General features: G+C 44.5%; 1 protein-coding gene and 1 pseudogene across 2 annotated transcripts; both read left to right on the top strand.

Moving 5' to 3' along the window:
- Positions 1 to 21610: 21610 nt before the first annotated feature.
- LOC309564887 (actin-related protein 2/3 complex subunit 1A-B-like) lies at positions 21611 to 22889 on the top strand (annotated as a pseudogene). The gene has a single exon. The product of its transcript is annotated as an actin-related protein 2/3 complex subunit 1A-B-like (transcript).
- A 42719-nt stretch (positions 22890 to 65608) lies between these two features.
- Positions 65609 to 132575, top strand: FRMD8 (FERM domain containing 8). The gene is made up of 11 exons (XM_082271098.1): positions 65609 to 65749; positions 70010 to 70091; positions 78963 to 79130; positions 79236 to 79337; positions 91635 to 91693; positions 93681 to 93847; positions 103767 to 103979; positions 109104 to 109227; positions 112483 to 112626; positions 117201 to 117384; positions 132347 to 132575. The coding sequence occupies exons 1-11, from the start codon at positions 65648 to 65650 to the stop codon at positions 132454 to 132456; spliced, it is 1455 nt and encodes a 484-aa protein (XP_082127224.1). The 5' UTR covers positions 65609 to 65647; the 3' UTR covers positions 132457 to 132575.
- The last annotated feature ends 11604 nt before the right edge of the window (positions 132576 to 144179 follow it).

Here is a 144179-nt window from a genome sequence, read left to right as displayed (position 1 = left end):
TTTTCGTTTCTCTAAGGCCTTAATGCCTTCCTGTGTGTACCTGGGATTAGCCTCTCTTCTAGGTTTAATTCTTTCAAGGTCCCTAATCACTAATTGCTTGAAGACTTCTACGTGTTGATTCAAAGATTGTGGAGAATTAAATAGCGATTTGTTTTTTAATCAGCTATCATTCCAATTGTCTGTCTCTGGTTTAAATTCAGATTCCTATTCATGCTGGGATTGGTATTTAGGAAATATCTTTTGATATTTATTTTTATTATAAACTTCTGAATGTCCATATAAACAATGAACTTATTCACTGGCTTTTAAAACCCACATTTTAAACCTGCATTTAAGACATTTATTTCCTTTTTATTCAGGTCCACTCCTGCCAAATTATATATAACGTAGTTAATTTCTCTCCTTTTTCTGGATCCTTCGTCCTGCGCAGCATCCCCTAAATGTTGTTCCGACTGGGGCCAGTGTCTTTCTTGCGTTCTGCCCCAATGGGGATATTTTTCCTCGGTTGGTCCTCTTGGTGTTGGTTGAATTCCCCATGGACTGCCTCTCCATGGTCGCCCCCCTCTCCCTGGACCCCGCCCCCTCCCCCTAAAAAAAGGACATACTGGGGACTGATAAGGGTCCTCGATTCTTCTTAAGGGTTCATATCTGTTGGATGTAGGAATCCTATCAGGAGATTGATAATATCCCCCATTATGCCTGGTTCTTCCATCAGGTTCCTGATTCTGAGGATTTCTATGATGAGGGTGGGGACTTCCCCCATTATGGGGTCCTACATAAGGAGTATGCTTACCATTTTTCCCCTTCGTTCTTACCTGTTGCCACTGATTCTTTTTTGGGCCTTTCAATTGTGGTGTATTCCCTGTTACCTCATTTCTTGATCTAATATTGTTTGGTCTAGGACATTCAGACAAGTCTTCTGAACCCAAATGTCTATACTCTTGTTGTGAATTCTCTCTGAATGCCAAACTAGAAGTTAGCCATATGTATATTTTGTTTTTCCTGAAATCACATATATCCCTATGATATTTTTTCACTTTCTTTTTTTGTGTATCACGGTAAATTTTTTCTAGTCTTTTCTTAATTTCCATATTAAATTTGATTACCTGTTGGGAATCCTTGTGGGGCTCTAACCGAATTTGTAAATCTTCTATTCTTTTTTCCAACATTGTAATTTTTTTCTTTTTAGGCCTAATTCTTGTAATTTGAACCCTACTTGATTAAAAAAAATCTAACCATTCAGTGGCGGATGTTTCATCATCAAGACTGTCCTGAGGAGTCACCTCCCACTGGAGGCTCCTCATGATGATCCTGTCCTTAAGCTGTTGCTCAAAAGTGCATATATCCCACCACAGAAGAATCTGTTTTCTAAAAAAAATTATCATGAGAGGGGATTTCATGAGGATCTTTTTATGCCGATTTAAATTATGATTGAATGTAAGCAGAATTGATTAAGAGTGAGGGGGTTTGCAGTGTTACTAATTTATTAATAAACTTTTAAAACGGTATCACGCTATTGGTCCACCTTCTCTTTTCTCTATCCTGGTGTTTATGTCCATATGGTGATCTTTGGAAATATGTACTGAGCTGTATGAGGAGAGGGGCACTGTGGCGAGCTGGTGTCCTATTAAGGAAATGGTCAGTGAAACAAAGCTAGAGAGTATTGGAGGAAAACCTATTCATTCAAAGGCTTACGTATATTAATATCTGGTGAGTGCCCATTACTTTAGAGGGGAGCACACGTGGTGTGGTGGAGTAAGACACTGTCCATCTTGATAGTATTTCAAACACCAAGACGAGTAGACTCAGAGAGGTAGAGCGCTGGGTGAATGTTTGCAGATATGTGCAAAAGATAAATCAGCGCAATTAAATATAAAGTGATGCAGTGCTCAGACCCAATAAATTGGGACAATAAATAAATAAAAATATGAATATGTGGGTATACAGCAGCTATATGGAACCTCCCTCACTTGAAAAAAGAAAATCAGGTGCGCTAAATTCACATATGTCACACGTCAAGACTTGGGTGTGACACTATAATGAGTGACCAACCAACCTCTGCAGTGTGTACCTTAGTTGATGTGCACTAAGAGGGTATATGGTATTACCAGATACCCTGGTGCTAGCAAATGAAAAGTGATGGATGAAATAATAGTTTTCAATGTGATAATATCAACATAATCAAATGGTGCTTCACAAATAATTCAAAATAAAGTCCAAAACTCCAGTGTGAACCACCTAAAGTGTAAATACACCCTTGAGGGGTACACGAGTCCCAAGTTCCCACACAAATAATAATGCAATCCACAAGCGTGTATTGGGTAAAACTGTGAGGGTGCAATGGTTCCACCACCTTGATGGGGATTGGCCTCTTACCATAGAAAAGAGGTCAAGGGCGGATAATTAACCCAGTGATGTCCTAGGGGTCCCGGGGATCACCTTGGGATGTGCAGACAAAATTGGCCTCTTACCAGATCACTCAAAGTATGGGCAAGTTGTCTCACTCTTAGTATTATGTCCCAATCCCGGTCCTCTATCTTCCTGGGAGTTCTCTCTATTATCCCGGATGGAGGCTTCAACTTGTGGCTCATGAAAATAAATCAGACCATAGTGCAGTACCTTGGGTGGTTTTATTAACAAAAGTAGATGCACTTACATTTAGACGGTCAGTTCCGAATCACAAAAACCAATTCCAGTAATAGAGGCCGAGACCACCTGCAGTGCGGTCCGGCGACCAACGATGACGGCGCGGCGCTCCTCTCTGACGCGTTTCCACTCAATAGTAGTCTACGGAGATAGGAGTATGCCTGCACCGTCATCTACCGCCCTTAAGAAGCAAATGTGTGACGCACTTCCGGTGTCCGCAATATCCTTCTTCCTGTGCGCGCACAGGAAGTGACCTCACACAAGAAGTCCGTCCCAATACTTCCTGTTATGAAGAGTAAACATCCGGATCAAAGTCCGTGACGCCACCATAAGCAGCACGATCGCCACCCATGTACTGGGGACCGATCCGGCCGCCACAGGAAGTCGGGATCTGGACTAACTAGTGCTGTACATACAAATAAGAGGTCATATATGAAAAGCCCATTACAATTCCGTACGGTACAAAATTAAAATAAAATGCCGCAATGCTTCCCAGCTAAATGCAGCCGTTATACAATAAAACAATGTAAAACCCTGCGATCAATGTAGGCAGGTAGATAAATTTTACACAATATTAAATAATATTTGAATCACATGTTTAAAATAATAAAATCAATAAAATATTACCTCAAATTAAACATGATTTGGGCAATAGGTAAAAGAAGAAAAGTGCGTCACACATTTGCTTCTTAAGGGCGGTAGATGACGGTGCAGGCATACTCCTATCTCCGTAGACGACTATTGAGTGGAAACGCGTCAGAGAGGAGCGCCGCGCCGTCATCGTTGGTCGCCGGACCGCACTGCAGGTGGTCTCGGCCTCTATTACTGGAATTGGTTTTTGTGATTCGGAACTGACCGTCTAAATGTAAGTGCATCTACTTTTGTTAATAAAACCACCCAAGGTACTGCACTATGGTCTGATTTATTTTCATGAGCCACAAGTTGAAGCCTCCATCCGGGATAATAGAGAGAACTCCCAGGAAGATAGAGGACCGGGATTGGGACATAATACTAAGAGTGAGACAACTTGCCCATACTTTGAGTGATCTGGTAAGAGGCCAATTTTGTCTGCACATCCCAAGGTGATCCCCGGGACCCCTAGGACATCACTGGGTTAATTATCCGCCCTTGACCTCTTTCCTATGGTAAGAGGCCAATCCCCATCAAGGTGGTGGAACCATTGCACCCTCACAGTTTTACCCAATACACGCTTGTGGATTGCATTATTATTTGTGTGGGAACTTGGGACTCGTGTACCCCTCAAGGGTGTATATACACTTTAGGTGGTTCACACTGGAGTTTTGGACTTTATTTTGAATTATTTGTGAAGCACCATTTGATTATGTTGATATTATCACATTGAAAACTATTATTTCATCCATCACTTTTCATTTGCTAGCACCAGAGTATCTGGTAATACCATATACCCTCTTAGTGCACATCAACTAAGGTACACACTGCAGAGGTTGGTTGGTCACTCATTATAGTGTCACACCCAAGTCTTGACGTGTGACATATGTGAATTTAGCGCACCTGATTTTCTTTTTTCATTTCATATCACCTATTGGCTCTAAAGTTGCTGCTTTTTTCACCTACCCTATCCAGCGCACTTTTTCTTCATACACAACCTCCCTCACTTGCTGGAGTAAAAAACTGTAAACAATATATATATATACAGCGCTATATAAATTCAATAACCAATAAGGTTGATGTTTGAGGAGGACTTAGATTTTGTGGGGATAACTGAGACTTGGTTTGACAGCTCTCATGATTGGATGGCGACCATTCAGGGGTATTCCCTTTATCGCAGAGATAGAGAAGGTAAAAAAGGGGGAGGGGTATGTCTGTATATTAAGAACAGCATACAGGTAAATATGAGGGATGATATTAATAATGGAGCTATGGATGAGGCAGAATCCCTATGGGTAGAGCTTCAAAGGGATGGCACGGCAGGGAAGGTAATATTGGGCGTATGCTATAGGCCCCCCAACCAGAGGGAGGAGGGTGAGGCGGACCTCCTTTTACAGATAGGATTGGCAGCAAGGATGGGAAATGTCATTATAATGGGGGACTTTAATTATCCAGATATAGACTGGGCAGAAGGAACCGCGCACTCAGCCAAGGCTAGGCAGTTCCTAAATGTTTTGCAGGACAATTTTATGGGTCAGATGGTGAATGCACCGACAAGAAACAATGCGGTACTTGACCTACTGATTACCAACGATACAGACCTGATCAGGGATATAGAAATACGGGACAACTTAGGAAACAGTGACCATAGGTCAATAAGTTTCAGTATTAATTACAGTAATAGGAAGCATAGGGGTAATATAAGAACACTGAATTTCAAAAGAGCCAATTTCCCTAAACTGCGCTTGCTGCTAGAAAATATCAATTGGGATAGAACCCTGGGAACAAAGAACACGGAGGAAAAATGGGAGCGCTTCAAGAGCATACTAAACAGGGGGATTGGCCAGTGCATTCCAAAGGGAAATAAATTTAAAAGAGCAAAAATAAACCCTGGATGGCTAAACTCCAACATAAAAATGTATATTAGTGCTAAAGAAAAGGCCTTCAAAAAATACAAGACTGAGGGGTCATTGGCAGCATTTAAGCATTACAAAGAATGTAATAAGAAATGTAAAGATGAAATCAGGGCGGCTAAAATAGAACACGAGAGACATATAGCGGAGGAGAGTAAAAAGAACCCCAAGAAGTTCTTTAAGTATATAAACAGTAAGAAAGCGAGGCCAGAACACATTGGCCCCATAAAAGATGATAAAGGAAATATGGCCACTGAAGACAAAGAAAAGGCGGAAGTGTTAAATAATTTCTTCTCTTCAGTCTTCACAAAAGAATCGGGGGGCTACACGAACCCAGCTTGTAAGGCCGAACTAAATAATACACCTCAGGAAGTGCCGCCATGGCTAACAGAGGATAGACTTAGAGCTAAACTAGAGAAACTTAACATAAATAAATCCCCGGGACCGGATGGCTTGCACCCGAGGGTTCTTAATGAGCTCAGCCAGGTGATTGCCAGACCATTATTCTTGATCTTTAAGGATAGTTTACAGACGGGTATGGTGCCAGCTGATTGGAAAAAAGCCAACGTGGTACCAATATTTAAGAAGGGGCCGAGATATATCCCGGGTAACTATAGGCCGATCAGCCTAACATCTGTAGTCTGCAAAATTTTGGAGGGGATGTTAAGGGACCACATACAAGACTTTAGTAATGAAAACGGTATTATAAGTAGTAATCAGCATGGATTTATGAAAAATCGTTCCTGCCAAACCAATCTATTAACCTTCTACGATGAAGTGAGCAGCCACCTAGATAAAGGGAAGCCTGTGGATGTGGTATATCTGGACTTTGCAAAGGCCTTTGACACCGTTTCCCACAAACGATTACTGTTCAAACTAAGGAATGTAGGTATGGATCATAAGGTGAGTACCTGGATAGAGAACTGGCTCCAGGGGAGAGTACAGAGGGTGGTGATTAATGGGGAGTACTCGGATTGGGCGGGTGTGGAAAGTGGGGTCCCCCAGGGTTCTGTCCTGGGACCAATCCTGTTTAATTTGTTCATAAATGATCTAGAGGAGGGGATATCTAGTACAATCTCAGTATTTGCAGATGATACTAAACTAGGCATGCCAATATCTTCTATGCAGGATGTGGAAACCTTGCAAGCAGACCTGAACAAAATAACGGGGTGGGCAACTACATGGCAGATGAGGTTTAATGTTGATAAATGTAAAGTAATGCACTTGGGGGCCAGAAACCAGAAAGCAAGCTACTCACTAGGGGGGGAACCTCTGGGTGAGTCTAGGATGGAAAAGGACTTGGGGGTACTGGTAGACAACAAGCTTGGCAGTGGCATGCAATGCCAAGCCGCCGCAAGCAAAGCCAACAGAATACTGGGATGTATAAAAAAGGGGATTCACTCCAGAAATAAAGAGATTATTCTCCCACTCTACAAGACTCTGGTCCGGCCACATCTGGAGTATGCTGTCCAGTTCTGGGCACCGGTCCTCAGGAAGGATGTGCTGGAATTGGAGAAAGTCCAGAGAAGGGCAACAAAAATAATTAGGGGAATGGAGGACATCAGCTATGAGGAAAGACTACAAGCACTGAACCTTTTCTCTCTGGAGAAAAGACGATTGAGGGGGGATATGATATCAATGTAAAAATACTGTACTTGTGACCCGAGCATAAGGAACAAACTATTCAGAGAAAGGAGATACAATAAGACACGTGGCCACTCACTAAAACTAGAGGAAAGGCGGTTTAACCTTAAAGTGCATAAGGGGTTCTTCACTGTAAGAACGGTAAGGATGTGGAATTCTCTTCCACAAGCAGTCGTATCAGCAGGGAGCATTGATAGTTTCAAAAAACTATTAGATGGACACCTTAAAGACCACAACATACAGGGGTATACAATGTACGGTTAAAAGCAAACACACACACACGCATCATAGGTTGAACTGGATGGACTGATGTCTTTTTTCAACCTCACTAACTATGTAACTATGTAACTATGTAAGGTGACAATGTGCATCATATAAATAAATATTTCTTTTAAGGTGCAATATATAGAGTGTCCATAAAGTGCATTCCAAAGTAAAGTGCATGAAAAGTCCACTAAAACATGAGTCAAGCCGTGAGCAAAAATCAATCAAGGTGCTCGATAGATGTTTCCATATATAAAGTGCGAGTAACACCACCACCGTTTAGCCACAAGATGGCCTCTCACCTTACTGAAGTATTAAACCAGCAGTGAATCCTCTGAAAGGATAAGCCCAGTGTAGGGGATGCCACTTCCTGGATCGATCTCTCACAATTTCATGGGTATGGAATGTGGGTAAAGATAATAAAGGATCTAAGTGTTCACTGCTATTATCCTTTTATTAGCATCAAAGATGAAAATACACTCACATGAATCTGCACAATAGGGCTTGTGCAGACCGTACACACCAAACAGTACTGCAGCTGTGGGGAGCCGTGCTGATGGGTCGCAGCTCGTCCGTCCGGGCATTAGCAACCACTATTTCTGTATCTAGTTTATTTTACATCTAGCTGCTATGGATGCTGTACAATTCTTAAGGAATAGACAGTTAAATTTAGAAACCATTTATAATGGCGAAAATATTAATGAGGGGGGAATGTGATCTCTCAAGCACCCTTAACATTTGAGCAATATCTTAACCGCTTGCCGACCGCCGCAAGTACATATACTGCGGCGGTCAGCCCCGTGCAGGCAAAGTGGCGTACCGGTACGTCACTCGCCTGTGAGCCAATAGGGGGCGAGCACGTGCTGCCGGAGGCACGCTCCCGCCCCCACTCATTCATGGACACCTCCGTGCGAGTGACCGGCAGACCCGATGTCCACCGTTCACTCACGATCTCAGTTACAGAGGGAAAACGGCAGGCGGCTAATATAAACAAAGCCGCCTGTCATTCTCCCCTGTGTAACAGCAGAGATCATACGGTCCTGCTATGTAGGACCGTAGATCTCTGCTGTTACATGAAAAGCCACATCCCTGCACAGTTAGAAACATGCCACTAGGGACACACTTAACCCCTCCTTCTCTAATAAAGTTAACCCCTTCCCTGCCAGTGTCATTTTTACAGTAACAGTGTATAGCACTGATTACTGTAGAAATGTCACTGGTACCCCCCAACAGTGTCAATAATGTCAGTAAAGGGTCCGATCTGTCCGCCACCATGTAGCACCATTACTCGTTAAAAAAAAAAAATCTTTCCCTTAGTTAGTAAACGCAACAACTTTTGCGCAAACCAATCAAAATGCGCTTATTGCGATTGTAGCAGAAAACAAATTGGCCAAAAATGTTAAAAAATTTTGATTTTTACATTTTTTTTTAGGGGGAATTTCATATAAAAAATGTAAAAAAAAATTGTTATTTTTGCAAAATGGTCGCTCTTTTTTTGTTTGTAGCGCATGATCAAAAAAAAAAAAAAAAAAAATTGCACAGGTGATCAAAAACCACCAAAAGAAAGCTCTGTTTGTGGGAAAAAAAAAGGACGTCAAATTTGTTTAGGTACAGCGTCGCACGACTGCGCAATTGTCCGTTAAATTCACGCAGTGCTGAATCGAAAAATAGGGCCGGGTCAGGAAGGGGGTAAAATCTTCCGGGGCTTAAGTGGTTAAGGACAGGATCATCATGAGGAGCCTCTGGAGGTCTTGATATATTCACCACTGAATGGTTAGATTTTTTTAATCAAGTAAGGTTCAAATTACAAGAATTAGTCCTAAAAAGGAAAAAAATTACTATGTTGGAAAAAAAGAATAGCAGATCTACAAATTCAGTTAGAGCCTCACAAGGATTCCCAACAGGTAATCAAATTTAATACGAAAATTAAGAAAAGACTGGAGAAAATTGACCATGATACACAAAAAAAGAAAGTGAAAAAATATCATAGGGATATATGTGATTTCAGGAAGAACGGAATTAGTGATCGACTGATAATCGGTTTTTCGTTGCCGATACCGATATTTTGGCGATTGCATATTGGTATCGGCTGATATTTTTGTACATTTAAAATTTTGCAAAATAAACACAAATTTCGACACAAATCTGTTACTGAACATGTAAAACTTTATTTATTTTCATTTTTAACATTAAAGGCTTGTTCTTCACACCTTAACTGCATGAGAACTGATAGAAAAACTTAAATTGCAGGGACATTTAGTTTCACATCATTCTGATTGTGCATTAATGCATAATAAACTGCTGCAGTAGTGCACTCACTCACTGCAATCATTTTAAATCACTACTGCAGTGCAGTCAGTGCCAAACTGCTAGAAAAAAAGCTAGGCAACAGCTACACAGTGGATTGGAGTCAGTGGACTACCTCTGCAGTAGGGCACTCACTGCAACTACTGCAGTAAGTGCAAAACTGCTATAAAAAAAGCTAGACAACAGCTAGACAGTGGATTGGATTGGAGTCAGTGGACTACCGCTGCAGTAGGGCACTCACTGCAACACTGCAGTCAGTGCTAAACTGCTAGAAAAAAAGCTAGGCAACAGCTAGACAGTGGATTGGATTGGAGTCAGTGGACTACCTCTGCGGTAGGGCACTCACTGCAACTACTGCAGTCAGTGCAAAACTGCTAGAAAAAAAGCTAGACAACAGCAAGACAGTGGATTGGAGTTGGACTGGAGTCAGTGGACTACTGCTGAAGTAGTGCACTCACTGCAATGATTTACTGCAGTCAGTGCAAAACTGCTAGAATAAAAGCTAGACAACAGCAAGACAGTGGATTGGAGTCAGTGGACTACCTCTGCAGTAGGGCACTCACTGCAACTACTGCAGTGCAGTCAGTGCAAAACTGCTAGAAAAAAAGCTAGGCAACAGCTAGGCAGTGGATTGAGTGGACACTACTCTTTTCAATACTCCCAGTTAAGTAGAACAATATTATACTGCAGAAAGCAGAACATTTCAGCATGTCCATAGTCGCCTGTTAAAGGACTTCTGTTTTGTTCATATAATGCTGCCACTTCATAAACATGCTCAGGAGGAGAGGACAGAGGAGCAGAGAGAGAGAGAGGTATCTTCTAGCATGGGAAGCAAGTCTTTTGTAGCGTGCCTCATTTTCTTTCCACCTCTGAAGATGATCACTTCTTCTGTCAATTACTGGTCCCTTCAAATAGAGATAAAGTTCATCATCCAGGCTCATTATTGCAGATTCAGAAGAGATTGAAACCTCTGCATGAGGACCCAATAAAACACTGAAAATGTCCTGATCAATTCGACCACGATGAAGAAGATTCTCTTCTGTTTGTTGACGTATTTTTGGACATTTTTCTGTTTTTGCAGCATGCTGCTCTTTCTTATTATAAAAATAGTGATCTTGACTTGTCTTTTTGGCACAAACCTCCTGCATCTCCTGTTGAATATCTTCTGTCAGCCATTGTTTTGCCTTTGCAAATACATCATCAGAAGAGAAAGCATTGTTCTTGTATCTGGCCTCTCACCTGCCGGCTTCTTCTGCTGCTGCTGCGGCTGCCTGGCCTGGTGGTTCTCTCCCACGCTGTGCTGGGTGGCCGCTGCACGGGTTAGTCCCTCCCCCAGACAGTCCCTCTCCGCACCGCACGCCTGGCCTGTCACCCCCCCCCCCCCCACCACCACTCCACAGTGGGCGACGCCGGCTCCAGCTGGATTGGATTGGATTCAGCCGGGAGCCGAGCTGCACAGCCAGCAGTGAGAGTGAGCCAGGGGCAGAGAGAGCTGTGAGTTCGAGCAGACTCAGTGGGCAGCGGCGGCCAGCCTATCATGACAGAGTGAGTGACATGACACTGCAGAGCGGAGGCGCCCCCCCCCCCAGATGTTGCGCCCGGTCCCCCCTGCACCCCCCACGCTACGCCACTGGATGTTATGTATTTCCATGATGACGGCGCGGAGCGGGAGCGGGAGCGGGAGGACATGCCCGAAATTGGAGAAATAGTCCCTGACAGCGAAGTGGTACTAGCGGAGGGTGTGCTGAACCCTCAAGACTGACCCACCAAACCCCTGGGGTTCGATCAAACCCTAGAGGAAGGCCAATATCCTAGCCACTGAAAAAGAGCGTGGATGCACCTTAAATCGATTCACACCATGCGATATACATTTTCCAGACATGTCAGAAAGACCCCTATCCTTCAATACCCGGCTTTCAACAGCCACACCGTTAAAGCCAGCAACTGTGAAGAAGGATGGAAGATCGGCCCTTGAGACATTAGATCTTCCCTGAGAGGAAGTCTCCAAGGAACCTCGGCGACCAACCTTACCAGATCGGCGTACCAAGACCGGCGAGGCCAGTCTGGAGCCACCAGAATGACGAACCCTTCCACCTCTATTCTGCGCAGAAGCCTCAGCAGAGGTTTTAGCGGAGGAAACGCATAGATCAGCCAATACTGACTCCAAGGAGCCACTAGTGCATCTGTGGCATCGGCCAAAAGGATCCTGTACCTTCTTGTTGAGTCGAGAGGCTAACAGGTCCACATCGGGTGTCCCCCACCAGACCCACAGCAGGTAAAACACCTCTGGGTAAAGGGACCATTCCCCCTGATCCAACACCTGATGACAAGTAATCCACCTGCCAATTTTCCACTCCGGGGGTATGCATGGCAGAGAGGGCTGGAACAAAGTTTTCTGCAAAGTTAGATCTCAGTCACCTCCCAGGCCGCCAGGACACTCTTGGTGCCCCCTTGATGATTGACGTAAGCCACTGCCGTGGCATTGTCGGATTGAAGCCGAACCGGACGACCTTGCAGACAATTTGTCCAGTGACTCAAGCACAGCTTTATCGCTCTGATTTCCAGAATATTGATCGGTAGTCTGGACTCTTCCAGAGTCCAGATCCCCTGAACATACATCTTTCCAAGCACTCCACCCTAACCAGACAGGCTGGCATCCGTTGTTACTACGGGCCAATAAATGGGAAGGAAGGACTTGCCCTGACGCAGAGCCAAGGAATGGAGCCACCACAGTAGAGCACTTCTTGTGTTTTGACTCCGCCGAATCAGATTGTCCAAAGATTTTGGATCCTTGTTCCACTTGACAAGAACTTCTCTTTGCAGAGGTCTCGTGTGGAACTGAGCAAACAGCACTGCCTCGAAGGTAGACACCATCAGGCCTAGCGCTCGCATGCAAGTCTGCAGAGAGGACAGATTGCTGGATAACAGCAAGTGAAATCGCCCTCTGACACTTTTGCAGCTTTTCCAGAGGGAGACACACCCTAGGCTGAGTCCAGAGTCAGTCCCAGATAATCCAGTTTGGAAGATGGGACCAGAGCAGACTTTTTTTAAATTGATGTTCCAACCGAACTCTTGCAGAGTCCGTACAGTGATTGACAAGTCGCCCAACAGGACTGAATGGGAGTCTGCTCTTAGGAGGAGATTGTCCAGGTACCCCAGTACCGCAATCCCCTGCTGTCGTAGTAATGCCAATACCGGAGCCAACACCTTGGTGAAGACCCTGTGAGCGGAGGAGAGACCAAAGGGTAACGCCACAAATTGATAATGCTCCTCTCCTACAGCTTGGCGAAGAAAACGCTGGTGTCGAGCGTAAATATGGATGTATAAATATGCGTCCTTGATATCGATGGAGGCCACAAAGTTCCCTTGGTGTAGGGACCCCACTACTGTACAAATGGACTCCATTCTTAACGTCTGTACTCGCACAAAGCGGTTTAAAGCCTCGAGGTCCAGTATTGGACAAACTTTGCCTTTTTTCCTGGGAACAGTGAACAGGTTTGAATAGAACAGGAAGGAGTTGCATGTATGGCTCAAACACTGGTAATTGGTTAGTAAAACACTACTTTATTGGAGAAAATCAAGATAAAATCATACACGACACAAATAAACTTACAAAAGAGGTATAGTGACATGAATAAAAACACATGCATGTATGTGAGAGGTCCGCCTTGATAGCAACAAAGTACCTCACTTAGGCTCCACCCACCTACCAAAAATGCCCCAAATGGTAGAATATAGGTAGATGTCCGTTTTACCGCTATATGGCAGCCCTGTACTTGGTATGATTCATAAGTTTATATCACATATAGAAACAGCCTTTGATCTCCATATATGGTAATATTAACAGGTGCCTGATTAGGTACAGGGCAGAGTGGAAGTATGGGGCCAAAGGGAAGGCAATGGGAGATACAGAAAGATTAATTTCCATCCATGTAGTTGATACAATTGGCTATGTTCCTTAACCGTATCATCAACTCGCTACATCCAGTATCATGGTGCAATCCAGATGATGATGTCACTATACCTCTTTTGTAAGTTTATTTGTGTCGTGTATGATTTTATCTTGATTTTCTCCAATAAAGTAGTGTTTTACTAACCAATTACCAGTGTTTGAGCCATACATGCAACTCCTTCCTGTCCAATTTAATCTACACGCTACATAGTTGCTTGGCTCACCGGCTACACGCCGCTTGGTAATATTGGTATTACTTGTAATTTATATCACATCCCACTACATCCTTGACTTACTAAGGAATACAGCGAATTCTATTGGTCCGTCCCATTCCCCTTTTCCCTTAATTCTTTGATTAGGTTTGAATAGAACCCCTGAAAGCGTTCCCGAAAGCGTTCCCGAGAGGGAACTGGCACAATCACCCCTTGTGACAGCAGATCTTGCACCACCTCTCGTAGATCCCTTAGCCGATCTGGAGATAGGTGTCTGACGGTCGAGACCTGAATTCGATCTTGTAACCCGATCGGATCAGTTTGTGGACCCATTTGTCCTGAATCAGGGAGTTCTATGGCTCCGGAAAGAAACAAAGACGTCCCCCCCACCCCAGTTACAGGCGAGGTGGCCCTTCATGCAGAAGGGGACTTGTCTGCAGAACTGGAGGGGCCTGCTCTCGACTTACCCGACCACATCTTCTTGGAACCCCCAGATGATGTAAATGGCTTAGATCCCTTATCCTGCGTGCCGGAGGAACGAAAGGGGCGCCTGTGTTCTGAGTAATCTTTCCACCTTTAACCGCTTGATAGATTCATCCAACGAAGAACCAAATAGGTGGTCCCCTGTAAAGAGGAGATCTGACAGAGCTTTTTTAGAAGCCTGGTCTGCAGACCAGCTTTTTAGCCACACCATTCGTCTCAGTCACCCCTACCGCGGAAATTCTAGCCGCAAGGGGGGCCACATCTAAAGACGCATCACATATAAACAGTGAGGCTTGGACCATTTGGTCCGTTAGCTCTGCAAGGCCTGGGGGGGAAGCTGTTCTGCTTCCAAATCACTTTTTAAAAACTTTGCCCATTCCATTATGGTCTGGGACACCAGAGTGATAGCAAAGACCGGTCTAAGTATTGAACCCGCTGTCACACGTAAGTGGCGGGACAGAGTCTCAATCCTTCTATCAACAGGGTCTTTAAAGCCAAGAGACTCCTCCACCGGGACCACAGTAGATTTGTTCAGTTTGGAGACCAGATGGTTCACCTTCAGTGGAATTTATTGACTACAACGTCCGCAAAGGGGTAGCGCCTCCTAAAGCGCTTCGGCACCACTAACGTGTTTAAGGCGCCCCCACTGTTTAGTGACAATTTTGTCAAAAAGTTACGGACAAGGAAAAACCTTGCCCGACTTCTGGGACTTGCGTGTGCCAAAGGACACCTGCATCCCTGACGCTGTAGAATCATTCGCCATTTTTAGAGTTTCCCGCACTGACACTATAAGCGCCTCCACCAGCACGTTTTCTCGTGCAGCTGCAAATGAGGATATTTCATCCTCACCATCAGAGTGCAAGGAAGCAGATCCCTCAGGGTGACTCGCGTCTGTGGCGGCCATATCAACCTCAGCATCTGAGGATACAGATGAGGCAGGTGAGGGCAGTGGGCGCTTTTTACTAGTCCTCTTTTTTTAGGACCAAATCAACTTATGACACAAGGTTTTCCAAAACAGCCATTAAGGCAGACAAGGGTTGTGACCCGGAGGTCCCCGCAGCACCAAGGAGGGGATCAGTAGGTGAGACTTGCTCCCGGGGACAACAGTGCAGCGTCACTTTAAGAATACTGCAGAAAACGGCCCCACACCGCTGCACCAGTGGTACTACAAGTCCCAGCACACTAAACTGCAATACAGCAGAGTGGGAGGGCGACCTACAGGGACCCCAATCGACTCACCAACACCCGATAGCAGGAAAATCAGAGCCGGCCTGAAATGTGCAGAAAAACGATCTTCACAGGAAGAGGAAGTACCTGGGTAGAGTTAAAGGGAGGCCACAACAAAATGGCTGCCCAATGCATTTCAATGGGAAACTACTAAAAAATGGCTGCCGAACCGAATACTGCAGATCTAGTGGAAAATGGCAGCGACCATGGCACGCCATGCAGGCTACAGGATCCCCTGAGGGATCCAGCGGTCATAAGGTATAGGGGAGCCCTGGCAGGGACCCCCACCAGGATTAACCCCCCCCCCTGGCAACGGCGCCTCCCCCCTGAGGGCCCCCATCACCTGCTACAGCCCCCGCACCATACCCGACTAAGGTAGGGACCCTCTATGAAATAGTGGGGAGGATGGCCTGAGGGGGAAGCCTTGGATGATGGATGGGGGATGTTCCCTAGGGACTCCACATACAAGGGGGAGGACATGGGATGATAAACCGAGGGTCTGACTGTCCCAGGGAGGGGCCCACGTCAACCCCCGAGACGGAGAAGAGATATGGGGGGACACTACTCACCATACCAACGATATTCAGGTGGGCGCCACTCCGGACAGACCACCTCTCCACCCGGGGTGGGGGTGCTGACGCCCAAGGGGTACGCTGAGACACAAGACAAACCTGATCGTGCATGTCCCGGTGAGGTGTTTCACTCGCGGGCCAGCCCCCGTCCAGTGGGGCTATGTCGTGGCGAGGCCTAGCGCGGAGATGCGACCTGCACATGCTCCCTGGCCAGAATGGAAGGCCATAAGGATCTAGAATATCCAGTCCGACGCCCAGTCCGGCTGTTGATTGTAGTTCTCTGGGAAACATAACTAACTCAAAAAAATAAAATTTAGACACAAGGTTCCCTTTTTACATAAAAAAACATGCTAGGACCGAAATCCCAGCAGGTAGCTAGGTCCTACTCCTGAACTAGGCAGAAAAAAACTGAATACTATAGCAGAGCGAGTGGGTGTATACCCCCAGGGACTGCCCCATAGGCGTGGTAAAGATTTTTTCTGCCTACTGTCATACTCCTGTAGGGGGCAGCATAATCCAATGGTTAAGAAGAATATGGAGCTGCATCTGTCAATGAACGATAGAGAAAAGAAAAATTCAGCTTCAACCTGAGCAGAGATTTCCCGGTTTGTGGTTTCTAAAATCTTAAAGTGGATGTAAAGCCTAAATGTTTTTTACCTTAATGCATTCTATGCGATAAGGTAAAAAAACCTTCTGTGCCTGGGATCCCCCAGCCCCCTTATACTTACCTGTGCCCCATCGCAATCCAGCACTGTGCATGAGAGCACCGCCTCTCCTGGCTCTGATCCTCCTCACAGGGCAGATTGAGCTGTTGGCTCCCGCTGCTCTCAATTGAACTGTGATGAGGTTGCAGGGGGTGTACTCCACTGTACGTGTCAATGGTCGCAGGCAGAGGTGCTCAGGAGCGAGCCCATACAACTGCCCCTATTGAAAGCGGCTTCCCATGGGGGCACTGGATGAAGAGTAGGAGCCAGGAGTGCTGTTTGGGGACCCAGGAAAGAATCAGGGCTGCTCTGTGCAAAATGAATGCACAGAACACAGGTAAGTATAACGTTTGTTATTATAATATTGTTATTATTATATATTATAAACAAAAAAACAAACAAGCTTTAGTGCCGGTTCACACTAATATGACTTGTCAGGCGACTTGGTCAGCCTGGCAAGTCGTGCACAGTCGCGGTCATTGAGTAGTACAGGACCAGTTATAATAGGAGCGACACAAGTCGCTCCGACTTAGAAAAAGGGTCCCGTACTACTTTGGGGCGACCTGGAGGCAACTTGCATTGACATTCATTTTATGAAGTCCATGCAAGTCGCGCCGAAGTCGTGCTGCAGCGACTTCACAGGTCGCCCCCTAAGTCGGAGCGACCTAGTGTGAACCGGCACTTACATATACTTTAACCAATTTGGTTAAAGCAATTTTTTCTTATTTTTCGCATACATGTAAAAAAAAAAAAAAAAATTAATTTTTGAATATAAAATTACTTAAACCCCCAAAACATTATATATTTTCTGAAAGTAGAGGCTCTTTGGAATAAAAAGATGATAGTTGCAAATTCTCATGTCACATGACAGTTGCGCAACTGTTTAAAAAACGCAAATTTTCAGGGCAAGCTATAATAAAATGAATCTTACGGCAAAAACACACAATATGATTAATATATAAAAATACTGGGTTGCGCCAAGTACACAGATACCAAACATGCCATGTCATAAAATTGCGTGTGATGGCGCAAAAAAAACTACAGTGCCCAAAAATCACCATACAGTAGGTGACTCTTAAAGTAGAGTTCCAGTTATTTTTGTGATTTTTAAAAGTTAGCAGCTACAAAAACTGTAGCTGCTGACTTTTAACAAACACACACTCACCCGTCCCACGATCCAGATCCATTGACCCCTGCCGTTTTTACACTCTGTCTTCCCTCGGCGGCGCCGGTATCTCTACAACAACACGGCAAATGAGGTTTAATGTGGAGAAATGTAAGGTAATGCACTTGGGGGCTAAAAACAAAAATGCAAACTACTCACTAGGGGAGGAACCTCAGGGGGAATCAAGGATTGAGAAAGATCTGGGGGTCCTTGTGGAAGATAGACTAAAGAATAGCATGCAATGTCAAGCTGCAGCTGCCAAAGCCAGCAGAATATTAGTATGCATAAAGAAGGGGATATATTCCAGAGATAAAACTATAATCCTGCCATTTCATATAACTCTGGTCCGGCCACATCTGGTGTATTCTGTCCAGTTCTGGTTGCCAATCCGCAGAAGGGAGGTGCTGGAACTGGAGAGAGTTCAAAGAAGGGCAACTAAACTAATTAGGGGATTGGAAGACCTTAATTACGAGGAGCTATTATAAGCGCCTAACTTATTCTCCCTGGAGAAAAGACGCCTGAGAAGGGACATGATAGCGATTTACAAATACCACAATGGCAATCCCAGCATATGAAATAAACTATTTAGTCTAAGAGAGTGTAAGAGGACATGTGGCCACACAATGAGATTAGAAGAGAAGCGGTTTAACCTTAAGCTGCGTAGGGGGTTTTTCACTATCAGGGCGGTGAGAATGTGGAACTCCTTCCACAATTGGTGGTATCAGCTGGGAGTATCAATACATTTAAAAGACTCTTGGACGTGCATCTCAAAAAACACAATATTCAGGGATATGGGAAATTAATATCGTCACTGACGCACACACACCTACACATATTGAACTGGACGGACTGTTGTCTTTATTCCACCTTAACTACTATGTAACTATGGGCACCCAGCTGTGACAGCTTGCGGCTTAACAGCCAGGTGCCCACTGTGCATGCGCAAGCAACGCTTTGCTCTGTGACTGGTCCCAAAGTCTTCTAGTACCTATCATGTGTTCCAGAAGACTTTGGGAGGAAGGGAGGAGGGGGGGAAGGAGAACTTCCACTTCTGTTTGCCAAAGGCGACCAGAACAGAAGTGGGAGAGGGTACCAGTCGAAATCGGTTACCCACTCCCCTCCTCCTCAATAGCTCAATTTCACAAACGGGAGCTGGGGAGGAGGCCTTAAAGCGTCATTTTCACTTTTGGGTGGAGCTTTAAAAGCCTTTACAGGGCAGGGAGAACAGCTGAGAGGTGGTGCTGTCCAGCTTCCTGTCCACTCTTACTCAGCTCTCCCAGGACCAGCTGGGCCCAGAAGTCTCTGCAGATGGTTTTGATGGCATCACAAAGGGAATCGCCCCCTTATGGGCACCGGAAAGGCTCCTGCGATGCAATCCCCAAGCAGGAAGATGACCGTTAAGGAGCAATAAGAATGGAAAAGGCCTCCATGTATTTAACAGGAAAAACAGGTCACACCATCCCACTAGACAAGCGTTCGGCTGCTGATGGCACAGGCCTCCAGACTGTCAACACTAATGAGAACTTTGCTAAACTGGCTGAAGCTTTGTACTTCGCTGACAGAAAGGCTCAGGAAGCAGTTGAGCTGAGGGCCCAAGTGGAAAGGTAGATGGTACAGAAGGAGAAAAAGTTGAGAGAACTAGCACAGATTGCCAGAATTAAGTCTCATACAGATAAAGACGACAGGAGGCCAAAGGTGCAAAGGAATGCGGATAGAGACATCAGTGAACACATAGCACTTGGAAAATCCAGCCAGCAGCCGTCAGCGGAGGTCCAGCAGATTTTCCACGAAAGCATGGGTATAAACAGCGGCTTTGCCAGTGGGGAGGACGAAGTGTACAATGTTTATGAAGCCTTGGAGATTTAATAAGAAAATGGCACAAACCCATCCATTGTCCCAAGAAACAAGATGTATTCAGCCAAGACGTTGACACACTGATGAGGACGAACAGATTTGTCCTCATAAGGAGTTCCCCGGCTCAGACCGTCCGCAGCACAACCACGAGGGGGAAAATGTAGGAGGGAGTGAGGGGTGATCTAGACAGTCCTGGGGCTGTTTTGTGGGGCCGCACTGTTGTCACCAGGATCCAAGAACTGTCTTGTGGCAGCCCCACTATTGTCACTGGGCTAAAAATCTGCCCATATCTGTTATGGATATTTCTATCAAAGTGCCAACCAAACACCAGAGCAACGTAAGAGTCTGCAGAGCATTACACCAGCCGTAGCAAGTACAATATTCTGTGTGTGTAGACTGGCAAATTTCAATCAATTCCCAACCTCATACACCACAAGTCAGCACTAAACATTCTAGAGGATTCACCCTATACAGAGATACACTATATTGTCAAAAGTATTGGGACACCTGCCTTTACACGCACATGAATTTTAATGCCATCCCAGTCTTAGTCCGTAGGGTTCAATATTTAATCGGCCCACCTTTTGCAGCTATAATAGCTTCAACTCTTCTGGGAAGGCTGTCCACAAGGTTTAGGAATGTGTCTATGGGAATGTTGGATCAATTTTTCTGAAGCGCATTTGTGAGGTCACTGATGTTGGACGAGGAGGCCTGCCTCACAGTCTCCATTCTAATTCATCCCAAAGGTGTTTTAAAGGGTTAAGGTCAGGACTCAGGCCAGTCAAGTTCCTTCACCCCAAACTCGCTCATCCATTTGCTTTTTTTGACCTTGTTTTGTGCTCTGGTGCTCAGTCATGTTGGAAGAGGAAGGGGTCATTACCAAACTGTTCCCACAAAGTTGGGAGCATGAAATCGTCCAAAATGTCTTGGTATGCTGACGTCTTAAGAGTTCCCTTCACTGGAACTAAGGGGCCAAGCCCAACCCCTAAAGAACAACCCCTCACCATAATCCCCCCTCCACCAAATGATTTGGACCAGTGCACAAAGCAAGGTCCATAAAGAGATGGATAAGCGAGTTTGGGGTTGAGGAAATTGACTGGTCTGCACAGAGTCCTGACCTCAACCCCATAGAACACCTTTGGGATGAATTAGAGTGCAGACTGCGAGCCAGGCCTTCTCGTCCAATAGCAGTGCCTGACCTCACAAATGCGCTTCTGGAAGAATGATCAAACATTCCCATAGACACACCCCTAAATCTTGTGGACAGCCTTCCCAGAAGAGTTAAAGCTGTTATAGCTGCAAATGGTGGGCCAACTCAATATTGAACCCTACAGACTAAAACTGGGATGGCATGAAAGTTCATGTGCGTGTAAAGGCAGGCGTCCCAATACTTTTGACAATTAAGTGTATCATCCTCCTCTGCTGTTATACACAATATCAGCTGTCGGTTTCTGGGATTTAAAGGAGTTGTAAAGGCAAAAGGCTTTTTATCTTAATGCATTATGTGCATTAAGATAAAAAACCTTTTGGGTGTAGCAGCATCCCCAGCACCCCCTAATACTTACCTGAGCGCCATCTCTATCCAGCAATGTCCGCAAGTCCCTCGGCCGTTCGGGACTCTCCTTCCTGATTTGCTGAGACACAGCCGTGGCACCATTGGCTCTCCCGGTTGTCAAATTCAAACAGCCAATCAGGATAGAGAGGGGCGGGGTGCCCAGCAGCTCCATGTCTGAACAGACATATGGAGCTGCAGCTCGGCTCGGGTTCCCCCATAGCAAGCTGCTTGCTGTGGGGGCACTCAATAGGAGGGAGGGGTCAGGAGCAGCAACAAGAGACCAGAGAAGAGGAGGATCTGGGCTGCTCTGTGCAAAACCAACTTCACAGTGAAGGGAAGTATAACAGGTTTGTTATTTAAAAAAAAAAAAAAAAAAAAGCTGTTCCAGACTCCACTGTATCTGTAGATTCGTGTTGACTGACCAGAGTCCGCAAATCTTTCTATCCCCGCTGTAGAGCTCATTGAGGAGAAACAAATTCAGAATGTCATTATACCAGTTCTTACTTGAACCTATCAGTTGCCACGCCTGAAATAAAGACTGCACACAGATTGCAATAAGCCCCAATAACCATGAGGTACACATCTACAAGCAAAATGGGAACCAGTGGGTGAAGGTTCATGAGCTAAAGGAGCACAATGGACACATTACAGGTATAGACTGGGCTCCTAAAAGTGATTGTATAGTGACCTGTGGAGCTGATCGCAATGCTTATGTGTGGAGCCAAAAAGATGGAGTATGGAAACCTACATTGGTTATCTCGCGTATAAATCGAGCAGCAACCTTTGTCAAGTGGTCACCTTTGGAAAATAAGTTTGCAGTGGGGAGCGGAGCAAGACTCATATCCGTGTGCTACTTTGAGTCAGAAAACGACTGGTGGGTGAGCAAACACATCAAGAAACCAATCCATTCTACTGTGCTAAGCCTGGACTGGCACCCAAATGTACTTTTGGCTGCAGGATCTTGTGATTTAAAGACTAGGGTGTTCTCTGCATATATTAAGGAAGTTGAGGAGAAGCCAGCTAGCACTCCTTGGGGATCAAAAATGCCTTTTGGGCAGCTAATGTCAGAGTTTGGAAGTGCTGGCAATGGTGGCTGGGTCCACAGTGTAAGCTTTTCCGCTAGTGGAAATCGTTTAGCCTTGGTCGGTCATGACAGTATTGTGTCTGTGGTTGATGCATCTAAAAACACAAGCATTTCACAGCTGAAGACTGAATTCTTGCCTCTCCTGAGCGTCACCTTTGTGTCGGAGAACAGTGTGATAGCAGCTGGGCATGACTGTTGTCCTATGCTTTTCACATTGGATGATCATGGCTCATTGACATTTGTGTCTAAACTGGACATTCCAAAGCAAAGCACTCAGCGTAACATTTCAGCTATGGAACGTTTTAGAAACATGGATAAGAGAGCAACTACTGAGGACCGCAAGACCACATTGGACACTCTGCATCAGAACAGCATCACCCAGGTGTCTATTTATGAGGGGGACAAATCTGATTGTCGCAAGTTCTGTACTACCGGCATCGATGGTGCAATGACTATTTGGGACTTTAAGGCTCTGGAATCGTGCGTTCAAGGCCTGCGCATTATGTAACTGAAGAGCAGCGGCACAAGCAAGCCAAATAAGCAAAGCTGCAAAACTCTTAAGATGTTCTGTGACATTTTGTAGATCTGTTGTACACTTGAGAAATAAAAGTAAAGAAGCTTAAGTGCAATGTGTAATGAGATCCAGTTCCAAAAATATCTAATCTTTTTTTTTTTTTTTTTTTAAAGCACAATGCATCAATACAAATGAAAGTCTGATTTTTTTGGTCTTGAAATTATAATACTTAACAAACATTGTGCGGGACCAGAAATTCATGAATAAAAGCATCAGTAATTTGTAAATTGTCTTCTAGAAAATAAAAATGTGGAAAATTTTGGCTTCTAAAAAACAAAAAAAACAAAGACTTTACAATCACTTTAATGTTGAATATCCAGTGTCTAGAAAACTGACAGCAGCATGTGTTTTACTTTCTGTTTATTTAAACGTTTAAAATACAATAAAAAAAAAATAAAAAAATAAAAAAGCCTTTATAGCTCATCAGTTTAGAATTTACTTTCTCTTGTGCTAGAATTTTGAAAACAAAGATCAGATAATTAGATGTGCATAAGGCTGGGTTCACACTTATGCGATGCCAGACATTGCATGTGATTCACACCGCATTGCTATACACATCACATGCGATGTCTGTGCGGTTTCGGGTTCCTGGAGAACTGGGCTGACTTCTCAGTCGGTCACCGGCTCTTTGGTAGGGACGGACTGCACCTAAATGGGGTGGGTGCAGCCGTACTGGGTGAGAGGATGGCCAAAAAGTTAGAGGGGCTTTTAAACTAGGGAATGGGGGGGAGGGTACAGATGTAGAATTAGCCAGTGGAAAGCAAGTTTCAGAGGGCAGAAATGGGGGCATTAGCGGTAGGGTGTTCGGAGCTCCTATACCCAGGGTGGGTATGGGGAAAAATCAAGAGAGCAGCCTAAAAACATCAAATGAGGATAAATGTAACCGATCAAAATTAAGAGGTTTGTATACCAATGCCAGAAGCCTGGCCAACAAGATGGGAGAACTGGAGCTGCTGATGTTTGAGGAGGACTTAGATTTTGTGGGGATAACTGAGACTTGGTTTGACAGCTCTCATGATTGGATGGCGACCATTCAGGGGTATTCCCTTTATCGCAGAGATAGAGAAGGTAAAAAAGGGGGAGGGGTATGTCTGTATATTAAGAACAGCATACAGGTAAATATGAGGGATGATATTAATAATGGAGCTATGGATGAGGCAGAATCCCTATGGGTAGAGCTTCAAAGGGATGGCACGGCGGGGAAGTTAATATTGGGCGTATGCTATAGGCCCCCCAACCAGAGGGAGGAGGGTGAGGCGGCCCTCCTTTTACAGATAGGATTGGCAGCAAGGATGGGAAATGTCATTATAATGGGGGACTTTAATTATCCAGATATAGACTGGGCAGAAGGAACCGCGCACTCAGCCAAGGCTAGGCAGTTCCTAAATGTTTTGCAGGACAATTTTATGGGTCAGATGGTGAATGCACCGACAAGAAACAATGCGGTACTTGACCTACTGATTACCAACGATACAGACCTGATCACGGATATAGAAATACGGGACAACTTAGGAAACAGTGACCATAGGTCAATAAGTTTCAGTATTAATTACAGTAATAGGAATCAGAGGGGTAATATAAGGACACTGAATTTCAAAAGAGCCAATTTCCCTAAACTGCGCTCGCTGCTAGAAAATATCAATTGGGATAGAACCCTGGAAACAAAGAACACGGAGGAAAAATGGGAGTGCTTCAAGAGCATACTAAACAGGGGGATTGGCCAGTGCATTCCAAAGGGAAATAAATTTAAAAGAGCAAAAATAAACCCTGGATGGCTAAACTCCAACATAAAAATGTATATTAGTGCTAAAGAAAAGGCCTTCAAAAAATACAAGACTGAGGGGTCATTGGCAGCATTTAAGCATTACAAAGAGTGTAATAAGAAATGTAAAGATGAAATCAGGGCGGCTAAAATAGAACACGAGAGACATATAGCGGAGGAGAGTAAAAAGAACCCCAAGAAGTTCTTTAAGTATATAAACAGTAAGAAAGCGAGGCCAGAACACATTGGCCCCATAAAAGATGATAAAGGAAATATGGCCACTGAGGACAGAGAAAAGGCGGAAGTGTTAAATAATTTCTTCTCTTCAGTCTTCACAAAAGAATCGGGGGGCTACACGAACCCAGCTTGTAAGGCCGATAATACACCTCAGGAAGTGCCGCCATGGTTAACAGAAGATAGACTTAGAGCTAAACTAGAGAAACTTAACATAAATAAATCCCCGGGACCGGATGGCTTGCACCCGAGGGTTCTTAATGAGCTCAGCCAGGTGATTGCCAGACCATTATTCTTGATTTTTAAGGATAGTTTACAGACGGGTATGGTGCCAGCTGACTGGAAAAAAGCCAACGTGGTACCAATATTTAAGAAGGGGCCGAGATATATCCCGGGTAACTATAGGCCGGTCAGCCTAACATCTGTAGTCTGCAAAATTTTGGAGGGGATGTTAAGGGACCACATACAAGACTTTAGTAATAAAAACGTCATTATAAGTAGTAATCAGCATGGATTCATGAAAAATCGTTCTTGCCAAACCAATCTATTAACCTTCTACGATGAAGTGAGCAGCCACCTAGATAAAGGTAAGCCTGTGGATGTGGTGTATCTGGACTTTGCAAAGGCCTTTGACACCGTTCCCCACAAACGATTACTGTACAAACTAAGGAAGGTAGGTATGGACCATAAGGTGAGTACCCGGATAGAGAACTGGCTCCAGGGGAGAGTACAGAGGGTGGTGATTAATGGGGAGTACTCGGATTGGGCGGGTGTGGAAAGTGGGGTCCCCCAGGGTTCTGTCCTGGGACCAATCCTGTTTAATTTGTTCATAAACGATCTAGAGGAGGGGATATCGAGTACAATCTCAGTATTTGCAGATGATACTAAACTAGGCATGCCAATATCTTCTATGCAGGATGTGGAAACCTTGCAAGCAGACCTGAACAAAATAACGGGGTGGGCAATTACATGGCAGATGAGGTTTAATGTTGAAAAATGTAAAGTAATGCACTTGGGGGCCAGAAACCAGAAAGCAAGCTACTCACTAGGGGGGGAACCTCTGGGTGAGTCTAGGATGGAAAAGGACTTGGGGGGTACTGGTAGACAACAAGCTTGGCAGTGGCATGCAATGCCAAGCCGCCGCAAGCAAAGCCAACAGAATACTGGGATGTATAAAAAAGGGGATTCACTCCAGAAATAAAGAGATTATTCTCCCACTCTACAAGACTCTGGTCCGGCCACATCTGGAGTATGCTGTCCAGTTCTGGGCACCAGTCCTCAGGAAGGATGTGCTGGAATTGGAGAAAGTCCAGAGAAGGGCAACAAAAATAATTAGGGGAATGGAGGACATCAGCTATGAGGAAAGACTACAAGCACTGAACCTTTTCTCTCTGGAGAAAAGACGATTGAGGGGGGATATGATATCAATGTACAAATACTGTACTGGTGACCCGAGCATAAGGAACAAACTATTCAGAGAAAGGAGATACAATAAGACACGTGGCCACTCACTAAAACTAGAGGAAAGGCGGTTTAACCTTAAAGTGCGTAAGTGTAATGTTCTGGTACCTTTGGGTACCCTAGTTACTCTTTCATAAGTGTATGCGCCCCACCATTCTCTTTTGGTAAGGTGCGCATACACCTTTAAGACTGATGCTGTCATCACTGAGCGCCGGACTGGATGGCTATTTAGATCGCCGGCTCTCACTCACATGTGTTCGTTCAACCGCCATGGTTGGAGCGTCCTGATCTCTGAGTTCAGCATGTCAAATCTACACGTTCCTGTATCTCGCTACCTGAACCTCTGTTTTCGGATCCTGTGTCTCGCCACCCGATCAACCCTGGCATGCTGTTTTCACCTTCACCCTTCTCACGACTACACTGCTTTGTGCCTTGATGCTAACCTGTCTTGAAGCTCTCATGCTTGCAAGCATACCTCGCTGTCGGAACCACGCTGCGCTGATCCCTGTATCCCGTTACCGGATCATCCGCTCTTGCCGAACCTCTCCTCTGCTACATTGCTATTAGTGATAAGTACCCCACAGGGGAAACCTCTATAACCTTTATACTAAAGCTTACACTATCTAGCTCTGCATACTAAGGACTATTACTACATCTGCATTATCTAAGATTGCTAGCTCTTGAGCCTACTACCACCTGTTCTTGCACTGGGTTGATCTCTCTTGTATGTCCACCTGCTACTCTGTCATCTGCTACCATACATGATTGCTAAACCTATCTGCATCCCATCTGCTACTATCTTACTTTCAAGAACATTTCCTTTCAAGTGTCTGTCATCTACCATCTCTACCCAACCTGTCTCTACAGCCTATCATCACTGTGTTACTATATACATAAGTCACTCTAGGAAACATCTTATTGAGTGTGTGTATTTACTTGCTGAATTGAGATCATCCACACATGATGAGTCATTGAGAGTTGGGATTGGTGTCTCAGCGTTTCTCTACATGACTACTGAAGTGGAATATTTCTGCAGCTGAAAATCCACATCATACGTAAAACGCAGGAGCGTTACAGATTGAACGAACCACAAATGGATTCAGCAGAAATAACCACTCAGATGACACAATTAAAACAGCAAGTACCTGCGTTAATACACGCACTTGCTGAATTAAAAGAAGACAATCAGGCTCTGTCGCAGCAGGTAATTAGACACACAACTTACCACTGCTCAGTCCCCTGAACCCAAAATAAATCCTCCTTTGGTATTTACAGGCGATCGCAAAAAATTTCGCGAATTTAAAAACGCATGTGAGTTACTTTTCTTGCTAAAACCCCGTACCTACCTTACTGATCACATTAAGGTTTGTACTATTATTTCTTACCTAACAGGCGATCCTCGGGCCTGGGCAGACTCTCTTTTTGAGAAAAGCGACCAGCTTCTCAACTCCTATGCCTTGTTCCTAGCAGAACTCACTAGCCTATATGATGATCCCAATAGGCAGAGTACTGCCGATCTTCAATTAAGATCCTTGAAACAATGTGGGAGACCTGTAGAAGACTTTGTCGCAGAATTCAAGAGATGGACCTTTGATTCAGAATGGAATGATGCATCTCTGAAATCCCAATTTAGGCTTGGCCTATCAGAGGCCGTTAAAGACGAGCTCGCCCGAGCGGATCTGCCAAAAACCCTGGATGCATTGATACAACTCAGTATCACCATAGATAGAAGACTACGAGAAAGAAAGGCTGAGAAAAAGGGGATTGCCATTATCCAGTTCTTCTCGGATTTCGGCCGTTGACCCCGTTCCTATGGAGGTAGGAACCATACGCCCACCTCTATCAACTATGGAAAGAGCCAGAAGACGATCTGGTAATCTCTGCTTGTACTGTGCATCCCCGGATCACAAGATAAACGTCTGTCCCCTAGTCTACAAAAAGAAGGGTGAGTGTTCACATGTCCTCCTAGGGGGATTGACAACTTCAATCACTAACCCTTACCTTTCTGTTTGCTTAACATTACAGTGGGACCAGAACAGGATTACTACTAAGGCCATGATTGACACAGGATCTTGTGGAAATTATATTGACATACGTTTTGCTGCTTTAAATAAAGTTCCTATTATTTCTAAACTTAAACCTGTCTCAGTGAGTCTTATTAACGGTGTTCCTTTATCCTCTGATCCGATCACTGATCAGACACAGGCACTCCTAGTCACTACTAATGGGTCTCATATGGTGACCACTACCTTCGATCTAATACCTTCACCCCACTTTCCCATTGTTTTGGGACTTCCCTGGTTGCACACACATCAACCAACCATAGATTGGAAGGAACGGACCCTGACCTTCCTCTCTTGCTATTGCGAGGGTACGTGTAACCTCCCGTCTTTCGGGAAGATCCTGTCTGTGGTGACAGATGAGATTGCACCACTATGTTATCAGGATCTCTCTGAGGTTTTTCTTGAGAAAAATGCTCAAGCACTACCTCCCCATCGAGACTATGATTGTAGCATTGATCTACTCCCAAATAGCAAATTGCCGTTTGGTCATGTTTATCCTCTTTCACGGGATGAACTTTCCCATCTCAAAGACTATTTGGATGAGAATTTGGAAAAAGGTTTTATTAGACCTTCCACTTCTTCCACAGCAGCAGGACTCTTTTTTGTCCGCAATAAGGACTCAAGTCTCAGGCCTATCATCGACTATAGGCAATTGAATGCTATTACAATAAAAGATCGCTATCCTCTACCGCTTATCCCTGAGCTCATTGAGCAGGTGCGTGGAGCTACCTATTTTTCAAAATTGGACCTGAAAGGAGCATACAATCTCATTCGAATCCGTGATGGACACGAGTGGAAGACTGCATTCAGAACCAGATACGGATTGCTCGAATATCTTGTAATGCCATTCGGGCTATGCAACGCCCCTGCAGTTTTTCAATGATTTATAAACGATATTTTCAGAGACTTACTAGATGTCTGTGTTGTGGTATATCTGGACGATATACTTATATATTCACGATCCCTGTCTGAACACATAAGACATGTAAGACTAGTATTATCGAGATTGCTTGCAAACAACCTTTATGTGAAACTGAAAAAATGCTTGTTTCATAAAGAAGAGGTACTGTTTCTAGGCTACATCATATCCAAAACAGGAATCGAGATGGACATGAGTAAGATATCCTGCATTCAGGATTGGCCTACACCAACCACACGCAAGGCGCTACAGCGATTCCTTGGATTTTCGAATTTCTACAGGAAGTTCATTAGAAACTTCTCTGCCATTGTGAGACCCCTCACACAGCTCACTAGCATTAAAAAACCATTCAAATGGTCAGATGAAGCAAATAAAGCTTTTCACCTGTTAAAGACAAGGTTTACTTCTGCTCCCATACTACGCCATCCAGACCCATCCCTCCAATACATTCTGGAAGTAGATGCGTCAAACATGGCAGTAGGAGCAATACTCTCCCAACGACCAACTCACACTTCACCACTTCATCCAGTCGCCTTTTTTTCTAAATCTCTAAGCAGTCCAGAGATAAATTACCCCGTGGGTGAAAAGGAACTGCTTGCTATAAAATTGGCTCTGGAGAATTGGCGACATCTACTCGAAGGCACCCAATTACCAATACTTATATACACGGACCATAAAAATCTCCAATATCTTCAGACTAACAAAACTCTCTCGCACCGACAGGTACGATGGTCACTATTCTTTCTAAGGTTTAACTTCCTAGTGACCTACACACCTGCAGATAAGAACAAAAAGGCGGATGCACTATCACGACTAACTGAAGAAAACTACTTCGAAATCCCTTCCGTTCCTATAATACCTCACAAGCGTATTATTGGAGTTGTCCGTTCCTTGAAGGAAGAGGTTTTGCATGGTATAAGTTTGGATTCACCCCCACCACAACTAAATACTGATGCAGAAGGCTTCCTCTACTACAACGACAAACTTTACATACCACCTACCATACGCACCAAGATCTTGGAATTATCGCATGATGTGCCTATGGCAGGACATATGGGTATGACAAAGACTCTTAATCTGATTACCAGGCAATTCTGGTGGCCTGACATGAAAACATCTATACAAAAATTCGTCTCTTCATGCAATGTCTGTGCCAGGTCCAAAATTGACACTACGAGACCATCCGGTCTACTATGCAGTCTACCAATACCCCAAACTCCATGGGAAGTTGTGTCCTTGGACTTTATAGTGGAATTGCCTCCTTCCAAAGGATTTAATACCATCTTGGTGTCAGTGGACCATCTGACAAAAATGGCACATTTCATTGCTATTCGCAGACTACCTTCGTCCAAACAAACGGCAGAACTCCTGATGAAACATGTCTTTAAGTTACATGGTATCCCAAAAACTCTTCTGTCTGACCGTGGATCACAATTTATTTCCAAGTTCTGGCAAGAACTATGTCACATACTACGGATCGAGCGGAAGCTCACTTCTCCTTACCATCCGCAGACCAACGGACAGACTGAAAGAGTCAACCAATGCATCGAGCAATATTTACGTTGTTACACTTCTTACCAACAGGATGATTGGGTGGATCTTCTCCCTCTGGCAGAATTTGCCTACAACAACACAACCCACAGTACGACCAAGCAGAGTCCGTTCTACTTGAACTATGGGTTTCATCCCTCTATTCTTCCACCACGCATCCTTCCTTCAAATAACCCAGTAGCTTCAGACTATCTTACCCAAATAAAGGACTCTCTGGGTTTGCTTAATACTACCATTGCACACGCTCATAGTCAACAAAAGAAGTACTATGATCTTCGCAGAAGACCTTCTCCTCAGTACGCTATCGGGGACCTCGTTTGGCTCTCAACAAAAAATTTAAGACTGAAAATCCCTAGCAAAAAGCTTGGACCTCTGTTCTTGGGACCTTTCCCAATCAAGAAACTTATTGGAAAAGCTGCAGTACAGCTTACATTGCCAATAGACCTCAAAATACATCCCATTTTCCATGTGTCGCTACTGAAGCCCCATGTTCCTGACCAAGGAATAAGGCCTACTATCCCACCTCCTCCTCCTGTACAAGTTGAAGGTGGAGAAGAATATGAGATAAAAGAGATTCTGGATTCTCGTATCCACAGAGGAAGACTTCAGTACTTGGTTCAATGGAAGAACTATAGGCCCCAAGACGACACCTGGCTAAACACCTCTGACATACATGCCTCTAGATTAATCCGCAATTTTCATGCGAAGTACCCAGACAAACCAGCTCCAGAGGCCTTCAGGAGCCGGCCTTAAGGGGGGGTACTGTAATGTTCTGGTACCTTTGGGTACCCTAGTTACTCTTTCATAAGTGTATGCGCCCCACCATTCTCTTTTGGTAAGGTGCGCATACACCTTTAAGACTGATGCTGTCATCACTGAGCGCCGGACTGGATGGCTATTTAGATCGCCGGCTCTCACTCACATGTGTTCGTTCAACCGCCATGGTTGGAGCGTCCTGATCTCTGAGTTCAGCATGTCAAATCTACACGTTCCTGTAGAGCTGCACGATTCTGGCAAAAATGAGAATCACGATTTTTTAGCTTGGAATAAAGATCACGATTCTCTCACGATTCTCTGTGTAACAAAAAAAAATTGGAATAACTTTACTGTTACGTTTTTTTTTTTATTCGTTAAAGTTTATTAGTTGTGTTTGAAAGACTGCTGCGCAAATACAGTGTGACATAAAATATTACAACAATCGCCATTTTATTCTGTAGGGTCTCTGCTAAAAAAATATATAAAATGTTTGGGGGTTCTAAGTACTTTTCTAGCAAAAAAAAATGATTTTAACTTGCAAGCAACAAGTGTCAGAAAAAGGTCTAGTCTTTAAGAGGTTAAACTTCCTTTCTCCCTGGCAGAGGGAAGGAAAAGATACAATGTAATCATTTTGTTTATAGTTACTGGGAGACTTAATGCTGATAGGCGTTTGAGGGAGGAAAGATACAATGTAATCATTTTGTTTATAGTTACTGGGAGTGTTCCACAGCTGTTTTCTCTGCTCCCTCAGCTATGCAAAGAATCGAGCATATGTCAGGTTTAGATCGTCAGGGGGGGTGAATCGAGATCGCGATTTTCATACGATTAATCGTGCAGCTCTACGTTCCTGTATCTCGCTACCTGAACCTCTGTTTTCGGATCCTGTGTCTCGCCACCCGATCAACCCTGGCATGCTGTTTTCACCTTCACCCTTCTCACGACTACACTGCTTTGTGCCTTGATGCTAACCTGTCTTGAAGCTCTCATGCTTACAAGCATACCTCGCTGTCGGAACCACGCTGCGCTGATCCCTGTATCCCGCTACCGGATCATCCGCTCTTGCCGAACCTCTCCTCTGCTACATTGCTATTAGTGATAAGTACCCCACAGGGGAAACCTCTATAACCTTTATACTAAAGCTTACACTATCTAGCTCTGCATACTAAGGACTATTACTACATCTGCATTATCTAAGATTGCTAGCTCTTGAGCCTACTACCACCTGTTCTTGCACTGGGTTGATCTCTCTTGTATGTCCACCTGCTACTCTGTCATCTGCTACCATACATGATTGCTAAACCTATCTGCATCCCATCTGCTACTATCTTACTTTCAAGAACATTTCCTTTCAAGTGTCTGTCATCTACCATCTCTACCCAACCTGTCTCTTCAGCCTATCATCACTGTGTTACTATATACATAAGTCACTCTAGGAAACATCTTATTGAGTGTGTGTATTTACTTGCTGAATTGAGATCATCCACACATGATGAGTCATTGAGAGTTGGGATTGGTGTCTCAGCGTTTCTCTACATGACTACTGAAGTGGAATATTTCTGCAGCTGAAAATCCACATCATACGTAAAAATGCAGGAGCGTTACAGTAAGGGGTTCTTCACTGTAAGAGCAGTAAGGATGTGGAATTCTCTTCCACAAGCAGTCGTATCAACAGGGAGCATCAATAGTTTCAAAAAACTAGTAGATGGACACCTTAAAGACCACAACATACAGGGGTATACAATGTACGGTTAAAAGCAAACACACAAAGGCATCATAGGTTGAACTGGATGGACTGATGTCTTTTTTCAACCTTACTAACTATGTAACTATGTAACTATGTGCGATGTGAATTCAGCCACACAGTTTGTATGGCTAACATTGCATCACATCAAAATGGTGCAGGCCCTTTTTTTTGGTCTGCACTGGAATCGAAACGGATGGGTGTTCAGACCCACTCGATCCTATTCCATTTCACAGTTCACACTGCTTTCTGTGAACCGATTTGGGTGTATCAATAACTTTACATTGACACCTGCAACGGTTCGCTGAGAGCAGTGTAAACTGCCTGTGAGTCAGATGCAATGCGGGAATCTGCACAGGAATCGATGTGGTTCCCGCATCGCATAAGTGTGAACCCAGCCCAAATGTGAAGCTGCGCTGCCTTTATACCCTCTACCAACATAGTTACATAGTAGTTGAGGTTGAATAAAGACAATAGTCCATCCAGTTCAACCTGTGTAGGTGTGTATAGCCGTAATCATCTCTCATACCCCTGAATGTTCTGATCCTTGAGATGTACGTCCAAGAGTCTTTTGAAAGTAGCCATACTTCCCGCAGAAACCACCTCTTGTGGTAGAGAATTCCACAATCTTGTAGCCCTAACAGCAGACTTGTATAAAGTACTCAAAATTTCTACTTGAGTAAAAGTACAAGTGCTCGATCAAAAAGTGACTTGAGTAGAAGTGGAAGTGCTCGCAGAAAAAGTTACTTAAGTAGAAGTACTAAAGTATTCAACATTTTTTTTACTTAAGTATTGCAAGTAGTTTTTTCAAAAAAATTGCTACTTAAGTACTAAAAGTAAAAAGTACCAGTAGTTTTGAAAAAAAAATTCTACTCAAGTACTGAAAGTAGAAGTACAAGTACTGTGTTATGTAGTTATTAAAGAAAGAAGTCAAAAGTTTGAACATCATATTGTTTTTTATTATTTCAAATGATTTATTCAAATGATTAACCTGTGTTTGTTAGTAGTTTCTTGATGCACTTTAAGCGCTGTAGCACCATTTATTTGTTTGTTTCATATTTTCTTTTTATTGGAAAGATTTGGTATAGCAGCTTTTATTATACACAGCCTTTATTTTCGTATGCTCTGATTTACAAATGACATTATACACATTTTTTTGAGCTTTATGCAACCTGCCATCTACTGTTCTGGCAGTGGTAATTTTTTTAAAAGTAACGAGTAACTATGCAGCACAAAAAAAAAAATACTTGAGTAGAAGTATCGAAATCATCGAAAAAATGTAGTGAAGTAAAAGTAGAAGTAGGAGAAAAAAATTCTACTCTAGGAAAGTACAGATACCGCATTTCGGTACTTAAGTACAGTACTTAAGTAGTTCTACTTCGTTACTATACATCTCTGCCTAACAGTAAAGAACCCCCTGCGTTGCCCGAGGTTTAAACGCTTCTCCTCTAATCGCATTGTATGCCCTCGAGTCCTCATGCAATCCTTGTGACTGAATAGCTTTTTTTCTATGCTGAGATCACCACTGAGATATTTATAAATTGCTATCATGTCCCCTCTCAGGCGTCTCTTCTCCAGGGAGAATAAATCAAGCGATTGCAGACGCTCTTCATAATTAAGGTCCTCCAATCCCCTAATTAGTTTAGTTGCCCTTCTCTGGACTCTCTCCAGCTCCAACACATCCCTCCTGAGGACTGGCGACCAGAACTGGACAGAATACTCCAGATGCGGTCGGACCAGAGTTTTATAAAGTGGTAGGATTATAGTTTTATCTCTGGAATACATCCCTTTCTTTATACATGCTAATATTCTGCCGGCTTTGGCAGCTGCCGCTTGACGTTGCATGCTATTGCTCAGTCTATTCTCTACCAAGACTCCCAGATCTTTCTCCATTTTTGATTCCCCCAAAGGTTCCCCCCCTTAAAAGTGTATTGTGCTTTCATGTTTTTAGTCCCCAAGTGCAAAACCTTACACTTCTCCACATTAAACCTCATTTGCCATGTCGTTGCCCACTGTTATTTTGTTCAGGTCATTCTATAGGATATCTGCTTCATGCTGTGCAGTTATAGCCCTGCCCATCTGCAAAAACTGATATAGAACTACTGATCCCGTCCTCAATGCTGTTTATGAATAAATTGAACAGGGTTGGTCCTAGGACTGAGCCTTGGGGGACCCCACTTACCACCCAAGACCAGTCTGAGTATGCGCTATTTATTACCACCCTTTGGAAATGCCATTTTAGCCAGTTCCATATCCAAGAGCAAACCTTGCGGTCGATGTCTGCAGACTTTATTTTATAAATTAAGTGCTTGTGGGGAACTGTATCAAACGCCTTAGCGAAATCCAGGTACACCCCATCCACTGGTCTCCCCCTATCTAGCTCACTGCTCACCTCCTCATAGAATGTTAAGAGATTGGTTTGACAAGAATGCCCATTTGTAAACCCGTGCTGATTACTGCTGATGATGTTGTTGTCTTTGGCAAACTCTACGATATAGTCCCTTATCATCCCCTCCAGAAGTTTACATACTATTGATGTCAGACTGACAGGCCTATAATTTCCCGGAACATGCCTCTGCCCTTTTTTGAATATCGGTATCACGTTAGCTTTCCTCCAATCCCCTGGTACATTTCCTGTCATAATACTGTCAGCAAAGATCAGGAACAGTGGTCTAGATATAGTTTTACTAAGTTCTTTGAGTACTCTCGGATGTACGCCATCTGGGCCTGGTGATTTATTTGTGTTAATTTTATCCAGCCTTTCCCTGATTTCACCCTCTGTTAGCCATAGCGGCAAGTCCTGTGTATTACTAACCATACAGTCATGGTCAGTGTACCCCTCCTTTTCCTGTGTAAAGACTGAGGAGAAAAAAAGCGTTCAACACAGTTGCTTTTTCAGGGTCCTCTGTAACCATCCTCCCATCATCATTATGTGTGCAATATGCTCTGCCCAAGATTTTTCGCTGTTGATATATTTAAAGAATTTCTTTGGGTTCTTTTTACTATCCTCCGCTATTTGTCTCTATAAGTTGATTTTAGCCATTTTGATTTTGTATTTACTTTTCTTATTTGCCTCCCTGTATTGCCCGAAAGCCTATACTGTGCCCTCTGATTTATATTTCTTGAAGGACATTTTTTTACCCCTAATACGTTTTTTAACATTACAGTTTAGCCAGCCAGGTTTGGCTTTGTCTCTTATAAATTTATTTCCCATAGGAATGAACTGCGAGATGCATTTGTTTAATATGTTCCTAAAGCATTCCCATTTTTCCTCCGTGGTCAGTGTTCCTAGGGTTTGGTCCCAGTTTACCCTTTCCATCATTGATCACAATTTGGGAAAGTTTGCCCTTCTGAAGTTTAGGGTTCTTATGTTCCCCTCTTGCCTTGTTATATTGTTATTTACACTAAATATGATCATCCTGTTGTCCTGGACTCCTACCTTCGAGATTAGGCCTGGGTAAAAAACAAGTGGAGCTCTTCTTTAAGAACAAACATACAGAACCTATCTTGTTTGTAACCCAGGGACTACCCATACTACAAGAGTGGTGAAGACCAGTCTCTTAGTATCAGAAAAGCTTTTTGAGCACATAAAGAGCAGATATTGCATTAAACATAACACAATGCTGTAGTTAAACACTAATGAGCATTTTCATATTCCATTGCTTTTATATGTTAAAAGAATAACAGAAATAGATTGTGCGAACGTGTGTACTGTTTTTCATCCACACCAATATGTTACCAAAACAATTGTGGTTACCAAAACATAAATAGTAGCATTGACGTTGGAGCAGTAATTCTCACTTGGTGCGGTTTCAGCAGCTGTTCCTAACACCATCAGTAACTAACTGCTAAAGAGCATGTAAATATTGGTTGTCACGAGTTAGAATTAGAAGATCTAATCAGTAGCTCAAACAAATAAACATAACATGTTCTTCATACATTTCAGTTATTTGATTACTACTTGTGCCCATTATTCTTTAAAACAGGTTGAAAACATATAATCCATTTTAGACAAATAGAATGAATGTTTTCTTTACCACTACACTTTTTAAAATAACATGCAAACCTGTTTCCTATAATTCTTCTTTCCATGAGAAGCCTTCTAAATGACAAACATCAAAAGGCAGACCTGTCCTCTGGACTTCTACAGACCCAATTCCTAATATAACAACCAAAAAATATAAAGGTTAAGCATGAATCCTATAAAAGATTTGTTTATTTATACGAAATTTTAAATCTAATCTCATAGTACATAGAAACATCCTGGATAGCTGAAAACTGGTGACTGAGAGATCCTAGCATCAACAGAACAACCTGCCAAAACAGTCAATATCTTCATGGTATATAAATTATCAACGTGAACCAAAATAAGGAGCCATAAATGGGTCTTGTACAGAGAGGTTCACTTAGAACCTGAACCTCTGTGTGCTACCCCAGCAGCTGTCCCCTTCCATTCACAGGAACACATGCATGTTTTGGTTTGTAAAACCGTCCTTGAGGCTGGGTTCACACTGATGCAATGTTTCTCCGCATCCAATTCGCATGACAGGAGAGTTTGACCGGCTCGCAATAGAGCCGGTTTACACAGCTCAAGGGCGGCCGCGGACCGCACTGCAGAAGGGTCCTGTGCGTCTATGGCTCGGTTTCAGGTCCGAATTCAGGCAAAAATTCAGACCTGAACGGTGAACAGGGACGCAGCAGACCCCCTGCTGCAAGCCACGGCCACACATGGTGTGAACCCAGCCTGAAGGATATAGTGGTGCATCTTATAAAATTAGAATATCATCAAAAAGTTCATTTTCTTTCAGTAATTCAATTCAAAAAGTGAAACTCATATTTTATACAGATGCGTGACACATAGAGTGATGTATTTTAAGCATTTCTTTCTTTAAATTTTGATGATTATGGCTTACAGTTAGTGAAAACCCAAAATTCTGTATCTCGGAAAGAATATTACATAAAACCGATTTTAAAAGATTGATTTTTAATACAGAAATGTTGGCTTACTGAAAAGTATGTCCATGTACAGTATAGTATGCACTCCATACTTGGTCGGGGCTCCTTTTGCATGAACTACTGCATCAATGCGGCGTGGCATGGAGGGGATCCGCCTGTGACACTGCTGAGGTGTTATGGAAGCCCTAGTTTGTTTGATAGTGGCCTTCAGCTCATCTGCATTGTGGGGTCTGGTGTCTCCCATCTTCCTCTTGACAATACCCCACTGATTCTTTATGGGGTTTATGAAAATGAAATCAGCATCTCCATAAAGCTGGTCAGCAGAGGGAAGCATGAAGTGCTGTAGAACTTCTTGGCAGAGGGTTGTGCTGATTTTGGACTTGATTAAACACAGTGGACCAACACCAGCAGATGGCATGGCTCCTCAAATCATCACTGATTGAAAACTTCACACTGGACCTTATTCAATTTGGACTCTGTGCCTCTCCAGACTCTGGGCCCTTGATTTCCAAATGAAATGCAACATTTTCCACAGTCCATGATGATTTGGGGAGCCATGATTTAATAGTTTATTGATCATGGTATCACTGTGCTTGATTGGCAAACTCGCCTGACCTTAACTCTATAGAGAATCTGTGGGGTATTGTCAAGAGGAAGAGACACCAGACCCAACAATGCAGATGAGCTGAAGGCCGCTATCAAAGCAACCTCAGCTTCCATAACACCTCAGCAGTGCCACAGGCTGATCGCCTCCATGCCACGCCGCATTGATGCAGTATTTCATGTACATGGAGCGTTGACCAAGTAGAGTGCATACTACACTGTACATGCACATTTTTCAGTATGCTGAAATTTCCGTATCAAAAACCTTTTCTTTCATTCATTGATGGACACAGCTCCTGATCTTCTTAACCATTGGGTTATACTGCCCCCTACAGGAGTAGGACACAAGGCAGACTAGGAGAAGAAGTCTGGCTATGCCTATGAGCAGTCCTAGGGGGTATACTCCCTCTCTCTGCTATAGGTACTCCTTTTTTTCTGCCTAGTCAGGAATAAGGAACCTAGTTCCTTGATGGGATCTCTGGTCCTGGCAATTTTTTCTTTTTAGATAGATATTTTTCTCCCCTGTTTTTTTTCCTGTGGGATCTACAATCAACTGTTGGACTGGGCGACGGGCTGAATAATCTAGATTCAGTGGTCACCCCAGTCTGGCCAGTGAGCGCGCCCAGACCTCAGCTCCATTCTAGTTTGGTTGCGACATAGCCCCACCGGAGGAGGGCTGGTCTGCGAGTTAAACGCCTCACAAGGTCGGATGCGGCCGTGTCTTGCCCCGATTCGCAGCGTTTCTCCTGGCCGACAGCCCCCCATTTTGATGGAGAGGAGGTTCTGTCTGTAGCGGTGCCTGCCTGGTTCCTGGTACGGTAAGAATCTGTCCCCCCCCCCCTCTCCTCCTGGAGGGATTTGGGGTGGATTTGGGCCCCTCTGTGGGACGGTCGAACCCCTGGATTCCCCTTCTTCCCATTAGGCACCCCCCTCATCGGTCTGGTGGTCCATGTGGGCCATCTCGCCCCCCACCCTCCTTCAGTGACACTGAGGCTGTGGGGTGGCCTGGTCCACCCCCTGGGGTGGGGGGGGAAGGGTGCTGTGCTGACTATGGGGCTGTGCTGATGCTGTCCGCCGCTCACTCACGATCGTCCATGACAGCGGGAGAAAGGCAGGCGGCTAGTGTAAACAAGCCGCCTGTCATTCTCCCCTGTGTAGAAACAGTGATCATACGGTTCTACAATGTTGGACCGTTGATCACTGTTCCTACACTTCAAGCCACAGCCAATCACAGTTAGAATCACGCCCCTAGGGACACACACAGCCCCTCCCTCTCAAATAAAGTTAACCCCTTCACTACCAGTGTATTTTTACAATAACAGTGCATACGTATAGCACTGATTACTGCAGTAATGTCACTGGTAACCCCAAAAGTGTCAAAAATGTCAGTCAAGGGTCCGATCTGTCCGCCCCACTGTCGCAGTACCACAAAAAAATTGCAGATCGCCGCCATTACGCGTTAAAAAAAAAAAATAAAAAAATTACAAAAATCTTTCCCTTTGTTAGTAAACGTGATAACTTTTGCGCAAACCAAACAAAATACACTTTTTGCGATTTTTTTTACCAAACATATGTAGCATAAAACAAATTGGCCGAAAATGTTAAAAATTTTTGATTTTTACATTTTTTTTGGGGAATTTCATATAAGAAAATGTGAAAAATATTGTTATTTTTGCAAAATTGACGCTCTTTTTTGTTTATAGCGCATGATCAAAAAAATCGCACAAGTGATCAAATATCACCAAAAGAAAGCTCTGTTTGTGGGAAAAAAAAGGACGTCAAATTCGTTTAGGTACAGCGTCGCACAACCGCGCAATTGTCTGTTAAAGTCACGCAGTGCCAAATCGCAAAATACCCCCTGGTCAGGAAGGGGGTAAAATCTTCCGGGGCTTAAGTGGTTAAGGGTCATACGGGGAGGGGGGGTACCTTTCTTCCGCAGGGTCAGAGCACGGTGAGAAAGAGGCACCTATGTACCTGCCGAGTGTGTCCTGGACCTTCCTTCTTCTGGGAACACTTGGGATTGTCACAGCTGATACAGGTGCATCAGTTCAAGATGCATACAGAAGTTCAAGGAGAAGGGATATAAAGAAAAAATCCTGGTGGAAGAAAAGGAAAGAATTGGAACCCTAGATAGAAGAGAACTATTGAAGGACAAAACTAGAACAGAGAGACTAGGACCACCCAAACGCGGACGGATGGGACCCCACTGGACATCTACTACTAAGCTCTACTGACCCACTTGCCGTAAGGCATTGGGGGTCAACACCTTCTGGTGAGTTGGAATTACCTACATTATATTGCACCAGCACCGAGGGTGACACCACCACTGCACTATCTGAAAATTTCTCATCTGACCCTTTTTTGGACACTATCACTGCAGTTATTGCTTTGGACTATTTGGACACATATCACCATTTTCCACCAACCTTTTCCCCTGTTTTTTCTATGAACTTTAAGGAAATGTAGCAGTTTATCTTTCTATATGTCCATTTCTCCATGGTTTTTCAAATAATATTTTTTCAATTTATTATTAATTTACTATATAATTAACCTGGTTATTGGTTGCACAGTTATTTTATGCGCTGTTCAAGCACTTTATATGTGTATATGCTGCAATGGTATATGCAATCTAGTTAATAGGGACAGGTAGCTGAGAGGCTATCCAGCACAGATTTATGAGCAATTGTTTTCTTTGCAAAACATTTTAGCATCAATTACCTTGATTCAATACACCACCTACCACAGGTACTTAACTATTTCTTTCCCAGGACATGGGCTGTGGGTAATACCAGTATTACATTCATTCTCTCTCGCAGGCTAGTAAGGGCAAGGACCCTCGTCGTAGACGTGCGCCATCCTTCTCGGCTCATAAGAAGTTTTTTCGTCCCTCAGGGGCGACTGACAAGGGATCAAATTCTTTCAGGATCTCATCTGGTGGATCCAAACGAACTTGGCCAGGTAAGCCGAGAGGGGGCTTCTCCAGACCCACAGACAAGGCTACTTCAGCATGAAGGTGCGCCCTCACCCACATCGGGGGTGGAGGGACATCTTCACTGGTTTCCAGACCCATGGACTTCCCTGGTACAAGACAAGAGACTCCACAAATAAGGTCCAGCTACAAAATCGAGTTTGGTTCTTACCCTCCGGAAAGGTTCTTTCCTTCCAACTAGTGCCTGTCCCAGGACCGCTTACAGCAGCCCTCAAAAATTCCACTCGCCTGCTCGCATTTTGCGAGTGGAATGATGAGGATGGCGAGTAAGGGCTGTGCTGTATGGGGAATGTAGTGCCTACCGCTGTCGCCGCCGTTTACAGCGCAGCCTGCATTGTAGTGAGTGCATTGTTCTTCAGAAAAGGATGGACCCAGGGTGCAGAGCAGTGCGCCCAGAGCCCACCCATTATGTGACAATAGCGAATGATTCGCTATGGTCACACGGATCCTCCTCCTGGCCAATCAGGAAGTGGGTCCGAGACCCGTTTCCTGATTGGCCGAAAGGCGAACAATTGCCATTGGCCAAGGAGGGGGAGGAGGAGGACTCGGGAGACGTGGAGGATTAGGAGAAGCCGCCGCTGCTTCAGGTAAGTGAACGCTGGTCTCTCTGCACGCTATGCTAATTCTGCATTTAAAGGGGGGCACGCTGTGGGCACTCTGTATTTAAGGGGGCACGCTGTGGGCACTCTGCATTTAAGGGGCACGCTGTGGGCACTCTGCATTTAAGGGGGCACGCTGTGGGCACTCTGCATTTAAGGGGGCACGCTGTGGGCACTCTGGCGGGGGCGTGTTTAGGGGCGGAGCAGGGTAGGGTTTGGGTAGGGGAACAAGTGGCGAATCACTCTTAAGGCCTGGCTAGTAGCTCATGACTTGAAATTTTGAGCCCTGGCTTACAGGGTCTATTTGGGCCAGTGCAAAACCTGTTACTTCAAGGGGTGATTGTCCTGGTTCTGACATCGGAACATTTTCAGGGGTTTAACTCAAACCTGTTTACAGTTTCCAGGAAGGAAGGCAAGGTGCATCCAATTCTGGACCTTAAGGCGCTGAACAGCTTTGTACGGGTGCAGAAATTCAGAATGGAGTCTACTACCATGGTGGTGGCATTCCTGCATTAGGGGGATTTTCTTGCTTCTACTGACATCAGAAGTGTTAGCCCCGGTGCTAGCATTGTTACGCCAACGGGGGATCGCGGTACTGGGCTACTTGGATGACCTCTTTCTGCGAGCGAAGTCTCCTACTGCTCTGGTGGAAAACCTGGAGATCACTATACGAACTCTGAGGGAGTTTGGCTGGATTCTGATTTTTCAGAAGTCTGCTCTGGTTCCGTTCACAAAGCTGGACTATCTGGGTCTGACTCTGGACTTGGCCTTAGCCAGAGTGCTCCTTCCTCTAGACAAACTCCAGAAACTGCAGGCTACAACTAGACTCCTGCTGTCCAGCAGATGGCCATCTCTCTGGACTTGCAATGCGTGTGCTGGGTCTGATGGTGTCTACCTTGAAGGCAGTTCCGTTTGCACCGGGGAGGAGGTCCCTGCAAAGGGAGATTCTGGGTAAATGGAACAAGAACCCGCAGTCTCTGGACAATCAGAACCGGCTGAGCCGGGGAACAAGGAGTCCCAGATATGATGGCTTCATTCTCCGGCGCTTCGGCTGGGCAAACGCTTCCTCCCCTTTTATTGGACAGTGGTCACCATGGATGCCAGCCTGTCCGTGTGGGGAGGCGTCCTCGGCAAAAATTCTGCTCAGGGGGTCTGGACACTGGAAGAGTCCAGACTACCGATCAATGTCCTGGAACTCCGAGCGATCAGACTGTGCCTGGAACATTGGATGGATTGACTTTAGGGATGTCCAGTGCTTATTTAATTGGACAATGCCATGGCCGTGGCATATGTCAATCACTAGGGGGGCACAAGAAGTGTCCTGGCGGCTCTGGAGGTAGCCAGCATTCTATGGTGGGCAAAATGTTCCAGTCCTCTCCGCTGTACACATTCCCAGGGTGGAAAACTGGCAGGCGGATTACCTTAGTCAGCAGGTGTTGGACCAAGGGAAGTGGTCCCTTCATCCGGAGGAGTTTCATCAGTTGTGTCTCCGGTGGGGCACCCCCAAGGTGGATCTGTTCTCTCTGGACAACCGAAAGGTGCTGAGGTTTGTGCCACGGTCATGGGATACTTTGGCGCATGCCGCAGACCCGCTGGAGTCAGTATTGATTATGCCTTCCCTCCTCTCAAGCTTCTGCCAAGACTTCTATGCAGGATCGAGACAGAAGGGATTCCAGTCATCTTAGTGGCCCTGGACTGGACTCACCAGGCTTGGTATGCTGATTTGGTGTGGCTGGTCACCGGCTTTCCTTGGAAGCTTCCTCTCAGGGAGGATCGGCTGTCCCAAGGGCCAATCTTCCATCCTGCTTTAAAGTCACTGGCTTTGACAGCTTGGCTGTTGAACGCTAGGTGCTGAAGGATAGATGTTTGTCTGAGGCGGTGATTCCAACGCTGTTAAAAGCTAGGAAATCTACTTCTAGTGAGTCTCTTGGGGTTCATCCTCGCTCTTTTTCAGTTGTTTGGATCTTGACCTTCCTTCAATGGGAGATTGAGCAGAAACTGGCCTTAAGTACTATCAAGGGCTAGGTGTCGGCCTTAAAAGACCTTCTTTCAACGGCCCTTGGCAACACACTCCCTGGTGCGTACTTTTCTTCAGGGAGTTCGGCACTTGGCTCCTCTCCAGTGTGGTCTCCGTTACCACCTTGGGACCTCAATTTGGTGCTCTCAGTCCTTCAGAAGCCTCCTTTTGAGAATCTTTGGGAGATTCCCCTGCCTACGCTGCCCAGGAGGTGGCTATCACCTCTGAGCGCAGGGTGTTGGAATTGGCGGCGTTATTCTGTCGTTCACCTTATTTGGTGATTCACAGGAGATATGGTGGTTCTTCGCCCAGTTCGTCGTTCCTCCCAAAGTTTCTCTCTGATTTTCATTTGAATGAAGACATTGTGTTGCCTTCCCCGTGTCTAAGGCCGAAACATCCGAAGGAAATTGCTTTGGATGTGGTCTGGGCAATTAGGGTGTACCTGGCAGCTACCGAGTCTTTTAGGAAGTCAGACTTGGGATTTGTGCTCGCGGATGGGCCTCAGAAAGGGTTGTCCACTTCCTCTGCAACCATTTTCAGATGGATCAGACAGATGGTGATTCAGGCCTATTCCATCAAGGGTCAGGTCCCTCCTTTTCCTGTCAAGGTGGACTCTACTTGGGTGCTCAGTGCCTCCTGGGCCTTACGTCATCATGCATCAGTGACACAGGTTTGCAAGACGGCCACCTGGTCATTGGTGCACACACTTTCACAAAGCTCTATAAAGTGGATGTGTTGACATCTGCGGATGTCAACACATCCACTTTGAAGAAATGGGATTTTTGGCTTACCGTAAAATCCTTTTCTCTGATGTTCATTGACTAACACAGCAACCACCCCTCTGTGGAGTTGTAATTCTTCTGACACTGCTTGTAACAAAACACCTAAAAGTACCTATAGCAGAGAGAGGGAGTATACCCCCTGGGATTGCCCATAGGCTTAGCCAGACTTTTTTGTCTGCCTAGTGCCTTACTCCTGTAGAGGGCAGTATAACCCAATGGTTAAGAAGATTGGTCCTATGTAGTATTCTAATTTTCTGAGATACTGAATTTTGGGCTTTCACTAACTATAAGCCATAATCATCAAAATTAAAAGAAAGGAATGCTTGAAATAGATCACTCTGTGTGTAACACATCGATATATACAGTACAATATACGAGTTTCACTTTTTAAATGGAATTACTGAAATAATTAACATTTTTGATAATATTCTAATTTTATGAGATGCACCTGTCTAATGAAAAGATGGCCCACAAACAAACCCCCACCAAACAATGGGAAATACATCTTCTAAGGTTGTGAAATTCTGTATCAGGAATGCACAGGATGCTATTGCTGATGTCATTCTGAAAATGGCAGTTGCTTGGCTATAATACTGATCTTCCAACTACATTACATTCTGCCTGTAACACAAAACTGCGGATTACTATTTCTGACTTTACGGTAAATATGGTAGCACACATTTTCCTTATGACAACTTCTCTGAATTCCATACAAGTAACTGCTGTAAATGCACAATTGAGTTTCAATGAGTTGAAATTGGCCAAAATCTCTGATGCTTAGTAGCTGTTGTACAAACATTCTATAGAACACACATTCTTTTGACACAGAACACTGCTTTTGAATCTTACATCATATTCCATTGAGTTTAGGGAATCTGAATGATGCAGCTGTACGATAGAGATAAAATAACTTTGACCTTTGAAATGTGTGACATCTTTCAATGTGGATCAGATCTGCACAGAACTGAATAATCACAAAGCTGTATTCGCACCATTATACAGGACAGACTGACAGTTCTCTATGGCATAATGCATGGCTAACCTAGGAGAGGGAAAGATTGGTCGTCTTTTGTAAGACATGTTTATGGGGATGAATAAATCTGTATTAGATTACCTCGTGCTTGTTTAATGAGTTTCCAGCACTCCTGTGAGCAGAAACTAAAGTGGGGTACTTTATAAGAAAATCGGGCAAACCATCGTCCGATTTACCTGGTTGTTTCACAGCAAGTTGAAATCGAGGAAGGAAATAATGTATGCAAATGCTCTTACGACAAAGGTTTTTTCTTTTTTTTCTTGTTTTTATGTGGCAGAAAACAAATTGGCCTAAAATCAGTGGCGTCGGCAGGGGGGGGCTGACCGGGGCTTCAGCCCCGAGTGTGCCCCCAAAAAGCCCCGGATCTCGTGTGGATCGTTTTTAATTAATAGCCCCGAGTGTCAAACATGCTCCTCCTTCCTTCGGCTCTCAGCTCACCTCAGCGCTGCAGTCAGAAGAAGACGGAGGGGGGTGGAGGCGGAGCCAATGCAATCCTCCTCCTCTCCTCATGTGACAGCAGAAGAGGTTCTCGGAGCGGAGGAGGATTTCAAATTCCTCTCCTTGCCGCCTAGCATTGGCTCCGCCTCCACCCCCTCCGTCTTCTGGCTGCAGCGCTGAGGTGAGCTGAGAGCCGAAGGAAGTAAAGCAGGGGGGGGGGCGAAGAAGAAGAATGTGAGTGCCGGGGGGGGGTTGAGAAAAAGAAGAATGTGAGTGCGGGGGGGAGAAAAAGAAGAATGTGAGTGCCGGGGGGGGGGGAGAAAAAGAAGAATGTGAGTGCCGGGGGAGGGGGGAGAAAAAGAAGAATGTGAGTGCAGGGGGGGGGAGAGAAAAAGAAGAATGTGAGTGCCGGGGGGGGGGGGGAGAAAAAGAAGAATGTGAGTGCCGGGGGGGGGGGGGAAAGAAGAATGTGAGTGCCGGGGAGGGGGGGAGAAGGAGAATGTGAGTGCCCGGGGGGGGGAGAAGGTTATTGCCTGAGGGGGGGGAGGAAGAAGGTTAGTGCCTGAGGGGGGGGGGAAGAAGGTTAGTGCCTGAGGGGGGGGAAGAAGGTTAGTGCCTGAGGGGGGGGGAGAAGGTTAGTGTCTGAGGGGGGGGAGGAGGAAGAAGGTTAGTGCCTGAGGGGGGGGAAGAAGGTTAGTGCCTGAGGGGGGGGAAGAAGGTTAGTGTCTGAGGGGGGGGGGAGGAGGAAGAAGGTTAGTGCCTGAGGGGGGGGGAGGAGGAAGAAGGTTAGTGCCTGAGGGGGGGGAAGAAGGTTAGTGCCTGAGGGGGGGGAAGAAGGTTAGTGTCTGAGGGGGGGGGGGAGAAGGTTAGTGCCTGAGGGGGGGGGGAAAGAAGGTTAGTGTCTGAGGGGGGGGGGGAGGAAGAAGGTTAGTGCCTGAGGGGGGGGAAGAAGGTAAGTGCCTGGGGGGGAGGAAGAAGGTTAGTGTCTGAGGGGGGGAGGAGGAAGAAGGTTAGTGCCTGAGGGGGGGGAAGAAGGTGAGTGCCTGAGGGGGGAGGGAGGAGGAAGAAGGTGAGTGCCTGGGGGGGGAGGAGGAGGAAGAAGGTTAGTGCCTGGGGGGGGAGGAAGAAGGTGAGTGCCTGAGGGGGGGAGGAGGAGGAAGAAAGTTAATGCCTGAGGGGGGGAGGGAGGAGGAAGAAGGTTAGTGCCTGAGGGGGGGAGGGGGAAGAAGGTTAGTGCCTGAGGGGGGGGAGGAAGGTTAGTGCCTGAGGGGGGGAGGGAGGAGGAAGAAGGTGAATGCCCAAGGGGGGGGAGGGAGGAGGAAGAAGGTTAGTGCCATAAGGTTGTAAAAGACCCCCAATCAGTGGTGGCCGGTGTACAGAGGGCGCATGGAGTTCAATGGGATTTTTTTTGGCATCACCTGATTAGAGCCAGAGGCTCTAATAGGGCGATGCAAAGGGTGGACCCGGGGCGCAGAGCAGTGCGTCCCGATCCCACCCATTGTGTGACAATAGCGAATGAAAATTCGCTATTGTCACACCGATCCTCCTCCTGGCCAATCAGGAAGCGCGTCCAATACGCGCTTCTTGATTGGCCGCAAGGCAAACCCCTTGCCATTAGCCGAGGAGGAGGAGGCAGAAGCGAAAGGACTCGTGGAGACGCGCCGCCGGTCACCGGGACTCGGAAGAAGCAGCCCGCCGCCGCCGCTGCTGCTGGGAGGACTCGTGGAGACGCGCCGCCGGTCACCGGGACCGAGAAGAAGCCGCCCGCCACCGCTGCTGCTCCAGGTAGTTAAGGGGGCACACACGCTGATCTCTGCATTGGGGGCATGTATGCTGGTCACTGCATTGGGGGAATGGTATGCTGATCTCTGCATTGGGGGAATGGTATGCTGATCTCTGCATTGGGGGAATAGTATGCTGGTCACTGCATTGAAGGGGGCATGTATGCTGGTCACTACATTGGAGGCACACACTGATCTCTGCATTGGGGCATGTATGCTGGTCACTGCATTGGGGGCATGTATGCTGATCTCTGCATTGGGGGAATGGTATGCTGGTCTCTGCATTGAAGGGGGCATGTACGCTGGTCACTACATTGGAGGCACGCACGCTGATCTCTGCATTGGAGCATGTACGCTGGTCACTGCATTGGGGGCATGTACGCTGATCTCTGCATTGAAGGGGGCATGTACGCTGGCTCGCTGTGCAATGAAGGGGGCATGTACGCTGGCTCACTGTGCAATGAAGGGGGCATGTACGCTGGCCACTCTGCATTGAAAGGGGGCACTCTGGCCACTCTGCATTGAAAGGGGGCACACTATACCTTAATTACTGAAGGCCCCTTTCACACTTTTGCAACCTCAAAGTCACGCAATTTTTTACAGCGTTTTTTGCCGCAAAGCAATACCTATTACATTTTTCTGTTTGCGCCCCCCCCCCCCCAAAAAAAAAAATTTTGAGCACCAGCCGCCACTGTCCCAAATATACCTAGAATAATGTGCACATATTAATCTGCAAGTGTTCACAGATATGTATAGGTCAGAGTGTTTAACTGACAAAGAATGATGTGCCATAGAACTGCTGATGTTGATGTATTTTTCTGCTCTGTATCTAATAAATGCATACTTTACACCCCCCTTTCCAGTACCCCCCAGAGCTCTTCAGGCCCCCCTCCACCAGTGCTCTTTAGCCCCCCCTCCCCCAGGGCTCTTCAGCTCCCCACAGTGCTTTACAGCTCCCCCCCATGCTCTCTGACTCCCCCAGTGCTCTCCACCCCCCTGTGCTCCCTGGCTCCCCCCTCAGTGATCTACAGCCCCCCCCCCAGTGCTCTTCAGTTCCCCCCCCTCCCCCGTACTCTGTCCCCCTGGTTTTCCCTGCCCCCCCTACTCTCCACCCCCTTGCTTTCTAACCCCCCTGCAATGCTTTCCAACCCCCCCCTATTTCTTTCCAGTGCCCCCCCATGCCCTTCAGCTCCTCCTGTGCTCTCCAGCCTCCCTAGTGCTCTTCTATCTTCTATCATGTCTGCAGTCTCTGACCATCCCCTGTACTATGTCCGCAGTCTCTGACCATCTCCTGTATCATGTCTGCAGTCTCTGACCATCTCCTGTACTATGTCTGCAGTCTCTGATCATCTCTTGTATCATGTCCGCAGTCTGACCATTTCTTGTATCATGTCCACAGTCTCTGACCATTTCTTGTATCATGTCCGCAGTCTCTGACTATTTCTTGTATCATGTCTGCAGTCTCTGACCATCTACTGTATCGTCTGCAGTCTGACCATCTCTTGTATCATGTCTGCAGTCTCTGACCATTTCTTGTATCACGTCCGCAGTGTCTGACCATCTCCTGTATCATGTCCGCAGTCTTTGACCATCTCTTGCATCATGTATGCGGTCTCTGACCATCTCTTGCATCATGTCTGCAGTCTCTGACCATCTCCTGTATCATGTCTGCAGTCACTGACCATCTCTTGTATCATGTCCGCAGTCTCTGACCATCTCTTGTATCACGTCCGCAGTCTCTGACCATTTCTTGTATCACGTCCGCAGTGTCTGACCATCTCCTGTATCATGTCTGCAATCTCTGACCATCTCCTGTATCATGTCTGTAGTCTCTGACCATCTCTTGTATCATGTCCGCAGTCTGACCATCTCTTGTATCATGTCCGCAGTCTGACCATCTCCTGTATCATGTCTGCAGTCTCTGACCATCTCTTGTATCATGTCTGCAGTCTCTGACCATCTCATGTATCATGTCCACAGTCTCTGACCATCTCTTGTATCATGTCCGCAGTCTGACCATCTCCTGTATCATGTCCACAGTCTCTGACCATCTCTTGTATCATGTCCGCAGTCTGACCATCTCCTGTATCATGTCTGCAGTCTCTGACCATCTCCTGTACTATGTCTGCAGTCTCTGACCATCTCTTGTATCATGTCTGCTGTCTGACCATTTCTTGTATCATGTCTGCAGTCTGACCATCTCTTGTATCATGTCTGCAGTCTCTGACCATCTCTTGCATCATGTCTGCGGTCTCTGATCATCTCTTGTATCATGTCTGCAGTCTCTGACCATCTCTTGCATCATGTCTGCAGTCTCTAACCATCTCTTGCATCATGTCTGCAGTCTCTGACCATCTCCAGTATCATGCCTGAAGTCTCTGACCATCTACTGTATCATGTCTGCAGTCTCTGATCATCTCTTGTATCATGTCTGCAGTCTCTGATCATCTCCAGTATCATGTCTGCAGTCTCTGACCATCTCCTGTATCATGTCTGCAGTCTCTGACCATCTCCTGTATCATGTCTGCAGTCTCTGACCATCTCCTGTATCATGTCTGCAGTCTCTGACCATCTCCTGTATCATGTCTGCAGTCTCTGAACATCTCCTGTATCATGTCCGCAGTCTCTGACCATCTCTTGTATCATGTCTGCAGTCTCTGAACATCTCTTGTATCATGTCCGCAGTCTCTGACCATCTCCTGTATCATGTCTGCAGTCTCTGAACATCTCTTGTATCATGTCCGCAGTCTCTGACCATCTCCTGTAGGATGTCTCCAATCTCTTACTCAAATTTAAACACATTGCTAATAGTATCAGCGATCTGTTTATGCCAAAGGTAGGACTGTGCAGGGAAGGCAGAGAGTGCAAAAGGGGGCACTGTGATTAGAGAGATGGGGGGGGGCTGTTAAATGTGTACAATAAATATTCTTGAAAACATTACAAATTTTTTTGGGTGTTTGTACATTTTTAAGTTTGGGGGGTGCCAGATTTAGGATCCGCCCCGGGTGCCAAATGCTCTAGGTACACCACTGCACAGATGGCTGTGGGTGAGTGACGGAGGGCTGATTTTTGAAACCTTAGCCCATATTAGCCTTTTAACTTAATTTACTGAAACTGTACAAAGGCACCCTAAACCCTGTGGCAACCAATTAGAATTCATCTTTTGCTAGTGTGATGTCAGATAAGTAAATGCTGATCGGTTACTCTGGGTTGCCGCATTTTGCACTTAAAATTTTGCTTTGTGCACGGTTTCTTGAACAAGCCCTTGATGTTTAACTTTCCCAGGAAGTCATAGAGGAGCTGACTCACCATTTTCTGGTTACAGCTACTTTGGAAAGATTTGGTGTTAGTGGGAAATCATTTCTCTTGTGTGTTGTGGATGTTCTGGGACCTCTGCTATTTCCAAAATGGCTGAAGAAGTTCCATAGGAGCCTCCAGAAAGGCTTCTACATGGGGCACCCTGATTGCCATAATTGGTGTTCTTAATTGCTTTATGGGAAGAGTTACAAGTAAAAGTGGAGATTAGAAAGTTGACAGATTAACATGCGTGTGGTCACATTTTATAACATTTTATGGTGGGGCATTGGGCAGGGTTGAGTGGGGAGCGGCATTGGGTGGAGCTTGGGTGGGGCTTACTTTGAAATGTGGGAGGGGTTATCAAATTTACCTTCGGGCTGAAGCCCCTGGTCTTTTTCTCACTTAGCAACGCCCCTGCCTAAAATGTTAAAAAATTTTGATTTTTTAATTTTTTTTCTTTTTGAGAATGTTATATAGCAGAAAGTGAAAAATATTGTTTTTTTTCAGAATTGTCGCTTGTTTTTTTTGTTTATAGCGCAAAGGTGATCAAATACCACCAAAAGAAAGCTCTATTTGTGGGGAAAAAAAGGACATCAATTTTATTTGGGTACAGCATTGCACGACCGCGCAATTGTCCGTTAAAATAACGCAGTGCCGAATCGCAAAATATGGCCTGGTCATTAAGGGGGAAAATCTTCCGGTCTACAAGTGGTTACACACGCTTGCATCATCACATACCATGCAGAACCAATAATCCTACCATGTATGTGAGGACTGCAAGAGCCCACTTACAACCCAGAGAAGTGGAGAAATGAGTATGGCAAGTACTACACCTTATTCCCTACCCCCAGACCCAAAGTGATACCAAAAGCACAATTTTTTTGTGTATGTTAAAATAAAAAAGATGTTATACTTACCTCTTCTTTGGCTGTCCTCTGCCAACACAGTCCGCTCCTTCTTCCGAGTACCCCCTTAACAAGCCATGTTTTACAGGAGCACATTTGCAGGTGCGCTGCTAAACTGGGCTATGTGCGTCTATAGACACACATGTTGCTGGTAAGCCACGCTCCCTACTCACAGGAGTTTGATTATGGCTTCCCCCACTGCTGCCTATGTCTCCTGTGAGGCCAGAAAGAGAGGAGAGCAGACAGTGCTAGATCGGTGGAAGGAGTCAGGTGTTTAGAGATGGGGGAGGGGGTAAGATAGGTAGGTGGGGAGTTTTTTTACTGTAATGCAGAGAATGTATAATACAGTATTATACAACTTTAAAGTAAAGGATTAAAGTGTTTGATATGCGAGACATGTTAACAAAGTACCGACATCCCAGTTGAATAATCAATATGTGGTAGAAAAGGACTACCAAAAGAAGTGGATGGGGGCTCGAGGTGTTCGAGCCTTCATCCAGAAAATACATGGAGAGCCATGGATGAGCATAGAAAGGAAAGAAATGTAGGGAGGGGGAAAAGCAAAGGCTGGGTAAAAAAAAGGGGGGGACAAGAGACAGAAAATGAAGAAGAAAAGAGAGGGAGGGGAAGAGAAGGGGAACAGGAAGAAGGGAGAAGAGAAAAAAATATATATAGAAAAAGAGGAAAGAGAAGAAAAAAGAAGAACAAAGAGACAAAAGATAGAAAAATGAGAAAAAGAAAAAAGAAAAAGAAGAAAAAAAGGAAAAAAAGAAGAACAGAACAAAGTTCCAAGAAAGAATATAAATGAGGGCTGGTGGGATTTTAATGGTACCGTAGAAAAAATCATAGAAAAGGTGATAAAATCAAGTATTTTATTTATACATCATTAAAAACCAGGTAGGGGAAAACATTTATATATGTATAAAAACATATCAGCGGATACAAACAGTACAGTAACAAAGGTATGGACAATAAGTGATGATAGATTTATAGCTCATCCGATGTGCAAGACCTCGGAGAATTAATTTTGGGTTAATTCTCCGAGGTCTTGCACATCGGATGAGCTATAAATCTATCATCACTTATTGTCCATACCTTTGTTACTGTACTGTTTGTATCCGCTGATATGTTTTTATACATATATAAATGTTTTCCCCTACCTGGTTTTTAATGATGTATAAATAAAATACTTGATTTTATCACCTTTTCTATGATTTTTTCTACGGTACCATTAAAATCCCACCAGCCCTCATTTATATTCTTTCTTGGAACTTTGTTCTGTTCTTCTTTTTTTCCTTTTTTTCTTCTTTTTCTTTTTTCTTTTTCTCATTTTTCTATCTTTTGTCTCTTTGTTCTTCTTTTTTCTTCTCTTTCCTCTTTTTCTATATATATTTTTTTCTCTTCTCCCTTCTTCCTGTTCCCCTTCTCTTCCCCTCCCTCTCTTTTCTTCTTCATTTTCTGTCTCTTGTCCCCCCCTTTTTTTTACCCAGCCTTTGCTTTTCCCCCTCCCTACATTTCTTTCCTTTCTATGCTCATCCATGGCTCTCCATGTATTTTCTGGATGAAGGCTCGAACACCTCGAGCCCCCATCCACTTCTTTTGGTAGTCCTTTTCTACCACATATTGACAACTTTAAAGTAGAACTATAGGCAAAACTTTTTCTTTTATTTTGGATAGAGCAAGGGAGAGTTATAACCCCTGTCAGATTTTTTTTTTCACCATCTGTGTCCCATTGCAGAGATTTCCCTTCACTTCCTATCCCATAGACAAACAGGAAGTGAGAGGAAATCACTGCAAATTAACCACTTGCCGACCGCTGCAAGTACATTTAGTACTACGTCGCTCGCCCAGGAGCCTGTAGGGGGTGGGCGCGCTCTCGCCCCCGCTCATTCCCTGGCATCCCCGCGCGAGTGACAGCCGGCTCCGATGTCCGCCGGTCACTCGCGATCTCCCGCTGGAGAGGGAGAAAGGCAGGCGGCTAATGTAAACCAAGCCGCCTGTCATTCTCCCTGGTGTAACAGCAGAGATCATACGATCCTGCTATGTAGGATCGTATGTCTCTGTGGTTACATCAAAAGCCACGCCCCTTGACAGTTAGAAGCACGCCCCTAGGGACACACTTAACCCCTTGATCACCAATAAAGTTAACCCCTTCACTGCCAGTGTCTTTTACAGTAACAGTGCATATTTATAGCACTAATTACTGTAGTATTGTCACTGGTACCCCCAAAAGTGTCAAAAATGTCAGTCAGGGGTCCGATCTGTCTGCCGCAATGTCGCAGTCCCACAATTTTTTTTTTTACCAAAAATATGTAGCAGAAAACAAATTGACCTAAAATTTGATTTTTAAAATTTTTGGGGAATTTCATATAAAAAAAATGTGAAAAATATTGTTATTTTTTCAAAATTGACGCTCTTTTTTTGTTTATAGCGCAAAAATAAAAATCACACAGGTGATCAAATACCACCAAAAGAAAGCTCTGTTTGTGGGAAAAACAGGACGTCAATTTCATTTGGGTACAGCAGTGCACGACTGCGCAATTGTCCGTTAAAGTCACGCAGTGCCAAATCGCAAAATAGGCCCTGGTCTTTGAGCAGGAAAATCCTCTGGGGCTTAAGTGGTTAAGGGAATTCCTTGGGGACCCCCAGGTCACCAAAACTAGTGTGCCCATTGGAAGATTTCCCCTCTATTACTTTTCTGGGGACAACCCAAAATTTGGAATTTTCTTTTACTTTCACTGTCAATGATTATAGCAAACAGGAAAAACAGAGAGGGTGAATCTCCTTAACGGGGGCACCAACAGCAATAAAAATTGACAAGTGTTCAAATCCCTCTCCACTCTATCCAACATTAAAAAAAAAAAAAAACCTTTAGGCTCCTTTCACACAGTCCCCTGTCCAGTGCGGTCTGTTCTCTGCTCAGCGGGGATCGATACACCGATCCTCGCTGAGCAGGCAGATGACAGCTCTGTCTCCGCTCTGTGTGCGGAGAGGGAGGTGTCAGAGCCCCGCTGCTCTCTATGGGGGAATCAGATGAGAGCGGATCACCTGTCCGCTCTCATCCGATCCGATCCCCTGGACGGATGGACGGACGGATGGAAAATAGGGTTTCCATCCGTCCGGATTTCACGGACAGGATCGGAATCGGATAGCAGGGGGTGTCCGCTGACATCTGCTGCCCCATAGGGATGCATGGAGGATCTGATCAGATCCGCCTAAAAAACTAACAGTTTGTGTGAAAGGGGCCATAGTTCTACTTGACTTTAGTTATACTTTAGGGTGCAATCAACTCTTGCAGGGAGAGGAAGAAGCACTGCAATGGCAGACTTTTTTAAAATAATTCTTAACCACGTAGCAATCGCCCGCAATGCACTGCGGATGGGTGGCCGCTGTAGGCAAAGCTACATACCCGAAAATTTATATACAAGGTATATTCCACGAGCCAAGGGGTATATGTAAAATTATTTAATATCTAAAAAAGACTCAAATTATTTTAAATGGATAAAACAAATTATAGTAGCAGCCGCTATATGTAGGGGAGGTGATTAAAAATGTGTATGATCTCAAAGGGAGATCAAATATAGCGTTTGCTTAAAACTCCGATTTCTAAATAAATGTTCTAAAGCATCAGATAACCATAAAATTCCTCTCATTAGTGTTATAAATCAGTGCAAGGTGTGCAAAACAGTGCAAATAAATACGACATCAATATATAAATACAAATTCATAAACTGTGTAAAAGGTGAAAAAATCTTTTTTTGTATATAATGGAAGAAATCTCTATATAAATTATATAAATATGGTAGCAATTAAATAATTAGTTAATATGTGTAATTGAACAAAAAAAAAAATAAAAAGATTTAAATAAATATGTCCCAAGTGTAAAGGTGACTTCTGTGTTACAAAACTCAAAACAAACTTTATATTAAATATGTAATCATAAAAAAGTCCATTCAGTGTAAAGTGGCTACTGTGCTTCAAATTAATTCACAAATATTAAAGTGACTCCTGTGCTGGTAAACGTGATGTTGTCCTTAGTAGCAGATGTGTTCTCAATTTCAAAATATAAATGATTTATCCATCAGGCAAAGTCCCTTAGTAAATGAGTGAATTAAATCACTTACCAGAAAGAATGGGTTCTGTATGCTGTATGGCACCAGAACCTTTCAGGCTTGTAAGAGCCCTCTGGGCTTGGTGGATGTTGCCCCTCCGAGTGATCCTCCGGGGTCCTGGGATGCCTCTCTGCTAACTTCCAGACCGTGTTAGGGGGAAAAAGAAAAAGGGCTCCAAATGGTGTGATAAAGTTTTAAGAGTCTTTATTTCCAAATAATGGTTAAAATTAAAATAGCCGCATCACTGGTGGTCTAGCGGTGCAGGTTGCTCAGTCCTCCTTGCGGAATAACGCTGGAAACAACCCACTTCCGGCTTGCGTTCCACCTGCTGTGACGCAATGACGCTGTGCGGTTCAAGCTGACGCGTTTCGTCACTTCCGGTGACGTCCTCAGAGCTTGAACAGCACAGTGGTGACCGGGCTTTAATACAGGAAACTCCGCCCCACGCTACCGCCCTCATCTAGATGGCCTGAAGCGGCCGGAATTTCGAGTGTGTCCCCATACTATTAATTTAGGCTACTTCTCCTCGTGTTACATGTCTAATTTTTTGCAGTAACTGCCACTAGGGAAGACTAGCAACCCGCATATCGCTTGTATGGTTATTACATTCATTAAAAACGTAGCATTTATACAAAAAGAAGTATATGATACATAAAAATTACACAGTAAAAAATTAATTTCAGCATTTGTTTCCAATTTCTTTTTGCGAACAATTACAATAAATGTATAAAAGGTATATGATACATAAAAATTACCCCAAATTACTTAAAATATATAAATAAATATATGAATATTAGCTATAAGTATAATTTTATAAAAACAGTAAAACCATAAATAAATACAAATAAATTAATCTATTTATTAAGAATATGTGTGTGTAAATAGCAGCACTTTGCGTTATTGTTAAATAGATCCTCTATCATTTAATAAATAAATTAAATACAATATAAAGTGTATAAAATTAATCATATTATTAGGATTATTGAATTAATTTTAGTGTCTTACCGTGATTTATTTGAGTGATTATATTGGCCAAGAATTAATAACATTTTTTATTTTTCATAAATTATTTCCGTGAAATCCATTGGAAGAAACACCTATTTCAGCACCGACACCAAGACCTGCGGAAGGCATAAGACCACCGAAAACACCAAAAACACCACATCAAATTAAGGATCAACACAGAAATGCGAACAATTCACAGCAATATATAAAGTATAATGTACCTACACAAAATTCATATCAACCGCTGGACCAACCACAAGGGTATTATACCCCCAACAGGCCAAATAATCTGGATTTTTACAGATGGGAATCCAGAGAACCCCCATCAGGGAATTATTACCATTACAGGGAACCATACTACAATCGCCCTTACAGGGGAAACAGAAATTGGAACCGACCCTACTATGGGAGGGGGAGAGGAGGAGGGGGAAATTATTGGCAACCACCCCCATCACCTCCGCCCCAACCTCAACATTACAGACCATACCCCCCACCACCCCAACAAGGAAGAGAGGTGGAAAGAGACGGAGAGGATGTAGAGGCAGTAGGATCCAAAAGAAAAAGATCATAACAGGCCAAGAGAAACCTTTTCAGAAAATGAGCTAGCGGTTTTAGATTTAGGACTTAAATTTGCCCCAGATGTTTTATTGGACCCTTTTAACGTTTTTATTGACATACAAAAATTCATCAGAAAAATTACTATTAAGAAGCATTTTTTAACTAAAAACACCACGAACCAACCTTTAGAGGAAACGAAATACCAACATAGCGGACTGAGAAATCTTTCCACATTCAACCCCAAATGCGGAACGAACCATTTTATAGACTCTTTTAAAAACCTTCTGGAACAAGATGTGAAGAAACTAAAGAAAAAATGGCATAGATTCAAAGAAGACATTTTAACAGGAATAAGAGAATTAGAAAAAAAGAAAAACCTTGTAATTTGACAAGCAGACAAAGGGGGGGGGGGGGACAGTTGTATTGAAGAAGGAGGATTACTATGAAGAACTCAACAGATTAGTACAAGATGAAAACACTTATGAGAAACTAAAAGGAAACCCCTTATTATGATACAGGAAAAGGTGTAAGAAAATATTGAAAAAAGCACATAAAAAAGGAATATTAAACAAAAAAGAATATAAATACCTCTTAATTGAAGCACCACGAGCACCTATAATATACCAACTCCCTAAAATTCATAAAAACTCCACTAAACCACCAGGCAGACCCATCATCAGCGGGATAGACTCCCTCTTCTCTAGGACTGGGGAGTATATTGATACGTATTTACAACCTTTGGTCAACCAGTATCCATTGCATTTAAAAGATAGTAAACGCCTGAAAAATATTCTCAATAATACTACTATAGATGAAAATAAGGAAGTCCTTCTTGCTACTATAGACGTAGAGTCTTTGTATACTAACATCAATCAGGACGACGCACTCTCAGCGATTGAGTGGGCGTTACAACAAAAAACAACGTTGGAACTGGAACAAAAGGAATTCCTCCTCAAGCTTTTGAAGACTGCCATGAATAGGAATTATTTTTGGCATCAAGGATGTTTCTACAGACAACACAAGGGTGTAGCTATGGGCGCTAAATATGCGCCCAGTGTTGCCAACTTGTTTTTAAGTAAGTGGGAGGAGGAGGAGATTTTTAGTAAGCACATTGATGGCTTACACACATACAAAAGATTCAATGATGACATTTTTATTATATGGACAGGATCAGAAGAAACGCTACAGAAGTTCCTCCAAGATAGAAATGTCAATAAATATGAAATATAATTTACAGGAGTTTGGGACAAGAAGACTGTGAACTTCTTGGACCTTACTATAAGTCGGCAAGAAGGAAAAATAATGACCAGAACACATTTTAAATCAACGGATAGGAATAGCTATATACCCACCCACAGTTGTCAACACCGAAATTGGATCAAAGATATACCTAAGGGACAAATGCTTAGATTAAAAAGGAATTTTGGAGACCAACAGATATTGGAAGAAAGGACACAAATGCTGATGACAAGATTCAGGGAAAAGGGATACAAACAAAAGGATTTAGAAAAGGTGAAAAAAGAGGTTGAACAAATAGATAGAGGATTTTTTACACACAATTTTATTCAATAATATAATGCACCAATTTTTTCACGGAAATAATTTATGAAAAATAAAAAATGTTATTAATTCTTGGCCAATATAATCACTCAAATAAATCACGGTAAGACACTAAAATTAATTCAATAATTCTAATAATATGATTAATTTTATACACTTTATATTGTATTTAATTTATTTATTCAATGATAGAGGATCCATTTAACAATAACGCAAAGTGCTGCTATTTACACACACATATTCTTAATAAATAGATGAATTTATTTGTATTTATTTATGGTTTTACTGTTTCTATAAAATTATACTTATAGCTAATATTCATATATTTATTTATATATTTTAAGTAATTTGGGGTAATTTTTATGTATCATATACCTTTTATACATTTATTGTAATTGTTCGCAAAAAGAAATTGGAAACAAATGCTGAAATTAACTTTTTACTGTGTAATTTTTATGTATCATATACTTCTTTTTGTATAAATGCTACGTTTTTAATGAATGTAATAACCATACAAGCGATATGCGGGTTGCTAGTCTTCCCTAGTTGCAGTTACTGCAAAAAATTAGACATGTAACACGAGGAGAAGTAGCCTAAATTAATAGTATGGGGACACACTCGAAATTCCGGCCGCTTCCGGCCATCTAGATGAGGGCGGTAGCGTGGGGCGGAGTTTCCTATATTAAAGCCCGGTCACCACTGCGCTGTTCAAGCTCCGAGGACGTCACCGGAAGTGACGAAACGCGTCAGCTTGAACCGCACAGCGTCACGGCAGGTGGAACGCAAGCCGGAAGTGGGTTGTTTCCAGCGTTATTCCGCGAGGAGGACTGAGCAACCCGCACCGCTAGACCACCAGTGATGCGGCTATTTTAATTTTAACCATTATTTGGAAATAAAGACTCTTAAAACTTTATCACACCATTTGGAGCCCTTTTTCTTTTTCCCCCTAACACGGTTTGGAAGTTAGTAGAGAGGCATCCCAGGACCCCGGAGGATCACTCGGAGGGGCAACATCCACCAAGCCCAGAGGGCTCTTACAAGCCTGAAAGGTTCTGGTGCCATACGGCATACAGAACCCATTCTTTCTGGTAAGTGATTTAATTCACTCATTTACTAAGGGACTTTGCCTGATGGATAAATCATTTATATTTTGAAATTGAGAACAAATCTGCTACTAAGGACAACATCACGTTTACCAGCACAGGAGTCACTTTAATATTTGTGAATTAATTTGAAGCACAGTAGCCACTTTACACTGAATGGACTTTTTTATGATTACATATTTAATATAAAGTTTGTTTTGAGTTTTGTAACACAGAAGTCACCTTTACACTTGGGACATATTTATTTAAATCTTTTTATTTTTATTTTTGTTCAATTACACATATTAACTAATTATTTAATTGCTATCATATTTATATAATTTATATAGAGATTTCTTCCATTATATACAAAAAAAGATTTTTTCACCTTTTACACAGTTTATGAATTTGTATTTATATATTGATGTCGTATTTATTTGCACTGTTTTGCACACCTTGCACTGATTTATAACACTAATGAGAGGAATTTTATGGTTATCTGATGCTTTAGAACATTTATTTAGAAATCGGAGTTTTAAGCAAGCGCTATATTTGATCTCCCTTTGAGATCATACACATTTTTAAAGCTACATACCCATATGTCGGTCACTGCTCACTTCCGGGTTTTAGATGCGCACTCTGCCCGTCACCCACTGTGACTGTACACAGCGGGAGCCTGTCTGTAAGTTCCGGCCAAAGATTCACAGCTGACCTGCTGATCGGCTGTGTACATTCACACTCCAGGGCTCTTGTGTTGGTAAGCAACATAGAGATCTGTACAGAGGGAACAATAGTCAGGGATGAGGAACTGAGAAATCTCTTAGTAAAAGCAGCACACTGTACAAACATTACACTGTTAGGCACATTTTTAACCCCTTGATCACCCTAGATGTTAACCCCTTCCCAGTCAATGTGATTAGTACAGTGACATTGTATAGTATTATCACTGATTATTGTCACTGGGGAGGTCAGTGGCAGTTAGTCAGTTCCCCCCCGAGGGTCATCTAGTGTCAGATTGTCTGCTGCACTATCTCCGCCATTAGTAGTGTAAAAAAAAAAAACATTCCAGAATATATACACACCATTGTTTGTAGACTCTATAACTTCCATGCAAGCCAATCAATATACACGTATTAGAATTTTTTAATCAAAATCATGTAGCAGAATACATTTTGGCAAAAGATTTATGAAGAAATGTGATTATTTTTATTGGATATGTTTTAGGCTGCATTCACACTTGAGCGTAGCATTTTTTACCGCGATTTTACCGCGATTTTTACCGCGATTTTTTCAGGCGTTTTTCATTGACATCTATCAAAAACGCTGGTAATCAGCCCAAAAAGAAGCTCATGTACTTTTTTCAACTACAGGCGTTTTGCAAAACGCTCAGATGTGAACAGGGGCCATTTAAATTAATGGGGTTTTACTTGTTGGGCGTTTTGGAAACGTTTCTTTTGAGCGTTTTTGGAGCTGTAAACGCTCAGGTGTGAATGGAGCCTAAGGCTGCATTCACACTTGAGCGTAGCGTTTTTTACCGCAATTTTACCGCGATTTTACCGCGATTTTTTCAGGCGTTTTTCATTGACATCTATCAAAAACGCTGGTAATCAGCCCAAAAAGAAGCTCATGTACTTTTTTCAGCTACAGGCGTTTTGCAAAACGCTCAGATGTGAACAGGGGCCATTTAAATTAATGGGGTTTTACTTGTTGGGCGTTTTGGAAACGTTTCTTTTGAGCGTTTTTGGAGCTGTAAACGCTCAGGTGTGAATGGAGCCTAAGGCTGCATTCACACTTGAGCGTAGCGTTTTTTACCGCGATTTTACCGCGATTTTACCGCGATTTTTTCAGGCGTTTTTCATTGACATCTATCAAAAACGCTGGTAATCAGCCCAAAAAGAAGCTCATGTACTTTTTTCAGCTACAGGCGTTTTGCAAAACGCTCAGATGTGAACAGGGGCCATTTAAATGAATGGGGTTTTACTTGTTGGGCGTTTTGGAAGTGTTTCTTTTGAGCGTTTTTGGAGCTGAAAACGCCCAGGTGTGAATGGAGCCTTATAGAAGAAAGTAAAAAATATTTTCATTTATATTGCAAAAAATAAAAAACCCAGTGGTAATCAAATAACACCAAAAGAAAGCTCCAATTGTGTAAAATGAAAATGTAAATTTTGTTTGCGTACAGCGTTGCATGACAGCACAATTACCAGTAAACTGCTTGCCGACTGTATACTGTAAATATATGGCAGCAAAGTGTCTCTCCTGTACAGGATCACGTTCCTAGTACATGTTCCTGCACTTTCCAGTCTGGGGCGCACACAAGCACTGCCCATGACCTGCTCCAGCTCTGACTGGACACAACGGGAGCCAGTCAGCGGGTCTAGGGGACTTAATAGTCCGCCGATCGTTTGAGACACAAGCAGAATGGCAGGCTGCCTATGTAAACAAGACAGATTGCCTTTCTGTCAGTAGGGAAGGCATGGATCCTGTATTCCTGCAAAGCAGAGACACGGTTCCATGCCTTTCCCTAGTACAAGCACCTCCCACGCAGTAACCAAGCAGTGGGTAGTCACACAATTAACCCATTGATCCCCTCTGATATTAACCCCTTCCCAGCCAGTGTCATTAGTACAGTGACGACAGTGCATCATTTTAGCACTGCTCAATGTAATAATGTCACTAGTTCCAAAAAAGTGTCAGGTGTCCGATTTGTCCGCCGCAACATCGCAGTCCCGCTGAAAATCGCTGATCGCTGTCATTACTAGCAAAAAAAAAATAAAGATTTCATAATTATATATCCCATAGTTTGTAGAAACTTGTGCGCAAACCAATCAATATACGCTTGCTGGGATTTTTTTTTTTTACCAAAAATATGCAGAATACATATTGGTGCAAAATTAATGAAGAAATTCGATTTTTTTATTGGATATGATTTATAGCAGAAAGTAAAAAATAGTTTGTTTTTTTTCAAAATTTTCAGTCTTTTTTTTGTTTCAAACTCAAAAAATAAAAACTGCAGGGGCGATCAAAAGAAAGCTTAAATGGTGGGGGGAAAATACATACATTTTGACTGGGCACAGCGTCGCATGACAGCGCAATTGTCAGTTATAATTAGCGCATAGCAAAAAATGGCCTGGTCATAAAATAGGGGGGGGGGTAAAAGCTTTCATAATTAAGTAGTTAACCGCTTGCCGACTGCGCACAGTATATTTACTGCGGCAGTCGGCCCCGGCCAGGCAGAGTGACGTAGGTCTACGTCGCTCGCCTGTCACTCCTTCCAGAGCCAATAGCGGGCCGGCGCGCGCCCGCTGAGGCGCGCGCCCGCCTCGGCTCGTTCACGGAGGAGTGCGGGAGTGTGACTGGCGGACCCGATGTCCGCCGGTCACACTACGATCGCCGGTACAGCGGGAGAAAGACAGAGCGGCTTGTGTAAACAAGCCACCTGTCAGTTCTCCCTGTGTAAAAGTGAAGATCAAACAGTTCTACTATGTAGAACTGTTGATCTTTGTTTTTACACTAGTAGACCTGTCCCTGCACAGTTAGAATCACGCCCCTAGGACACACTTAACCCCTCCCTGTCCAATACTGTTAACCCCTTCCCTGCCAGTGTCATTTTTGCAGTAACAGTGCATATATATAGCACTGATTACTGCAGTAATGTCACTGGTACCCCCAAAAGTGTCAAAAATGTCAGTCAAGGGTCCGATCTGTCCGCCGCAATGTCGCAGTACCGCAAAAAAAATCGCAGATCGCCGCCATTACTCGTTAAAAAAAAAAAACACCAAAAATGACAAAAATCTTTCCCTTTGTTAGTAAACGCGATAACTTTTGCGCAAACCAATCAAAATACGCTTTTTGCGATTTTTTTTACCAAACATAGGTAGCGTAAAACAAATTGGCCGAAAATTTTAAAAAATTTTGATTTTTACATTTTTTTTTGGGGGAATTTCATATAAAAAAAAGTGAAAAATATTGTTGTTTTTGCAAAAATTACGCTCTTTTTTTGTTTATAGCGCGTGATCAAAAAATCGCACAGGTGATCAAATACCACCAAAAGAAAGCTCTGTTTGTGGGAAAAAAAGGACGTGAAATTCGTTTAGGTACAGCGTCGCACGACCGCGCGATTGTCCGTTAAAGTCACGCAGTAAAAAATCGCAAAATAACCCCTGGTCTTTTAGCAGGAAAATCCTCCGGTGGTAAAGTGGTTAAGGAGCAATTAACCTTTGGGGGAGGGGAATAACCGCAAGGGCCAATTTTTTTTTTTTTTAGGATTCAACTTTAGAAAAAAAAAACACACATTCTTGGTCATTTTATCTTTTACTTGTTGTAGTGAATGCACCTATAACTGAAGCCATTCCGCTATAAACTAAGCATGACCTGTCCATGGCTCTCATATTTTCCTCTCAGCCTCATCCTCCTGGAAGACTTCCACATTCCACTCAGCCAAGGCGGGAAAGCGGCTGGAAAAACACTCCGCTCAGTCCACAGAAGTTGAGCTCAGCCTGACGTCATCGCAGGCTCCTCCGCAAACTTTGGTATCCAAACAGACCGCGCATTCCACAACGCAATTGGATGCCAGTCGGAAAATAGGAAATCACAGCGACGTGATTGGTTGGTTTCTAGCTGGTTGTGCAGCCAGACCGAGGCGTGGGACGCAGGTCTGATGCTGTTATTGGACAATAGTTTTCATGGGGCGGAGAGTCAGCTTCCTGGTTGTGGCAGAGCCGAGGGCGAGCAGACAGCTGGTGGAATTGTCTCTTTCGGGGTGAGTTCTACAGCTTTGAATTGAATTGATTGATTGGGCTTGAATGATATTTGTACCCTTGTGTGTGAGTTGTGACATTCTAATGGCGGCAATAGATGTGTCCGTACACTAAGCAGAATCCTCACAACTTCACTGCCTTAAAGAGAACCGGTCATGATTGGGATTGTGGAAGAATTATTGTATGATCAGACTTAAAGGGTTTGTTTACCTTTATATAATGTGCAGTGCTGCCAGGGGCCCCAGGAGTTTACAGATTGTGTTGTAGACAGATTGGTATAAATGACCTACCACACAGCACAGTCCTGTATATAAACCTGGTTGAATGGATTATGCTGAAGGTGGCTCCTTATTCAATCAGCGTCTTAAGCCCCGTACACACGCGTCAATAATTGGCTGTGAATTTTCGGCCAACGTCCGATCGGCCGATTTTTGGCTTGTTAGTATGATGTTTCCGACAACCGACTCCGACTTTTCAGCCCAAAAAAATCTGGTGTGCAGACTATAAAATTTTTGTTGGCCGTCAACAGAACGGCCGATTTTCCGTCAGTCAGTACAGATTTCGGCATACAAAAATCAGATGAGCAACACTGGGCATACTCAGAGAAGATTTTTGTTGGGCGAGAAAATTCGTGTGCAGTCTAGGCACATTCCAACCAACAAAACCCCACTCTGGACAAAAGACGGACGATCAGTCGGCCGATAATCGTTGCGTGTGTACGAGGCATTAGAATTCAGGTTGGATCTTTATTCACAAAAGTATACAATCATCTGCAAAGTTTATAATAAAATGGTGAACTTTAACAACAATTCTCCCTAGTAGAGATGGTCATGTTCGAGTTTGCACCTGCCCGATCCCGCCAGGAAGCCGACCCTGCACGCCGCTAATCACAGGTAGTGAGACATTTCGGCTAAGTTCACACGTAGGCGTTTTTTCTGCTCAAGGATCAGCTCAAAAAACGCCAAACAAGACAAATCCTATTCATTTTAATGGCCCCCTGTTCACATCTGAGCATTTTGACGTTTTAAGCAAAACGCCCAACGCTCAAAAAAAGTACACAAGCTTCTTTTTGGGCAGATTACAGGCATTTTTAATTTTTTTACATTGGTCACTTGTCAACCTAAAAACGCCTGAAAAAACGCCTAAGGCTACGTTCACATGTGAGCGTAGCGATCGTGGGCAGAATCACCGCGATTTGGAAATCATTGCAAATCGCGGGACGCCTGTGCGTTGCCCGTGATCGGCAATAGCACCCCAAACGCTGTGTGATGTTGCCGCAATTTTCCCCCTGCCGAATCGCGGTAACATCGCGCAAGTAACGCATGACGCCCCAAAGAAACTCTTGTACCTTATTTGGGCGTCATGCGTTGTTTGCACGATGTTACCGCGATTCGGCAGGCGGAAATCGCTGCAACATCGCACAGCGTTTGGGATGCTATTGGGGTCCTTTTGCAAATCACGGGCAATGCACAGGTGTCCCGCGATTTGCAATGATTTCCGGATCGCGCGGTGATTCTGCCCGCGATCGCTACGCTCACATGTGAACGTAGCCTAAAAAACGCCTGTAAATAGCAACGCCAAGATGTGAACGTAGCCTTCCCGATCTGTGCAGCTGCATATCAGAAAATGTCTCACTGTCTGTGATTAGCGAACTGCAGTGTCGGCTTCCTGGCGGGATCGGGCAGGTGCGAACTCGAACAAGCCCATCTCTACTCCCTAACTGCCATGTATTTATTGGGGTAATTCTAAATAAATAACTATGAAAACCATCTTGGCTCACCAGTTGTGACTTGTTTTCATATAATTGGGCATCCTTCTATTAGTTAAAGTTCAATTTGCCATGAGCCAAGTGATGTAAATCTTAAAACATTGCACCAAACGTGGCATCATGACAAACATGCATTTTGAATAGGAAGCTAAGCAATTCCTACATGAAAGCCATCTTGGCTCACCCAAATTCCTCTTGTTTTTTACTAATGGGGCATCCTTCTAAATAGAAAAGTTATATTTGGCCCAAACCAAGTGATGGTACATCTCACCCCTATCATCACAGGAGAAGCCATTGCCCTCCCTCCTCCACATAACCACACATGCGAAAAGTCATGGCTGAGGACTCTGTGTTCAGTGACTCACCGGGTAGTGAAGCCAAGATTAGGATAATGGCTCCAGAGGCCACATCTTTAAAGCCCAGAGGCTCAGCTCCAAAAGATTACACACAGGTATAAAGATATTTATTTTTAGCCACATGACTCTTAGTCCTCATGCACACTGGACGTTTTTACAGCTGCTGTTTGGGCATCAGACTTTTTTTTTTTTTTTTTCGGCAGCCAATAAACTCCCCAGCATGTGATCCTATGTGTCCATGCACACATAGGCTGTTATCAGCAGTTTTTGGCAAGGCATTTTGTGGCTGAAAAAAAACCAGAATTAGTGGGTTTTGGGAGTTTTTCAGCTGTAAAAACGCTCTAACTCTGATAAAAGCTGAAAAACAGCTATTCTGCGCTTATCAAAATGATGTTTCAAATCATACAAAATAAACAAAACACTTAGTCTCCATTCACACTACCGCGACTTGTCAGCCTGACAAGTCGCGTTCCATGCAGTGCTACAGGAGCCGTTCTAATAGGAGCGACACAAGTCGCTCCAACTTAGAAAACGGGTCCTGTACTACTTCGGGGCGACCTCAGAGCGACTTGCATAGACATTCATTATATGAAGTCCGTGCAAGTCGCGGTGCACGCGACTTGTGAAGTTGCCCCCGAAGTTGTGCCGCTGCAGTGTGAATGCGGTCTTAGCAGCGCTCCTTCGATATGACAGAAAAACACCACGTGTCTTCCTATAAGTAAATTCAAAGTCCTATCCGGACATGGTGTTGATTCAGACAGCCAATCCTTCAGCGATCAATATGAGTGTTTTGTCACCACACCTCGTGTACTCCACTCCCCAATACAGATTGCACTCACCAGATCTCTAATTAATATCACATTGTAGTAACCACTCATTTATATGGAATCACATGTCAGATCACTCCATGCAATGCCGCCTTGTATTACCACCTCTTCATTTGTATGGAATCACAGAAGATGCCAACGGGAGGGCAATGCGGGAGAGACATGCCATCTTCTTTGATCTTCTTCCAACTCAATGTTGAACCCTACAGACAAATATATAATTTTTTTTTTTTTTTTTTTTAGGTTAAATAACCTATATGTTCTACTTCCCTGCTCTGTGCACAGGGTGGCCCTTACCCTTTTTTGGGGTCCTCCTCTTCTCTGTGCGCCGCCATAGGAAAGCGCTTCCTATGCTGGTATACCTTCGGGTTCGCTCCTAAGCGACGCTGTGTGCTTCTTTAGATATACACAGCTCAGCCCCAGCCCCTCCTCACAGAATTTAATTGATATCAGCAGGAGCCAATGGCTGTGAGAGGGGAGAGAGAGAGTCTGTGCTGTTGCAGATTGGCAGAGCAGTGGATTAATACAAAACTCCGGTAAGGATTTAGTGAGGAGGGTAGAACTAGTGGAGTTTTTTATTTTTTAACCTTATTGCTTGCATTAAAGAGAAAAAAAAAATTGGCTTTGGAACCACTGTAATGCAATGATTTCATGTGGTTGTCAGCTCCATCGTGTATTTATAATGTGTAATTTTTCTGATTGAGATGTGTCAGGAAAAAAGACTGTATTATGGCCTCTAGATGGCGCTGATGATCATAGGAAATTCAATGTATTGGGCTTCATTTATACAGACGTACTGATCCCTGCATTGGTGTGAAGGCTCATCCTCATCCACATGGGATGCACAGGTGTTTTGTGCAGGCAGCCTGTTCTGATCAGTGACAGGCAGCCAGTTGCACAGACCTGCATGGATCTCCCAAGTGCATCCTGGTGTGTACATCAATGCATGTCTGATACACGGATCAGATTGCAGTCTGTTTGCGTGCAGGTCGGTGCAGCCAGGTCTTCTGTCAGCGATTTGAATAGGCTGCCTGCACATAACTGCATGGTACACGTGTGCATTCCATACGGGTGTACAGATCAGTACACCAATGGGAATGAAGCCTTAAGAAAAATTAGTTCAGAGTCTGTAAAAGATGGGTGCATGCTTGTATGTAACTTATGTACTACAACCATTCTGTACCTTTTTTTCTAAAAAGAAAATGTCTAGGTTCAGACCTTAAAATAAAACCGACAAACCCCAAATGTTAGTTTACCCTTTAATAAGTATTGTTTTTAAAGTTGTTGTTTTTTTTTCCTTTTTGTGTGTAGATGGATGGAAGTGGAACGTCACCGCCCTCATTAATGAATGAGTATATGCTGCAAGGCAGTGTCTCCTCTTCAGGAACACGATGTATGTATTTAAGGGGTGTGGGTGTGTTTTATTATCTAGTTAAAGCAGTATTAAACCCAAAAGCAAACTTTTTTATTTCAATGTGTTTTTTTTATTGGATTTTCCACAAATATAAAAAAAGAACCTTATACAACCCTTAAGGGTCTCATAGGAAAAAGTATAAGAACATATAACAATTAACCACAGTCGGTACAAGGATTAGGCTTAGAACAGCTGTTCAGTCTCTAGTCATCTGGTGCCCAGTAGTAAAAAAAAAAAAAAAAAAAAAAGTTGGTTCTTCAGTCGTATCAACAAACATAAGAAAACTTACAGTAAACCTAAAAAACACCATTAGCTTAGGCCAGGGCACCACAAGTCTGCAACATTATACCTATAAATCTTTGTAGTATAAGGAGAGGAAGAACAGCAAACATTTTTTTTTCTATTGCAGCTTACCAATTCTTAGATATGATGGCTGCATTAGCTTCCTTTTTTTCATGTTTTTTATTTTCATCTGGTGAACCTGCCAGCAAGTCTGTTGTTTTTCAGAAGCACAAGCTCTCCAGCAATGAGACCAAACCACTTGCCACTGGCAGGGAAAAAAAACAGCTGTAACTGATTATAAAGTATGAGCTGGAGTTAGGCTTTAACGTGTTAGTATATCTAAATCTACTGATACATTTAATACTACCCCCCCTCCCCCAGACTGACAATGGTGCTGTCTGCTGTGCCTCCTGTGCTCCTTCTTTCAGAGGTGTGTATCACTAGTACAGGAGGTGTGTTACTGGGCAGATCACCACCACCACTGGGGAGATATCCTATCCCTGTGATGGTTGACAGAAAATTGAAGGAAATCTACCCTAAAGGGAGGAGCTGAGATCTGGGGGCTGTGCCCAAAAAAGGGCATGCTGAGAGCATAGGACTAGTCACCAGTGTTTCCTAAGGTCTCCCTGAAGCTGATCTTTTCTCAGTTACTAACTTTCCGTGCCTTGTTCAACACTGTGTCTTTTGTGGAGGAGGCCATCTTGGTAGAGGCAGGGCTTTTGCTTTCTCATGTCAGCCTCCTGCTATTTGAGCAGTGCTGTAGTGATATTCTATACCAGGATGCTAGACCAAATTCTAGACAAAAAGTTGGGAGGTTTGCTCTGGGGGAAAAATAAATATTTAAAAGTCAGCAGCTACAAATCCTGTAGCTGCTGCCTTTATTAAAAGGACACTTACCTGTCCAGGGGTCCATCGATGTCCTCAACTGGGCTAGTTCTTCGATAGTGTTTGGATTACCTGCGCCACCATGCTAACTGTGGGCAGCCAGCTATGCTGCTTTTGGCTTCACAGCCAGCTGCCCACTGTGCATGCGTAAGCTGCACTGCGCTTTGTGAATGGTTTTCCGGTGTTCTAGAACCTGTGACATATCCCTGAAGACTGCGGAAAGGAAGTAGAAGCCGGGTACCTGTCACAACTAGTTACCTGCCAATTGACCCCACTCCCCTCCCTAAAAAAAAAAATATGCCAAATGTGGCAGGGGAGGAGGTCTTAAAGTGGAACTTCCCCTTTTGAGTGGAGTTCTGCTTTTAATTATGTCTTAGCAGTGCCCTGAAAAATGTTCATTTTCTCTATAACAAAGCAAAATTATCACTTTTTGGGTTCAGTTATGCTTTAACATGGCAGAAGCAGCAGTAAAAACCTGATATGGGTTTGGAACTTTGCTGCCCTATTCAAAAGAAAAACGTTTTGGCTGCATTTCCACATATAGCCACTGTACTCTTTCAAATGTGGTTTGTTTTTCAGCTAAGCGTTAGTGTTGGTATATTCCCTATGTCATTTGTTTGCCTTGCCTTGTACTAAGGGCTCACATGTTGCGGCTGCAGTTTGTAGTGTCATGGCTGATCAATTCCCCTATGTTCATGTATTATTTCATCTAGCTTGTCCCTAGTGACTAAAGGGACAGGCAGCTTCTTGTTCTGGGTCACATGGGAGAAAATTACTAAAACTGGATCACTCAGAATCTGGTGCAGCTTTGCATGGTAACCAATCGGCTTCTAACTTTGGCTTGTTTAATTAACCACTTGCCGTCTGAGTACCTTAGTACTACTGCGACAAAGTGGCTCGTTATCGTCTGACGACGTAGTACTACGTCGTCAGACACTCCCCCCTTCTCGGCGGCGCGCGCGCGCCGCCGGAGGCTCGCTCCCGCTGTACTCAGTCACAGCGGGAGTCGGGCCAGGGGAGGAGCAGTGGCGATCGCCGCCGCTCTTCCCCGATCGTCGGGGATCTAGTGTGGAGATCCGCCTGCTTGTGTAAACACAAGCGGCGGATCTCCCAAGTGACAGGCAGGGTCAGATTGCAGCATTCAGCATAGCTGAACCCTGGATCTGTCCTTGTGTCACTCAGTCACCTCCCCCCACACACGTCAGTAAGCACCAGGCATACATTAACCCCTCCCTCTCCAATAAAATTAACCCCTTCCCTGCCAGTGTCATTTTTACAGTAACAGTGCATATATATAGCAATGATTACTGTAGAAATTTCACTGGTAACCCCAAAAGTGTCAATGTCAGTCAAGGGTCCGATCTGTCCGCCGCAATGTCGCAGTCCTGCAAAAAAAATCGCAGATCGCCGCCATTACGTGTTAAAAAAAAAACCACCAAAAATGACAAATCTTTCCCTTTGTTAGTAAACGCAATAACTTTTGCGCAAACCAATCAAAATACGCTTATTGTGAATTTTTTTTACCAAACATAGGTAGCAGAAAACAAATTGGCCAAAAATTTTAAAAAATTTTGATTTTTACATTTTTTGGGGGGGAATTTCATATAAAAAAAAATGTGAAAAATATTGTTGTTGTTTCAAAATTTACGCTCTTTTTTTTGTTTATAGCGCAAAAAATAAAAATCGCAACAGGTGATCAAATACCACCAAGAGAAATCTCTGTTTGTGGGAAAAAAAGGACGTAAATTTTGTTTGGGTATGGCTTTGCACGACCGCGCAATTGTCAGTTAAAGTCGCTCAGCGCCGAATCGCAAAAAGTGGCCCAGACGTAAGACAGCAAAATGCTCTAGTGGTAAAGTGGTTAAGCTTTGACAATACAACCTGGAAGATGATTGGTTTCTATGTAGAGCTGCACCAGATTTTGCACTCTCCAGTTTGCAGTAGCCCCTAATTCTTACTTGAACTCCCTCTCGATCCAGCGATGGGCGCGAGAGCATCAGCTCTTTGGGGAATCTCCCTCCTCATTTTCTGAAAAAGCAGTGGGATCCATAGCTGTCAATCCCAGTCAGTGAGGAGAGGGGAGCAGAGCCACGGTCCCATGACTGAATGAACATGCAGAGCAGAGGCTCGGGAGCGTCGCTGCTTGTGTGCCCCCATTGCAAGCTGCTTGCTTTGGGGGCACTGGACAGGAGGGAGGGGCCAGGAGCACCAGCGGGGGACCCTAGAAGAGGAGGACCCGAGCTGCTCTGTGTAAAACCACTGCACATAGCAGGTAAGTATGACATACTTTTTTTAAAAAATATATATTTTTGCCTTTTTAATATCACTTTAAAATGCATTTAAACAGTTTGTCTCATTGTCTGACGATTTTTTTTGCAAATTTGCTTTAGCTGTTTTCTGTCCTCGCTAAGAGATTTAAAGGCAGATGCAGCATGTAGAAATTCTACAGGTTTTGTGTTGTATTTATCAATGATTCACCAAGAAATTCCCTATTTGTTGACCATGAATCGACTTTTCACATTACTTTTATTTATCACCGTCGTCTCTCCTGGGTTTTAAAGAAGATTAGCTCGTGTGAAAATGTAATCAAACAAAATTCTTCTGACATCTGTTCTTCAATGTGCAAATGTTTTATTGTGCTGTTTATCACTCAATGAATGTAGATTTGTTCTGCAATTCTTCCAACATTTTTTGTTTTGCTCAATTACTACTCCCTGGTTTGAAGTGGGGAAAGCGCTTCTTATCTTTGGAGCTGTGAATTTTTAGGTTTGTGGATAGTTCTGATCCTGTGTTTTTAATATTGGTTTTTTGTTCTTCCCTTCTTTTTAAAAAAAAAAAAAAAAAAAAAAGAAAACCTAGGAGCTGAATTATACAAATGGAAGCACACGTGTTTAGGTTTAGAATAGAAATATGTGAGATATTACATTTATATATTTATGTCCAAAATCTCCAATGTTAGCAGTTTGAGCCCTGGTTCTGTTTTATTCTATAACCGCTGCAGACGAACCTTTATTCCCCTCTCCGGCTCGGTTCACACATCTGCGATGGCAGACATTGCATGTGATTCGGAGCGCACTGCTCTGAAAATCACATGTGATGTCTGTGCGATGCTAATTCAGCCATACAGATAGTATGGCTGAATTCGCATTTGATTCGGACTGAACACGCACAAGACCCTTTTTTGGGTCTGCAGCAGAATCTGATCGCATGGTGGTTCACGCCAATGCGATCCGATTCATGTCCAAATGTCAGATCACACTACGATATGTGAACTGATCTGGGGGTGTCGTTAACTTTGAATTGACACCCCCAGCGATTCGCATATGGCAGTGTGAACTGCCTGTGCTGGGAATGCGATGCAGTAACCCGCAGTAGATTCGCAGGGTTCCCGCATCGCATCAGTGTCAACCGACTCTCAAAGTAAACTGAGGTTGTTTTATACAGTGGGTACGGAAAGTATTCAGACCCCCTTAAATTTTTCACTCTTTGTTATATTGCAGCCATTTGCTAAAATCATTTAAGTTCATTTTTCTTCCTCATGAATGTACACATAGCACCCCATACTGACAGAAAAACACAGAATTGTTGACATTGTTGCAGATTTATTAAAAAAGAAAAACTGAAATATCACATGGTCCTAAGTATTCAGACCCTTTGCTCAGTATTTAGTAGAAGCCCCCTTTTGATCTAATACAGCCAGGAGTCTTTTTGGGAAAGATGCAACAAGTCTTTCACACCTGGATTTGGGGATCCTCTGCCATTCCTCCTTGCAGATCCTCTCCAGTTCTGTCAGGTTGGATGGTAAACGTTGGTGGACAGCCATTTTTAGGTTTCTCCAGAGATGCTCAATTGGGTTTAAGTCAGGGCTCTGGCTGGGCCATTCGAGAACAGTCACAGAGTTGTTGTGAAGCCACTCCTTCGTTATTTTAGCTTTGTGCTTAGGGTCATTGTCTTGTTGGAAGGTAAACCTTCGGCCCAGTCTGAGGTCCAGAGCACTCTGGAGAAGGTTTTTGTCCAGGATATCCCTGTACTTGGCCGCATTCATCTTTCCCTCGATTGCAACCAGTCGTCCTGTCCCTGCAGCTGAAAAACACCCCCACAGCATGATGCTGCCACCACCATGCTTCACTGTTGGGACTGTATTGGACAGGTGATGAGTAGTGCCTGGTTTTCTCCACACATACCGCTTAGAATTAAGGCCAAAAAGTTCTATTTTGGTCTCATCAGACCAGAGAATCTTATTTCTCACCATCTTGGAGTCCTTCAGGTGTTTTTTTAGCAAACTCCATGCGGGCTTTCATGTGTCTTACACTGAGGAGAGGCTTCCGTCGGGCCACTCTGCCATAAAGCCCCGACTGGTGGAGGGCTGCAGTGATGGTTGACTTTCTACAACTTTCTCCCATCTCCTGACTGCATCTCTGGAGCTCAGCCACAGTGATCTTTGGGTTCTTCTTTACCTCTCTCACCAAGGCTCTTCTCCCCCGATAGCTCAGTTTGGCCGGATGGCCAGCTCTAGGAAGGGTTCTGGTCGTCCCAAATGTCTTCCATTTGAGGATTATGGAGGCCACTGTGCTCTTAGGAACCTTAAGTGCAGCAGAAATCTTTTTGTAACCTTGGCCAGATCTGTGCCTTGCCACAATTCTGTCTCTGAGCTCTTCAGGCAGTTCCTTTGACCTCATGATTCTCATTTGCTCTGACATGCATTGTGATCTGCAAGGTCTTATATAGACAGGTGTGTGGCTTTCCTAATCAAGTCCAATCAGTATAATCAAACACAGCTGGACTCAAATGAAGGTGTAGAACCATCTCAAGGATGATCAGAAGAAATGGAAAGCACCTGAGTTAAATATATGAGTGTCACAGCAAAGGGTCTGAATACTTAGGACCATGTGATATTTCAGTTTTTCTTTTTTAATAAATCTGCAACAATGTCAACAATTCTGTGTTTTTCTGTCAGTATGGGGTGCTATGTGTACATTCATGAGGAAGAAGAATGAACTTAAATGATTTTAGCAAATGGCTGCAATATAACAAAGAGTGAAAAATTTAAGGGGGTCTGAATACTTTCCGTACCCACTGTAAATGCCTGGCTATGAACTGCATACAGCTGCATCCCTGCCCTGTGCTGATTGGACATAATGGACACAAGCTGTTGTGTTTTAGCCCATATCCGTTAAGTTTTAGGGTCTTTTCACCTGGGCTTTCCGCCCGGCGAACTTAGTTTTGCTCAGCGGGGGAATGGAATCGATACGCCGATCCCCGTTGAGCAGGCGGATGACAGGTCTGTCTCCGCTCTGTGTGTAGAGACTGATTTGTCAGATCCCAGCTCTCCTCTATAGGGAGAACGGATGAAAATGGACCGACTGTTCGTTTTCATCCGATACGATCCTGCAGATGGATGGAAAAAAGGGTTTCCATTCGTCTGGATTTCACGGACAGAATTGGATCGGAGAGCAGCAGGTGTCAGCGGACATGTCACTGCTGACATCCGCTGCTCCATAGGGGTGCATGGAGCATCCGATCAGGATTCGCCTGAAAAAATGACTGGTGCACCTAATCGGAAAGCCCATGTGAAAGGGGCCTTAGATGAATTACATTTTTAATCTGATTGTTTCTTTTTCTTTTAGGCTCAGTTCACATGCATGTGAATCGGATGTGTTTTGAACCACATCCTATTCGCATAACATAAATTGACAGCCTTCTCAATCCAGCCAGTTCACACGTGTGGGCGGCTGCTGTGTGGTTTTAAAGTCCTGTGCAATTTTGGTTACGGTGCAGTTGCGATTTCAGGTAAAAATTTGGTTCAGGTGAACAGAACCACACCGGTCTCCCGCACTGAAGCCACGGCCACATATACAGCTGCAAGAAAAAGTATGTGAACCCTTTGGAATTATATGGATTTCTGCACAAATTGGTCATAAAATGTGATCTGATCATCATCTTAAGTCACAACAATAGACAATCACAGTCTGCTTAAACTAATAACACACAAAGAATGAAATGTTGCCATGTTTTTATTGAACACACCATGTTAACATTCACTGTGCAGGTGGAAAAAATATGTGAACCCTTGGATTTAAGAACTGTTTGAACCTCCTTTGGCAGCAATAACTTCAACCAAACGTTTCCTGTAGTTGCAGATCAGATGTGCACAACGATCAGAAGTAATTCTTGACTATTCCTCTTTACAGAACTGTTTCAGTTCAGCAATATTCTTGGGATGTCTGGTGTGAATCGCTTTCTTGAGGTCATGCCACAGCATCTCAATCGGGTTGAGGTCAGGACTCTGACTGGGCCACTTCAGAAGGCATATTTTCTTCTGTTTAAGCCATTCTGTTGTTGATCTACTTCTATGCTTTGGGTCATTGTCCGGTTACAACACCCATCTTCTGTTGAGCTTCAGCTGGTAGACAGTTGGCCTTAAGTTCTCCTGCAAAATGTCTTGATAAACTTGGAAATTCATTTTTCCTTCAATGATTGCAATCCGTCCAGGCCCTGACGCAGCAAAGCAGCCCCAAATCATGATGCCCCCACCACCATACTTCACAGTTGGGATGAGGTTTCGATGTTGGTGTGCTGTGCCTCTTTCACCACACATAGTGTTGTGTGTTTCTTCCAAACAACACAACTTTGGTTTCATCTGTCCACAGAATATTTTGCCAGTACTGCTGTGGAACATCCAGGTGCTCTTGTGCAAACTGTAAACATGCAGCAATGTTTTGTTTGGACAGCAGTGGCTTCCTCTGTGGTATCCTCCCATGAAATCCATTCTTGTTTAGTGTTTTACCTATTGTAGATTTGCTAACAGTGATGTTAGCATTTGCCAGTGACTTTTGTAAGTCTTTAGCTGATACTCTAGGATTCTTCTTCACCTCATTGAGCAGTCTGCGCTGTGCTCTTGCAGTCATCTTTACAGGACGGCCACTCCTAGGGAGAGTAGCAGCAGTGCTGAACTTTCTCCAATTATAGACAATTTGTCTTACCGTGGACTGATGAATAGCAAGGCTTTTGGAGATACTTTTAATAACCCTTTCCAGCTTTATGCAAGTCAACAATTCTTAATCGTAGGTCTTCTGAGAGCTCTTTTGTGCGAGGCATCATTCACATCAGGCAATGCTTCTTGTGAAAAGCAAACCCAGAACTGCTGTGTGTTTTTTATAGGGCAGGGCAGCTGTAACCAACAACTCCAATCTCATCTCATTGATTGGACTCCAGTTAGCTGACATCTCACTTCAATTAGCTCTTGAAGATGTCATTGGTCTAGGGGTTCACATACTTGTCATTAGTCTAGGGGTTCACATACTTTTTCCACCTGCACAGTGAATGTTAACATGGTGTGTTCAATAAAAACATGGCAACATTTCATTCTTTGTGTGTTTATTAGTTTAAGCAGACTGTGATTGTCTATTGTGACTTAGATGATGATCAAATCACATTTTATGACCAATTTGTGCAGAAATCCATATCATTCCAAAGGGTTCACATACTTTTTCTTGCAGCTGTATGTAAGCTGAGCCTTAAGGTGGTGTTTTTTTTTTTTTTGTTTTTTTTACAGGAGAAAGAAGAGAGTGGGATTCTCAGTGGGGCCATCCAAAGTATAAATAGATTAGTAGAATGCTATGCTCATCTATTTATAATTACATTCTGACATCCCGTTTTTTTTCTCACTTATTTTCTCTTTAGCAATGGATGTGGTTGTGTATTTTATGAATGATGAGGCAGTTCCGCTGACCGTGGATGGGCTTTCCGTCATGACGGCACATGAGTTGCACCGAATCATCCGTGAAGTCCTTGTGCTTCCTGACATTGCTCAAGAAGTTTTTGCTCTGTGGCTTGTCTCTCCATTTCTGGGTAATGGCATGGGCATTTGAAATTGCTGCACATCCATACAGTCATAATGAAATCGCTCACTCATATTATTATTCCTTCTTCTTCTTTTTTTTTTTTTTTTTTAAGAGGTTCAACTGAAGCCAAAACATCAACCTTACAAAGTCTGCCGACAATGGCATGATCTGTTGACGCGGTTTACGAATTGTTCGACTGAAGACGTTCATCAAGGTAAACAGAAGTCCAACACACAGAAAAAAAAAAAAAAAACGACCAGTAAATGCGCTGATCCAAAGGCCCTCAAGCTGGGCTGGTAATCTTGGTATACTCAGATCTTCAATTGCTATGGCTCTGCAGCTCTCATGATGAGCCACTGGGTGTGTGGACATACCTTGACAAATGAAAAAGAAGGAAGAGAAATAACATCCAACCTAGTATAATACCGTTTATTAAACCATACAGTTAACTCTAAACTTTTGCACTCCCATGCAGAAGCATAAATTACAGCATATAGTTTGGTAGATTCCCCTCTCCTGGATCATCGCTGAAAAGTGTAATGGGACATCCAACCACTGTGAAGCCGGATGACCGCTCACAAGCTGCCAAGGACACAGTTCCGGTGTGCCCGGTCTACTGCACATGTGCCTGGACCAGCCAGTGCCACACATCGATGTTACAGGCCACGACACTGGGGAGAAGGGAGGAGGCAGAAACCAAACGGCAGCATGTGGGGGTTTCTTTGACGATGCATTTTTTTTTGAGGCATAGCTTCCTTTATCAAGTCACCTTGATAATGGAGGTTAGGCCTCCGAAACGCATCGTCATAGCAACCCCCACATGCTGCCGTTTGGTTTCTGCCTCCTTCATTCCCCCCAGCGTAGAGACCTGTAGAATCAATGCGCAGTAGACCGGGCATGTCGGAGCTGTCATCCGGCTTCACAGTGGTTGATGTCCCACTACACCCTGCAGTGACAATCCAGGAAAGGAGAATTCACCAATCTAAATGCTGTGATTTATGCTTCTAAATGTGAGTGCAAAAGTAAGTTTTAATTGTCTGGTTTAATAAACAGTATTTCTCTTACGTCCTCCGACAGTCGCCGCCTCTTCATATTCGTCACATATGGGTATTAGACTTTGCTCCGAAGGAGTAGCTAGGCAACAGAATATGTTAACATTAAAGCTTTTAACATATCCCACCCTCAAGGGGTGGTCCCCTCAGTCAATACCCTCCTACTTCCTGCAACCATATCTCAGTTTTAATGTCTAGCTTGTCAGGAGTGGCTGGCTTTTCCTGTGCTGGGGCTTTCTGCCCCAGACTCTTTCTTCTTTTTGAAATTTTGTTTGAGTTTTCTCTCTACCTTTACTTAGCTGTTATTCTTGTCAGCGTTAGTTCGTCTGATGAAGAGGATCATGCGGGCTGGGTCTCGGGCTGATCCCCCCCCTGGTCGCAGGTCGTGGGTCAGTGGCTTCCCAGCCTGCCATCGAGCGTTCAGCCAGGTAACGCTCCTGGCACAGTGAACGACCCATCCCTGTTCGGTGCAGGGATGATTGGTGAGGTGGCTACCTCACTGGACGCTGTGCGGTTTCTTAACCCCCATTTTGTGCGTCTTGAATTGCGACTCTCCCTGCCTCATGTGCAGCGGCTTGTTCGCCTGTGCGGGTCCCCCACGCCATTGAGAGGTAAGTGTATCTATGTGGGGACCTGTCTGTCTGGGGGGGTGTCAGTCTGGGACTGTGTAACCTGCTGTTATTCACACTGCTTGTCTCCCTATCTCTCGGCTGCATGCTGTGGGCTGCAAGGGGGGGGGGGGGGGGGGGAGCTGTGTGACACTGTGTGTGTCAGCCTGGTCAGTGTGAGAAGCTGTGTGCTGTGGGGCATGTTTTTTTGGCATGTTTGGGCATATACAGCGATCGCTGCGGCGATCTGACATGTATTCCTGTACAGGGATGTCACGTGTGCACTACTGCACTGTGGAGCGGCGGTTTCGGCGCCAAACGGCGCCATTTTGCCTACACTCGCTCCGGCCGCATGTTTTACATGCATGGCGGCCATTTTCTTGTAGCCTCCATAGGCTTTCATAGAGCGCCCTGGCAGCATCACTTCCTCTTTCCAGGAACACCGATCGAGGCAGCAGCAGCGGCGAGGGTCTCCTCAGGTTTTATCCTTCTGTTCTTGCTATCCATTGCCTGTGTTCAGTTTGCATATTCCCTGTGGGGGTCTCATTGTGCTTGAGTGTGGTGCGGTGGGCTGCGCTTGCCGCGCTTGCTTAAAGGGGCAGTTAACCCTTTATTGTCTGGCATTACAGGGGCAATGGATTCTCAGGAGGGCAAATTTCCTACCGCCTTGGTGGAAAGCCAGGGGACCGCTGTTTCCCCCCCAGGGGGGGATTTGGCCACTATTGTGGCTGGCCTTGCTGCTCAGGTGCAGATGCTGGTGGCTGCTCAATCTACTAAAAGACCCAGAATTGCTCTTTCCTCTGACTCTGAGGGTGAAGGTGATGGGGTTGTTATGGCGGGGGCCTCCTTATCGGGGTCCCGCTCCTCCCTAGATCTAGTGGGGTCCGAGGTGGAGGCTGAAGTTGAGGGGGTTGATAATTCTCCCCCTGGCTCGCCTGAAGAGCTTGCAATCATGGATGAATTGATTGCTTCCATAAAGCAAACACTGCGTTTGCAGGATGAAGTGTGTCCCCCCGCTGCCTTGGCGGCCTATGGGACGCAGAGAAAACGCAGGACGCCGCAGGTTTTTCCCTGCAATGATGATTTTCAGCGCGCTGTTAAGGAACAATGGCGCAATCTGCGCAAACCTTTTGCTGTACCAAGTAGGTTCAAGCTGCGTTATCCTTTCTCGCCTTCCACTGATGAAAGGTGGTGTGTGCCTCCCCCAGTGGATCACGCAATTGCGGTTTTAAACAAGGCCACTGCGATTCCTGCAGAGGATTCCCCTGTGTTCCGTGATGCCACGGATAGGAGATTGGAGTCTCTTGCCCGTCATACTTATTCTGTTACGGGTTCTATGCTTAAAGCTCTGTTTGCTTCTCTCATGGCGGCCCAGGCGATCGCAAGTTGGACGCAGATGCTTAGGCGCGTCCTAGTGGCCGACTCGGCCTCGCCGGCGACCCTGGATATGGTGGATCAAATCCACCAGGGTGTCATGTATCTGTGTGATGCGGACCTGGACCTGGTTCCATTGGCTGCACGTGTGCACAGCGTGGCGGTGTTGTCTCGCCGCCTGGTTTCGTTAAAATGTTGGTCGGTGGACCAATCTTCACGTAAGACCTTAGCCAATCTGCCTTATGATGGGTCTCGCCTTTTTGGGGAGTCCTTGGATGTGTTGATTAAGGGGATCACCGGGGGTAAGAGCACTCTCTTGCCCCATTTCCCCAAGGCTAAGGGGGCTTCTGGGAAGAAGCATGCTAATTTTCGGCCCCCTCAGGGGTCCTTTCGTGCCTTTCGGCCGCACTACAAGGGCAAGCCGTTCAAAGGTCAAGGCTCTCAGAAGAAGCCCTGGTCTGGGAAACAGAAGTCCGGCCAATCCGGATCTGCAGCCCATAACAGTTCGGCCTGAAGGGGCGCCCTCACCCAGTTTTGGGGTGGGGGGACGCTTGCTCGGTTTTCTTCAACCCTGGTTGGCCCGTGTGCGGGACAGATGGGTTCAGGAGATCGTTCGATCTGGTTACAAGATCGAGTTTCTCTCTCGGCCGGAGAGCAGATTTTTTCCCTCAAATCTTCAACTGTCTCCAGAGCGTTTGCGGGACCTGCACCTGGCGGTGCGGGACCTGAGGGCTCAGGGAGTGGTGGTTCCGGTGCCTCATCGGGACAGATTTCGGGGGTTTTATTCCAATCTGTTCACCGTGCCCAGAAAGGAGGGCAAGGTTCGTCCAATTCTGGACTTGAAGGCTCTGAACCGCTCTGTGCGGGTTCGCAAGTTCCGCATGGAATCCCTGCGGTCGGTGGTGGCTGCCCTGGTTCCGGGGGAATTCATGGCCTCCATCGATTTGAAGGATGCGTATCTTCACATCCCCATTTTCGAGGGTCACCAGAGGTTCCTTCGGTTTGCCATTGCGGAGGATCACTACCAGTTCGTGGCGTTGCCTTTTGGTCTCGCCTCGGCTCCGCGGGTCTTCACCAAGGTGCTTGCACCGGTTCTGGCATTATTGAGGGCCCAGGGCATTTCTGTCCTGGGGTATCTGGACGACATTCTGGTTCGGTCTGCGACCAGCCAGGGTCTGGAGAAGGACCTGTCTGTCACGATGCAAACTCTGCAGGAGTTTGGTTGGACGATAAATTTTCCAAAGTCGACACTGAGTCCGTCAGTTCGTCTTCCCTACCTGGGAATGATTCTGGACTCGGTGCAGGCGAAGGTCTTCCTGCCGGAAGACAAACTCAGAACTCTTCAGGAGGAAGTCAGGTCCCTCAGGGACGTTCCGCACTCGTCTCTGCGGACGTGCATGAGATGTCTGGGATTGATGGTCTCGGCCTTCGAGGCGATTCCCTTCGCCCAGTTTCACACGCGGGGTCTCCAAGCGGAGATCCTGTCCAGGTGGAACGGGCGACCTCAATCTCTGGATCTTCAAATCTCGTTGAGTCATCGCACCAGAAGAAACCTTCTGTGGTGGCTCCAGTCCCCGATGGTGTCCGGGGGCAAGTCGTTTCGTCCTGTCTCGTGGACGGTGATCACCACGGATGCCAGCCTGTCGGGCTGGGGTGGTGTTCTGGGCGTTCTGTCCGCCCAGGGAACTTGGTCGGAGGGGGAGTCTTCCCTCCCGATCAACATTCTGGAATTGCGTGCGATAAGGCTCTGTCTTCATCGCTGGACGGACCGGCTGCAGGGCTGCCCGGTTCGGGTGCAGACGGACAATGCCACGGCGGTGGCCTACATCAACCACCAAGGGGGCACCAGGAGTGCCCGAGCGGCTCGAGAAGTGGCCGACATTCTGTCTTGGGCCGAGACTCATGTCCCGGCGATAACGGCGGTTCACATTCCGGGGGTGGAGAACTGGCAGGCGGACTATCTGAGTCGCCAGACCCTGGATCAGGGGGAATGGTCTCTCCACCCGGCTGTCTTCCAGATGTTGTGCGCGAAGTGGGGTCTTCCAGATGTGGACCTGTTCGCGTCTCGTCTCAACAACAAGGTGAAAAGGTTCGTGGCAAGGACGCGCGACCCTCGGGCAGACGCGTCGGAGGCCCCGTGGCATCAGTACAGGCTGATGTACGCGTTTCCACCGATTCAGTTGCTGTCCAGGTTCCTTCGCAGGTTACACTCGGAACGCAGCACGGTGGTTCTTGTGGCACCGGACTGGCCTCGCCGGTCCTGGTACGCAGACCTCGTGAATCTGGCGGTCGCCGCCCCGTGGCGTCTGCCTCTTCGAGACGATCTACTGTCTCAAGGACCGATATACCATCCTGCTTTACAGTCGCTGGCTTTGACGGCCTGGCTGTTGAGACCGAGGTCCTGAGGGAGAGGGGTCTCTCCCCAGAGGTCGTTCATACCTTGATCAACGCGAGGAAGTCTTCCTCGGGGAAGGTTTATTACCGTACTTGGAAGGCCTATTTTGCCTGGTGTGAGTCCAGGGGGTTTTCACCCCGCACGTACTCGGTTTCCCGAGTGCTGTCCTTCCTTCAAACGGGTGTTGATCAGCGTTTGGCGCTGGCTACGATAAAGGGTCAGGTGTCTGCACTGGCCGTTCTGTTTCAACGTCCCGTGGCTTCCAACTCCCTGGTTGGCACTTTTGTTCAGGGTGTGCGGCATCTGGTTCCTCCTAGGAGGGATCCTTTGCCCCCTTGGGACTTGAATCTCGTTCTGTCTGTGTTGCAACGTGCTCCTTTTGAACAGATCAGGGAGATCTCGTTGTCTATGTTGTCCAAAAAGGTCGCCTTTTTGGTGGCGATCACTTCGGCTCGCAGAGTGTCGGAGCTGGCAGCTTTGTCCTGCAAGTCTCCGTACCTGGTTGTTCATTTGGATAAGGTGGTCTTGCGACCTAATCCTTCTTTTCTTCCGAAACGAGTTTCGGAATTCCATCTTAATGAGGATATTGTCTTACCTTCGCTGTGCGCGAAGCCTAAACATCCAAAGGAGGTGAGATTGCATTCTCTGGATGTTGTTCGGGCGATAAGGGTTTACCTTAAATCGACTGAGTCTTTTCGAAAGACGGACTCCTTGTTTGTTCTTCCAGAGGGTCCTCGGAAGGGCATGGCGGCTTCGGCCTCTACCATCGCCAAATGGATCAGGCAGACCATTGAACAGGCCTATGCTTTGCAGGGGAAGGTTCCCCCTGTGCCTGTGAAGGCGCACTCTACTAGATCTTTGAGTACGTCTTGGGCCTGTCGTCATGGGGCTTCTGTAGCCCAGGTGTGTAAGGCGGCGACCTGGTCGACCGTACACACGTTCACAAAATTCTACAAAGTAGATGTTCAGGCATCGGCGGATGCTTCCTTTGGCCGCAAGGTTCTTAGTGCGGCAATTCCCTAGGGTCCCTTGTTGGGGACCACTGGCTGTTGGGATAAGTTTTTGTATCCCCTGGTTTTTTGTCTTTTCCTGGGTTGTTGCTCCTGTTGAGCACTTGTTTTTTTTCTGTTGCCCAGCTGGTTTCCTTCCTTTGGTAAGGTTCCTTCCTTTGATGCGGAGACTGCGTTGCCTTTTCGGCGCGGATGCGTTTCCCACCCCTCATGTTTGCACTGCTTTGGGACGTCCCCATATGTGACGAATATGAAGAGGCGGCGACTGTCGGAGGACGTAAGAGAAAACTGAATTTTTGTAAAATCTTACCTGTAAAATTCCTTTCTCTGAGTCCTCCGACAGTCGCCGCCCCCGCCCCTCTTTTGGGTTTTGGTTTTATACTCTACTGCTATTCCACTAAAACTGAGATATGGTTGCAGGAAGTAGGAGGGTATTGACTGAGGGGACCACCCCTTGAGGGTGGGATATGTTAAAAGCTTTAATGTTAACATATTCTGTTGCCTAGCTACTCCTTCGGAGCAAAGTCTAATACCCATATGTGACGAATATGAAGAGGCGGCGACTGTCGGAGGACTCGGAAAGGAATTTTACAGGTAAGATTTTACAAAAATTCAGTTTTTCTCTTTCATTCATTGACGGACACAGCTCCTGATATTCTTAACCATTGGGTTATACTGCTCGGAGTTGCAAATCGTTGATTGGTAGTCTGGACTCTTCCAGTGTCCAGAGCCCCTGAGCAGAATTTTTGCCAAGGACGCCTCCCCTGCCAGACAGGCTGGCATCCATGGTGACCACTGTCCAATACAAGGGGAGGAAAGATTTGCCCAGCCAAAGCGTCTGAGAACAAAGCCACCATGTCAGGGACTACTTGGATCCCCGGCTTAGCCGGATCTGATTTTCCAGAGACTGCAGAGTCTTGTTCCATTTGGCAAGAATCTCCCTTTGCAGGGACCTCGTATGGAACTGTGCAAACAGAACCACCTCAAAAAAGGTAGACCCCATCAGGCCCAGCACCCGCATGCAAGTTCGAAAGGGATGACCATCTGCTGGACAGCAGGAGACTAGCTGCAGCCTGCAATTTCTGGAGTTGGTCCAGAGGAAGTAGCGCCTGGCTAAGGCCGAGTTTAGAGTCAGACCCAGATAGTCCAGGTTCGTGGACGGAACCAGAGCAGACTTCTGAAAATTCAGAATCCAGCCCAACTCCCTCAGTTCGTATGGTGTTTTCCACCAGAGCAGTAGGAGACTCTGCTCGCAGAAGGTGGTTGGGCAAATAGCCCAGTACCACGATCCCCCATTGTCCACCAGGATAATCTGCACTCCATGTGCGGATATCAGAAAATTAAAAAAGATTCAGGAGTCATCACCAGGGGATCCCACCGCCAAAAATCGCTGCCCACAGTTCTCCACAGTCATGGCCGCCGCAATGTTCAATGGCAAACAACCGCAAAATGTCGGCCACCCATTGAGCACACAGGCTACAAGAAAATGGTGACCCCTTGCGGCACTATGAGGGACCCAGGAGGGATCCCTAGGCCTCAAGGACAGGCCCAGGCAGGACGGGGGGCCCTGGCATAAGTGGGAGGGGGGTAGGTTGGGGGGGGGACAGAGAAGGGAGGTAACTGACGGAAAGGAGGGGCACCCGGGGGGGGTCAAGGAGGGGTCAACGTCCACCCTAAAACCCTTGGGGGGGGAAACAGCTACTTACCATACCAGGAACCAAGCACCGCTCCAGACAGAACCCCTCGCCTTCGATATGGGGGGGGCTGTCGGCCAGGAGGAACGCTGCAACTATGCGACATCGCAAATCGTTTAACCCGCAGGCCAGCCCCTGTCTGGTGGGGCTAGGTCGCGGCTGAGCTAGCGTGGAGCTGAGGTCTGTGTGCGCTCGGTGGCTAGGCTGGGGTGATCACTGGATCTAGATTATCCAGCCCGTAGACCAGCCCGGCAGTTGACTGTAGATCTCCCAGGAAAAAAACAGAAGAAAAATTTCTAACCAAAAAGAAAAAAATTGTCAGGATCAGAGATCCCAGCAAGGAACTAGGTCCTTACTCCTGACTAGGAAAAAACATTTTCTTGCCTCTATGGACATCAAGGATGCTTGCCTTCACATTCCAATTTGTGCCAGTCACCAGCGCTTCCTTTGCTTTGCCGTGGGAGAGGAGCATTATCAGTTTGTGGCATTTACATTTTGGTCTCGCCTCCTGCTCCTCGGGTATTCGCAGAAGTGTTAGCCCGGGTGCTAGTGTTGTTACGCCAACGGGGAATTGTGGTACTGGGCTATTTGGCCGACCACCTTCTGCGAGCGGAGTCTCCTACTGCTCTGGTGGAAAACCTGGAAAACACCATACGAACTCTGAGGGAGTTGGGCTGGATTCTGAATTTTCAGAAGTCTGCTCTGGTTCCATCCACGAACCTGGACTATCTGGGTCTAACTCTTGACTCGGCCTTAGCCAGAGCGCTCCTTCCTCTGGACCAACTCCAGAAATTGCAGGCTGCAGCTCGTCTCCTGCTGTCCAGCAGATGGTCCATCCCTCCGAACTTGCATGCGGGTGCTGGGCCTGATGGTGTCTACTTTTTTTGAGGCGGTTCTGTTTGCACAGTTCCATACGAGGTCCCTGCAAAGGGAGATTCTTGCCAAATGGAACAAGACTCTGCAGTCTCTGGACAATCAGATTGGGCTAAGCCGGGGATCTAAGTAGTCCCTGACATGGTGGCTTTGTTCTCCGGCGCTTTGGCTGGGCAAATCTTTCCTCCCCTTGTATTGGACAGTGGTCACCATGGATGCCAGCCTGCCTGGCTGGGGAGGCGTCCTTGGCAAAAAATTCTGCATCAGTTCCTGATGATCCATAGATAATGGTTAATATTAAATGTAAATAAAAAGTCCATAAACCATATTGTCTGATAGATAAAGAACAAAGAGCTCCTCAGGTGTCCGAGAATAGAGCACAGTTCACACAAGAGATCCAAAAAGGGTGATAGACCTTCCACAGCCAATTCGTTACATGACACACTAATCCTCCACCACATACTGATAGGCGAACCCCTGTTGAGAACGTGTTTTTCCACGAAACGTGTCCAGGACTTGGCCTACACGCTGGCGTCCGTTCGCTCTATCACTGTTGTGGAACGGCGGACCATCTGATCATTTTCATCCTGTGTATCCACGGTGAGAATAAGGATGACCTTTTAGCCTCAAGGGATATCTCCACTGGGATTTGACTTAAGGCTTGGCTCCCTGGGAATTCTGGTGTGTGTGTATGTGTGTATGTGTATATACAGTGTATGTGTGTGTGTGTGTGTGGTGGAGGATTAGTGTGTCATGTAACGCACTGGCTGTGGAAGGTGTCATGTAACGCACTGACACCTTCTATCACCCTTTTTTGATCTCTTGTGTGAACTGTGCTCTATTCTCGGACACCTGAGGAGCTCTTTTGTTCTTTTATCTATCAGACAATATGGTTTATGGACTTTTATTTACATTTAATATTAACCATTATCTATGGATCATCAGGGACTGATTGTTTAGTATTGACTAGCTACCATCCAGCGATGCACTCACCCCTTGTTTTTCTTGTTACTTAGAAGGTATATGTTCACCTTTTTAGTGCTAGCAGCTTGTGTATTCATATCGCTCGCTCCCCATTGATTGATTCTTCCAGAAGCGCATTCCTGAGGTCAGGCACTGATGTTGGAGAGAAGGCCGGACTCGCAGCCTCTGCTCAAATTCACCCCAAAGGTGTTCTATTGGGTTGAGGTGCAGGCCAATCAAGTTTCTCCACCTCAAACTCTCTCATTCAAGTTTTTATGGCCCTTGTTTGTGCACTGGTGTGCAGTCATGTTGGAACGGGAAGGGCCAACTCCAAACTGTTCCCACAAGTTGGGAGCATGAAATTGTGCAAAATGTCTTGGTATGCAGACGCCTTAAGAGTTCCCTTCACTGGAACTAATTAAAGTTCATGTGCATGTAAAGGCAGGTGTCACAATACTTTTGGTAATATTGTGTGTGTACATACATCCACAAACAAAAAAGGAGGACCCTCACTTTGCCAACATCCAAATTCTATAGAAATAGGCAGAGAAAGTAGAACTCTACTTTCTCAAAAATGGCAGACTTTATAGGCACATCACGAGGCAGTTGGTATAAAAAAAATAACAATCTTTATTATAAATCTCTTAAAACATCATAAAAAATCACTGCAACACCCTCTAATTGTCAGTAGGTCAACAGATTCCCAAGCATGGAGCCATGGATCCAGTCATGTAGGCTGTATGCATGTCCATCAGTGGAAAATAAGTTTAATATCAACGTGGATATCTAGGACCAAGTCCACAGTTCCTCCATGCATGTCAATGCGTTTTACAAGATTTACTTGCTTCCTCAAGACTGATTGGGTGGGTGCTATTATAGAATTAAAAAATGTACAAGAAGATTTACATAAGTATCATATCCTTTTAGAACAATGTGTGTTAGTGTTTTCTGTACATCTGTATATCTTGTTCATAAACATTTTGGAAATCATGAAATGGAAAAAGAGAAGAAAAATAAAGAATGAGGACAGGGCTAAAGAGATTGTGCTTGCCTAATCAACATTGAGAGTAAGGATCTGGGCAAGAGCAAATCCTGGGGGCCCCTCAAAGAGAAACAGGAGGACACCAATGGAGGCCCAGGTGTCCACTTCTCCCGACGTAAGACCAGCCAAGACCATACTAATGTGCTGAGTTGTTATACCAATGCATTCTAAATAGAGGGAAAGTATATGTATGATGTAACCTATTTGTGCGTGAGATATAAAACATCAATATATAGAGGGTTAAGTAATAGTGTCACAGGTTTTCATGTATCTTACCTATAAGTGGATAGACTGAACAGTGTGTACTAGGCCCTAAAGCCCGATGGGGTGTATCCAGGCACCAGTTTGGTTTACTAAACAGGTATAGTAGCTGTAAAGGATATCCTTAATTTAACAAATCTCAACAAAACAGCGCATAGGTACAGTAAGGCGTCAAGTTGATTGCTTAAATATTTTTTGTAGACAGATGCATGTCAAGGTTTACAGGCATCTATAAGATAGACTTCCTAAAGCCTGATGCATCACCAAAATGGAAGAATACATGAAGAGTATGTATGTATATCTCACTACAGCCCAGCAGATTTTCAACAATGACAAAAATGACAAACGCACTACTTTTCCAAGAGACCTAGTACCCACTTTGTCAAATTAAGAAGCCAACTAAAGCCTCCCCTTAGAGCGGGTGTAGTCGTAATCTCAGCTGGTCTGCAATCTTAGTGGAGTGCCCTCCACTCGCCGCCCCGCGTCTCATTAGCTCATTAGTCTGGTCTTAGCTGGTGTTACGTCGGGAGAAGTGGACACCTGGGCCTCCATTGGTGTCGTCCTGTTTCTCTATGAGGGGGTCCCTGTGTCTGCCCCCAGGATTTGCTCTCGCCCAGATCCTTACTCAAGGTTGATCAGGCAAGCACAATCTCTTTTGCCTTGTCCTCCTTATTCTTTATTCTTTGTTTTTCTTCTTCTTTCTTTTCTATTTCATGATTCCTTAAATGTTTGTGAACAAGACATACAGATGTACAGAAAACACTAGCACGCATTGTTCTTAATATGGTATGTAAATCTTCTTGTACATTTTTGAATTATATAATGGCACCCACCCAGTCAGTCCTGAGGAAGCAAGTAAAACTTGCGAAACGTGTTGACTTACTCGCATGGGGGAACTGTGGACTTGATCCTTGATATCCACTTTGACATTGGACTTATTTACACTGATGGACTTCCATACATCCTACATGACTGGATCCATGCCTCCATGCTTGGTATTGGGTATCTGTTGTCCTACTGACAAGTAGAGGGTGTTGCAATGATTTTATGATGGTTTTAAGATATTTGTAATAAAGATTAATATATATTTCTTTTTTTTTTTTTTTATACTAACTGCCTCATGTTGTGCTGGTGATTATGTTGTGTTTTTTTTATTTGGGGTGTGGTTGAATAAAATGAATTATGACTATAAAGCATGGCATAACTAAACTTTATGCTTCCTGTGTGTTCTTTACATAGATGAACCTTGTCTGCAGTTCCGCAGAAATATTTTCTTTCCTAAATGTCGAGAACTTCAGGTGAGCTAATAAGTTATACAGATCATAAATTGACAACTGAAATGCTCTTCACAGCCTTATTACAGGGTATTAAAATCATAAAGCAGAGTGAAGTAGAACTGTTTGTGCTAGGCTTCATAACTGGAACAGGTTTTTGTTCTTTTTTTTTTTATTTCAATGTGTACTAAAGTATTGTAGTGGCACACAATGGGGTTGATTTACTGAAACTGGAGAGTGCAAGTCTGGTGCAGTTCTGCATAGAAACCAATCGGCTTCCAGATTTTATTGTCAAAGCTTAATTGAACAAGCTGAAGGTAGAAGCTGATTGACTACCATGGGGGTGGGGATGTGTTGGTTTGGGGCGCTACCAATATATCCCGACCCCCAATATATCTTTTACCCTAGTGGTAAGTTGGAGGCAGCATAACCATCTGGTCCTTTTTTTTAAGTAAGTTCAGTATTTGTGTTTAAACACACATTCCGTAGCGCAGGTGCACCCCAACCTCCTTTTTTACTATGATTGGCTACCATGCATGCATAGCTGCACCAGATTTTGCACTCTCCAGTTTTAGAAAATCAACCCCAATGTGTTTGTTGTTTATAAATGTTAATGTAGATGACACAGCCTTCTTAAAGTAAACCTGTGCTGTCATTTTAAATTAAGTTCCTAATCAGGGCCCATGCTTCACAAGGAGCCAGGTTACATTTTTATGGTTACAGTTGGAGTAGTCAGAGTGCCAGAGATGCCCCCTTAAGTTTTCTGAAGGGAAGAATAGTCACACCCACTCCCGTATCCCATCATGAAATTTTCTGCACCAGAACATTGCATCACTATTTGTATTGGACCCTAAATGGCTGTCCTAGTGCTGTAGGCTATCCAACTGTAAGAGTAAATATATGATCTGCTGTATGCAGTTTTAACAGCAACCATAGCTCTGAATTGGTGTATGTTTATAAAGGATATCTGCACTTTTAAAACCTATTAGCTTATCGAATATATCTAGGGATACCAATGCAAAAGCTAGGTACACAAGGGCTGAAAAGGGGCTAGAAATAGTTGGTTCAGCCGGAACCAGCTGACTTTTGGCCTGTGTGTAATGCAGCTCCTTGTCTAACAGAAACCGGTCCCACGACTGGCTTCTGTCAAACAAGAATGCTGGATCTGATCACTGTGTTTTGGCTTGGGTGGCAGTCCCCCTGTCAGAACATAATAGCTAAGTGGGCAGAATACCACACTAAAATCAGATGTGTCAGTATGGTGATCTGTACTTTTGATAAAAAAAAAAAAAAAACTCTTCCTACAGGCTTCTATGTGCATAAGATATTTTTTTGCATGTTCCTTAAGAGCAAAAGACGCCCATGCTCAGATGCTGCTGTTAGGTGCTTCCATCTTGAATATGATGTCAGACTCAAAGCTGTCACTCTGGAGTATTCTTTCCCTCCTTCCTTGGCTGCTGCATAGAGTTTTCTTTATTTAGAAATAATATAGATAAGAGAAATGACCGCACACAGGAAGAAAAATAAAACCCCATTTTATCATAGAAAGGACTGTGGTTTTTCGTAGTAGAATAATGCTGTGATTTCACTTTATTGCATAGTGTTCTTCTTCTTCTTTTTAAGTTCTCGCCAAAACACAACCGAAGCCTTGATACTGCTCTTTCACATTTCTATGTAGATCTACCTAATATAGAAAGCTCCCAATGGTGCTTGCAGTCTAATCTACTTGCTGTAGTCATATTGAAAATGCCTTCTAGTGTCAAAGTAGAAGTTAACCCTGCTATTATCCTGTACTATTATCCAGGATTGATATAGCACCAATAGTTTTTGTAGCACTTTACAAAGAACACAGTACAGTTGCATTACAATTTTAATACAAGAGGACTAAGGGGGTCATTTTTGCTTTGCAACACTTTTTATTAATATTATTAGTTTTCAGGTGGTGTTTTAGCCATAGAGAAAATTTAAATTGCCCATTTTATAAAATGGATATGTTGATTTTTGCGTTTAGATCGCTAATGAGGAAGTTTTGCGTCTGCTATATGAAGAGGCCAAATATAATGTCCTAGAGGGCAGGTACCCTTGTGATTTAGAAGACTGTGAACTGCTTGGTGGCCTAGCTTGCCGCTTAGAACTGGGTCCTTATAACCAAGAAAAGCATACCCCTTCTACATTAAGGTATGAGTATATCTTTCCATGCTTTTTTATTCATATTTGTCTTTTTTATTTTCTCATTGGGTGTGGTCATTTAATATACAAATACTCCTATACATCGAATACATTTCCTCACTCGCATGAGTTGTTCATAGTAAAGACTACTTAAAACGACAAAAACTGCTGATTACTGCTATTGTGTAAGAACAGACCCTTAAATCCCAAACAAATATTATATTGCAGCTTACCAATTCTTAGATGTGATGGTTGCATTCATTTTTCTTTTTTTAGGCTTTCTTCTATTTCATTTTGTGATCTGGCCAGAAACCTGTTTTTCAAAAGAACAAGCTCTCCTGCAGAATGTATCCGAGAGATTAGAGAAACCATATAACACTAGCAGGAGTGCTTACAATGAACAGCTTTTATTTATGCAATACCGTTATCCCATAAGAAAAAAAAAAAGGTTCTTTTTAACTGCTTATAAAGTATTCACTGGAGTATGGCCTCAGTTTGTTAGTGTATTTAAATCTGCTAGCACATCTAACCCCCCTCTCCCCCCAGACTGACAATGCTTCAGTCCAATGATGCCCCCTGTGCTCATTCATCCAGAGTGGGGAATTCTAATACTGGAGATGTGTATTTGGCCAGATCACAAAGTGAAAACGGAGGGGAAAAAGCCTAAGAAAAGAGAATTGATGCAGCCACCACATCTAATGGTTGGTAAGCTGCAATACTGTATAAGACATTTGTGGTTTGCGGTTTATTACCCCTTTAACCACTTCCCCCTGGGCGGACGTCATATGACGTCCAAAACTTTGCGTGGGTATACCGGGATGATGCCTCTAGCTAGAGGCATCATCCCGGTACCGTGGTTTAAAGCCGACGGTCGGCTTTCCGTCGGTACCGATCGATGCGGCTCGGGAGCCGCTCGATCGTTACCCGGGGGGGGGCGGGAGGGGACGTCCCTCCCGCCGCCTTCCGCGGCTTTTACCGGGGCTCCTGTCCCACCGGGACCCCCGAGCACCCAGCCGGCGCGTCCGCCGGCTGGATGGAGTCCCGATGAATGGCGGAAACGGCATCGATCGGGTCTCCGATGACGTAACCCGGAGGCGGCGTCCATGACTGCAAAACGGCGGCAAATTTGAAAAACGGCTGTATGCAAAAACGCCGTTTTCGGCGTTTTGCATACAGGGAAGTGTAGTGGAGGGGTCTAGGGTCTTTTAGACCCTCGATCCCTCCATAAAGTGTACCTGTCACTACATATTGCTGTCACAAGGGATGTTTACATTGCTTGTGACAGCAATAAAAGTAATCAGATTTTTTTTTTTTTTTAAAAACTGTAATAAAGTTAAAAAAATAAATAAAATAAATGGGAAAAAAAAATTTAGCCGTCACCGTTAGCTCGCGCACAAAAAAAAACGTATACGGAAGTCGAGCCGCGAATGAAATCGCTGTTCAAACCACACATGTGATGTATCGCCGCGATCGCCAGAGCGTGAGCAATAATTTAAAAAAAAGAGCTACACTCTAACTCTAAACTGGTAACCGTTAAATAAATTTAAAGTGTCGCCTATTGAGATCTCTATTGACCGTAGTTTTTTCGCCATCCCACGGGGGGGCGCAATTTTAAACCGTAACATGTTGGGTATCTATTTACTCGGCGTGACATCATCTTTCACAATATATAAAAAAAAAATGGGCTAACTTTACTGTTTAGTATTTTTTAAATGCAGTGAAATGTAATTTTTCCCCAAAAAATGGCGTTTTAAAGACCGCTGCGCAAATACCGCGTGACAAAAAATATTGCAATGACCGCCATTTTATTCTCCAGAGTCTTTGCTAAAAAAATATATATAATGTTTGGGGGTTCTAATTCGTTTTCTAGGAAAAAATACTGATTTTTAACTTGTAAACAAAAAGTGTCCGAAATAGGCCTAGTGGTGAAGTGGTTAAAGCTAATCTCCAGATATTTTGTTCTACTTTAACTGTGTTGAGCACTGGTAAGCAATATTTTCCCATTAGGAAAGCTCGGGGCTGTGAGAAGTCTAGGGATTTAAAAAAAATAAATAAATAAAAAATTGAACACACAACATTGGATGTGTAACACGTATCCTACAACCCACTTTTGGGTCTGGCTCACACCTGTGCTCCTATGTGTATTTTCCACTGCAATGAAAATGCTTGTTTGTGCATATACATTTGTTTCCAAAGAGGCTGTTCACATCTTCTGCTTTTCCAATGCAGTCCCACCGTATGGACAAGGAAAAAAGCCTTGTGTCCTATGTGCCTGATTCACACCACTGCAGTGGGTACAGTGCAAGTAGTACTTTTTCTCAGCGAAGCATGATGAGAGGCAATCAACTGCCTTGCACCACAAAGCCAGCAATTAAACTTTATTAGATGTCTGCGACATCTCAAAGTTTGTTTTTAAAAAAAAAAGGAAGCCGTGCAATCTGCCTTGCTCTGCTTATTATCACCACTGTGCTGATCTCAGCCAAATCGTACTGCACTGTGGGCGGTGACTCAGCCCTAATAATGTGTGTTAAAAAACATTACACGCAAAGAAAATGCATGACAGCAGAAGTGGAGAGATGTGAACCTAGCCTTTAACAATATTTTAATTGTGTTTTCTCAGCAGCCTATATATTTCTTTCAGCATTGTCTGCAGTGAGATTTATGTATTCACCTAGGGCTTAGTGTCACTGAATTTGAAGAACAAACATGTAATGTATTGCAATTTTAGGAGTTCTTCATTTTGTTGGCTTTGTTTATTAGATTATCTTTATTTTTACCTGGCAATCCTGCCAGTAACACCTTTTCTCGGAAAGGTAACATGCTCACTTGCTGTACTGTATGTAGGAGCAGCATTGACACAGGTCAGAATGTGTTAGGACTGCAAAAACCCGCTTCTCATCCCCATAACCTAGGGAGGGGATGTTTTCTGTAGATTGCAAAGAGAATTGGCAACCATGCCAACTGATAACTTCCTGCTGACTTATTAGCTCACTAGCTTTCTGGCAGGATCCATGTTTAGTAGGTATTATTTTGCATTGTTGAGCACATTTAAAACATTTTAATGGTATATTTAGGCCAAAAGGGAGCATATGAGTGAAAGTTATTATAAAAATACCAAACAGGCACTGCTGGCTCCCTCCTCCCTATTAGTCTCCGCTCTAGGCTCCTTCAGTGCTTGGGGCTGCTCTCTGACTTTAGTTGATAGGATCAGCTGGCGGCAGACTAAAGCCCGCTATGTCACAGGAGAACAAAAGTAAGTGTACTACTGTGACCCAGAAGAGAAGTGTGTCCGAAAAAGCTTTGACCAAACTTTTCTTATCTTAATTTGTATCTATATGAACATCATTGGGTGGCTATCATTAGATCTGGTAATTTTTTTTTTTTTTTTTTATAAGCTTAAAACACTGCAAAGTATGTGTTTTGTAAATGCAGCTGTATGAAGGGGCTATTTACATTTTTACGGTATGTTGGCAGCTCAACACGGTAGCCTCTCCTTGCCTTTATCGTCAGGTGTTTATATCCAGTTTAAGTGTCCATTCATGTTTGTGTGACTTAAAAATGGTGTGATTTCTATCTAGACTTTGTGTAACTTTGCGAATTTGGATGAGTGCGAATTTGTTACTTTGATCGTTTTTTTTTGTGCTCTACAAAGTCGCTAGACATGTGCAGAACGGAAAAATTACTTCAGTTTTTATTTTATTTTTGGTGTCTTTTCTAACGAGTTCCAAATTTTCCAAACAATATTAAATTCTGTGTGAAGAATAGCTGGTTGGTTAACCACTTTAATACAGGGCACTTCCCTCCCTTCCCGCCCAGGCCAATTTTCCCCTTTTAGCGCTGTTGCATTTTGAATGACAATTGCGCGGTCATGCAACACTGTACTTACACCAAATTTATATCATTTTCCCCCCACAAACAGAGCTTTCTTTTGGTGGTATTTGATCACCTGTGCGATTTTTACTTTTTGCTAAACAAATAAAAAAAGACAGAAAAGTTTGAAAAAAAAAAAAAGTTTTTTTGTTTGTTTTGTTTATACAATTTTGTAAATAAATAAGTTTTTTCCTGCACTGATGAGACTGCACTGATGGGGTGGCACTGATGGGGTGGCACTGATGGGGTGGCACTGATGGGGTGGCACTGATGGGGTGGCACTGATGGGGTGGCACTGATGGGGTGGCACTGATGGGGTGGCACTGATGGGGTGGCACTGATGGGCGGCACTGATAGGCACTGATATGTGGCACTGATAGGTAGCACTGATATGCAGTATTGGTGGGCACTGATAGGCGGCACTGATGGGCACTGATAGGCGGCATTGATGGGCACTGATAGGCGGCATTGATGGGCACTGATAGGCGGCACTGACGGGCACTGATAGGTGGCACTAATGGGCACTGATAGGCAGCACTGGTGGGCACTGATGGGCGGCACTGATCGCCACTGACGGGCGGCACTGATGGGCACTAATGGGCACTGATAGGTGGCACTGGTGGGCAATAATGGGCACTGGTGGGAGACACTAAAGGATGGCAATGATGGGCACTTGTGGGCAGCACTGATAGGGAGGACACTGGTGGGCATCACTGATGGGGAGGGCAATGGGGGGCTCTCTGAGCCCTGATTGCCATCCCTGGTGGCCATAGTGGGCATCCCTGGGGTCATAGTGGGCATCCCTGGGGTCATAGTGGGCATCCCTGGTGGTTCTAGTGGCATCCCCCCCCCGAGGGTCTGCACTGGTAATCAATGATCTGATTACCAGTGCCGACCCCCCCCCCCTGTCAGGGGAGCCGCCGATCGGCGCTCCTTTACTCGTGCCTGTCAGGCACGAACTAAGGAAAGCCGATCAACGGCTGTTCCTGTTTTACTATGTGACCAGCCGTGATTGGACACGGCTGATCACATGGTAAAGAGGCTCTTTACCGAGATCGGAGGTGCAGGGTGTCAGACTGACACCTCGCATCACCGATCGCCGCTCTGCGCGCCCCCGGGGGGCGCCCAGAGCGGTGTTATCCTGCCGCCGTCATATGACGTCCGGTCAGGATAACTCAACCACATTCCCGCCGTCATTTTGTAATAGGGCGGGCGGGAAGTGGTTAAGGAGCGACTTGGGAAGTCGCCGCCGCATCTTCTAACAACTGATGACTCCTCACCTATAAGTAAATGTAAAAAAAAACAGTGTGCCCCTCCTTCCATACTAGAACTTTCGGCCCATGCCAAAATAAAAAAATAAAAAAACAGCATGCTTCCTTTCCCCCCAAAGCACCTTGTCCACATACTGATGACCGGTGGTTGTGGGGGCTTCTATTAGGAGGCTTTAATAGATTCTGGAAGCCCCCTCCCACCTTGTGAATGAGTATGGGTACATAGTACCCCTACTCCAGGGGTGCCAAACAGCCCTCTGATGTGGCACGTGACCTGCTCCCGGGGTGGAGGGTCGGCAATGCCAGATCACCGGTTCCTGACCTGCCATCCCAGGGCATCAGTGTTGAGAATGCAGCAGCAGAGAAAGCATGCGGCTGCAGTATAGAGCAGAGCCGATGCTTAGCGCTTGCTCCTGTAACATGCAAAGTGATACCAAATGCTCTCCACCTGGGGCAGCAACCGTCGGCAATACCTGCAGAGAGTCCTGAAATGAAGATTGTGTTTTAAAGGTCAGTTTTTGTTTTAATAAAATCACATAGCAATGGGCACATTGGTTTTAGTTCCGTACTGGTTACTTTGGGCTGCTTTCAAACTGGGTTCACACTGATGCTATGCGGGAACCACAGCGATTCCTGTGCGTCCCACGTTCCATCATACTCGCAGGCTCGCACACACTGCTCTCTGTGAACTGCTGCAGGTTTCAATGCAAAGTTAATGCCCCCCCCCCCCCCCCAAATCGGTTTGCAGAATGCAGTGCGAACTGCGAAATCGGTTGGGAATCTGATCGGATGGGTCTGAACACCCATGTGATCTGATTCCAGTGCGGACCAAAAAAGGGTCCTGCACTATTTTTGTCCGATAGCGATTTCAGCCATACAAATTGTGTGGCTCAATTTGCATCGCACAGACATCACGTGATGTGCATAGCAATGCAGTGCATATCACATGCGATGTTTGGCATCTAATAAGTGTGAACCCAGCCTTAAACTGATCTGCGCTGCACCTGGGAGTTTCCTGCACTGAGCCATTGACTTTTATTACCTGTGGGTTTGGTGCGCTTTCTGAAAGTGCACAACACCTGCAGGATATAATAGAATGTTATGGCAAAGTGCAGCTTAACCCTCATGAATGCCACAGGTGCACTATGCTGCACTTGTGGTGTGGGTAAATCGCAGTGCATCAATGTGAAAGCAGCCTTTGGTCCTTTTCACATGATTGGGTCTGTTTGTCAGGCAGGCCTTCCATTCAAACACCAGTAACAAAGAAATGGCCTCTGCCCCCATCTGTAACTGGCCTTCTCGGCAAGAAGAGCATGGAAGGGCAATGACCAAACCAGGGAAAATTCCCAGCTCAACTCACCAGCCAGTCTGCTTACCAACCGAACCTGTTCAACAGTATACATTTATAAACAGAGGTTTAGTTCGCACACGTTTGCAAATGCATGCGTAAGCTGCAAGGCCCCTTCACGGCATCCTGTATCACTTACAGTCCTCCATTCACCTCTATGGTTTCCCTTTACACCCGACTACCTCCAATCCACTAAAAAAAAAAAAACAGGAAGCGTCCTCTTATGTCGGGGTAGATCAGGTCACAGGGCCCATAGAGTAGAGCGGGTTGTTTGTGTGTGCTTTGAATATGCAGAGTGAACATAGACCTGTCATCCGCCCGCTCCCCTCTTTGTGGCCCATGACTGGTTACTAAGTCACTTAAGTGGCCCTCACTCCTGCCCTTCTCATTCCTCAAAGTAAAAAAAAAACACAGCACAAGTTTTTGACTTTTTAAAAAAAAAAAAGTAAAATCAAATGTCCCATGATGTAGATCCATCGTTAAATCACATTGCCCACTGCAGACCCGAAGAAAGGGGGGGGGGGGGGAGTCCAAAGTCGCATCACAAGTGTGAATGGGGCCTAAAGGAGAATACATAGGCTGAAATTCCTCTTATAGACTGGCAAACATAATCCTAAGTCAGTCAAAATTTCATCATGGGTTCCTTTTTAGATGAATCAGTTACTATTTAGGGCAAGGGCCTACCAGAACTAACCATAGTTTTAAATGTAGTAACATGCACAAGTCCAGAATATTGCTGCACCCCTTGGTATATGTATGTATATTAGGTTTGCGTAAGCGCTGAATTTAGAACAAAACGCGTCACCCTTGAATAAGCCTGTCATGCCTGCGATGTCATTTTAATGCTCCAATAAAGGAGTGTGCAGCAATATTCGGCATTTGTGCATGTTACGGAGTCCCACAGATCAGCTGTGCAATGCCCTGAATTTCAGTTCACAACATGTGAGAGTCAATCACTCACCTAGAATGGCATTGCTTTGGCCTGCTCTGATCCTAGTTTTAATTGTAATTGATAGTACCCTTGCAGTACATTGTTGTAGGCAAATCTTGATTTACCGTATTAATCGGCGTATAACACGCACTTTTTCCTCCTAAAAATGGAGGGCAAAGCTGCAGAGCGTGTTATACGCCGATATCTATTAAAAAAAAAAAAAAAAAAAAACACAGGCAGCACCAAGAGGCAGAGGGGGGCAGGCCGGGCCGAGTAGAAGGAAGGATGAGCCGTCGCTGTCATAGGAAGTCTTGCCGAGTCAGCACAGTGGCCGGGACGGTGTGACGTCTATCATAGGTGCCCGGACTTCCTAGGTGAGGCTGCATTGCTGTACACTGCGCTGATGAGGCTGCATTAATGGGCACTGGTGAGGCTGCATTGCTGTACACTGCGCTGATGAGGCGGCATTCATGGGCACTGGTGAGGCTGCATTTGATTTAAAAAAGAAAGTTCTGAGTTCAAAGCTGTTTATTTCAAATTTAAACTTTTTTCCCTGAAATTTCCCTCCTAAAATTGAGGTGTGTGTTATACGCTGATAGATACGGTACTTCTAAGGTGTGTGGCCAGTTTTACAAAGGTTTTCCTTATTTACAAATATTTTTAGATTTTGTACCAAACTTCACTTCTTTTGTGCTCTCCTGTACACCATTTGAATGGTATTTTCTTCTCTTTTGCTAAGCCAGGGCTTCTGGAACTAGAGCTTGTCTGTCCTAGATGCCAGCCTTTTATCTTACTGCAGCTGGCAACATAGCAGCAAATGTTTACATCCCAGCTCTTAATGACCTAAATCATAGTAATGAGAAGTGAAGGGTTAAAGAGTTTTATGGCTTTGCAAGATTTTTTATTTTTTTACAAAACCCACATTCTTTTCCCACAGCACTACATTACAAAACTCACATTCTTTTCCCACTCCAGTACATAACAGAGGATATGTTTCCTGGGTTATCTTTTGTTTCCTCACTGCAGTTAGATGACTCGTACGAGTTGGTATTTATATCCTTGCAAATATTGGGTTACTTCTCTCCCCTGGTACATGCATATATAATTTATTCATACTGTAAGTCTTCAGTATTGATGACTTTTTAATGGTTGGAGTTTTGCACCCAAAAGGACCATTTACCACCGTAAAAAAATGTTATATATCCTTTTAAACTAGCAAAAGGTGCCAACTGTGGTATTGCAAGAAGTTTCCACATCTTCGTCCCCTTTCACACTTGTACGACCTGAAAGGTGCACTACTTTGACGCAACTTTAAGCAATGCCTGTGAAATCTGTAGTATTGGTGGAGCAACTATGCATTATACAGTAGATTCACAATTTAAGAACCTTACAGAACAGTTCAGGGTGACAGGAGGGATGTTACATTTTTTTATGACTTTTTTTTTTTTGTATCTTTTTATTTAGATCAATTGTTTTTGTATCAGTTTATTGTTACAAAGCAATTTGTTTCTAAACAGGGAGGCTAGTAATTTTCTGTGGAAACTCAAGGTCTGTTTTTTCATGTACTTTACACTGATCAGCCATAGCAATATGAACACCCACCTAGTATTGATTAGGTCCCCTTTTTTGCCACCCTGGTCTGTCAAAGCATGGACTTGAAGGTATATTTTTTGTAAAAGAGTTACTTAACATTCCTTGTCATGCATGTTGACCATTTTTCAGGGTACATTTTGAAAATCGCAATTGAAAGCCATGAATACACAGAAGGAAAAAATAATCGAAACTTCTTCAGGTTCCCCCACAGAGTCATTAGGACACCATAATATTTTCTTCAGGGTGATTGATTGTATGTTAGTGTAGATTGTGTGTTTGGGGTGCCTTGATTCTGAAAAAGGACCACTAAATTTTAAAACAAGGGTAGGGTTTATTTGCAAATTGATGTACATAATTTCTAATTACAAAGATATACAGTACATTATAGTTACACATAGGGAAAGGGGATAAGTAGCAGGAAAATATAGAGGGAAGAAAGCTGCACTCATTCTGTCTGAATCATTCACAGCAGGGCTTCTTGTTTAGTTTTGGGACTTGTCCTCAGTTCAGTCGCAAATTGTGTTCTTGATCCATCATTGACGACTTTTTGTACCAGAGGTCACACAACTTCATTCCTAGCCCAGGTTAATGAGTGGAGTTTTTGAGCAGCTGATTATTTTGAAATTCAATAGTAATCCTGCCCCCAGCAAGGATGCTGCAATACTGAACCGGTTTGGGCAGTAAATACCCCAAGGGGTCCTAATGGTATGCTTGACGTTCTCTGGCATTCATCGCGTCCTTTTTGTCTGCCGTTGGTTTTTTATAATCTTCATCTTTTTTACTACAGATTAATTTGCGATTTGCTCTTTCGAGAGGCAAATTTTAGTTTTTAGTTGGTTTTAATATTTTAGTTGTTATAACAGTTTGATATCGAAGATGCTGAAATTTAATTGTGATATATTTCTTCTTTCGTAGACCCAAGCTGGAGTGCTTTCTTCCTCCTTATGTGTGTAAAAAAAGAAATGGATTATTGAATGCTTTTATTAACAGAGGGAGTCGCCAAGCAGGTTTTGAGCAGACTTTGCTTAACTCCTACAAAGAAGTTACAGAAAATATAACTTGTGAAGAGGGAGAAGCCACAAACTACAAAGAGTATCTGAAGAAGTGCCACGAACTTCCCTATTATGGGTTTGTATTAATATTCAAAATGTTTGGGGAAAGACCAGAAAAGAAAGTATGTGTTATCTTTTAAATATAGTTTCTACTTTGAGCTCCTGTTCACTCCAGTGTGACTTGTTATGCGATTTCACAGTTTCAAATGGCATGACAAGTCGCACCACATCGCTGACAGCGGAACCGTTCATGTCGCAACGATTTATGGAAGTTTCCTGCACTACTTTTGACAGATTTCATTGCAACTTGCATAGACTTCTGTTAAATGAAGTCGCAAGCCACAATGAAATTGGCAGTGCAAATCGCAACAGATGCGTGGCTTTAAAGCCGCACCAGTGTGAACCAGGGCTTAAAAAGGAGAAAAACCTTTTCACCTAGAAAGCATGGCAAGCTCAAACATTCCTCACTCCATAGACTAAGACCAGCAGCATGGATAGAAGTGGTATTATTCCTAAAAGAGTGCAGCTCAATCAAATGTGCACCTCGATTGTAAATGAATTGGCAAACCCAGCAATTAAAAACCACAATACAAAATATCAACAGACGTGGGGGCAGGGCAGAGGCCCACTGTCTGTGTCAATGTACGCAGCAGCGGGACTCGGGAGCCCGCTTGCACAGGTGCCCCCATGGAAAGCGGCTTTCCGTGGGGGCACCCAAAGAAGCGGAGGACCATGAGCGCCAGAGGTGGACCCCGAAAGAGGATCAGGGCTGCTCTGTGCAAAGCCATTGCACAGAGCAGGTAAGTGTAGGCATGTTTGTTTGTTTTTTTTAAACAAATGTTTTAAGGACACACTAGTGACTATAGTATCAATGAAATTGTATCTAATTTAACAGGTATAATCAAAGCACAATGCTAGGGGGTTTCAGGTCATCAAATAGGCTGAACGTAAATAAAGCTGGGAAGACCACTTGCAGACATCAAGTGTAAGAAGAATCAAGCCAAATATCCTAAATTTTAGGACAACCTTGGGAGAGATATGTACTTTTGTATAGGAGAATTACTGAGCACACTAGAGATTTCTAATCTTCTAAGAAAGGGGCTGCTGATGCCTCCATTTACGCACTATTGATTTCCTGGCATAAAATAGGAGACCCAGCAAAGTCCTGACTGCCCTGGAATGAGCCAAGGCCCAAAATGCAATCATCCATCTGACATTGAAATCGTAGGGTGGTCAGAGTAAATATGATTCTAGAACCCACTCCTAGAAATTATGAATACACGGGCAGGATCATAGCATGTGCATGTAATCCACAGATACATCCAAACACCGCCAGCAAATGGGAAGGAGATTGAGTAGATCTTATGCAGCGTTTGGGGTGTTAAGTAAACCCTATATAATATCTTAAAATTGAATGAGGCGGTCTCTGGCAGAAACCAGTTGAAGAAAAGGGGACTCTCAAATCTCCTCACCATCCAACCTTCGGCACCTCCACCACCCAAGAGGCACGTAACCTCTCCAGTCTGTGGTGAATCGAGGGCTGTAAGGCTTTATATTTACTGGACAAAGGTTTTGAAAAGGAGTCCTCTTTTAGAAATTTCTGCATATCACATGGTTCTAAAGTGAGAGGGGAGTCCCCCAAACTATACCCTATAGGCATGGCAGGAACCAAAAGAAAAAGGTGTTCGGGAGGTGGAACTGGAGCTTCAAGGCATGGCACTGTTACTTTAACTGACATTTGCATGGGCATGCAATGTTGTACACAAATGAAGTTTCATATTTTTTTTTTATTCACACAAATAGATCTTTCTTCTGGTGGTATTTGATCACCACTGTTTGTTTTTGTTTTTTAATAAACAAAGCTATAAACGAAAAACTGATAATTTTGGAGGGGAACATTTTTTTTTTTTTTTTTTCATCCTATAAAAAAAAAAAATGTAAAAACCAAATTTCTTCATAAATGTAGGCCAATATGTATTCTGCTCCACATTTTTGGTTACAAAAATCCCCCAATAAGCGTATATCGATTGGTTTACAATAGCGTATATTGATTAGTTATTCAAACCCCTTTGTGTGCATGTTATCAGGTTAGGTTAACATCTAGGGCGATCAAATGGTTAAATGTGTGCTTAACCAGTGTTTGTGTGTACTGTGAGGTGCTTTTTACTAAGGAATGTGACTGTTTTTATTCCCTGCTTAGCAGGGAAACGAGAACCAGGACATCCCTGCTAACGGGACAGAGCTCTGTATTGTTTACAGAGCTCTGTCCTGTCTTCCGCCTCGCTGTTCAGCGGGTGCTGGTGGTCAGTCATTGGCCAGCACCCGCTGATTGGTTTGTGCTGTGACAAATCAAAGCACATCCGGCGGGCACGTACACCTCCTACCTTGAAGTGCTGGATTGCGTATTCGATACGTGATGCGGCACAGGAGAGCCTCTCTGCTGCCGTGCTCCTACTGGAGACAGTCAGCAGGCAGTTAAACAGTGTTGCCCGCTTACCACTTGCAGACTGCCAGCAGTACATATACTGCGGCAGGTCGGCTCTATTGCGCAAAAAGTGTACGTCCTTTCGTGCAATAGCCAGTGGGGGCGCGCGCTTGCTGATTGGCCAGAGCACAAGCCTATTAGCGGGTCCGCCTGCCACCCACGATCGCTCCCCAGAAAGGCAGACCGCCGTTCTGTCTATGTAAACAAGGCAGCAGCATCCCCTAGGGACAGACTTAACCCTTTGATCGCCCCTGGTGTTAAATCCCTTTCCTGCCAGTGTCATAATTTTAGCACTGATTACTGTAGTAATGTCACTGGTCTCTGATCTGTCTGCTGCAATGTCGCAGTCCCGCTAAAGATCGCTGCCATTACTAGTGAAAAAAAATTAATTAATAAAAATGCTAAATCTATCTCCTAGTTTGTAGATGCGATAACGTTTGCACCAATCAATATACACTTATTGGGCATTTTTCTTAACAAAAATATGTAGCAAAATACAGATTGGCCTAAAATGTTGTTTTTGTTTATTGCGCAAAAAATTAAAACCGCAGAGGTAATCAAATACAACCAAAAGAAAGCTCTATTTGTGGTACAGTGTTGCACGACCGTGGAATTGTCAGTTAAAATAACGCAGTGCCGTATCACAAAAAAATGGCCTGGTCGTTAAGGGGGTAAAAACTTCCGGTCCAGAAGTGGTTAAGGGACAATGGCGGCATGGTATAGCATACAAGTAAGCTTCCTTCCTGCTGTACATGCTGACCTCAGCTAGCTGTGTCCTGATGCATTTTGCCACACCCACAGCAACTTCTTCATGCAGGTGGATTTTTGTTAGAATCGAGGAAAAGCCAGAATGGCACTTGCTTTAAAAAATGATTGCAGTGACAAGCCCCACTTCGTGTTTTGAAGAGCATGTACTAAAATATAGCCTTTGCTGCTCTGCTCACCTTCTCTTTGGTGATAAACCCCAGGGACCAACACCTGAAGTTTGCTTTAAAGTGTTACTAAACCCAGGACCTTGCATTCACTATAGCTGATCTCCCACAGTACACAGAACATGGAAATGCAATCATTTTAGTAAATATAAACTGCTAAATACTTTTTCTCATCAACGGTATAGAGCAGTCTTGTGACTTCTGTCAGTTCCTAGTAAACCTTGTAGGAGGAGTTTTCATACTGTGCTGAGCTGGCCTATCAGGATCAAGGACCCCTGACCCTGTGTCTGGACAGTGCTGATTGGCCATGTGCTGATTACATGCACTCTCCTAAGAAGAAGAAAAAAAAAAAAGCAATACGCACCAAACTGAGCATGTGCAGCCTGACTCCAAAGGCTCTGTCTTATCCGGACATGTCCTGGAGTCCGTGGCAGAAGAGGAGGGTCTGTGCATACAGGATCAAATAGCCTTTATGCACAATGCAGAGGAATAACCCCTTAGTTTCCACAGTGAGTATAAGCATGCTTTCACTGTTGTATGTTTAGTAACACTTTAGGGCTCTGTTCAAAAAAGATGTCAAAATGGTAAATGTTTCACACATTCTTTGTGGCCGCTGAGAGCTCTCTAAAGAACTGAGCAGAAGGGGATGTGTTGAGTCACTTTGTACACCAAAAAGTTTTATCTTGCTTAAGCCCCATTCACACCTGAGTTTTTATAACTCGAAGCTCCAAAAAACTCAACATCCTAAATCCCATGTATTACAGCGGTGACTGTTTACATTTAGGTGACCTGGATGTCTTTAGCTCGAAGCCTGGAGCTGCAAAAGCTACACAAGCTACTTTTGAGGCAGATTTAGGCATTTTTTGCCCCATAGACTGTAAAAGGAATGCTTGAAACCACTCACATTATCAGATATATTTCAGGCATATTTGGGCCTGTAAGAATTTCTCTCCCCTCCCCAGTGCTTTCCATTGGCTAAAGCAAAACATCTAAAGCTTGAACACACATGTAAAACACTTGAAATACACTTCTAAGATGCTTGTTTATGCACAAATAAAAACACATGCGAAGACGTGTCAAATAAAAACACATGCAAAACACCTAAAAATTGCTCTGCTTAGGTGTGAATGCAGCTTTAGAAGTAGAATCCAGTGGGTGGATTTTTTAGCCTAAAAAAAATTAAATAACATTTTCCTGGCTCTGTTCCCTCTTTCTGTTTGGGTGTTTAAAAGAAATGTATGACCAAAGCTTTTTGGCAATAATCCTTTTGTAACTCACATGAGTGCTCTCCTGTGACCCAGGGTCAGCTAATAGTGGGCTAGCTGGCTGAGAACCAAATTCTGCTGGACCCTCCTCATCTCCTGCCAGGCGCTCCAATGATTGCTGGAGGAGCAGAATGGTGACTGACAGTCACTGCTCTCTGCCCTGAGCAGATCGAGAACTGAGCGATCAGCGGCCATTTGATCTTTCAGTTCTCTGTCTTAGAGCCAGCATGGGACAGATGCTGCAGCATAGAGATGAGAATATACTGTATGTTTATATTTATGTACCCCGCACTTCACTTTTAAGAAAAAAAGGTCCCAGAGTTAAGTGTAAATTGCACATAGCACTTGCCTCCAACAGGACTTTTGATTTAGAATGCCTAAATTTCTTCTTTCAAACAGGTGCCACCTTTGCCCTCATCACACCCAAAGAATGCTTGCATGTTCCAAGATCTCCCCAAATACTGAGGTTTTTTTGTTTTTGTTTTGCATTCAGTGTAACATATTATGTGAATCTACAGGTGTGCTTTTTTCATGGGAGAAATTGACAAACCAGCACAAGGCTTTTTGAACAGAGCTGGACGCAAGACGGTGTCAGTTGCTATTAATATGGAAGGAGTGTCTGTTATTGATCGTAAGGAAAAGGTATTTGAACTCTGTGTACTTGTATGGTTTGTGATTTTAGACCAGATTCTGTCATTTATAAAGCGTGGAAACTTCTGATCTCAAATAGTGTCTTTGCCAAGGCAACTTTAAAAAAAAAAGTGCATGTAAAAAAGATGTACCAAAATTGAACCAAAATCACAAAGCAACCATTGGGAGATGACTTCTTTTAAAGAATGAGTTCAACTTTAAAAAAAAAAAATAAATGAACATCTTTTTGCAGGTAAAAACAAAAACGTGCATTTTTTTTTTTTTTTTTTTTTTTAAATTAGGAATACAGGGACTGATACCAGAACTGGTCACAATATACAGTTAGGCCCCATTCACACGTGGCGATTTTGCATGCCAAACACGCAATGTGCATTTTGGTGCTGTTCTTTCTAAATGGCACCACAAACGCAGTGCGTTTTGCTGCAATTGTCGGCAATCGTGTCAGAATCGTGCTGCAAAAACACGTCTTAAAAAATCACGTGAAAAATTGTCGCCCAAAAACGGCAGCCTATTTAACCACTTCCATACCGGCGTATAGTCAAATGACGCCGGCAGGAAGGCTTTCTCGATCTAGCTGCTACGGGGGCACACAGGGCGGCGATCAGGGATGAGGCTCATCCCTCGGACAGAGCCCATCCCTGATCAAGGTAAACAGCCACTAGAAATTGGCTGTTTACCACGTGATCGGCTGAATCACAGCCGATCACATGAGCGGCTCCAGCGCGAGCCGCTCGATCTCTCTGCAATGCGCGCCCCCGGGGGCACGCAGCGCGGTGATCGGGGACGAGGCTTGTCCCTTGGACAGAGCCCATCCCCAATCTAGGTAAAGAGCCAATGAAATTTGCTTTTTACCACGTGACCGGCTGTGTCCAATCACAGCCGGTCACAAAATGTCAGAGAAAACGGTAACTAGCTGTCACCGTGTTCTCCTCCTCACACAGCGATCCTGTGTGAGCAGGAGATTGAGGTAACAGCTAGTTCCCGATTATAGTGCACCCCAAACACACTGACTGCTCCCCCCCCCCCCCAATAAACAGTACCTGTCACTAACCCATCAAAGTACCCGTCACCAGCCCATCAGAGTACCCGAGTACCTGTCACCAGCCCATCAGGTACTCGGGTACTCTGGTGACAGGTACTCGGGTACTTTGAGTACCTGCCATCGGAGTACCCAAGTACCTGTCACCAGCCCTTCAGAGTACCTATCTGCAGCCCAATAGAGTACCTGACTACCTGTCTTCTACCCTGACCATCCTCTCTTCCTGCTATAGGCTGTCAGTTTTAATTTGCCTAGTCAGGAGTAAGGACCTAATTCCTTGCTGGGATCTCTGGTCCTGGCAAAATTGTTTTTTCAAGATTAATTTTTTTTTTTTTTCGTTTTTTTTGCTTTTTTTTTTTCTCCGGATTTTTTCCTGTGAGATCTACAAGCAACTAAGCTGGATCTGGGCAATGGGCTGGATGTATAGATCCAGTAGTCACCCCAGCCGGCCAAAGAGCGCGAGAAGACCTTAGCTCTGCGCTGGGTCGACCACGACATAGTCCCACTTGATGGGGACTGGCCCCGCCCCCAGATCTAGGCCGGAGTTGCAGCGTTCTTATTGGCCGACAGTCCCCCCCCACTTTGGCAGAGAGGGTTCTGTCAGGAGATGGCGCCCGCCTCTTCCGGTATGGTGAGTAAATGTTCCCCCCTCTTTCCCCTGGTGGATTTTGGGGTGGACGCGGGCCCCTCCCTGGGACGGTCGGACCCTCACAATCCCAGGCTCCCCTCTGTCCTGTCATGCGCCCCCCACCTACTGCCCCCCCCCCCACTACTGGGGATATTGGGACGTGGGTGACTACTCCCGTGGGCCGAGTTTTCAGGCCGCAGGTGGGGGCGGAGGGTGCGTCTGCCGGCAACGAACAGGCAAACGATCGTGCGGGGGGGTTCTACCTGTCACTCCAGGGCCCACCTTCCAATCGATCCCGTTCAGGAGGCTGGAGGGTCCCCACGAGGGTCCTCAATAGCTCCGCAGGCCACCATTTTCTTGTAGCCCATGTGCTCTGCATGAAGCGGCGGCCATCTTGGTACAACCAGCGCCATTTTTCAGTGGATTTTTCTGATGGAGAAAAGTGCTTATATAGTGCAGTATTTTAAAGAAAAATATATAATGCACTCCCATAAAAAGAAGGTTTGAAAGCCTTAAAAAAAGTACAGCTTCGGTGCGGACCTCAATCTCAGCGTCTGACGTCACAGGGCGGTACCGGAAGTGACGTCAGACGCGGAGATTGAGGTCCGCAGCGAAGCTGTACTTGTTTTAAGGCTTTCAAACCTTTTTTATGTGAGTGCATTATATATTTTTCTTTAAATAAACGATTTTATGACAATACTGCACTATATAAGCACTTTTCTTTGAGATATCGAAGAAAATCTTGAGAGGATTTACCCCGATCCAGATAAGACCCTGTCTGTGGAGTGGGTAAGAAGAGGAGTGAAAAGGGGAGCCATATGATTATAATTACAAGGCGCATTTCTTTTTATATTGAGATGAGCGTTTAGCACACCCCTCTGGGTTCTAAGGAGTAAGAAGCACCCCATTATCACTTGGGGAAAGGTCGAGGTTTAAAGAGAAAAAAGAAGAAATTCCGTTTATTAATTTGGACACTATTTTGGACAGTATAAGCACCTTTATTCACTGATAAGCACTTTATATTTACCTGCTTTTTATATATGTACATTGAATGAGCACTTGTCACTTTGTCACCTTCAGTATATTGATTTATAGCAAAATCCATGCTTATGATGTCAGCACTAGAGCACTTTATCTAGATTTTATGGTTTATCAGAAGCAATACACCTTCATTGTTTTATTTTAGGTCACTTAAGTGTGGAGGATTTGATTTTAGATTGACTTTGCATATTATCGTAGAGTTTTATCACTATACATTTTTACACTATTGAATACCAATTATTTTATCCCTCCTTGGAGCGCGATACCCCCCCCCCCCCCCCCCTTCTTAATTTGTTTATACTGTCTGGCTTACAGAACGGGTATACGCAGCTTTAAGGGGTGCTGTTTATATAGATTTTACCCTCTAGACAGTGCAAAACTCACACCACTTTCTAAAGCTTAATAACTATTGTGGTTATTCAAGTTAAATATTTTTTGTTTCTATCCATACATAATGTGCAATAAATGCAAACATCTGTTGTTGATTATTTTTGATTTGATCAGTTTCACCAAAACCACTTTTTTTTTCTTTTCACAGCATGTCTTAATAAGTTTAAAGTTTTCAGAGCTGTCCTGGGATCACACATATCCAGATAGGGAAGAACATATTTTATGGCTGGAGTTTGATGGTGATAATGAAGGAACACCTGTTAACAAGTTGCTAAAAATATACTCCAAGCAGGTGATATTCCAGGAATAATTCAGTAATTTATATTGTATCTTCCTTGTTAAGCTACCCAGAAGTGACCAATATAAAAGCATGTAATACATTTTCAGAGGAAAATAAAGGAATTACCTTTTTAATGCATATACTGTACATCAAAAACATTGCCAGATAATAAATAAAAAGGAGATCCATTCGCCAACGATATATGTAGTGTGAGTTCACCATCATGGGCATCCGCAGGTAGGGGCAAGGGGGGGCAAATGCCCCCCCCCCCCCTTGGAATCTCAACTTCCCCTTTTAAGTGGTTGTTAAGCCACTTTATACCATCCTGTCTGTTCTGTTTAATAATCATGTGTGTCTGTGTTTTTAAACAAATAAGTTGTTCTTTACCAGTTTTCAGAGGGCAGAGCGCCGCTCACGTGACCCGTCGGCTCTCTCCTCTCTCCGGCTGACAGCTGCCTGCAGCGGGCGGGGCCAAGGATTCCTCACTGATGTCAGTTAGAAGGAGAGGAGGAGAGAGGTGGCGGGTCACGTGAGCGGCGAGTGACACTCTATACTTGTAAAGAATGGATTATTTTTATAAAAAACAGACACAGGGGCACACAGGATTATTAAACAGACTGTAGACAGGATATGAAACTTTAAATGAAACTACAGCAGCAGGAGAGGAGGGGGGGGGTGGGGGTGGGCACTGACACAGGAGCAGACAGGCAGGGAGGGAGGGAGGGGGGGAGAAAGGACAGAGGAGGACAGGAGGGCTGCGGATGATGGAGGCACGTAAACTGACCACGGTGTCAGGGCTCAGCAGCCATGGTCTACCATGGTCAGTTTAGAGGGGAGGACATAGCCAGGCAGGATCAGCCAGGTATTTTAGGTGATAGAAGGGGCCAAATTACACAGCAAAGCACTGTGCTGAATAACATGCTTTAAGGGAATATACTCAAAATAAGTATAATGATTAAGCCCCTCCCCTTCATGACATTGTTGAAAAGGGGCGGAGCATGGGTGACCTTAAAATTATGCCGCCCCCCCTGAAAAACATTCTGCAGACGCCCATGTTTACCATCCTTACATTACCCTTAACAGAAGGTTGCTTTTGCCCACTACAGGCATTAGACTGCATCATTTGTTCAACCTTTAAGGGTTCGGTGTATGCAGTTCATGTTTCCTGTTTTAAAAGGAGAGGGGATAATCATTTTATTTGAAAGATTTTTTTTTTTTTCAAATTCTTTGTTTAGGAACATAAGAGCTAAATACAACAGTCGTATAGCAACAAATATTCAGTAGTTTCACCAGTGAAAAATCAGCAGATACGAAGAGTTAAGACAACATAGAAATCCAAACAACAATCCTTAGAGGAAACGCAAGTTGGGAGTCAGCAAAAGGCAGAGATTGACTTAGCAAATCATCAGCGACTGGTGGTTTATGCTCGGCTTCATATATGAAGCGTGATTCACATGTATCCAAAAAATTTCTCCCTTTTTTTTTCTCTCAAGATGTACTAGTAGGGGAAAGGAGAAAAGGGGGGAGACATGAGAAGTATTATGAGGCAGGGAGAGGGGTAAGAGGGGGGGAAAACATGGGGGGGGGGGAGCGGAAAGCATGGCGGCATCCTCGGGTACCTATAGAGGGGGGGGGAGCAACATCTGCCAGGGAGTTAATCGTTAAGTTAAGCCTTCCCCTCACCTGAGAAGACAAACTGATTCCAGAGCGCCCAAGTTTTGTCATACTGATCCCTCCTGCCCTGGGAGGTCAGGACTAGGTCTTCCAAAGCATCCACAGTTCTAACTTTATTCAATCACATAGCTACGGAGGGGGGAGGCCAGCACTTTTCCAACAGAGACTAATACAGGCTTTGGCAGCGTTAAGGAGATGACGCAAAATAGATTTTTTGTATTTCTTGACTGAAATTTGCGAACAATGTAATAAGAAGAAAGCCGGGTAATCCGGCACTGGGAAATCCGTGAACTTTTGGGTGATCCACCTCATCTCTGACCAGAAAGGAGTCCGCTTCGAGCAGCTCAAGAAAATATGAAGCGTATCACCCGGTTCCTCCCCGCATCGCCAGCAACGATCTGAGGCGTTCGGGAAGAATCGACAGGGCAGTGGGTGTATAGCACCAGTGGTTTAGTAGCTTATAATTCATCTCCTGAATGCGGGTGCAGATGGAGGTTTTAAGGGCTAGGAGAATAATATTTTGGCATTGCGCCGGTGTGAAGGTCCTTTTCAGGGCCCTTTCCCACCTGGTCAGACAGGCAGAAGGAACCCCGCAGGGGGCTCGATAAGTAGAGCGTACATTTTGGACAGGGTGTGGGGGAGAGGATCTCCCAATGAGCAGTAGTCCTCAAATAATGTAGGTGTGAGAGAGATTTTTATTTTTGTTGAAAATCTCCAACCAGGCTTGAGATTGCTCATGCCATTTCACATATACAGTACTATGCAGTTGTAAGAAGACTTATGAATCTGTTGCTTCTCCTGAAAATAAATGCTGTAGTCATAGTGAAAAACCTTTTTAAAGGTGTATTTCAGGAAAATGTAATGCGTACAGGGACAATTTATTTGCCAAAATGTCATGTTTTTATTTATCCTGGTTTAACATGCGAAAAAGAAGCCAAATTGTTGTGTAAAATATTTACAATTGCCTATAACCTGGTGTTCAAAGAACATCTATTCTTTAGGCTAGATTTCTGCAGGATCATGATTTGCAGCTCTTCCCACTGACGTTTTGTCCTCAGTCTAGTAAATGCTTGCCCCTAATGCAGTCTAATTGTTCACTTATGATTGTTTAGACAAAGTTATTTTACTGTTTTTGTCACCCTCACTGCAGCCTAAATTGGGACTAAATGTAAAAAATTGTGAACAGGCAGACTTTAATTGCAGAAGAGACATGTAATGTCTTCTTTGCAGTAAAGTACACTTCACTGCCTGATTTCAATCCTCTGCAGAATGTATGCTGTCTATGCGCAGGAATGACTGCATTCCTGTGCATGCATGGGATTGCCTTAATCCCGCATCGGCTAATTTAATCAGCCAAAGACCACACCTAGAAGAACCATGGAAAAAGATGCTGGCATGCACTATGCAGGTGTCAAGACTTTTTGGAGCTAATGTAGGTATTTAAGTCTTTTTGGTTCCGCTTTAAAAGAAGCAATACATGTAGCTAGAGCTTGCCAACCAGAAGCCCTCTGACAGTCCTGTCCAGTCTGACAAGAGGGACATTGTATACTACTTGAATTTAAATGCACCTGTCATGAGCGAAATATGTAGCCGGTCATTGCTGACAACTCTTCTGGAAATGCTTGTTGTCTGACTGTGATGCTGGTGCTTTGGCTTCAATGCTCTGAGTTTAACATGATGATGTATACAGAGCTAAGTCTAACACTTTTTTGACCATAATGTACAGCAGATTGTTCTGGGTCTGTGACTCAAATATACTTAGAGTGATGTAATCTCAATTACTGAAGTTGTATAAATGACTCACTTTCTGGTTGTCCTTGCTGTTGTGCAAGTTTTTTTATATTGGTACGAGTAAATGTTTCATAAGTACCAATTAATCTTACCAGCCTTTGCTCTCTTTTGAGACCTTCTTTCACAGCATGATTGCCAGATCCCAGTTCTGAATGACAAGGGTCTCCCTCTCCTTCCACCCTGTTGGCTGCAGTAAATGCCCCCCTGCTGGTTGATCAACATCTACTCTGACCATTTAGCAGCTGAGACAGAATATCTTTAAATGTAACTGCCCCCCTGCCCCTTTTTCTGGAGCATTTGATCAGTTATAGGTAATAGATGAATTGTGGATAATGCTAGTAATAGTCTGCATCCTATATGTCAAATGTTGTGGCATTTTTGTGTTTTTGTTTTTTGTCTGCTTTTTTTTTTTTTTTTTTTTTTTTTTTCCCAAGATAGCCAGGCAAATAACATTTTCTTTAGGAGACTCGGATGGCAGCCCCCATACTGTACTTTTGTCATGTCAGTGGCCTTTCAGCAACTATAATATACTTTTTCTGTTCTGGTTTGTTGTGTTAACACACCTTACTTACAGACAGCCTATTCAAATGAAAGGGCTGCCAACTCACCACTGAAGGGAAAATACAGACCCATTCACAGCATACCACAATGCATGATTATGTTGAACTGCATTGCCTCAGTGCTTTGAGGTACCATTCCACATTAATGCTGATGCACGTAAATTGTATTTAATGTGTAATGCTGTAACGCATCACAAAAGTGTGGTTTGGTACCTACTGCTTTCTCAGTCACTGACCTGAAGCAAATAGAGATAAAACATTTTGTTAGACTTTTTTTTTTATTTGCTACGTGCTGGTTTTTGGTCTGTAACTTTGAGCCAGGCACTTAGACTTGGTAATTGGCCAGTTATGGCATTCCTTGTATTTTTCCCATGACAATCGTAGTTTCAGTTAAATGAGAGGGATATTCTGACTATATTAGTGGCAATGTTTTCTGAAGATCAGTTTAAGCTCATTGAAGAATTTCTGCTTCTGGAGCTCCTCTTTAATATAAAATAAAATACTGCTATAGTTTGACTTTTAACATTAAGTCTGTGTTTTTTTTGTTTTTTTTTTTTTCAGGCTGAGCTAATGAGTGGTTTAATTGAGTATTGCATAGAACTTAATCAAGGTGGAGATTTGCATTCTCCAGACTCTGTTTCTGGGAGTACACCAGTTACAGAGAAACGGAGAAAACTACGCAGACAGGAGAGTGTTTTGTGTAACCGCATCAAGGATCTCACCACTATTGATTATGTTGATGATGGTAAGATATGAAATTGGCAGTCTGGTTAAACTCTTTGATTGCATATGGTGTATGTGGATGATGTGTTTTAAAGCCTGACTACTTGTTAAATATAGGGTACTGTATTAAAGAAAATTAACCTGTACATAGCTTCTAATGTTTGTGTTAAAGAGTCAGACCACTCAAAACCATTATTTAAATTTTTGATTCTAGTGGCTGTTATAGCCACTAGAATTGTATGTTTCTTAGGGCTCCAGCAGCAAAATGGTAATACCAAATTCCAAATTCACTCACCTACTACAGCTATTGCAATAGGACTTGAGGTATAACTAAAGGCTAAACTTTTTTAATTTTGAGTTGAAAAGGATTAAAACACCTGTCCGATTTTTCTTGACATCTGTGCCCCTATTAGGATGAATTACCCTCTCTGTTTGTCTTGCTTACCGTTATGATGGAAAGTGAAAGAAAATGCCAAATTTTGGGATGTCCTTAGGCCATTAGTGGTGGGGATTCTTTATGTTGGAGGTATTTATTCTTGCTTCCTTTTTTTGCTATGGGACAGGAAGTCCAGGAAAATCTTCCCAATGGGACACAGATGGCAAAATAAATGACATTGGTTGTAACCCCTCCTTATTCTATCCAAAATGGAGGGGGGGGTGAGTTTGCCTATAGTTCTACTTTAACTCTGCTGCCTCTACTAAAAACTGAATTTGTTTTAGATAAACTGAGCCTTTAAATTTTGTTCTGCTATTATTTTGACCTGTACAACCATTTTTTTTTTTTTCTGACATTTTCCAGTTAAGTTCACTCTTTAGAAAAAATAATAATTGCACATTTTTTTTGCAGGCTGTAAGCACTGCACGCTCTCCAGCGGATCTGCCAGTGTATCTGTGTGCCCTTACATCCGGTATGGGCAAGCAGATACAATTTGATCACACAGGCTGCCAAACCTTGTAGTTTTCTATTCGCAGGACACTGTGAGTGAGTGACACGGCCGGGGAGATCCCCACTAGCTGGCAGATCGAGGAATGGGGGGGGGGGGGGTGGCCTATTTGTTACGTTACACCCTGAATATGAGTGTAATCTGTTACGAAGGGTAAACTTTATCCTTTAAGAAAAAAAATAATGCATATATTTTTGCAGAAGGGGAAAAAAAGCATTTTTTTTTATACAGGAGCCTGCAAGCATTGCACGCACAATTAGTAGATCCCAGGTGCAATGTTAGGTTCCTGCAGACTCTTCTTCCAGCTCTGCCTGTATCACTTTATGGGCTTTTAGTTAGGAAGCTGGAGAAAGTGTAGATGAGCTATGAGTGCACTAAACTGTTCCATGGTGGCAGGCGGGTCTTGTAGTGTATTTATTAATTCACAGATCTCTGTGAATAAGTCCCCGTTCACATTGGCACGATTTGACAGGTCAAATTGCAGCCTTTTGCTGACAATTGGAGCGTACCAATTGGTGCGATGCCAACTTTGCAGCACTGCACTGATTTCCAAAAGTAGTCCCTGCACAGAAGAGGCTTCCTTCTGGGACTACAACCATGCAGACCATTTTGATGCAGTGTGCTGTGTATGGTCTGAGCACTGACAGGCTGACCAGCCACCCCTTCAACCTCTGCAGCAATGCATGCAGCACACATCTGTCTATTTCCCAAAGACAACCTCTGGATATGATGCTGAGCACACGCACTCATCTTCTTTGGTCGACCATGGAGAGGCCTGTTCTGAGTGGAACCTGTCCTCTTAAACCCCTGTATGGTCTTGGCCACCATGCTGCAGCTCAGTTTCAGGGTCTTGGCAAACTTCTTATAGCCTAGGCCATCTTTATGTAGAGCAACCATTCTTTTTTCAGATCTTCAGAGTTCTTTGCCGTAAGGTGTCATGTTGAACTTTCAGTGACCAGTACAAGGCCCCTTTCGCACACTCCGTCCGTCGGACAGAGTCAGTTTATCTCAGCGGGGGATTGATCCGCTGATCCCCCGCTGAGCAGGAGGATGACAGCTGTGTCTCCGCGCTGTGTGCGGAGACACAGCTCTCAGTTCCCCATGCATCTCTATGGGGGAAATCGTATGGAAATGGACCGTCGGTCCCTTCTCATCCGATCCGATCCACTGGACGGATGGAAAAAGGTTTCCATCCATCCAGATTTGACGGATCGGATGTCAGCGGACATGTCTCCGCTGACATCCGATGCCCCATAGGGATGCATGGGGGGACCGTTCAGATCCGCCAAAAAAACGGACAGGCGGATCTGAACGGTCCGCCTGAGTGAAAGGGGCCTAAGAGAGTGAGAGCGATAACCCCAAATTTAACACACCTGCTCCCCATTCACACCTGAGACCTTGTATTACTAACGAGTCTCATGACACCTGGGAGGGAAAATTGCTAATTGGACCCAATTTGGACATTTTCACTCAGGGGTGTACTCACTTTTGTTGCCAGCAGTTTAGACATTAATGGATGTGTTGTTGTTTTGTGGGGACAGCAAATTTACACTGTTATACAAGCTGTACACTCCCTACTTTAGATTGTAGCAGAGTGTCATTTCTTCAGTGTTGTCACATGAAAAGATATAATAAAATATTTACAAAAATGTGAGGGGTGTACTCACTTTTGTGAGATGTTTTGTTAGCCTTATTCTGAAATGGATTAAATTCATTATTTCTCTGTCGCTCATTGACAGACGTAGTCTTCTTGATTCACATCAATTGGGTTATGTTGTCTCCACAGGAGTAGGACTAGGCAGAAAGAAAAAACGTTCTGGCTCCCAGAGGGTATATCCTCCCTCTCTCTGCTACAAGGAATCAGTTTTTTTCTGTCTAGTCAGGAGTAAGGACCTAAGTTCCTTGCTGGGATCTTTTGGTCCTGGCAAGATTTTTTTTCTAGAAAAAATATTTTTTTAGGTAGTTTTCTCCAGTGTTTTTTCCTGTGAGATCTTCAAGCAATTATGCCGGATCTGGGCGACACTAGTGGTCACCCCAGCCGGCCTACGAGCGCGCGCAGACCATTGCATCGCGCTTGGTCGGCCGCGACACATTCAAGTAAGTATGCGGGGCCGGGCGACGGGCTGGATGTTGAGATCCAGTGGTCACCCCGGTTTCTGCCTACGAGCGCGTGCAGACCAGAGCTCCGCGCTGGGTCGGCCGCGACGGAGTCCCATTGGAGGGACTGACCTTGCGAGTTAAAAGTCTCGCTTGGACGCCAGGAACCAGAGAGTCGAGGCGTCCGGAGTGGTCAACAACCCCCCACCCCGGTGGAGAGGGTATTGTGAAGAGAGGGTGCCTGTCGGCTTGGTTTGGGAGCTAACACTCTACCCAGCAGACTGCAGTATTGCAGCAGACATAGGAGGTATAATCCTACCTTAATTGTAGTGGATCTCCTGCAGATCGATAAACCGCCATCAGCATGATATACAGGTGGATGTGCTGGGAAAACGATACTTCGGCAATCCGCCGCCATTTTGCTGTAGACCAGGTACATGTATGTCCGCAGGTCACGTCGGCCGCCATTTTTTTGGAGTCTATTGTCTCCTGTATGGGGGCGGCCATGTTTGAATAGCCCAGCTAACCTCGAGGAGAGCTGGGAACGCCGGAAGGCGTACACAGGGGGCGGAGCCACTTCCTTCTACCCGGGAAAACGAACACAGCTCTTTCCAGTCTGTAAGAGACAAACGCTGACTGCAGTTGGTAGGAAACTTCTCTGCATCGGTGGTGAGCCTTGAGGGTCCCCCTCTCTCTCTCTCTGTGGGGATCAAGAAGCAGGTACTCTGAGGGGCGCTATCGCGCTAGGGGGATGCACATATAAAAAAAAAAAAAAAGTTTTTTGTTTTTTCTGGCAGAGGTGTCCTGAGTTAACATGGACCCTGCCACTCATGTATTTCCACCGGATCCCCTCGAGGTGTCTGCAGGATCCTCCAGCACCCCACTGACGATTGAATCATTGTCAGCTATTATGGAAACTTTTGTGTCCCGGGTGGAAGTGGCTTGTCAGGGACAGGGCGCAAGAAAGCGACCCCCGCCTAAATCCATATTATCTGAAACTTCGGATTCAGAATCTGAGCCTATTTCTGCAGTTGCAGGTACCTCCTCTGGGATTGGTGTCTCGGGTACTGTCTCTTCATACAGTGAGGAGGATGTTTCGGCATCAGCCATAGCCCGAGAGGAAGCGTTGGTAAACGCACTCATTGTATCTGTTCAAGAAACCTTAAGATTACAGGGTACTCCGTCGGAAATAGCTGAAACTGAAATCCCCTTTGGAACTAAAAAACGCATCAAAGTGGCGAAGGTTTTTCCATTGCCCAAATGTTTTGGCAATCCAATCAAAGAAGAATGGAGTCTGCCAAAACGCACTTCTGCTATTTCTAAACGCATTAACAGGCGTTATCCGTTTGAGGAAACCCTCATTAGGAATGGACCTGTGGTGGATTCACCAATTGCTAGATTGAATAAAGCCACGGTTATTCCTTTAGAAGACGCTCCGTCTTTTAAAGATTCGGTGGATCGCAAGATAGAAGCTATGTCTCGCACCATGTTTTCCTTGATTGGATCAGCTTTCAGACCAATAATTGCTATTGGGCTGGTTTCGCAGACTGTAACTGAATGGACCAAGTGGTTACGCCGGGACTTAGAAGAGGTCCCTCAGGCAGTATCAGATTTGTTGGAACAGATGATACAGGGGTTACAGTTTGTGTGTGATGCGGCGTTAGACGCCACTCCATTATTGGCGCGAGCATCAGTTTCAGCAGTGGTTCTCAGGCGTACACTGTGGCTAAAAGGTTGGTTAGCCGACCAAAGTTCCAAAAAAGCATTGGCTAATATCCCCTTTTTAGGAGAGCGTCTATTTGGAGCCAACTTAGATGAGATCATTAAGGATCTCACGGGAGGAAAGAGCACCTTTTTACCGCAAAATGTTAAGGGTAAAGGACCTCGTCAAAGACGAGGGCCTTCTTTCTCTGCTCACAAAAATTTTTTTCGCCCCGCGGGTCAAAAAATTAAGTCCTCCAAAGCCCCTTCAGGAGGCTTCAGGGGTCGTTGGTCGGGCAAGCAAAGGCCCGCCCCCTCCAGACCTGAAGATAAGTCTACCAAAGCCTGAAGGTGCGCCCCCACCCATAACTGGGGTGGGGGGACGTCTTCGCCGGTTCCCGGATCCATGGCTTTCCAGAATCCCGGACATGTGGGTTTGCGAAATCATAAGGTCAGGGTACAAAATCGAGTTTCGATCTCTCCCACCGGCGCGATTCTTCCCTTCCAATATCCGACTATCACCGGATCGTTTAGAAGATCTGCGGAGAGCAGTCACGGATTTACTACAACAAGGAGTGGTAGTCCACGTTCCTTGGACAGAACGCTTTCAGGGGTTTTATTCAAACCTATTTACAATACCCAGGAAAGAGGGCAAAGTGTGTCCAATTCTGGACTTAAGGGCACTCAATTCCTTTCTCAACATAAGAAAATTCAAGATGGAATCCATTCGCACAGTAGCAGCCTTCCTGCATCCAGGGGATGTCCTAGCGTCCATAGACATCAAGGACACCTATCTTCACATTCCCATTTTCGCAGGACATCAGCGGTTTCTACGGTTTTCCGTAGAAGAGAACCACTATCAGTTTGTGGCGTTACCTTTCGGTCTCGCCACGGCTCCTCGGGTCTTCACGAAGGTGTTGGCCCCAATGTTGGCACTACTGCGCCAAAGAGGCATATCGATTCTAGGTTACCTAGACGATCTCCTGCTTCATGCAGGGTCTCCTCAGACCCTGCTACAAAACATAGAAATTACTATAATTTCTTTACAGGAATTCGGGTGGCTGGTGAACCAGCAAAAGTCATTTCTGGTTCCCACCCAGAGGCTCGAATATCTGAGTCTAATTCTAGACACAGTCAGGACAAGAGTTTTCCTTCCGGTAGGGAAACTCCGGAAGATTCAATCAGCAGTCCAGTTGTTACTATCCAACAGCTGGTCTTCCCTTCGGACTTGCATGAGGGTTCTGGGGTTGATGGTGGCTTCCTTCGAAGCAGTCCCATTTGCCCAGTCCCATACCCGAATTCTTCAGCAAGAGATTCTCCTCAGATGGAATCGGAATCCGGAATCCCTGGACTATCGGATCCGACTGAGCGAACAGACCAGAGAGTCTCTGGTCTGGTGGCTTCGGTCTCCGATGCTCAGCCAGGGAAAGTCATTTCTGCCAATATATTGGACGATAGTGACCACGGATGCCAGCCTATCCGGATGGGGAGGAATTCTCGGTCAGTTATCCGTTCAGGGACTTTGGTCCCCGGAAGAATCCAGGTTACCGATAAATGTATTGGAACTGAGAGCGATCAGACTTTGTCTGATTCACTGGACCGAGCAGCTCCAGGGCAGCCCGGTTCGGATCCAGTCGGACAACGCCACGGCTGTGGCTTATGTCAATCACCAGGGGGGCACCAAGAGTGTCCGAGCGGCCAAGGAAGTGGCTTGCATTCTTCGCTGGGCGGAACAATTTGTTCCAGCTATCTCTGCGGTGTTCATTCCGGGGGTGGAAAATTGGCAGGCAGATTATCTCAGCCGTCAGACTCTGGATCAGGGGGAATGGTCCCTCCATCCAGAAGTTTTCCACCAGTTGTGCCTACGTTGGGGCACCCCGGATGTGGATCTGTTGGCATCACGATTCAACAGGAAAGTACAGAGATTCGTGGCTCGCTCCCGCGATCCTCTAGCAGAGACCGCAGACGCACTGGTCGCCCTGTGGGGGCAATACCAGCTAATGTATGCCTTCCCTCCTATCGGGTTACTGCCAAGACTTCTTCGCAGGATAGAGGAGGAAGGAATTCCAGTAATCCTGGTAGCTCCGGACTGGCCTCGCCGAGCTTGGTACGCCGACTTGGTCAGACTGGTGGCGGACGTCCCGTGGAGACTTCCTCTCAGGGAGGATCTACTGTCTCGGACCGATCTTCCATCCTGCTTTACGATCGCTGGCTTTAACGGCCTGGCTATTGAGACCCAGGTGCTGAAGGACAAGGGATTGTCAGCTTCAGTTATTCCTACTCTAGTTAAAGCAAGGAAAGCGACTTCCAGAAAGATTTATCATTGCACATGGAAGTCCTACATTGCATGGTGTGAACCTCTGGGGTTCCGCCCACGGTCTTATTCGGTTAGTCGAATATTAGCTTTTCTGCAAAAAGGGGTTGAGCAGAAACTGGCCTTGAGCACTATCAAGGGTCAGGTCTCAGCATTAGCTATCTTCTTTCAGAAGCCTTTGGCTACTCATTCCTTGGTGCGGAATTTCATCCAGGGGGTGCGACATCTGGCTCCGCCAGTGCGCGCGCCGTTACCACCCTGGGATCTTAATTTAGTATTGTCGGTTCTTCAGAAACCTCCCTTTGAAGATATTAGGGAGATTCCTCTACCTACGTTGTCCCAGAAGGTGGCCTTCTTGGTGGCTATCACTTCTGCACGCAGGGTGTCAGAACTGGCCGCATTATCTTGTCGTTCCCCATATCTGGTGGTTCATAGAGATAAGGTGGTTCTTCGTCCGAATCCATCCTTCCTACCAAAAGTGGTTTCAGAATTTCATCTGAATGAAGAAATTGTGTTACCTTCCCTGTGTCCTAAGCCCAGTCATCCTCGGGAGTTTGCTTTACACTCCTTGGATGTGGTCCGGGCGATCAGGGTATACTTGAAAACGACAGACTCGTTTCGCAAGACGGATTTACTTTTCTCTAGCGCTCATCGACAGACGTAGTCCTCGGTGATACACCACCTTCGGGTTATGTTACCTCCGCAGGAGCAGGACTAGACAGGAAATTAAAAAGCTCTGGCCACACCCTAGGGGCAGTCCCAGAGGGTATATCCTCTCTCTCTCTGCCTCAGCAAATCAGTTATTTTCTGTCTAGTTAGGAGTAAGGACCTAGATACCTTGCTGGGATCTTAGGTCCTGGCAAGAATTTTTTTCTAAAAGGATTTTTTGGACAGCTTTTTTTCTCCAGTGTTCCTGTGAGATCTTCAAGCAAGAAAGCTGAACTGGGCGACGGGCTGGATGTTGAGATCCGGTGGTCACCCCAGTTCAGCCTACGAGCGCGTGCAGGCCATAGCTCCGCGCTGGGTCGGCCGCGACAAAGTCCCGTTAAAAGGACTGAACCCGCGAGTTAAACGTCTCGCTGAAACGCCAAAGACCATGAGTCACGGCGTCCGTATCGGTCGACAGCCCTCCCGCCCCGGTGGAGAGGGGTACTGTCAGGAGTTGGTGCCCGCCTGGTTCCGGTATGGTGAGTAGTATGTTCCCCCTTTTTCCCTGACGGGTTTTGTGGTGAACGCGGGCCCCTCTCTGTATGGTAAGAAAGAGTTCTTTCTATCCTATAACATGTCACAAATCCTCCTACTTTGAGTGTGATTTTATGTGTGCAAAAAGCCAGGAGGCTTGGTTTGGGAGCTAACAATCTATTGTATACATGTTTTTAAAGATGTAATCTGTGGCATTCTGGGAATCTTATGGGTTAAGTATAAGCTACCTACCAGTCAGAAGCCATGGACATGTAGACTGCCTTCCAAGTCAGATCTCCAGCTAATAGCAGGCCTCCCGAATGGCCATGCGGTCCGCCAGGGCCGGTACCGCCAAACACGCCATATCCCCATGCAGAGAGAGTGTTGTGTGCCTGCAGCACACCGCTAGTCAGCACAGGCCGCCGCCATTTTTTTTGCTGGATCGCACGAGCCGCCATTTTGGCGTAGCCTCGTGTCTCCAGCATGGGGGCGGCCATGTTTTAGGTGATTCTACACCTCGTGGAGCTTGGGGGAGGCGCCGGAAGGCGTACAGAGGGGCGGAGCCGCCTCCTTTCTTCCTGGGCAGCCAGCCAAAAGACTTCCTGTTTGTCTAAGACAGCGCTGTAAGCTGTTGCAGTTCAACTCTGAACATCAAGTGGTGAGCCTGGGGGTCTATCTCTCTCTCTCTCGATCGATAGGGATCCCTAGCAGGTAACACTAAGGGGTTTTTTGTGGCACTGAGGCTCAAAAAAAAAAAAAAAAAAAAAAAGTTTTTTCTTTACTTTGAATTATATCATCCAGGAAGTAACTGGAGTTATTATGGACCCTGCCACACAGATTCCCCCACCTGTTTCCCTCGAGGGGGCCTCGGGACCCGCCGGTGTACAGAGTATAGAGTCATTTACAGCAATTTTGGAGTCTATGGTGGCTCGGGTGGAGGCGGCCTGTCAGGGACGGGGGTCAAGGAAGCGACCCCCGCCTACCCCTATACTATCTGACACCTCTGACTCTGATTCAGAGATGGTCACTGCAGTTGCAGGTTCCTCTGCAAGGGCTGCTATCCCAGGTAAAGCCCCCTCAGACAGTGAGGAGGACGCTTCTTCTCCTGCTATAATTCAGGAAGAAGCATTGGTGGACGCACTAGTTGTGGCAGTGCAAGAAACCTTAAAACTTGAGGCTTTACCGGCAGAGGCAACTGAAACAGAGAGGCCTTTTGGGACTAATAAGCCCATCAAGACGGCGAAGGCTTTTCCTGTACCTAAATGTTTTGGAAATCAGATTAAAGGAGAATGGGAACATTCTAAACGTACCTTTTACTATTTCCAAGCGTATTGCTAGACGCTATCCGTTTGAGGAATCCATCATTAAGAAATGGACGGTACCACCAGTCGTGGATCCGCCTATTTCCAGGCTGAATAAAGCCACGGTTATTCCAGTGGAGGACACTTCGTCCTTTAAGGATCCGGTGGATCGAAAGATAGAAGCGGAGTCCCGCACTATCTTTTCTCTGATAGGGTCAGCATTTAGACCAGTAATTGTTATTGGTCTAGTTTCCCAGACACTTACAGAATGGGCGAAGATGGTACGCCAAGATCTTAGGGGAAAAGATATTCCCCAGGAGACATCTGATTTGATAGAACAGATCATACAAGGGCTACGGTTTATCTGTGACGCAGCCTTGGACACCACTCCCTTGTTAGGGCATGCATCTAAGTTAGCAGTGATCCTCAGACGTGTGCTGTGGTTAAAATGCTGGTCAGCTGACCTAGGTTCCAAAAAGACTTTGACCAATCTCCCTTTCCAGGGGAATCGTCTATTTGGAGCCAACCTAGATGAAATCATTAAGGATGCCACCGGGGGCAAGAGTACTTTTTTGCCACAGGCTGCAAAAGCTAAGGAACCTCGCAACAAGCGAGGACCTTTCTTTACCGCCCATAAAGGACGCCCGGCTGGTACTTCCGGGAAAGGCAAGACTCCTCCAGGAGGGTTCAAGAAGGGCTGGTCGGACAAGCAGAGGACCAACCCAGCCAAACCCGAAGTAAAGGAGTACACAGCCTGAAGGTGCGCCCCCACCCAATTTCAGGGTGGGGGGACGTTTTCACCGGTATTCAGGACATTAGATCGAGCATCAACCACTACTACCGGTGCGATTCTTCCCTTCCAACATTTAAGTACAGGAAGCGGTAGTTACCGTTCCCTGTATAGATTTTTTCCTTTACCTTTTCCTAAGATTAGTCCCGATACCTCACAGGAATCGGATCTGATTGACCAGATAGGCCAAGTAGCCTCTAGTCGGGTGACTTCGGTCCCTGAGGTTCAACCAGAAAAGATCACCTTGCCTGATAACTATCAGGTATCTGATAAATGTGTGGGAACAGAAAACGACCAGACTTTCTCGGATGGTCGGGGCCAGATAGCTCTAGGGACGCCTGGTTCAGATCCAATCAGCGCCAGTGGTCCTAGAAATTCTAGGCTGGCCTCTTCAAGCCGGCCTGGCCGACTTGGACAGGTTAGTCGCAGACGTTCCGTGGGAACTTCGTCTCAGGGAGTGTCTGTAGTCTCAAGGACCTATTTACCTTCGTGCTTTACAGTCGCTGGTTTTAATGGCCTGGCCATTGAGACCCAAGTACTGAAGGACAGAGGGTTGTCAGCTTCAGTCATTCCTACCCTTATTAAAGCAAGGAAAGCGACTTCCAGCAAAGTCTATTATCACACATGGAAGACTTATATTGCGTGGTGCGAATCTTTAGGATTTCCTCCACGTACCTATTCGGTGTCTCGAATATTGGCCTTTTTGCAACAAGGGGTTGAGCAGAAGCTAGCCTTGAGCACCATCAAGGGTCAAGTTTCAGCATTAGCAATCTTCTTTCAGAAACCTTTAGCTACCAAATCCTTGGTGCGGAATTTCATCCAGGGGGTGCGGCACCTGGCTCCTCCAGTCCGTGCGCCCTTACCGCCGTGGGATCTTAATTTGGTTTTGTCGGTTCTACAGAAACCTCCCTTTGAAAACATCAGGGAGATTCCCTTGCTTACTTTATCCCAGAAGGTGGTCTTCTTGGTGGCTATTACTTCTGCTCGCAGGGTGTCAGAACTGGCTGCATTATCATGCCAGTCCCCATACCTAGTGATTCATAGGGATAAGGTAGTACTTCATCCTAAGCCATCTTTTCTTCCTAAGGTGGTTTCAGATTTTCATCTGAATGAAGATATTGTACTACCTTCCTTGTGTCCTCAGCCCAAGCATCATCGGGAACATGCGTTGCATTCCTTGGATGTGGTTCGGGCAATCAGGGTATACCTGAAAGCTACGGAATCATTCCGTAAGACGGATTCACTTTTTGTGATCACGGATGGCCCCAGAAAGGGTTTGCCTGCATCTGCCGCGACCATTGCCAAATGGATTAGACAAACGGTGGTACAGGCTTATTCTATTAAGGGTCAGAGTCCTCCGTTCCCTGTTAGGGCGCACTCCACTCGAGCGCTCAGTACTTCCTGGGCCTTTCGCCATCAGGCGTCAGTGGTCCAGGTATGTAAGGCGGCCACTTGGTCGTCGGTACATACCTTTACTAAATTCTATAAAATTGATGTGACGGCATCGGCGGATGCCTCATTTGGCCGCAAGGTTTTGCAGGCCGCAATTTGAGGAGACCGGTGGTCGACCTCGAGGGTTTTTTTCGGTTTGAAAATTTTTTTGTTGAGTCTCATCATTAAGGATGAGCATTGTAAACTTCTAGTTGGCACCGGTTGGGCCTTCTAGATTGGGATTTGATTTCCATTTTCCCACCCCTCAGTTGTGATACTGCGCTGGGACGTCCCGAAGGTGGTGTATCACCGAGGACTACGTCTGTCGATGAGCGCTAGAGAAAAATGGATTTTTGTAAAATCTTACCGTAAAATCCTTTTCTCTTAGCTCATCGACAGACGTAGTCCCCGCCCCTCTGTTTTGGAGTTGGGTTGGGTTAAATTCTCTAAGCACTGCTTTTTCACATAACTGATTTGCTGAGGCAGAGAGAGAGAGGATATACCCTCTGGGACTGCCCCTAGGGTGTGGCCAGAGCTTTTTAATTTCCTGTCTAGTCCTGCTCCTGCGGAGGTAACATAACCCGAAGGTGGTGTATCACCGAGGACTACGTCTGTCGATGAGCTAAGAGAAAAGGATTTTACGGTAAGATTTTACAAAAATCCATTTTTTGTGATCCCGGATGGACCCAAAAAGGGGTTGCCTGCATCTGCCGCGACTATTTCCAAATGGATCAGACAGACGGTGGTACAGGCTTATTCTATTAAGGGTCGGGAGCCCCCGTTCCCTGTTAAGGCGCACTCCACTCGGGCACTTAGTGCGTCATGGGCCTTTCGTCATCAGGCGTCAGTGCTTCAGGTTTGCAAGGCGGCTACTTGGTCGTCAATGCATACCTTTGCAAAATTCTATAAAGTTGATGTGATGGCATCGTCAGATGCCTCTTTTGGCCGCAAGGTTCTGCAGGCCGCAATTTGAGGAGACCAGTGGTCTACCTCGAGGGTTTTTTTCCGTTGGAAATTTTTATTTGAGTCTCATTCTTTGTTTATAATGAGCCTTTAAAACTTCTAGTTGGCACCGGTTGGGCCTTCTAGATTGGATTTTGATTTCTGTCAAATCCCACCCCTCATTTGTGGCACTGCTTCTGGATGTCCCAATTGATGTGAATCAAGAAGACTACGTCTGTCAATGAGCGACAAAGAAAATCGGATTTTTGTAAGATCTTACCGTAAAATCCTTTTCTCTTAGCTCATTGACAGACGTAGTACCCGCCCCTCTATCATTGAGTTGGGTTGGGTTAAATTCTCTGTTGCTGCTTTGTGACAGAACTGATTCCTTGTAGCAGAGAGAGGGAGGATATACCCTCTGGGACTGCCCCTAGGGTGGAGCCAGAACGTTTTTTCTTTCTGCCTAGTCCTACTCCTGCGGAGACAACATAACCCAATTGATGTAAATCAAGAAGACTACGTCTGTCAATGAGCTAAGAGAAAAGGATTTTACGGTAAGATCTTACAAAAATCCGATTTTTCCCTCAATTCTACAAACAATACCCCATAATGCCAAGGTGAAAGAATTTTTTTTGAAATCTTTGCAAACTTATTAAAAATAAAAAAACAAAAAATCACATGTTCAGAAGTATTCACAGCCTTTGCCATGACACGTATACTTGAGCTCAGGTGCATTTTGTTTCCCTCTGATCATGCATGAGATGTTTCTACAACTTGATTGGAATCCACCTGTGGTAAATTAATTTGACTGGACATGATTTGGAAAGGCACACACCTGTCTATATAAGGTCCCTCAGTTAACATTGCATGTCCGAGCACAAACCAAGCCATGAAGTCCAAGGAATTGTCTGTAGACCTCCGAGAGAGAATTGTATTGAGGCACACATCTGGAGAAGGGTGTAGAAAAATGAGCACAGTGGCCTCTATCATCTGTAAATGGAAGAAGTTTGAAACCACCATGACTCTTGCTAGAGCAGGTCTCCCTGCCAAACTGAGCAATCAAGGTAGAAGAGCCTTAGACAGGGAGGTGACCAAGAACCCAGTGGTCACTCTGACAGAGCTCCAGCGTTTCTCTGTGAAGAGGAGTTCCTTCCAGAAGAACAACCATCTCTGCAGCACTCCACCAATCAGGCTTGTATGGTAGAATGGCCAGACGTAAGCCACTCCTCAATAACAGGCACATGACAGCCCACCTGGAGTTTGCCAAAAGGCACCTGAAGGACTTTCAGACTAACCAAAACTAAATTCTCTGGTCTGATGAAACAAAGATTGAACTCTTTGGCCTGAATGGCAAGCGTCCTGTCTGGAGGAAAGTGGCCACCGCTCATGACCAGGGCAATACCATCCCTACAGTTAAGCATGATGGTAGCAGCATCTTGCTGTGAGGATATTTTTCAGCAGCAGGAACTGGGAAGCTAGTCAGGATTGAAGGGAAGATGAATGCAGCAATGTACAGAGACATCCTTGATGAAAACCTACTCCTCAGCGCGCTGGATCTCAGACTGGGGCACAGGTTCACCTTCCAACAGGACAATAACCCTAAGCACACAGCCAAGATAACGAAGATGTGGCTAGAGGACAACTCTGTGAATGTCCTTGAGTAGCCCAGCCAGAGCCTAGACCTGAACCCAATTGAACATCTCTTTAGAGATCTGAAAATGGATGTACACCGGCTCTCCCCATTCAATCTGATGGAGCTTGAGAGGTCCTGCAAAGAAGAATGGGAGAAACTGCCCAAAAATAGGTGTGCCAAGCTTGTAGCATCAAACTCAAAAGGACTTGAGGCTGTAATTGGTGCCAAATGAGCTTCAACAAAGTATTGAGCAAAGGCTGTGAATGCTTATGTACATAGGATTTTCTTCCTTTTTTATTTTTAATAAATTTGCAAATGTTTCAAACAAACTTCTTTCATTTCGTTATTATGGGGTATTGTTTGTAGAATTTTGAAGAAAATAATAATTAATTTAATCAATTTTGGAATAAGGCTGTAACATAACACAATGTGGAAAAAGTGGAGGTGCTGTGAATACTTTCCGAATGCACTGTATGTCATGTTAACACAAACCATGCACTTGAGCTATAAATGTGTTCATTTGAGGATGTGACGCCATGGGAGTAACTGGAACCAGAAACCCAAACCCTTCTAAGTCTTGTATGTGATTGATCGAATGGGCATAACCGTGCTTTGTGTAATTTCTTTATGTATACCTATTTTTCCCCAGGCACCGAAATTAAACGAGTGAAGCCCAAAAGAGCTGCATCATTTTTCACACGACAGTCAACCCATGGCTATGCATCTGTGCTGCCTGCTGAAAGCCCCGGGGAAAGCTGACCAACTGCAGCTAGTAAAAACGAAGACCAAAGAGACTTCTGAATCACTGAACATTCTTATCCACTGTATGGACCAAGCTAAAGCAATAAGGGCCATCATTTGTGTGCCTTATGTTATTGTTGTATCTAAGGGGATGACTCCTTCAAGAATGCCAGGATAAAACATTTCTACAGACAGGTTTACAGTTTCATTATATAGTGATGATAACCTACATTCTATGACCAAGTTTGATCATTTTGTTTCCATGAGAATGTGGCTTGTTGGTGTGTGTTTTTTTTTTTTTTTTTTTTTTTCCCCATTCAATATCTGGTTTAGAATGTGGTAGAACTGGTTTGCAAAGTGTAAATCATGTACACTAATATTGTGTTGGGATTCCATAATGGCAGCCCAGTTTAAGACTTGATGCCAAACAACGGCTTCTACATTTGAGCGTAACGCATCTCAATCTTCTATGTTCAAAAACAAAAGGCTGTGTTTGACCTACTTGCTTGTAATGCAAACACATCTCCAATGGTACATGCTGTCTTCAGAGATGTGCAAAGCAGGTCTAACCTAGCCTCAGAACTGCCATTTACACTGCATTATGGAGGTAAATGAGAATCTGCTGATCTATGTTTGTGTGTGAAAATAACTAATCACAAAATCTTTTTAGATTTGGATAGCCTGGCAAGGGGTTAAAACCAGTGTCAGGGTTTTGTGCTGTCAGAAGATTCAATTTCTTTAATTGTCCTGCTCAGCAATCTCACCAGTGATAACAGTAAGGGTAAAGCTAAAATTTTGAGCTGTCATTAAGACAGGAAAAAAAGGAGAAATATCCCAACGAGGACACTTGTTCTTCTGACAACTGTCTAACGAGGGATTTCCCTTCCCATTGAAAACATCACTTCCCACTTCCTGTTGAGTCTACTAGACAGGGAGTGAAGGAAAGTCCCCCTAATACACAGATAGAAAAAAATAGTGATTGTAACCATTCCTTACTCGTCCATTAGGGTGAATTACGCACTCTATTTATTCTGTTTGCCATTATCCTTGAAAGTAAAAAAAAAAAATCCCAAACTTTGGGTTGTCCCTAAAACAGTAATAGAGGTGGAATTTTCCAATGGGAACCCTAGTTCTAGTGACTTGGGGGGCCCAAGAGATTGACTTTAATTTTGCAGTGATTTCCTCATTTGTTTTGGTGATGGAACAGAAAGTGAAGGGAAATCTCCCCAATTGGACAGAGATGGCACAAAAAAATGACAGGGGTTATAACCCCCCCCCCCTTACTCTATCCAAAATGAAAATAGTTCTACTTTAAGGCATTGTTTGGTTGCTGTTTAAAAAATCAGGCATGAGTAACAAGACTTTTCCTTTGACATAGGTGTATGTGGAGCAAGGACAACCTTTATGAATGTGGTGTAAAAAAAAAAAAAAAAAAAAAAAAAAGGTTAAACGTCAACTAAAATGTCAAAAATGGGAATAATATAAGTCCAATGGATTAACTGGATGTAACACAAATACGTGTACTTTTATTTAAAATACATTTGAGTACCTGTTATAATTATGTTACTGTAAAGAAATGACATTTCAACAATGAACATGTCCTATATTAAAGTGGACCTGAACGCAGTTAAGATTTGCTGTGTTATAGGGAACATCTAGATATGTTAAAGTGTCACATGTCTCTCGATTAAAAAGTATTGGACACAGAAGGCAAAACAAATAACAAACTGACAGGGTTTATAACCCTCCCTTCTTTCCTGCAACCTGTGGGTCCCTTTTTGCAAAATAGAATTGCACTTTTGCCTCCAGACTCAAGGTTGTCATGTGAGATCATCTAAGGCAGTTTCATGAAATTTGGTGTCACTACAGGGCTGCTTAGTTCTTTATGCTGGAGAGGAATCTGTACCCGAGGACCTGCATTGTAAGTATCTTCCTGATTTTGAGTCATTCGTTCATTCTGTGGATCTGTGACTTCTGCACCTATCCTGCCTCTTTGAATATTTTTCCATCAGATCACTATTCATCAGGGGGGCAGCGCTGACATGAAAAAGACCCTTCTCCCCAGCAAGATTGCCATCTCCACACAGAACAAGGCATGTTAAGTTGATAATCAGGAGGGAGGTTAGATTAGCTCCACAATAGATTAACTGTTTTTTTTTTTTTTTTTGTTGTTTTTACCTCTGCTTGCCTTTTTGGGGCACAGATTCCGCAGTTCAGATTGTCCTAAATCCATCAATTTAATGGTCTAACATTTTACATTCAAGGCATGCTATGAAAAAAGCTATCAGATTTGCTTGTGCTCTCAACTGAACTGTCAAGCCATCATTAGGCTGGTGTGTCATAGCTGATCACCTGTGCAGCACAATGGTAGCTTCCTTGGTTGTAAAGGTTTAGTTCCACCTTAAATGGTAGTTCTGTTTAAGTAGTAGTTTTTTGTTTTTTTTTTTTACCTGCCGATCCAGCCAGTAACACAGTTTTCTTGGGGTATATGCATTCTGGAAGTAGTAGTAAAGCAGATCTATCTGGACAGAAGCATTGTCCGTCTAGAGAGAGGGTAGTGTTAGGCTGGCCATGTGTGGATCAACATTAAGCCGGTTCAGCAGGATTTTTGATCCATCTATGATTGTTCCTGTTCATGAGAAGTCGATATATTTGATTAACTTCTCATTATCAGTCCTACTGGAAAATTTCCATTCAGTGCCGGTTCACATTTGTGCGATGCGGGAACGCTGCGAATATACAACGTGTTATCGCATCCGCACCCCTGGCAGTTCACACTGCCATATGCGATACGCTGGGGGTGTCAATTTGAAGTTGACACCATCAGATCGCATATCGCAGTGCGATCTGAAAGTTCGTACAGAATCGTATCGCACTAGTGTGACCCACCATGCGATCCGATTCTGCTGCGGACCAAAATAAGGGTCCTGTGCATGTTTTAGAGCGATTGCGGTGCGAATTCATCTATACAAACTGTATGGCTGAGTTTGCACCGCACAGAGATTGCATGTAATTTTAGGAGCAGTGCGCTCCGAATTACATGCAATGTGATTGCACAAATGTAAACCGGAACTCATTCAGGGCTTAGTGTATTCTGATCACTGTGACACATTGAATATATTATAAATGGGGAAATCTGGTTCGTTTTTGCAAATACCCCTGTCAGTGTTGAAGTGTAACTAAACCCAGGAGCTTGCATTATTACTATATCTAGTCTCCCACAGTACACGTAAATGCAATTGTTTTGTTAAATATAAACTTCTAAATATCTTTTCTCAGCAGTATATAGCAGTCTTGTGACGGTCATTGTCTGGCCGGGCACTGGTTGAAGCTTGCAGGAGGAGTTTTCATTCTAATCTGACTGTCCTAGGAGGCTGCAGACCCCTATCCCCTGACCCTCTGTCTTTACAGTGCTGATCACATGCACCCTCCCCCAAAAAAAACGAAAAAAAAAAACCTCTAGCTTTACACACCAAGCTGACACCCCAAACTGAGCATGTGCAGAGCGCCCCCAAGGCTCTGTTCTATCAGGAGATTAATTGGGGACAGTAAAAGAAGGGGAGGATCAGAAGACAGGATCAAACGGCCTTTTTACACAATACAGAGGATTAACCCCATAGGTTCCACAGTGAGTATAACACGCATGCTTTACTGCATATACAGGCTGATTTTACTGTTGTGGGTTTAGTACCGTTTTAAATGGTATGTCTCAGCCCGCTAACTGCTACTTTGTCTGGACAGCTTGGTCTGTTAAAGTAATTGGCTGGATAACAAGGTGAAAATAGAGGGGGAAAACCATAAAGAAAACAAATGCAGCCACCAAATCTAACAATTGGTAAGCTGCAATTTAATACATTTTTGTGTTTGGGTTTAATACCGCTTTAAAGCACTGTTTAACCACTTAAGCCCCGGAAGATTTTACCCCCTTCCTGACCAGGGCCTATTTTGCGATTCGGCACTGCGTGACTTTAACGGACAATTGCGTGGTCGTGCGACGCTGTACCTTAATGAATTTGATGTCCTTTTTTTCCCACAAACAAAGCTTTCTTTTGGTGGTATTTGATCACCTGTGCGATTTTTTTTTTTTTTTTTTTTTTTTTTTTTTTTTTGGATCATGCGCTATAAACAAAAAAAGAGCGTCAATTTTGTAAAAATAACAATATTTTTCACATTTTTTTAATATGAAATTCCCCAAAAAAATTTAAAAATCAACATTTTTTTAACATTTTTAGGCCAATTTGTTTTATGCTACATATTTTTGGTAAAAAAATTGCAAAAAGCGTATTTTGATTGGTTTGCGCAAAAGTTATTGCGTTTACTAACAAAGGGAAAGATTTTTGTCATTTTTGATGTTGTGTGTTTTTTTTTTTTTTTTTTTTTTTGCGGGACTGCGACATTGGGGGGGGCAGATCGGACCCTTGACTGACATTTTTGACACTTTTGGGGTTACCAGTGACATTACTACAGTAATCAGTGCTATACATATGCACTGTTACTGTAAAATTACACTGGCAGTGAAGGGGTTAACTTTTTTGAGAGGGAGGGATTGTGTATGTCCCTAGGGGCGTGTTTCTAACTGTGATTGGCTGTGGCTTGAGGTGTAGGAACAGTGATCAACGGTCCTACATAGTAGAACCGTATGATCACTATTCTTACACAGGGGAGAATGACAGGCGGCTTGTTTGCATTAGCCGCCTGCCTTTCTCACGCTGTCACGGACGATCGCGTGTGCCCGGCGGACATGGGGTCCGCTGGGCACACGCGCGGGGGGGGGTCTGTGACCGAGTGGGAGCGCGCATTCGGCGGCGGGCGCTCGCTCCCCAGAGACTCATAGGCTAGCGACGTAGACCTACGTCGCTTTGCCTGTGAGGGGCTGACCGCCGCAGTAAATATACTGTGAGCTGTCGGCAAGTGGTTAAAAAAAAAAAATGATAGCTTTCAAAAAATGCCAGATAGCCGTGAAAGCATACTGTGTATAATGAATGTTTCTTGTCTTTTAAGAATGTAAAAATATAGTAAGGACCTGAAAAGACATTCATGAACATAGAGGGTACAGAGGTAGAAATGGCTTTTTGTTTTGTTCTCACCATTGTGTATATCTTTGTTTGACCTGGTGAGGTGTAATGAGACATTGCTGTCTCAGTCAAATCAAATGTCAGTTAAAATATCCAAGTTAATGATCTTTTTTTGTACTGTAACTGTCATTTGTAAGGGAAAAAGATTTACAAATAAAAATCTGAAGTACTAAACTGTACTGTATTCTCTTTAAAAAATTCCAAATATTTATTAAAACTATACAGAAAGGGCTTTTTCACACAGGCGATCTAACTCAGTTTTTCAGATGGATCCAGACTGACCCACACATTTATGGGCAGACAGAAGTCTATTTACATCTAAGGGCTTGTTCACACCATACGTGCATGAAAACTGATGGGAAAACCACACGCATTTCACTTTCAAAGACCTCAGTTTTCATGCACGTTTTGGTGAGTTTTCATGCGCGTCTGTTATATGCCCCGTTCAAACAATGTTGATTTCATGTCCATTTTTTTTTTCCATGCAAAAAAAAATATCCATTGTAGATTGCTGCAGAAAAAATCTGCACATTGTGGTATAAACAGAACACCTAGAGAACCATTGTTTTCTTTGAGCCCTTGCAAAATGTGTTCAGTCAGAAAAACTGACATCGCTGCACCATGGTATGAATGAGGCCTGAGTCACTTTGTGAATTGGGCCCACCGAATTTTTCCCAGACAAAGTGTTATTTTCCTCTTAAAATCTGAGATAAAAAAACTCAGTGTTTTCCAAAAAAAAATTTTTGCAATTCACAAAAATGCTACTAAAATAAAGCATGATTTTTATTTATTTTTTTTCATCAAAATGTGAGGTATTTATCTCCTGAAACCATTCAGTATTTTATTGTGTGATATGATGTCCAGTGGAATGGATACAATGGAGAAGGATTAAAATCACTGTCAGTTTTTAGTGCTAATAAACCGGTAAAATGGTTGAAATCTTAGAAGTATGCCAACTCACTAAGTCAGTCCCAAGCATACGTAGTATTACAAAAGAAAAAAGGTAACTGGAATACAAGTCAAAGGGAAACTGCTTTCACAGGACACCTGGTACATCAAAAATAAGTTAGATGAAGTAAATACAAAATATATTTCTAAATGTCATAAATTGAATGAAAATAGTATAAAAAAAAAATCACACACATATAAATATCCTCCTTCCACCAATAAAAAAGACAACTTTATAAATTGGGAGGTTTCCCTTCCTTTCTGTCAAAGAGCCAAAACAGGAAGTGAGAGGAAATTCCTACAAATTGACCACTTCCATACCACCCCATAGCAAGTTTAGTGCTACAGGTGGCTGCGCTGTGCAGAATCACGTATATATACTTGATTCTGCACCTCCCGTTTGTTGGCAGCTTGCTATCGCTGTGATTTTACTCAGTGGGTGCCGCAGAGCCGATATCCACCGAGTATCCGCTGAATATTTGGTATATTGACAGAATGGTAGTTTGACAGAATGGTAGTCTGCCTATGTAAACAAGGCAGATTGCCGTTCTGTCAGTAGTGAAGGCATGGATCCTCTGTTCCTATAAAGCAGAAGCACCGATCCATTCCTTTTAGTTAGTCAAAAAAAGCACCTCCCCCACTACACTGAAACATTAGCTAGACACACAGTTAACCCTCAGATTGTCCCTGATGTTAACCCCTTCCCTGCCAGTGTCATTAGTACAGTGACCGTGCATATTTTTAGCACTGATCCCCAAAGTGTCAAGTGTCCGATTTTGTCCACTGCAATATCACAGCCCCGCTAAAAGCCACTGATCGCCGCCATACCTAGTAAAAAAATATATGTCCAGTAAGAAATACCATAAGTCATACTAAAGCATTTATTGAATACCACTAGGGCCTGCATCCCCAGTATGTGGAAAAGCCAATCTCTACCTACCATCTCTCAATGGTTCACCAGGGTAAAGGACATCCAACACATGGAGCACTTGACTGCTGCTCTTAGAAATTAAAAGTGAGGAGTACGATGGTTTCACAGGGACATGCTTTACTATTCAGATGAATACTTCTCTTTATCTTAACCTACTAAAACTTACTGCATTGGATGCTATTACAGGTCCAGTTGCTCCCACCGTAGACCCTTACCCCTTCCATTCGCCCCATCATTTATTTTTTCCTTTGCACCCCCCCATACATCTTTTTATTTCTTCTTTTTATGTTTTCCCTTTTTCCCCAAACACTCTAATGGTACTTCTATGCCCTTTTTTTCAAGATGTTCTTCTCTAAAAAATAAAGTTTTCGGTGCGCATTAACATCGTGGGTATGACCACTCGGAGGCCATGTGCACAGATTCTGATTCTTGCACTCCTGTACTTGTTTTGTTTTCTCACTAGCCATCTCGCTCAATGGTAGTGCCAATTGAAAACTATACTTGTATGATAGTGATTCATTTCTTTTGCAGCACAATTTTCTGTTCTGCTGATTGATTGTTTTTCATGGCCTACTTGTACCCATTCATATTAACCTGTCATGTTGTGTTAATTTGATGCATACCTTTTTTAAATAAAGAATTAAAACAATTTATGAATAAACCTAGTTTTGTAGATACTATAACTTTTGTGCAAACTAATATACGCTTATTGGGATTTTTTTTACCAAAAAATATGTAACCGAATACCTAATCGCCTAAAATTTATAAAGAAATTTTTTATTTTCTTTTGAATTTTTTTTATTGAATATGTTTTAGAGCAGAAAGCTAAAAATATTTGTTTTTGTTATTTAAATTTCCAGTGGTTCTTTGTTTTTATAGCGCAAAAAATAAATGCAGAGGTGATCAAATACCACCAAAAGAAAGCTCTATTTGTGGGGAAAAAAGGGACATAAATTTTATTTGGGTACAGCATTGCACGACCACGCAATTGTCAATTAAAATAACGCAGTGCCTTATCAGAAAAAATGGCCTGGTCAGGAAGGGGGGTGAAGTTGTTAAAATCTGTTAGACTCCTAAAGAAAAGCACAAGGAGGTGCAGTATCAGTATACACCTTTTAACCGGTTGCCGACCGCCGCATGACTATTTACTGCGGCGGTCAGCCCCGGCCAGGCAAAGTGACATATATATGTCACTAGCCTGGGAGCCAATAGCGGGCGGGCGTGCGCCGCCGGAGGCGCGCTCCCGCCTCTGCTCATTCACGGACACCTCCGTGCGTGTGACTGGCGGACCCGATGTCCGCCGGTCACTCGCGATCGTCCACTGTAAAGGGAGAAAGGCAGGCGGCTAATGTAAACAAAGCCGCCTGTCATTCTTCCCTGTGTAAAAGCACTGATCTAACGGTCCTGCTATTTAGGACCGTTGATCTGTGCTGTTACACACACACAGCCACATCCCTGCACAGTAAGAAGCACGCCCCTAGGGACACACATAGTCACTGCACCTTTAATAAAGCTAACCCCTTCCCTGCCAGTGTCATTTTTACAGTAACAGTGCATATGTATAGCACTGATTACTGTAGTAATGTCACTGGTACCCCCAAAAGTGTCAAGTGTCAGCCAAGGGTCCGATCTGTCCGCCACAATGTCGCAGTACCGCAAAAAAAAACGCAGATCGCCACCATTACTCGTAAAAAAAAAAAAAAAAGACAAAAATCTTTCCCTTTGTTAGTAAACGCAATAACTTTTGCGCAAACCAATCAAAATACACTTATTGTGATTTTTTTTTTTACCAAACATAGGTAGCAGAAAACAAATTGGCCAAAAATTTTAAAAAAATTAGATTTTTACATTTTCTTGGGGGGAATTTCATATAAAAAAAATTTGAAAAATATTGATATTTTTTCAAAATTGTCGCTCTTTTTTTTGATTATAGCGCATGATCAAAAAATCGCACAGGTGATCAAATACCACCAAAAGAAAGCTCTATTTGTGGGGAAAAAAAAGGACGTCAAATTAGTTTAGGTACAGCGTCGCACGACCGCGCAATTGTCCGTAAAGTCACGCAGTGCTGAATCGCAAAATACCCCCTGGTCAGGAAGGGGGTAAAATCTTCTGGGGCTTAAGTGGTTAATAAAACAGCCAGTTGGTGACACACAAATGAAAATGTAATGCGCTTGTCGGTAGTAAAGTACTTGTTACAGGAACATTCCGTCTAGGGAGACACTCCAGCAGCTGCAGCCAGCGTGTGGTGAGATTAAAGGAAAATTACTCACTAACTAACCAGTAACTATGCAGGTCCACCATGGAGCATGGAACGGCGTCACGCTGAGGGATAGTCTGTAACCATGGTAACACGTTTCAAAGCTCACTGACTTCTTTGTGCAGAGCATATGACAGTAGGTAGTAAGTTAAGAAGTACAGAGGGTATGACTGTGCAGGAGAGGCATGTAAAGGGCATCACTGTGTTCTATATGTGCCCTCTATATATGAGAGGAGTCTGTTGGATATAATGGGGGAATATTATGCAGGATAGGAGTGGGAGCATGACAACCAGTAGAGCAGTTTATCTTTTGACACACAAATAGTGGCTACAGATCTTTCAATAAAAAAAAGCACAATTATTACTGTATATGGATAAATGCCTGCAAATAAAGGAATGTTTCGGTGGTCGTAAAAGCTAAAGGTTTTTTTTACCTTAATGCTGGTTCACACTGAATGCAGAGTGGCTCACAGCAGGGGGTCTGGTGCATCCCCGTACACTATTTCAGGTCCGAATTAGGCCCAAATTTTTGACTGAATTCGGACAGGAAACAGACCAGAGAAATCACAGGACTTTTCTGCAAGCCGCTCTGCAGCTGACACTGAGCTGTGTGAACTGGCTCCATTGAGAGCTGGGCACAGTCTCCTGCCCCCCCCCCCCTTTCCAAATATTTACCTAAGCCCTATCTCAGTCCAGCGCTATGCCTAAGAGCAGCGGCTCTGCTCTCTCTCCCTCCCCACTGGACTCAGTGAGTGCTGCTGCTGTCAATTAAATCGAGTGACGAGGTAGCAGGGGGCGTTGCAGAGCTCAGGGGTGCTCTGTGCAAAATTATTGCATAGAGCAGGTAAGTGTAACATATTTGTTTTAAAAAGTTTAAAAAAAGACTCTTAAATCACTCTAAGTCTCCATTCACACTACCGCGACTTGTCAGCCTGACAAGTCGCGGTCCATGCAGTGCCTCAGGACCCATTCTAATAGGAGCGACACAAGTCACTCCGACTTAGAAAAAGGGTCCTGTACTACTTCGGGGTGACCTCGGAGCGACTTGCCTAGATATTCATTATATGAAGTCTGTGCAAGTCGCGGCAAAGTCGCGGTGCACGGGACTTCACAGGTCGCCCCCAAAGTCGTGCCGCTTCAGTGTGAATGCGGTCTAAAGCAACCAAAGCACCCATTCACAAAACTAACTAAAGTAGCGGCATTAAAGCTCCTCATCCTGAGGGTTGTACCTAGGAGGAACCGGACAAAATCAGTGTCCAGGAAACAGGCAGTTAAGTTGAAATCTGTTATTCTGACAGTGGAAGAAATAGGGAGAGTTTTGGCAGTACTGGGATCCATGTAATGGAGAACCCATAATGGAAGAGAAGGAGCATGTTAGTGGAACTGGGCAGAATGGGTATTAAAAAGGAGACTCCAATATGTAAGCCACTTGTAAGTAGGGACTGTGACATGGAGTCTAAGAACAGTGGAGGTGATGCTGGAGATATGGGAGGATTACCACTGGACAAGAGTCAGTAGAAATGAGACTAATTCAGTGTTTAGCATAGTGTACTGAATAAATACACTGCTCAAAAAAACTAAAACACTTTAAAAAGGCATCAGATCTCAATGGGAAAAATATCATGCTGGATATCTATACTGATATGGACTGGGTAGTGCATTAGGAACGAAAGGATGCCACATCGTTTGATGGAAATTAAAATTATCAATTTACAGAGGGCTGAACTCAGACACCCCCAAAAATCAAAGTGAAAAAATGATGCAGCAGGCTAGTCCATTTTGCTGAAATGTCATTGCAGCAACTCAGAATGGTACTCCGCAGTTTGTATGGCCCACACATGCTTGTATGCATGCTTGAGAACCTCAGGACATGCTCCTAATGAGATGAAGGTTAGTGTCCTGGCGTATCCCCCCCCCCCCAGATCTGGACCAGGGCATTACTGAGCTCCTAAACAGACTGAGGTGCAGCCTGGCGGCGTCGGATGGACCAGAACAATGTCCCAGAGGTGTTCTATTGGATTTAGGTCAGGCTAGTGAGGGGGCCATTCAATGGTATCAATTCCTTCAATCTCCAGGAACTGGCTGCATACTCTTGCCATATAAGGCCAGGCATTGCCATGTACTAGTAGGAACCCAGCACCCACTGCACCGGGTGGGGTTTGACAATGGGTCCAAGGATTTCATCCAGATTTCCTAATGGCAGTCAGGGTGCAATTGTCTAGCCTGTAGAGGTCTGCGTGTCCCTCCCTAGCTATGCCTACCCAGACCATCACTGACCCACCACCAAACCGGTCGTGCTGAATGATGTTACAGGCAGCATAACGTTCTTCACGGCTTCTCCAAACCATTTCACGTCTGTCACGTGCTCAGGGTGAACCTGCTCTCTGTGAAAAGCACAGGGTGCCAGTGGCAAACCTGCCAATTCTGGTGTTTAAAGGTAAGTGCCAGTTGAGCTCCACGGTGCCAGGCAGTGAGCACGGGGCTCACTAGAGGACGTCTGGCCCTCAGGCCACCCTCATGAAGTCTG

The sequence above is a fragment of the Pelophylax lessonae genome (genome assembly GCF_965119305.1).
Source record: "Pelophylax lessonae genome assembly, chromosome: 10".
Taxonomy (NCBI): Eukaryota; Metazoa; Chordata; class Amphibia; order Anura; family Ranidae; genus Pelophylax; species Pelophylax lessonae.
This window is presented reverse-complemented; position numbering and strand designations above follow the sequence as displayed.

Bases quoted from the DNA above. Each gene is read 5' to 3' on its own strand.
- FRMD8 (XM_082271098.1), top strand. From the start codon at position 65,648: ATGCTGTTATTGGACAATAGTTTTCATGGGGCGGAGAGTCAGCTTCCT. The intron at 70,092-78,962 runs GTATGTATTTAA...TTTTCTCTTTAG, and splicing joins CTCCTCTTCAGGAACACGAT to CAATGGATGTGGTTGTGTAT. The intron at 117,385-132,346 runs GTAAGATATGAA...ATTTTTCCCCAG, and splicing joins TATTGATTATGTTGATGATG to GCACCGAAATTAAACGAGTG.